We start from the raw sequence: 130,400 nt of genomic DNA on the forward strand, positions 1-130,400 counted from the left end.
AGGTTCACGTTGAACCGCGATCGCGATTAACGCACCGCCAGTAGTTTCTGATAATGCAATTGTTGTGCAATCGCCAGTAAGTGTTAATCGGGGAACGGGTGGTCGGCTCCGGATCCCACGCTACGGAAGACCAAGACCCAGACCGAGACCGAGAATGAGACAAAGGCTGCCCATTGGCGATGGACAATGGCTGGATACTCATGCGGTCGGCGGCTGCCATTAGAATCGCATTAGGGTGCCCACTCACAGGAGCATTTACAGCGGCAGCATATGCCCGAGATGCAGATACACACGTACTGCGAGATACTTGAGTCAACGACGACGGCTGCCGCTGCCGCTGCTGCTTAGGATCCAAACAAAGGCGCCTTTTGTTGGCCGGATGGATGGATGGGTTCACATGCTCCTCTTCCCTCTCCTCTCCTCTCTTGGCCAACCGCAAATGAGGCAAAATTGTCGTCGGCCGAGAGTTTACACACGCAGCAGGGACTTGACAAGATAACAAGATGCAACTGTGAGATACGAAGTACCGTTTACCGAGGCGCTCGCACACAGCTTGACTATTTCCCAGATCTTATCCCCCGAGAGTCACTCAAAGGACATTAGCCGGCTGGCCGTAGTCATTGAAATCCCCTCCGCTGTCGCTGCCTTTTCTGGAGTTTCTGGCCCATAACTCTTGGCACTTTATGCAGCCGGCTTTGTTTGGCCACAAAAGTGTCGCTGACCAGAGCGATGTAATCGATTGAAACTACTGCTTCCTTCCGCAATTCATGTCAGACCCTAAAATTTCCAATTTTAGGGCCAGAAGGATTTATTCCGAGCCTTTGATTGGCCCCTCTAACTCGTGGGGCCCCAAAGCAGGGTACGATTTGATGTCGCCAGCATTCTTTTAGCATACATACATTCCTCTCGCTGAAAGCCCTGAAAGGATAATGCAAACGAGCACTCGAGACCCAGCTGAAGCAGAGCCTCTCTGCACATGAATATGTAATTTCGCCCGGACATGAATAGAAGGATGTGACAAAGAGCCTCGAGTGGCCATTGAGCTGTCCATTTCTGGGGGTGTGGGTGAGCTCTGAAAGGAATCAAAATTAAGTGGAAACTTTGAGCAGTTCGCCAAGAAAAGCCTAATTCAAAGGCGCCATAAACCTTTTTCGCCATGACAACATATTAAATGAGACTTAGGGCGCAAACAATGCGGCTTTCAGGCATTCTGCATTCGGTCGCACCCACCTTCGCTGAAAAGTTTAAGCGATTAGCGCAATTTAGCGAAAATAACATGCGAAATTGCTCGGCTGAACGCCTTTTCAATGGCACTCTCAGATACGCCTCTAGATACACGGGCATAGTGCGAAAAGGGGAATCCCGCTGAGCCGCTTTTCGAGCGCCCTTAATGTGGGAAAATCGTCGTCACTTGTCAGCACACGCCCACCTCAAACAACCCCCGATTCCCACACTCGCCCACAGCCAAAGTGTTAAAGCACAATGGGAATGAGTCCAAACAATTGTTGCGGATCGAGCAGATCCTCTCAGCAACTCATCTGCAGAGCTCCTGGAGCGGATTGCCCATGCTAATCGGCGGATGCGTAAAACTCAATGAGCATTCAAGTGCCAGACAAAGGCATCTCAAATAAAGAAGCTACTGCCGAGCAAACAAACGGATATAGATACAGACTCGGAGTCTGGGATCGCGAACTCATAATCCTTTCAATGCGCCACTTAAGCCGATCACGGGCAAACCGGGGCAGGACCAAGGCAGGATCCTACGCGTGCAGTCTCCGTCGGCCTTCCATTGTGGACCATTTAGAGAGTGCGGTTCGTCGGGTGTTTAACCCATTTGTCCCGGGGTCTCAACTTGCAACTCGCAACTGAAACTCGACAAATTAGGGCACTCCGATTCCAGGGCCTTTGTTCGGATGCTTTGTTTGGCCTTCTTCTCCGTAATGCCCAAGATCACAATGTTTGCATCAAGGGGTTGATCTTGTTGATCTCGTTTTTTATGCCTCCGATCCCTTTACCTCCGATGTGATTTATATATTTGTTTAGCCTTTCACAGGACTATCTAGATCTGGGACAGCCGAATGCTGTTTGCGGACTGCTCCTCATTCGGCTTGACTTTTGCACTCTCATCTTTGGTCCGCTGCACGTGCCAATACAATACTGAGTGATCTGAGGCAGTAAAAGGAGAATGGATGCAATTAAAGTCACTTAATTGTTTAATGACAGGCTGGAGATGGCAGCAGAACCAACAATTTCACAGAGGCATAGCCCAAATTGGAATTCTAAGCGGTGTTTTAATGCAATTATAATTAAATATAATTGCCTGCTTAAAATAATAATAGTTTTAAATGAAAAGTAAATATCAATTTAAGAATGTTGTGAATGTTATTATAATAGATTTATTCTTAATACTGCTACGTAATAATTTTAAGCCATAAAGTGATGGCTCATCAAACCATCTTTGGCACATTTTAAACCCACACTCGCCTCTCTGAAAGCCCGCCAATCTGAGCCGAAATTCAAATCAACTTTCGCTGCTACGCAAATTGTCCATTAGGCTAATTACGCAAACATTTGCGGATTTACTTATGCGAAAGATTGAAACGCAAACCTCTTGTTGAACACGAAAAATCCGTTGATTGATGGGCGCATTGTTCGGGCTTGGCAGTTGCGCCATGGCCATGCAAAGCGATTGTCTGGGCGCCCGGGATGGATTCGGATTACACCTGGACCTGGCCTGGTCCTGGTCCTGGTCCTGGACCTGGAGGACTGAGCGGAGCAAACAGATTACTTTCATAAATTAGACTTTATTAATCATTAAGGAGACAGCGACAGCAGCCGGGCAACTTCCAAGACGGGACGGTTGAAGGACAACGAGTAACGGGGTAGGGATTTCCTCAAAAGGATGCGGTCGAGGACTTACGAACAGTGGACAGTGGTCAGCGCATTGGTCAGTCACGCACGTAATTCCGACATTACCCCTTCGGGACACAGGATACAAGACGCAGGGCGCAGGACTCGGCGCAACGGGATAGGCAGAGTTCAGAGGTCACCACCGAACTTTTGCCCATTTCTTCTCACAGTCCGGCCAGTCCGGCAGGAAACTTAAGACGTTTTCACGACGAATTTTAATGATTTTTGTATTCAAATGAGTCCTGCCCCAACCAGTTTGGGCAGTTACTCCAGCACCCAGGGGAGTGTCCAGGCAGCGACAGGACACGTATCCCGCTGACGGCTGGATTGGCCCAGCGAATCTCGTCCAAAATGGCCAATGTCCCATGTCCAACTGTGCGACTGTCCAACTCCTTCTCGTGTGGCCTCCGCCAAAGGGGTCAGCCCGAAAGGGCAACAGTTGATGTCCAGGGCGCATGTGTTGAGTCCTGTCTTCGGTAGCCATTTTGTAGCCAGCACCAAACGAATAAAATGAGTCCAGCATAGAGCAAAAAATCCTTTCAATAAAGGATATTGCTGAATAGTTTGTGGCCTTTTAGCTGAACGCTTGAGCTTTTGCAAAAATTCAATTTGGCGCCGTAAATATCGCCAGCTGCCAAAAAAAAGAAAATGGCTTTCAAACCGGAACGGTTTATGCTCTAAAAAATGGGGAAAAAATAAATAAATTAAAAAGAAAAACAAACGAAAATAAGTTTTAATTTAAAAAAGCTAAATATACTTGGTATAACAAATGTCAAGGAAGATGTCTCAGTAGATGTTTTTATGATATCCGGACGATCTTTAAGTATCTTTCGAAATGTCCAAAAAGAAATTGGGATATCCGGCTTTCAAGTATTTTTCTCCCAAAAGAAATAAACACTTTAGCTGAACTTTGTCGTTGACTCGTGTGGACCATTAAACATTTTTTTATAATTTTGTGTAAACGGTATTTGGGCAGAATTATGCTTCGGGACCAATTCAGCTCTACACATGAGTTTTTTCCTGCTTTTTATGGCTCTTTAACTGCTGGCCCAACGCTCTTTTTATGACCGCCACTTGACCAGGCCACCTTAGTTGGTTTGTTGACACCTGCAGCTCAATCTCGGGTTGACTTGGATCCAGTTCTCGCAAGATCTCTATTTAGTGGTCACTTCTGGCTGCTCCGATTTAAACTTTGAACTCACCGACTGCGACGATCTTTCTAAACGCACTTACAGGTAGCGCACTTCCGGAAGAATCTGCATTTCGGGCTTGTTTTATTCCCAATTTAATGAAGATAAATCGCAGAGGATATTCATTAACTACAGGGCCAAGGAACCAACGACAGCCGAATGAGAAACTGTTTGGGTTTGAAATTTCACCTTTTGACATCGTTGGAAGGATGTACTGGCGCACTCTCTGGTACTGGTACTGAACTCCCAGGAACATTGACATTTAAATTAATAAACTGCCGGCGAGTTTGGGCCGTAACAGGCGCGTAACTGCAGTCAATTATTCGGCCGAAAATATCCTGTTTCCAGCATCCAGTTTCCACATCGGCAGCATCGCCATCATCATTATTATTAACACTTTCTACGGCTCCGGCGGACGGGCCACTTGAACTTGGTTCGGCGGCAGTGGCTGCTCCGGGTTGGTCCTCTCATTGTGTTTTTGTAATGCTATATAATTACACCATCAAGTTGACTGATGACACGGAATGAATCTTTGTCGCCCCTTACACAACACAACGCTCGCACACCCGAAATCTGCATAAATTCATAATTTTTCTTCGCCCCGAAACCCGCGGCCAACCCTTGCCCGGTTTAGGGATGTCCTTGGGATATCGGCATCAGGGTTTGACTACCCCTTAAATATATAGAAGTTCTTTGAGAATCGAAGATGCGAGCCAAAGAGAATATTAAGCTGATGTTGAAGAAGTCCTCTTATATAGTTAAATAATATTAAGATTTATTTAAAGAAATAAATGTGTTTATATCTGTGAAAGTAAATACCAAATCTAAACTTTAAAGATTAAACTTCTGTTTTTGAATTCCAGTCTCATTGATAGTTGTTGACTTTTGGCTAATGAGATTGAAAAGACTCTTTTATTTTCGACATTGATCTGCCATTGACTGGGCTCCAAGGGCGTCGGAATGGGCTAATCCCTGCCATATGCCTGCTAATGCGTTCCATCTCGGCCCCGATCTGTCATGGGGCACAATCGGAGGTGTCAAAAATTTTGACACTTCAATTTCTTCTCCTCGCAGAGCACGAGACAAATGAGCAGCGCGTGCGTTTCCTCGTTGCGTCACATGCGAATATCCTGCCAGGAGGAGGTGAGCGAGTGTGCCGGTGTGTAGTGTGCGAGTGTGTGTAGGTGCAGCCGTCGTCTGTCAAATGCGTCTTGTCATGCATCACAAAAAGGAGAAACGAAACGAAATGAAATGAAAGCAGGACTGTGAGCCAGAAAAGAGCGGAGTCAAAGCAAACAGAGGGAAATGGCAGCGGAGAAAATTAAATTGAAAATTTCAACACAACCAGTAGAGGGTGGGGAAGAGGACGTGCGGGGAAGGCTGCCACCAGGTTGCCACAGTTGACTCTTTTGATAAACAAACAGACAGCAGCCAGCAGACAGAATCATTGCGAAAATGTTGATTACAGCAAGCGAAGGAAACCCAGAAAAAGCCAGAGCAAAATCGGAGCAGTTAGAGAAAAAATATATTCAAATGATTTATAAAAAACAATTTAGAATAAATTTGATATAAATTTGTGATAAATACTTTAATATTCGAATATTTATCCAAATACTATTATGTATAGCCTTATTTTTCATGAAGTAATCTAGATGTTTGAAAACAGGATTAGTGGGCTATCCTATTTAAAAATGTTTTTCCCAGTGCATTAGCAACAACGGCACACGGCGACACATGAGACCGCTGCTTCCGCCTTTGAGTCTCCGCAGCCGCCAAAGGACATGCGCCAAAAAAAAAATGAAAAAGATAAAAAAGCAAGCAAAGGAGGACACGGAAATGAGGAGAGCGGGGGAGAAATGAAATAAAAATCCGTTCGCGACTCGCAACTTTCATGTGTATCCATGTCAGCCTGGCTTTTGTGCCACTCGGAACGAGTTGTCAAATAAAAAGGGAGCCGCGCTGCAGGATCGTTGACTTGGCTGGCTGCCATCAAAATGGCGTCTGGCCTGCACAAGGACTTTAAAAAGCTGCTCGGAAATCAATGTGGAAAAGTCAGCTGCGGCTGCCTGGCTGCTTGGCTGCCTCACCTGTCGCAGGACAAACAAGTTTTAATCAAAACGAAAAGGAGCAAGGCGGAGGGAAAACTACAAATCACATTTCCTGTGGCAACATCAACTTCCTGTTTGGCATGGAAATCTCCCAGTCAGCGTTTCACACGCCGCCCCGACTCCACCCCCCACTCATTCTCGTGACAACTGCAGCCGCTTTGATGTTGCATGCAGCGCATTTTCCGCTGTGTGTCACTTAATTGTCACTCCACTACAGTCAGTCAGTCAGCCTGGTCAGTCATGCACTCAATCAGTGGCAGGACACTCGGCAGTGTCCAGGACACCTAGAGCAAAAGCAGTTCACGTTCACCCCCTTTAGCCACTCCGCCCCCTCGATGAGGTGCAGTTTTCAGTTCCCCTGCAGGAAGTCGGACTTCCTAAGCGGAACTGGCCGCATTGTCCTTCCATGGGAATGCCAGGACTCGGGGGGTGGCAACTTCAGCAGGACGAAAGTTGGTTCTTTGCGGTCTCTACGCTGGCAGGTCCTAATTGATGCAGTTAGCTGCGCGCTGTGACTGGAACCCTTTAATTGATACTTCGCTTGGGAATAGATTGGTACAGCACTGATAACAACTTTGCGTGGAGTAATGTTTCAAGGATGCAGTGAAATTCGCTCAAAAATAAAGGTGAATAAGTCGGAGCAGAGTTTATTACTCAAGGTATTTCCTACAAAGAACAGAATGTATATTTACGAGGGGACGTAAAGTCTTTTACACAAATCGTGGAATTTTGGGATTTTAGGAAAGCAGTAAAAGGTCTTAACTTGCTTGTAAACATTTTAAGAGTTTTATATTTTTATATATTCTTTTAGTGAAGTGACCATTTCTTTATAGATAAATTATTTATAAATAAATTAAAAAAGTATTTCGATACCATTTTCATAATACAAATAGTGTGTGACTCCGAATAGATATAAAATGTGAGCACAAGTGAGATCAGTAAATTGGTAACACCCACTTTATTATTGGCCCAGTTATTGGGATGTAATCTATCTGTTTTATGTGCGTTTACAAGCTCCCCCTCTGCTCCGACCGCGCTCATCGCTTGTTGTTAATCGCACTTAAGGCCCACAAAAACCGACCAGCACCTGCTGCCCCACCACAGCGAGTGGCTGGGCGAAGCTTAGCCGGAATAAATCTACCATAAAGATGCCTGACATTATTCAAAATACCAGAACTACAAAATTCCCCAAATACCGAGCCAGAGAACCAGCAGGAGGAGGAGGAGGAGGAGCCGAACCGAGCTGGAGCAGTTGGACGGGCAAAAAAGGCAATAAAATGTAATGCCAGACGAGGGAGCCGCGAGATCGAGTGGAGCGTGGAGCGTGGAGGCACAAACGACTTCATTTTATCTTAATGTGCTAATAAATTTCCCAGAGACGAAATCTCTGCCAAAAACCAAATAAATTTACTAATACCAAAATTATCACACACAGGGAGGGAGATGAAATGAAAAGGAAAATGAAATGGAGCGCCAAGTAGTTGACTGAGTGGCATGCGTGGAATCGGAGAAATGCAATTAAGGCGGCCAAATCATCTGGAGAAGCAGTCGTCGTCGCCGGTCGGCGGTCGGCGGAGAAGGGAGCCCGCATGGCATGGTCTTAAGTGTTTAAGTAGCTAAACGGCTGACAAGCGGAGGAGTTATGGCCCGGCCTGCAGTTTGAAGTTGGCGCGTGCTCCGCGGCCGCACTGCACCCACATCGCGCAAAGTAGTCTGTCAACACAGGGGATAGGGAGGCGATCCCGCTTGGATCTCCACTTGAGTCCATCGCTGACAATTCCACCCCCAGGCAGAGAGGCTCGTCTTCACCTCGCCGAATGAATTGCCCTAAAAGGGTTCATGCCTCGGGCTCGTAAATCTGATATTGCTCAAGTGGGGACCTGGCACCTGAGCTCGCTATATAGCCCATAGCTTCTATGGCATTGGAACAATTGATTCCAAATGGTTTTTCAAATTACCAAACTTGATATCTCAAGTTTTACGATCGTTTGATGGAAAAACGTAATTAATATGACATTTACGACTGCAGCAGCTGAAGAAATGAAAGATCTTGAAACTTTCTTCAGAATGAAACTAGAATATAATCCTGGACTGTACTTGGATTCTTTGGTTCGCGCCCTTCAAGCCGTTGCCACCCCTAAAAGTGTCGCCCAAGTGTCCCTACTTTCCGTATGCAGTCTCATGTGCATTATTTTGCATGTCTGGCGATTTGAGCAGCTCAAGCGTAAAGGTCAAAAGATCAACGTCACCGGGGCTCGGACTGTAGGGACTCGGAAGGCAGAGGGGAGAACGGGGACTGGAGGGAGGTTTTTCAAAGGAATTTCTCTACTTTTTCCGGCGTTAATGCTCTGATTTCGTTTTGAAAAATGTACGCAGCATTTGCATTTGTCCATTGTCCAGTTCGCTGATTAGGCGTGAAGTCTGGGATTTGAATAAGAGTGTTACCTTTGGTAACCCAAATGCAGTTACATGCTGCTTTTTGGCGGGAAAGGAGAACTAGATCGAAAACATAATAAATGGGTGAGAGTCTTAAAAATAAATTAAAATGCCCACACAGTTTTCTCAGACGTTGAAAAGATTAAATAGTTCACGTTGAAGCAGGACTTTGATCCTAAACAAAGGTTACTTTTAAATTAATTTTAAATATGCAAAAGAAATTTACAAGCTTATTTACTGTTTAAAATTTAAAATACCAAATAAAACCACAGTTTTCTTCATTTTTTAAAGCACATTAAAGCCTAAGTTTCGTAGAATTCAACTGTAAACAAGAGTCAATCAAATATAAAGCTCACTTACTGCTCAATTGAAGTTACAGTACTCTGCATAGTAATTCACACACTAGAACCTTTCAACATTCCAGAAGTTTTCTTAGGAAACCTCCACAAAAAAGAGGTCAACATCTCTAATTAAGGTCACCTTCCTCCCAGCTCCCTAGACCATCAATTCTCTGCCGAACCAACAGCCTTACAACACGTTCCGCCTTATTATGACCATGCGAACAAAGAACAATAAAAAACAGAGCAAATTTTTACCACCCCAGCGGGTCGGCAGGGAAAAAAATAACACTTAAAAAATTTGCAAACATGTTTTGCATACAGCAAAACCGATCATCAAATATATTCACATGCAATCACATTAAACTCACCGAAGAAAAGAACGGAATCTTAGGTAGATTTTGACCCAGAAAAACGCACTCGAGACAAAGCCGAGAAGATGTCCGGAGAGTGCAACCCTGAGGAGACATCCAGCTGCTGGGAGACGAGACCCACGTCACGATCGCGATCGGGACAGATCTTTTGTGCGAACTGGAGCGACCGAATGCGAGTGCGAAAATCTACCCCGTAATCGCAGAGAAAAACCCGAAATAAAACGGAATAAAAGTCGGCTGGACAATGGAAAGGGGAGGGGGCGATTGAAAATGTTTATTTGCGTATCGAAATGTGAAAATTTTTCAAATTTCGGTTCCTTGAATATTCATACATAAATCTTTTGGGAAAAGTAAATGTAAATTTCCGCATTGTTCCCTTTCCGATGAGCCGCAGGCCAAAGTCCGGCGGAAGTAGAGATGAGAATACTTTTCGAACTAAATCCAGCAGTGACATCACCTGTCCAAATCGAGAGGCCCAACACGATAATTGGTGTCATAAAAGTTAGTTAAATCATATTGGACGTCAGTCAAATCGGTGACATTCCCAAATTAGAAAGAGCCGCAGACCAAAGTTGTGGGGCGGCGACTCTCCGTTGCGTGATGATTGCCACGGCCATTGTTTTGATGACACGCCAAATGGTTTCTGTTTCCAAGACCATTCCACCTGTCAGCCAAGTGGACAGCTACCTGCACACACAATTACCGCCCGCATGACGAGGGCGTGCCGGGTGGCGCTTGCCATTTGGCCAGCTACACGGTGGGAAATGCAAGGTAATCCAGTTAGTTCAAGATTTATGAATATTATTTATTTGTTGTATATCTAATAAGAAATATGCCAGAACCCTTTTATCCTTACCATGACTAAGAAATCAATTTAACAATTAGGAAGATACGAATAGGATTGTCTAGCTTATATCAACCGATTTAATTTGGTTTCAGTGTACACATATGGTCAATATATATGGTCTAGATTGTCCCCGCTGCACAGGCAATAATCACTAATTTACAGCTCGTCAGCGGGTCGTAAATGGCGACAGCGTTATGTCATTTGACGTTGATTTCTGATAGCGGTAATTATATGTAAATTAATTACAGGTCTCGGGGCAGGGCCAGTACTCCCTTATATGGCTTAATAGAGGCTTGCCCCCGGCCCCACTTTGATAGAGATATGGTACTTCTGCCCAACCCTGCTCAAAGCCTTTGGCCAAACTAGTTGTGGCATGCAAATTGACAAGTCTACGACTGCGCCCAGACAACTCCAGATACTCGACTCTGTGGCAGAGCTTGGGCGCAAGTGGCAGAGACAACTCAATGATGTCTGTAAATGTTACGCTCGATTGAGGATCCCCGGCCAGGGGACTGCATCCAGCAGACAGTGGATGCGAGTTAACATGAAATGGCAGATTCAGATACAGATGCAGCACAGTCAGATGCAGATTCGGATTCGAATGGAGATGGCGATGGCGATGGAGATGCAGTTGCAGATACAGTTGCGAGTGTGCAGCTGCCGAGCAGCAGATCGAAGTGGCGCGATCATGTGCAAAATGTTTTTTCGGCGTACTGCTCCATGGAGGCACTTGACATGAAGAAATAATTCCATTGAGTTGGCAACTATGCCGGGAATCTCGGGCGAGACAAAATTAGACAAGAAGCGTGATTTACGGAACCCTTAAATCACATGACAACAACCCAGATCGCTGCAGATCGGGAATCGAAAAGCAAATGCGATGACAATGTCTGGGCAGCACATGTGTAGAGATGGAAGTGGGTCTGGCACTGGCACTGCGAGTGGGGCTGATGGGAGGCGGACAATGATACCGATACCGCGCCGATCGATCGTCGCTTCCCTCTGGCAGGCCCCCTGATTTATGGCACTGCATCCTCCAACAGATCAGACAGAACAGCTCCGAACAGAAACAGATCAAAGCAAATCAGGGAGGCTGTAGATCTGGTAACTTCATATGCTTGTGCTAAGCACCGATCATCGATCACCGATCGTGTGACCACGGCCACACTGGGGTATTTCCAGTCGATAAACCATAAAAATTGGGTTTGTTGTTGTTTACCCACTTAAGCATCGAGATGATTCGACAACACACCTCCCAGCTTCCGCGTCGCTTTGGTTTTGCCCAAAAAAACCACAGCTTTTGTTTACAAAAAGTTAAATGACAATCTTTTCACACCTCCCCTAGTGCGCGCAAACTAGTCTGTGGGATGATACGTAAGAATAAAGCGCAGATTTTGGCATCTCATTGTGCTATTTAATACTAGATGCCTTTTGCCATTCGAATTATAAACCTCTTAGCAAAAGTATCTATAATTATTACTTTCAAAAATAAGAAAGAAATCCCCTCAAAGAACATGTAAAATATTTCAACAAATATTGCCGAAAATAAATTTGCATTCATTAGCGACCAACAGACCGGCACGAGATCTTAGTCAGAACCTGTTTATTGATTTGTTTATTTCGTCATCGAATTTGGGAGTATTTCCAAATGTTCCAAATGCAAAAAAGAAAGAAAACCACAAAAGCCGGTGGGGATTCTAGACAGATGTTTGTCTTTAGTCATCTTTGGGGGAACAGGTTTCCCATTTGGGCATCGCATTTTGTTTAGATTGTTCTTGAATCTCATTAATATCGAGACGATAAATGTTAGCCGCGATCTGTGTCCAAAGTTGCGTATAAAAGCCGACCTCAAGTGGCTCTCTGTATCAGTTAACACCGAAATTTCATTGCTCTTGGAAGTTCTATTGAAAGTGAAAATGCGTTCCGCGATTCTATTTGGCTTGATTGCCTGTCTGGCCTTCAGCCTGGTGCTGGCCTTTGAGGAGTCCCCCGTCCAGTCCAACGACCTGTCCGCCGTGGAGGAGGGCATCGGCCAGGCCGTGGAGTCCGAGGTGCGCGCCAAGCGTCAGTATTACGGCGGATTCGGTCGCCGAGGATATGGTGGATACGGTGGATATGGTGGATATGGTGGATACGGTGGATATGGTGGATATCCCTTCTACCCACGTCCCTACTATGGAGGCTATGGAGGGTTTGGACGTCCCCCTTTCTTCGGAGGTGGCTTTTACGGCTAAAACCACGGCTAATCTGTTGCCACCAACAACCGCAGACTGATGACCATGAAAGATTTTACTACCACCTTTATGATACATCGACGAGAATATTATTATTAATATCATATCGATATAATTGTGCTAAAATAAATAAACAATATTGAACACCAAAAAGTTTATTGAATTTACATCGTTAGCTAATCAGTTTTGGTTATAAACTTTAGAATTTAAGAAATTTAATCAAGAATTCTTATAGATTTTTAAATTCAATATCGATTTAGCTTTACCTACTTACGATTAAGAGTATGTGTGTGCATCTTCCCCAGTGTCGGGGATCTGCAGAGTCCCAAATTATCTCGCAACTTGACCTCGTCTGTGGGAATGTGTGTGACCCAGAGCGACGACGTGAGCGCGACCGGGAGGGGAATATTTTAAAAATAAATAACAGAAGATCTCCATTTATTTATTAGTGCGTTCGCCAGGTCTCGCTCCTGAGCCATGCTAATTATAAGTCCAAGGAGGCGGAGGAGGGTCTGCTTTGTTTATGTTCCCTGAGCTGTCACGATCTGTTTGCTTTCTTTTCGGGCACTTTGCTCCTCCGCCTCCGCTGGATGGTCGGGGCTTGTGTGGGAGTCGCGTTGGGGCTTGCAGCAATTATCACGTACGATTGTCATAATTATCATTTGGATTTTATTAGCTGGACCCGCGGGCCAATCTCCGCCTGTCGCGATGCCTCTTTGTTCTGCTGCAGCTACTGGAAAGGTAAATAGCTAAATATTTGAATGATGTCACTGAAGTTGGCATGAAATTGCTGCCATCTTTTGGAACATCTTGGAATATAAGTAGATATAAATCACTTTAACAATTTGGCATTTAGCGGGCAACTAATCTAATTTGCAGCATATGCGTTAAGGACCCCGCAGAGTTTTATTGGCCCGCCGCAATGATGTCCTAATCCCCTTCTAATCAACATGAAAGCCGGCCCCAGACCCCGCTGCATATTAATTTGCGCACAAATCCACCGATAGATGGTTATCACGGACTCGAGGGTTCCGGAGTTCCGGGGGTCGAGGGCTTCGCGCAAACAAAACGCCCAGCTCGGTGACTTACCCCAAAACAAGAACGCCCCTCGGCCGAGTCATTGTTTAATTGTCAATAGACATCGGCTTCTATCAATATCATAAAAGCTAATAACTCTCGGTTGGCTGGACGCGGCAGACGGTGGGCAGCCCCGCTCTAATCCCACCGGATATGCTCAATCAAAGCGCAAAGTGTGCGTGCCGGAGGAAGGACACTGGAGTGGGCGGTAGGAGGTGGCTGGGTGGGTGGGTGTGAGGTGTGCAAAGGCAACCTCAACCTGCCCGCCGGGGGTTGCTCGGTCGCTGGAAATCATCGCATTTCATTCATCACTTTTCGCCTTTTCAGCGCGAGCAACCCTCCTTGGATCCGAGCAGGACCTGGACATGCCTCCCCCTCTCCTCCTCGGCGACTTGCTGGCATGTTTTGATATTAAAATTGCGTAATTATAATTAACCACATGTGTGTGTATGTGACTACATGGTTTATGTGTGTGTCGGGGGAAGCGGTTTAGCATGTCCTTTGACTGCTTCCGCTCGTCGACAAAAGGCGAGTCGGTTAAAGTTACTTCCTCCCTCTTCCCTGGTGTGTGTGTGTCACGTGTGTAACTCTGTAAGCGATCCTGGGGAAGTCTGCTTCTGCCCCGGGGGCATAATCCATAACTTAGCCGGCTGTCAGGCAATTGATACAACTTCCGAGCCGAGTCACCTGGTAATTAAAAAGGGAAAATCCTTTTTTTAATTAGCAGAGGAGGCCTTAATAGGGTTATCAAATCAAAGAAGTAAGGACTGAGATAGGGAAAAGACAGAAATAAGCAACAAATTTAATATAAATTATATTTTCTTCTTTATTTACAGTACAAAGTCTTTAGACTTCATTAAAAAACTGGAATTTCCTTTGTTGTTTACATTTAGTAATTTTTCCAGTTAACTCATTTGGTCATAGAAATTTACAAAAATTGCTTTTGAATATAATTATTCCCATTAGTCCGGTGTTAAATCAATACGATACACTGCAGTTCGAAATTTCTTTTCCTACAGAGTATAAAAGCCAATCTAGAAAACCAGCTCAGCATCAGTTAAAACCGAAAGTTCATCGAAATTTAAAGATCCCGCACTGCAATGCGAATCACTATCTTGTTAGTCCTGCTGGCCTGTCTAGCCATAAGTCTGGTCTCGGCCTCCAAGGGGTCTATGCAACAGCCAGGGCTTAAGCAGCCTCCGCGGAAAACTGTCGGCCAGGCGGTGGAGACACCTAAGCGGGTAAAGCGTCAGGTTATAACTTATCGATTGCCACGACGCTTCACATACTACAACCCATATGTTTATCCAACCTATTACTATCTCTAAACTTTTGCTAAATAAAACAACTTTGATGTTTTAAGGGGATCGAAGGAGGTCTTTCATATTCCGAAGAAACACGTGGTCCTTAACTCCTCCCAAACTACACATCCATCAACTAATGCGTATGCCCCAAAAATTCTCTAATTGTAATTAAGCATGGGAATCCACAAAAGATGCGCAACAGTAGAAGATGGGAAACCGAAACCGAAACCGAATAATGTGGCCAATAAAATTACAGTGTCTTCCACGGAGCCCAGCCAGCTCGGGGAGAGCGGGAGATGGATCTAGGAGGAGTAGGAGTCAGAGTAAGAGTCCCAGTCCAGAGTACCGACATTCCAGATACCAGAAACAGAGACAGACAGGGCCGCAGATGAGAACGGACTTGCGCTGGGGGATTACAAACGTGTTGCCATTAGTTAACTTCAGCTTTGATTGATTTCAATTAATCTTGGACGCGTGTAATTAATCATTGAACACTTTAATATGGTTAACAACTCTTGACCAAGCAACGGTTAAAAAGGTTCAACGAGCCAACGGCGGGCGAACGAAACTCTGGCCACTGACGACTGTCGACTGACGACTGACGACTGACAAAGTGACTGACCACAAGGCAGGTCCAGGGCTTGGAAGTGGAGGTTCGGAGACTCGAGAGTGGGGACTGGGGCTGCGGTTGCCGGGGCAGCCGCCTTCAAGAAAAATGGCCAAGTTAGGAAAATGCGTTGGAGTAATAGTCGGTAACGAAGCCGGCCAGGGATTTCCATAGCCCAGTCCCAGAGGCAAGATTCGGATTCCGTCTCAGCCCCCGACTAATTGTGCTCACTATGGATTTCGCGCCACTTGGTGGAGAGCTTTGTGGTCGTGGCAACGTGGAAAGCGGTCCGCGATTGATGGCTATCAATGCCGATGACTTATGGACTCGTAGTCAGACCCAGACTCCGAGTCGAAGTCGGAGTCGCAGTCGGCACACACATGAGCCAAGCCAGCAAATCCATCCATCTATGTGGCACATTTGACTGCAGCTCGCCTCGATTATCTGGGCAATTGCTATGCTCGTTGGGCTATTGATTTTCCCAGGCCAAGCAAATAGCTCTGGGCATCGCGGAAAAACCGAATCAGCGGTTACGCGATCTGGAGAAGGTGTCATTAGGGGGGCTCGATTCGCCCTCTCTAAATGGAGTTATCATGGCGGAGTGCCCGTGCCCCCCATTCAGGGCACAAAGAAGCCAGCCGTCGAAGACCAATTGATCGAATTTCACACATGGGCGCTAATGAATTTAATGAAGTCATTTTTCTTTAACCGATTTACAAAACTACTTACAACCGGCGGGGCCAGAACAAGCGAGTTCATAATTTCGCATCATTAATCACGGGCCCAACAAAGCGATCTCGGGCATCCCGAGATTGACAGCTCCAGAGGGGGAAAGTAATTTAGGCAGCCAGCTTAGATCGCAGAGCGATGGCCGATGGCCTGACGGGCTGATTTGCCGCTGGGAAATTAAAAAACAATTGTTAATTATTAAATTTTAAATTTTACACTTGGCCGCAAATGATGTTCATTTCATCGGGGGCCATTCTGGAAGCTGCTGGCTCCACAGCCCCAGCATTGTGGCTCCGGTCGACACCTCGCTGATGAGATCATTCATCAAAGCCATAACCTGGGTGAAATGAGTTGCCATTGTTGCAGCCCGGAGTCGGAGGAGAGTCTCCTTTTCCCCAGCTCTTTTTTGGCATGGGTTCATCTGAGCTTGACTGCTCAATTATCACTTTGATGGGGTCTCTGGCAGTCGACAGCTCGTGAGGACCCGCATGGAGCTGCGAGAAAGTGTTGGCTTACTTTGTTCATAAAACTCCATTTGAATGGAGGATGGTTGAATGAAATTCAATACCACTTCCGTAATAATTTTGGGAGGGTTATAAATTGTGTGTTTATTATTAATTGCAAATATTAAACGTCATAGATAGAGGATTTTTATACTATATATAAGTTAAACAATAGTATTACAAAAATGTAACATATTTATTGACAACTTTTGTACAGAAAATACGGGGATTATATAGGGAAAATATTTCTTTTAAACCTTTTTTTAAATGCAAATGCAACAATAAATAATGGAAATTACTATTTCCTACTTCAGCTTTTTACTCACAATAATCTCCGCTTGGCCAAGGTCCATGTTCTCGCCTTTGTTCCCGACTGACCTAAGCCAAAATTGCGTTTTTCTTTCTGCCTAGGAAACGCGATCACGACCGCAAAGCGTTGCGCTTCATTAAAATCGGATTAATGTTCTGCTGGATGAAGTCCTGGAGAAGGACGCACAGCTGAACTGACCAATGTCCCCGAGATGGCTGACCAGTGTCCGATTCCCACGCTGCAGCCGTGTCTGCAGATCCCCGGACGCCTTGGGCCGTATGCAAAAACGCAAGACGCCGAAGACGGAATTAAAATGGAAATGCGTACGAAATCGACCCAAAATCAACCCCAAAAACTCTGCGGATTCTTGGACAAACCCAGGTAATCGGGGTGGACAAGCGGAACCCTTTTTGGCGCAGCCATAAAATTGTCCAAGAATTTACGAAAATCGAGCAGAAAATTTCAAGGGACTCTGGACAATGTCCAGTGGGATCTGCTGGGGGTTGTTGCAGCGACTTGTCACCGCTGCAAAGGTTAAGACCGCGCCTGGACGGACACTCGAACCATGCTGCTACCTGGGAGGCTGCAAGGATCCCGGCATCTGGTCCAGTGATCTCTCATTGTTAGCGCCGTCGCCTCTGACCTTTGGCTGTCTCACGCAATTAGGCAAACTTTCTGGGGTCAAAAATATGTACACATTCCATTTGAATATCTTGCATTAATCTTTTTGCATACAGTTGGCCGCCTTTGTGCCGCCTGCTGCCTTTTCTTTGCCCGATTTCGATTTGAATAAGTGCTAATGATTTGTGACATGGTTCTTCGGGCTCGCCCAGCCCCCAACTAAAGGCTTTTATGGCGAATGTTTAATTCATGACTCGGCCTCCGACGGACACATAAACAGGGACTGAACTCTTAGTGGTTGTAGTAGTATTAGCTCATACTAAAAATTAAAAGGGGAGGCTCGCATGTAATTACATACACACATGTGAGCAGTGGCTGCTGACCTTTGACATGCGCTCTCGAAATACATTTCGAGTGGAGCACAAACACATGGCTCTTATGTACAGTGGGCCCTGGCTCGGCCCCTTTTCCTGCTCGTTCTCCCTCCCCCCTGTGGCCAAAGCGACAAACGAACCCTTAGCTTTGTGGCTCGCATGACACCGGAATTCCAGGGAAAGGATTCTTTGGCTCAAAAGGCAATTCCGAATGGACAAGCGCAAGACACAATAATAGCACAGATTTTTAATTGGTTCACAGAAAGTCATGTGGCTTGAAAAGTAATTGAAATCGATATCAGTTTAACTTTACTGACAGCGCAAAATGGAGACGCTCGTAATAATGTTTTAAAATGTGCAGCTACAAGTTAAAGCTTTGACTTTTTAATTTAAATGAAACAAGAAACTTTCTCGTAAATTCTGAACAAAGACATTTATAGTGACCTTTGTTTCCTCACAAATTTAAGCCAAATTTGCATTTTAAATATAACATGTTAAATTGACAATTCTTAACAAATCAAAATAATCTTTAAATTATATACAAAAACATGATTTAAAGCTTGTTTAAAATCTTTTCCATGAATGCTTTAGTAGATTTCTAAGAAAAAAATGTACTTTAAACACCACGTCAGTTAATTTTTGAGGCAAACATCACCCATTAAGCGATGACGAATCTCCATCAAGCATATTGGGTGAACAAAGTTGTTAACAGCGAAAACTTCTTTTTGTTTTTCTTTACTTTTTTTTTTGTAGTCTGCAACATTTGATATTTGTGTGCGCGACTCCGGGCAACGGAATACATTTTAAGCATTTTCCAGCCACGACCACGGAGCTCCACTTTCACAATGAATCATCGGGCTAAAAACAACAGCCAACAGAGGGAACTTTTTCCGCAAAAAAAACCAAACTAAAAAAAGGATGCTGCAGATGGCCAAGGGGTGGACCTGGAGGGGGCTTGGCGTAGAAAAGAGCGAGGGAAAGGAGCAAAGGGGCGGTCGCGTGCTCGTCAGTTTAACCAGCATGACATGGCCCGGTCCATTGCGGTCCTGGTCTCTGGCATTTTAGCACTTATTCATAAAGTCCTTGCCAGCGACGGAAGACAAAAGGCAAAAAAGCCCAGAGAGAAGAGGAATTACTAAAAATTTATCAATGTAAAAGTTGGCCGAGAGCGGAGGTGGGAGGTGTCGGTGGGGGCAGGAAACAAGCAACAATGTAAATTATATGCCAGTTGGTTTTCTATTTGCTATTTCGGAAGGAGAGGGGAGCCGGCTGCAAGCTGCAAGCTTTCCCTTTGTTCCGGGAACGGGAGCAGATACATGCCGGAACGAAAATATATGTATACCCCTGTGTAATATGCACATGCTGGAGAGAAAGCAAGAGTCCTTGGAACTGGCTGCAGGATGCATTTGAGTGCGTCTGTGCATCCGCATGTGCTGGCCAGGCTACAACTAAAAAGTAACTTGGTGACGGCAGTTTTTGTTTTGAGAGCCAACTGTGAAATATACACAAATTTATACACATTTAGTTTTTTCTAAATAAAATATGGCAAAGAATTACTTTTGTATTAGTCCTGCTGAAGGATTAAACTAAACTTTGGATACGATTTAATCTTAATTTATGTGTTGTTTTAATTTTGAAAGAACTTTCAAATGGCTTAAGGCTGTATTAATACATAAATTATTTTAATATTTTCTAAAATATTTCCAGGACATTTCAAATACATAACGGTTGGAAAATGTTTATATACCTATAGATATGTATGTGTTTTTGTTTCTAAACAGTGTGGAATATAATACTTAATTTATGGATTTTAATAATATCTTTTAACTTCAAATTCAATTTAAAATTTCTTGAATTTTAACCAAATCCTTGAGGAGAAAGAAAAATAGTGATGGTGAGTTTATGGATGATATCAGATGCCACTAAGCCGTAGTTCAGCATAAAGCTTTTAGAGATGTTCCTCCATCCTTCTGCCCCCACTTTTCAGCCCCTTTCCGCCCTCTCTCCTCTGTCCCATTTTCAATGAACTGTCCAAAGCAGAGGCAGAAGTGCTGGGGAAAAAAAATGGCCAACAAGGGCGAATGAGTGGGGCGACCGGCCCCCCCCTTTTTGGCCTCTTTGTGGCAGCGAGTGCAAAAAGGCGCTCAAATGGGGTTGTCAGTATTTAACCCACAGGGGTTGGAGGTGCCGGCTGACTGCGCGAACTCCGCCAGAGTCGACAGCCAGGAGGAGGTGGCCCCAAGGGGGGCTGGGCGAGTTACGAGTTCCCCGCCACATACGAGGACTAACAAGAGCAGACCCCGAAAACCCCCGAGATTAGGTTCACAGGAGCCAGGATGTGCTGCGGGAGGATCAGGAAGAGCGAAAGAGAAACGAAAGAGGCGCCGCCGCGCAATTGAATTAGGCTCCGCCGTTGGAGGCTGCCAGAGAGAGACATATAGCGGTGTTAATAAAAGGCAAACACACACGCTTTTTGTACCCAACTTTTATGGGGCCAAAAAAAAAAAAACACTCGAAAAAAAGGCAAGCAAAATTCCGATACAGTTAATGATAAGGCGGACATGCTCGCAAAAGAGATGGAGCTACGCAGTGCAAGCAAGAAAGCAACAGCGACCAACAGAGGCGTTGCCCAACTCGAGTGAGAGCAAACTTAACGAAACTCGGCGCGAGAGTGAGTCCAATTGGGCTGTGAGTGAAACTGCCCCAGTCAGCATATCGTCGTATCGTCCATCATCCAATTGTACGTTTGCACTTCGCTCTGGCCTTCCCAGAGGGCGCCACCCCGCCCCGCCCCGCCGCAGGAGGCGAGTGCAAAGAGCGGTGCCCACAATTTGGCCCTTTGGACCTGCAACTTTGCAACTCTACAGCCAGCGACACTTTTCCGATATTCCCACCCACTCCGCCTCCGCCCGCTCTGGTCGGGTGAAAAATGAAGTGCCGGCCGAGCGTTGCGTGGCATCCCGTGATTTCTGCGATTGCGTGCAAATAGTACCTCTTGAAAATGCTAATTCCGATTAAGACAAAGAAACAACACGGCCGGCAAATGGACAAAACGCGTAGCAGCCCGAGAGGTGTCCTCGTTAGGAGGGAATTCAATTATGGTTATGACTTCATGTTTTGGCACTTTCGCCCCTCGGAGCCGGAGCCTCGCCCGAGACACGTGAAGTAAAAGTCCGGGACTGATCCAATTAGCTGGGAAATATTGTAATTATATTACGGCAGTCAGTGGGCTTCAGTCGTAAACTCGGGCTCTATTGAGCGTAAATAATAAGTTACATGATATTGGGGTCAGCGTTGGGTAAGCTAGGAATTCCGCGGAAAAGGTGACACATTTTACTATTGGCCATAATTTGTGGGCCAACTTAATCTATTAAATATTTATGACTCGCTTTTAATGGCCAAGAAAAGGCATCAAAATCAATAGTAGAGCTCAATCAAAGCTGGTCATAAAATCGGTTTAATTACTGCCCAGACTGCATCCTTGACTTGCTTCACCTGGCTTGATATTTAGATATCCATCATAGCTCTGTATCTTATGTGTTTTTAACTTATCAGGGCTAGCCAGCCACCAATGGAAACGGGGCTTTAAAGCAAACATTTGGCCAAGAACGGCCATTATGGCGGCCAAACTCTTGGCCAGCTGATAAGAAGCAGTCTTTAAGCAGTGAAATACCCGCGAGATACAAATTAGAACGCACTTTAAGGCCGCCAACCAACCAGCGAAGAACTCCTGCCAAGGCAAACACAGCCAGAGACTGATATTTCGGGGAGGAGACTCAGTTTAAAGTCGCAGAAACTTGGCAAAGAAAAATAACAAGAAAAGCGAAAAGTTGCGATAAAGAACCTTAACGGTAAACAGTATCTGGCAGATGCGCCCGGCAGCGATCTAATAAGGAAAACGGGTTCTAGTTGGACGAGTGAGTCGAGTGAGTCGAACCGAGTCGCCGCTCTGAGTGAACTACACTCAACGAAGCAGAGAGCGGGAGAGCCCGAGCCCCCTTGGTGGTGTGGTGGTTTCGGTGCTGGTGGTGGTGTGCCGTCGCAGCAGCAGCAGGAGTAGTGGTGGTGGTGGTGGTGGCAAATCAGCCAAACGCCTCGAAGGTCTTGCCCCGGTGCGAGCAGGAGCGGCGACTTCCACTCAACGCCAGCCACCGTTCATTCGCAGTGAGTTCGAGCGGCGCGGCACGAGTACTCGCGGTGGTGGTGTGCCTGTGTTCGTGGAATGAGAGAGATTTGTGTGATGTGTCGTTAGGTCGAAACGGTCGAGTCGAGTCGGGTCGGGTCGTGTACCTTTTGCCACGAATGTTTTGCCAGTCAGGCTCTAAAACCGTACGAGACCAGCTGAGATTTCGCTGCTCCGCATGACGCGCGCATTTATCAGATACTTCTTGTACTTGTGCAGTGCCTGAAAATTTTCCAAGTCTTTTCCATCACACATCGCGAGTGCCGAGCGGGAAATCGAATCTGAATCTTAATCTGAATCTGAATCTGATCGAAAAAAAAAAAAACGCCAAGTGTTTGCTTACAGCGGCGTGCTAAGAGATGTGCTCAACTTAAAAAATTAAATTATTTATTTAGTAAATAATTGCAAAGCACAAAACGCACTAAAAATACAAAATAAATATACAAATATTAACGAGACGAGCTAGGACTCCGAGTGCAGCGCGAAAGTGTATTCCAGCGATTATAACACGTGTTCCGAGCCGGCCGCCAAAATTATTACGCACAATTCGCTGAGCGTGTACGGTGGCGGCGTCATGTGCGCCTCCCCGTCCACGGCTCCCGGCTTCTTCAATCCGCGCCCCCAGTCCGGCGCCGAGCTGTCCGCCTTCGACCTTGGACTCTCGCGGTCCATGGGTCTGGGCGTCCCGCCGCACGGCGCCTGGCACGAGCCGCACTCCTCCTCGCTGGGCGGTCACCTGCACGCTGCATCGGCGGGTCCTGGTGGCTCTCTGGCCACCGGAGGCACCACCACCGGAGGCAGTGTGTCCGCCGGTGGCGGCCAGACCACGCCCAGCAGCGTGGCCAGCCAACAGTCGGCGGTGATCAAGCAGGACCTCTCGGCAAATCTCAACCAGAACAACCACCATGGTGGCGGTATAAAGGAGGATCTCTCCAGCCTGCCCAGCTCCAACGGAGGCTCCGCCGGCGGACACCACTCCAGTGGGGGCATCCCCACCGGTCACAACTCGGACATGCTGCCCCTGATCAAGGGACACGGCGGCGGCGGCGGCCAGGAGATGCTCACCAGCATCAAGGGCCAGCCCACCGGCTGCGGCAGCTCCACGCCCAGCTCCCAGGCCAACAGCTCGCACTCGCAGAGCAGCAACAGCGGATCACAGATCGACAGCAAGCAGAACATCGAGTGCGTCGTCTGCGGCGACAAGAGCTCCGGCAAGCACTACGGCCAGTTTACCTGCGAAGGTGAGTACCGGGGGTCTCTGGGGGTCAATTGATATCTCGCACTAGTGCTCCGGGATGGGCTTCGGGATGGGAATGACCAGCCAGAAAATGGTTAGCGCGCGGATTCCGTAATAGAAAGCGGACACAAAAGCGTGCCTGCCTGCCAGCCGCTGATTTTTGACAGTTTCGTTCGGTGAATTATGGCAGAATGATGAGTTGGCACTTACCTGTGGAGATGGCCAGGTGTGGGTGTCTTCATCTCGCTTCCCAGGGCCATGCAAATCTTGGCGGGAGCCAGGCGATGCAGCTGGGAATGGGCAGTGATTGGGCTCCAAATCATGTAGAGATTCTTTTACGAGCAAAAAGTACAATATTTATGATCCAAAAGATAGCTCTTGCACTTTGACCCTAAGAGGTTTTATAGCGTACTGAAGTTTTTGGTTAATATTTGGTTTTATGATTGAAGCTAAATAAAAAATAGTATTTCAAAAGTTAAGTGCTTATTTTTGAGCATTTTTAAAATCAGTATATCTATTTCAAAGGAATTTTTACAAGTTTAGACTGTAATCTGTAGTAAACTTAGATTTTGTCCTGCTAAACTTTTCCCAATTCTTTTCCTAATTTAAAATCGATGAAATATTTAAAAGAAAATATTTATCCACTAACTCCCAAAATAATAAGCCCAGTTAGGGTTCCCTGTCTAGATTTTTCGATGATCTCCTAGTCCCTTGAGCAAGTCACTTTCCCAGATGCTTCCCTGCATCATTTCTCCCGGTCAGCATACCGTTACACTCCAAGTGTCAGCACGAGAGCTCTTGAAATGTATACGGCGAGCTGTGCCCCCCGAGCGACCCGGGCACGCACTGGCACTGCCTTAGTCGCAGCCGCTTCTGGCTGCTCATCGCTTATCGTCAGATAAAAATTATTATCTAAATAAAATACGGGCCGTGCTTTGTCCTAAGCCAAACAATTGTTGTGCAAACATGCAAATTGTGCGGCGTCTGGGCTGCTAAATGAAGCGCCCACCTTCGTATTGTCTCTCTTGGGGGGAGGAGGAGAGTTCCGGAGTCTGGGGTATCTGGAGATGGGCAACTGCATTCGGGGAAGATAGCGCGCTCTGGCATTTAGTGCAGCCTGAAGTTGAACTTGTCATGCTCGTATCTCTTCAAATGTTCTGGCACTGGAGCAGCGAAGAGCGCGCGAAGAAGTGAGTGGCACAGTGGGCCCAGATACAGATACAGATACTCGGCCAGATTGCCAGATACTCCGCTCGCGGATGGCTCCCACTGTGGCGGGTGTTGCTGGGGCTTAGTAGGCGCTGCTATTATTATTAATCACCGAGCATTTTGTACGCATGCGCAACCCACAACAGCAACAATCAGGAGATATGCGGCTCTGTGACCGCCTCGTTGCATTCTGAAGGTGTTTCCCCACCGCCCCTCTGGAATGGCATACTCTCGTGCATAGTATGTGAGTGTGGCATGAGTACGAGTACGAGTACGAGTATCTCGCGCTCTGCCTGTTGGCCTGATGATGTTGCCACGATAGCAATCTATTTTGTTCTATGCAATCTCTTGGCAGCGCTTGAGCTTCGGCTTCAGTCTCGGCTTAGGCTTCGGTCGGGGCTTCACTCAAATGCAGGCGAAATAAAACGTAGGAAAAATCATAATAAAGCGCATACAGCCCATATCATTGCCAGCGTTTTCAGGCTTTCGGTTGTTCCTCTTTTTTTTGTACCATCTTTTAGGAAAAAAAAAAAAAGAATATTTCGCTGAACCCGAGAGTCCATAATGTGCCTGGTCGCGTCCTTTCAGCTGATTCACTTCAAGGTGCAGATACTTTCGTGGCTCTTAGAAGAGAACGAGTTCTGTCCGCTGTTGGCTGTGCCTGTGTTGTGCTCACTTGTCCGTCTGTCTGGACGTCCCTTCGGTCCGCCTGTCCAGTTTCCAGGTTTCAGGGCGAATATGTGAAATTTATGCCAAGACACCCCGCCAGCCCTCGTCGTAGACTCGTAGCTGCAAGATTAATTGTAGCTTATGCGTGTTGTCTGTTCCTGTTCCTGTTCCCGATCCCGATCCCTAGTATCCTCCCATTGTGGTGGCAACTTGTTTGATTTCGCGCACAGCTGTTGCGGCGGAGATCGGTGAAATTGGGAGGAATCGGTGGGCCTTAAGAAAGACAACCATAACCTTTAGCCGACTCGAAAAAGTCACGGTTCGTCGGCTGAAAAATGTGCGCTGATAAAAGCGCCTTGATAATATTAATGATGAGTAGTGCATGGCTCTAATGTGGCAAGACCCCTTGCCTCCTGCAGCTTCCCCCACTTGGATCTCCAATTAATTTGGCTATTTGTCATGGCTATTAGTGGCCCCAAAAGCCGAGATTCCTCGTATCTCGTCGTCCGCCTTGGCTGCACCATCAATCAGCGCCGTCATGTTTGTGTGCAGAAAATATTAAAAATACATAACCTGGTGTTCTTCGAACCTATTGAATTTCAAATTCTGACAAGAAAACTATCTCAGCGCCCATGTTAAGGCGGGAATTAGCATAATTTATCTGCTGCGCGCACATGACAATGACAAATAAATTTTACGAAAAATTACCGCCAGTACTAAGTACCTGGCATGCAATTAATTAAGGCAAACATCAGCCGAATCGGGCCGAGCTCCACGCAGTGGCGGGGAGCCATAAAGAGTGGTAAAAAATTGCCATCTCAACTAATTGTTAAGCGCCAGCCGAGCCCATTAGCTGCCACAAATAATGTGTGTGAAGTGCAGCCGCCAGCTCTGGATTGTCAACGTTGAGCACCACAAATAATCCCCAACTCGCCTCGTTCCATTTGCTACATTTTCCGCGAACGAGCTTACATCGGACTCATTTAAATAGATTCCCACGTTCGGCAATTAGGTCTCAGAACCCTAAATCCCGGAGCCCAGGCTCCCAATCCCTCGGCAAGGGGAAGTTCAGAGTAGGAACTTTGGGTCTGGAAATGTCCGAATTTTTTGATGTCGCAGATGAACGTGGTCTTGTATCTCTGTATCTTTGTATCTCGGCGGAGGGAGAGGCTCGCTTCCTCCGTCTTCTTCCTTTGTGCAGAATTGTATTCCACATGTGTGGCTTTTTAATTAACTTCATTATCATGTGGGCAAATAAATAAGTTGAAGGAGAAGAATAAGAATTTTAAGGGGAAACTGCAGCAGATACAAGTGAATATAAACTTTCCCTAGAAAATATTTATAATATATATACATTTATTATTACTTTGAAACAAATTCAAAATTCTAGAAACAGATATACAATTTAGGGGTAATAACCATTGAAATTTTGCTTAATTTCTTATTGCCTTTCTGTGCGGAGGCAGCATTTTAAATGGTTTATTTTGTATTAAATACGAGATACATTTCTGCGTTTCACTTTGCACCTCTTGACAATCTGTTAAATGGCGCTCGGCCGAATTTCGTGTTTCGCTGTGGAAATTCATTCCACTCTGGGCATTTAACAAAAGCCAAACATAAATCAATTTGCTGTCTGTGATACGAGCCCCTGGGACTACCCCGACTCCCCCATTCCGGCGAGAGAGAGCCACAAAGTAAATACGAATGCAGAAAATTAACAACGCCCACCGAGCATTGCAATTTATGACGCTGCAGCCTGCAGCTTGCAGTTTGGGGCTTTTTCTGGGGGTAATGGGCGTGGCCGACGCTCGCAGCCAGCAGATTTCTTATTTATTAATTAGCAAAATGCGAAATAAATTCGGGGCTTGTATTAAAATTTGCATTTGTCGGCAGAGGCAGCCAAGTCAATTGCTGCCCCATAACATTTATCAAATAAATCGCCTTTTGATAAACATTTATAACTTCCGTGCAGTTGGCTCTTGATTTACAACTCGGTAGCTCTCCCCAAAAGGGGTCCCATGTGCGGCAGCGGCATAACTTATGGCCTCAATATTTATTTTGACAAATTTCCATGTCGGCACAGCCTGAAAAATATCCATTCGCTGTCACAATATCATACCTCTGTGGGATAGGATGATGGCATTGCTAAACTCGGCCTGGCGCTGTGTCAACATTAATGAGCCCTCGGCTGAACCCTTCATTAAAGGCGGCCAAAGGAGAATCAGCGAAACAAAACTTAATTGTACTGATATTGCGCGAGACAGAGGAAACAAAACAAACAGCAGAAACAACTGCAAATCCCGGCCAGAGACAGACATTGTAATCATTAAAAGCTGGCTTGTACTACAAATCGTTGTACTTAGAAGAAATGTTCGGGCCAATAAAGCAGCTAGCCCGGACTGAGCTTGAAGCTTGAAGCTTGCAGCTCCCAGATCTCAGCTCTGGATCCCCAGTTCCAAGTTCCAAGTCACCAGACTCCTACTGGGTCTGGGGCCCTCTTAAAATGAGGCGCAAAAAATTCATCCTGACACGATGCGATTTCGAAAAAGGCCCCCGAAATAAAAGAGAGTCTCTGGAGTAAGGAAATCGTGAACTACCGACTTGATCCGCTTTATAATGTAACGGTTTAATTAATTATGTTAAGCTCTGCTCGACTGGGATCTCTGCCACGGCGAGCTCTGGGCCGAAGCTGCCGCTGCTGTTGCCACTTCATGCGCAATTTTCGTTTTCAACCAAGTTCGGCTAATCGATCAGGCCCAGCAAAGAGCTGGCTGCAACTTCTTCTACTTCTACTTCTACTTTGGGGCACGTTTCGGCGACCGCACTTGCGCGTTGCAACATGGCCGAGAGACGATGGTCTCTGGCCATAACCCCGCTTATCGCGCGGAGTGCATGACCGGAGTCGGGCCGGGACTCGTAGCTCGACTGGCTGCCGCGGCATAACTCCGCATAGCATCAGTTAAATCGGAGCTAAATCGCTTATCTGAGGCGGCGTTCTCTTTGCATTCTCGGCTTCTCTCCGGTACTTGCCTGCAACGTGACATATGGAAGATGCAAATGAGGAGTCAAGCTAGCTGGCGAGGCAGCTAAGGCTGACTGCTCCGATTCCGGATTCTGGATTCCCAGATGGGCATTTGATTTACAGTTGACCTATATTGGGTAATAAACTCCGCGGGGGAGAGGCAGGCACCTGTTCCCGTTCATAATCAGTGCATTTTGCTGAATGAGCCCGGTTACTTGCGGCTTCGTGTCTGTCGGGGGCTGTAATTATGTTTCGGTTGTACTCCAGATATTTTGTCTAGCCTCTGGACGGGAGTTGTGGCAGTGGCAGTGGCAGTGGCAGTGGCAGTGGCAGTGGCAGTTGCAGTCGCGGTCTTGGCGCGCTAATTACACTGACTCCGTGTAAGCTTAACATTTAATTATTGCACCTTAATGACGGCCCTCCCTCTGCCCGCTGACTGCTGCTCGCTGTGTGCATTAATAATTAGAAAATGAGCCAGAGTCAAGGCGAGGTCTGTGGCTATTGACTTTGACTTGGAGCTGGCAGACTGCAGCTTGGAGCTTCCTCTGGGCCAGGCGATCATTGACCGCGGCTTGGAGATGGAAAACGGCAAATGGAAAATGGAAAATGGGAAATCCGAATAGTTGGGCCGCCGCAATTGATTGGGCCATCTGCCGGCGGAGAGTGTGTGTGCCAAAGATTCAGATACTCTGGCGCAGCGGCTAATTTAACGCTTTAAATTGCGCAGCCAAGCGGCAAGGGGATCTCGTGCGGCGCAGATAGATACGAGCAATTTCAGCTCACTTTCAGGAAGTTCAATTAATAAAGCGCTTAGCTTAGCCCGGCTAAGTTGGGCTTAGTTCTCGGAACCCCTTCTAACTGTATTGAACGCTTTATGGCGCGTAGCACACGCGAGCCGACTTCCTCGCCCACCCGCCGCCAATTAGGTGAGGCGGTAATTGAAACTACCGCAAAGTTGGCCACAGAACCGCTCTCAACCATTTAAGCCGAAGCCGTACAAGAGGCGGCTCTCCACAGAGAGAGAGAGAGGGCTAGGATTCTAGGGCTTCGCAGCCCGCACTTCCCACACTCGCAGGAGTTGGAGCCAAAGCTGAAGCTTCAGCGATCCACCCTTTTTCGGTTATTGATATAACACGATATCCTCTCCACCCCGTCGCGGATTTGGTGTACGGTATCTGCGCCTTGTACTCGTATCTTCATCAATAACGACGCGCATCTTTCGCATCGCAAAGTCCGCTGGGGATCGCCTCCGCCCCGCGAGATACTCAGATACTTGGATGCCCAGATACTCGGTGCTGCAGCTCTAGATAGAGTTGCGATAGGCGCATATGGGCAGTTTGCCTCTGTTGCCAGTTCTTTTATTTACCTCTCTGGGTTCGGGCCAAGTTCCGTCCGTCCGCAGTCCGCTCCCACAACAGGCGAAGCGCAGCCAGGGGAGCGGGGAGCGAACGGTAAGGCAACGGTACGTTTTGGCAGAAATCGTGACTGGGTACAATATCGTTATTCGTAGATCATATGGTGTAAAGGCTGGCAGTGTGTGAGTGCGCTGCCTAGATGTGTTCGTAGCTGGCTCTTTGGGTTTGGTCCATGCAGCCGTTTTGGCCAAAAGTAAGGAATAGTGAATGCCCTTTGCTTGGGCAAATCGAATGGAAATCGATCTTATGGATTGACAGATATGCCAGGACAGTGTTGGATCCGCTATAAATATATTTACTTGCCAGCATTAATTAAAATCCCTTTAAGCCGGAGTTCCCCTTGATATATATACCTACCAAAACCGATTAAGTTCTCAGTTATTATTCCCCCCTCACATTTCTCCAATGCAGCGCATTGGGTGATCGACTTCGACTCTCGATCAGTTTCAATTTGCGGGCCACGTTTTGTTTCCATTTCGGTGGGAGGCTGAAGCCACACGATCGCAATGGCAAAAAGGCATTGAAGATCTTTTATAGCCTGTGATCGCATGCTATATGGACGGGGCCGGGATGGGATCGAGTCTGCATAAACGCTCAGTGCTTACATATTTTGTTTGATGATGATTTTACAGCTTAAAACGAATTTTATGAGCATATGCCATTGTTTTGAGTTATTGTGAGAAATCTTTTTCGGTCCGCCGAGGAAAGCCCTGACAATGCCTCCCATATATCTATAGTACGTACTGTAGTATATCGTATATCGTATATTCCCCCGCCTGCTGTAGCTGCGAGTCTGTCTTTATGCAGAAAATGGGCCCAGGTGATACACATGTTTAGATACGCGTCGGCGACATTAACTTGCCGTGTCGCTGGCTTGTCCTACAACAACACCCAACTGTGGCCCAAAGCACTTAGCTGAGGCTGAAGCTCTAGCTTAACCTGAAGCTGTGGCTGATGCTGAGTCTGTGGCCAAAAGCGATGCCCAACGAGCCGTGGCTGATCTGGCCGTCTGCCTTAACAGTAAATTCGTGGCATTCGGGCCGAACTTGAACTTGCTGCCAGTTTTCTTTTATTTTCCTTTTATTTTCGGAAGGGGGATGGATGGCAGCCCGGCAGTATCGCGCCGTGGCCAAGATACACTTTGTTAATTGAAAGCCATTAAAGGTAATTTTATGGGAGGCGTTAAGCCATGAAACGTGTAACATGACCATTGACATGGGCATCAGGAACTTGGACGCGGTCTCGCTCTGGTGCTGCGCAGCTTGTCAAGGAGTGCAGCTGGAACTCACTTTGGGGGACAAGTGGTAACGACTCCCCCAGGGTTCTTGTAGTGGAGTCACGGGTGCCAAGGAATTTGTTGAAAACAGAAACATGGCCAAGGGAAAAAAGGGTTAGGCAAGGCCTGAAGGTTCTGTTTTGTTTTGATTTTTCAGTTAACTTAAACATTTTAATAAATATATTTGTATCTCTTTTTTTTCAGGTTGCAAATCTTTCTTCAAGCGCTCGGTGCGACGAAATCTCACATACTCGTGCCGCGGCAGCAGAAACTGCCCCATCGATCAGCATCATCGCAACCAATGCCAATACTGCCGCTTGAAGAAGTGCCTCAAGATGGGCATGCGGCGCGAAGGTAAGACTCACTCGCCTACTCAGAAAAACAAATATTTAGTATTTAGAACGACACTCGGCCATCGCAGTGTGCCGGGCTGTGGGTCAATTAAAAGTCAAACCCCGAGGCAATGGCAAACAAAATAAATTAAATCAACGGCAGAAGAACGGAAGTAGAGCAGCAGCGATGACTAAATGTCACATGCTAGGAATGTGTTCGACGGCGAAACAATTGCGAATCGGGTTCGCGCGGTTCGGTGCGGATCAGTTGAGTTATTTGGGTGCCAGGAACTATGCCAGGGAATGTGGCCGCCGGCCAGGGCGGATCAGAGCGGATCAGCGGGGATCAGGCCAAGTGCTCCTCCACCCAGCTTCCACGCACGAGAGTCGCTCTGCTCTGGCAAAGACAATTAGGCGGATTGACCCCGGGGATCAGATGCAAACTTGTTCGATCGCTGGTCCATAATTAAAGCGAGCCTGCACTGAGAGAAACGCCGGACCCCAGGCTGCTGTAGTTGATCAGTTAATCGAATGCAGCCCAATGTGTAACTAATTTGTAAGCGAAGCCAAGCCAAATATTTGGCATACTTGGGTGAGACTCGTTTTCCTGCAGCCACTGCAGTGACTGACTGACTGATTGACTCCGCTGGCCGACTGATTGACTGACTGACTGACTGACTGACTGCCTGGCTAGACAGACAGTCACAATGGCCAGTTACACTTGTCAGCATTAACAATTAGCGTCCGTCAGGGAGGCGCGGACACAAAGATAGAGACAGACCGCAGTTAGCCGTCAGCTAAGCTGTTATTATTTGCACTAATATTGACAGGTTTTTCGCAAAATGCTAATAGCCAGCAGCAGTAGAAACAGCTACGGACTACAGATGTCTGTCTGAGCGGTGTACACATCGATTTGGGTTAAGAACGAAAACGTTAATTTATGGCGACTACGGGCAATTAAAATGCAGCTACAGCAGCCTCCTCTCAATGCACTTGTAATTAAATGAATATAAACATTTATTTAGTCGCCGGCGACGGATTGTGAAAAGAGCATTTCAAATTTACCTAGGCGAGTTTTTGGCTAATGACACAGTCTGTGCCCAGGTCCGATCTACCTGTTGGGCCCATTAAGTCCACTATTTCCACTATTTCTCCACACGGCGGCACTCGAACTTGCCCCAGAACTCGTAAACGCAAAAGAGTTCAACACCTTTAGCAACATTCTGGAGCTGCTCGCCGTTGAGTCACATTTCTTTAATGACAAGTTCTGCGTAAAACTAGTCCCTCGCTATCATAGCTGAGAAATCGTGAGAAAATCTCGGTTCTGCATAGGAGGTTTCCTTGGGTTTTACCCTCTTTTTTACTGGGCACAGGCAGAGGGCACGGTACTTAGCTGCGAAGCGGGACAAAGGTGGTGCCTGGAGCGACCCTGGGTCAGGGAATTGTACGGGTTTGGCGCACAAAAAGCCTCGAAAAACCTGAAAAAACAACATCAAATCAGTGTTCCGGGTCGCTCTAATTAAATTGCAGTGTCAATTGGTCAAGGGAAGTGGGATGGAACTGGTCAGCTTCGGCGGAAAAACAAGTTTTTAGGGGTAGTGAAATTGCGTTAAATTATTTTGAATTTATTGTAATTTTTTGAAGGGATTTTTACCGGGAGTTACTTGGAAACCGGCCATTCGAAGGGGTTGACCTCTTGCTCGTGAACCCTGACCCCCGGAATTCCGAGTTCCACTGGTTGCAACCAACACCTGCATTCGCTCAGTTCGGGGCTTGGTTCGAACGCATTTCGCAGTTCGGGGCAGAGGCAAACAATGGCCAGGCTTAGTTGGAGAGACTTGGCTTTGCCGGCCCGAAAAGTGGGTCAGCAAAGGTTTTTACACCTCCACACCTTGGCGGGCAGCACACATCCTAGGCACACCTAGAGCTCTGGCGCAATCTGGCCAACGCAATCGGAGCCCTGGGCCAGGCCAATAACTCGAATCCGCGAGTGAAACAAAGCAAAGGCAATAGCTAAACTGCACAGACGTTATTATTGATCACAGCTCATGGTGGTGCAGCTGGAGTGGACGGGAACTGGAACTGGTACTGGGACTCGGACTCTACCTGGCAGATCTCTCTCTACCTGGAACAAACTGGCAGCCCGGAACGTAACGTCTTTTGGAAAGAAAGCCAAGGCGATGGTGCTTTTGGTCAGTCCGCACAATGGACATATCCGGAAATCCCTTTCTGTCCTGGCTCCGAAGGTGTTTGTTTATTGCCCTGGCGGAGCAATTAAGCCGGGGGTTGCAACCAGTTGACCAGTGTCCAGCCGGGGGAGCAAGCGGGACGGCGACACTTATTTACACAATACATTTGCGTAATAGTGCAGGGGGATGAGGAGTAGCCCGACAATCTCCTGCACTTGGTGATCTATGATGCAAACCGGTCCGCCGACCAGTGTCCAGCTCCTTTTATTTATGCGCCTGGGAAAAAACTGTCTGACCGCAAGAACGGCGAAGAAGCCACCGAAAAACAAAAAGGAGAGTCTGCCTAAGCTTGTGGTTTTACCTCGAGATCTGGCGAAGATTACAGCAGCCAAGGGACTGGGAATGGAAATGGAAATGGGAACGGGAACGTGGAGTGGGAGTGAGCAGGCCCTTGGCCCGAGTTGCCCTCTTGGCTGATTGCTTAATGAATGAATCTCCGCCAGCACGTGCTCAAGTTCCCGCTCACATGTCACTAGCTGCCAACACTTGAGAGCGTGTTCAAGCTGCGCTTAACTTCCAGCAGATATTGGATATCCATATCCACATCCACTTCCACAGCCATAGCCATGTCCCTGTCCGATCCACGTCCATGTCAATGTCTCGATGTCTGGGGAAATGCCGTTTCCGGGCCCGAGAGTTCAAAAGGCCTTTCACTTTCCATTTAGCTGCTTTAGCTATAGCTCGGTTGTTAAGCATTTACATTGTTAATTATAATGTTTATATGTTCGGCCGCACTCTCGGCAAAGACCTGTCCAATATTTCCTTCTGCTCTGCCCTGCCAGCTTGAGATCTGCCAAGAGTCCGCAGCTGAGGTATCCGAGAGATGCACGTCATGTGTGTGTGTGTGTGTATCCGCGAGATGCGCTGAAAGTATTTAGTTCAATTTGCATATCTAAGCAGTTGCGACAACACGTACAAAGGGGTTGAAATGCTTTTTCCGTACCCTCTGGGGTGGCGGAAAGTATCTTATGACGATGTCTCGGACTTACGACAAAGGACGCTCGGCAACGGCCACAACGCAGTTCCCTCCCTCCCGGGAGATGCGTCAGAGATCGCAGATATCCAGACATCCAGATATCCAGATTGGACAGGGCATTGTGTACCGTGGCAGCTTTGCCAACAGACTTGAATGCCTCGCATTGTGCCGCGTGTGATGTGGCGGTCAAAATAAGAGCAACAAAAGCGGGACTCCTCTATTCCTTTCCAAGGATCTGATTTTAAAGAGCCTCAGAAGTGGTTTATTCAGAAGATATATAGATTAAGTATTTAGGAATTACACAATTTAAATGAAAATTATTTCCAAAACCAAACTAACTTCGTTCATCCTTCTTCTACTTCCAGCTGTCCAGCGTGGCCGCGTTCCGCCAACACAGCCCGGACTGGCCGGCATGCACGGCCAGTACCAGATCGCCAACGGAGACCCCATGGGCATCGCTGGCTTCAATGGGCACTCGTACCTTAGTTCCTACATCTCGCTGCTGCTCCGGGCGGAGCCGTACCCCACGTCCCGCTACGGCCAGTGCATGCAGCCCAACAACATTATGGGCATCGACAACATCTGCGAGCTGGCCGCGCGGCTGCTCTTCTCGGCGGTCGAGTGGGCCAAGAACATCCCCTTCTTCCCGGAGCTCCAGGTGACCGATCAGGTGGCCCTCCTGCGCCTTGTCTGGTCGGAGCTGTTCGTGCTGAACGCCAGCCAGTGCAGCATGCCGCTCCATGTGGCGCCGCTGCTGGCGGCCGCCGGCCTGCACGCTTCCCCGATGGCCGCCGACCGTGTGGTGGCCTTCATGGATCACATCCGCATCTTCCAGGAGCAGGTGGAGAAGCTGAAGGCGCTGCATGTCGACTCCGCGGAGTACTCCTGCCTCAAGGCGATTGTGCTCTTCACCACTGGTAAGTTGCTGGACATCCTTTACAAGGATGTGCCGGCGCTGCTCACCAAGGTTTCAGCACTGCTCGGCAAGGGCAGCTCCCCGGCGACCAACGACGACATTCTGGGCGTGGTGCGTGAGCACCTGGACGAACTCAATCGCCTCGAGCTGGAGTCACAGGCGCCACAGCAGGCACCGCTCCATCTGGCGGCGTTTATGAAGAGCGTGGCCGGCGTCGAGGCTGCAGTGCAGCAGGCGGAGCAACTGCAGCAGGTTCAGGCTTCTGCCTCTGCCTCTGCGGCTACTGCTCCTGCTCCATTGGTGCCCTCCGCTGGTAGTGCCTTCAAGCCCGCCGGTAATGGCAATGCAACCGGCTCCGGCTCTGAGGTGGACCTTCTGGCCAGTCTGTATGCCCAGGCACAAGCCACGCCTCCGAGCAGCGGCGGCGGCGGCGAGGCCTCTACGGGGCATAACAACAGCAGCGGGCTGGGCGCCTCGCTTCCTACTCAATCGCAAAGCGGTTCGTCCTCCCGCAACCTAACCGCCTCGCCGCTGAGTACTTCGCTGACATCCGCTCATGCTCCCGCTCCTGCTGCTCCCCCCTCTTCTGTCCCAGTGACATCCGTGTCCACCGCCTCCTCCTCCTCCTCGCTGGCCGGTGGAGCCTATCAGACGCCCTCGGCTGCGGCGGCGGCGGCAGCTATGTTCCATTACCAAACGCCACCGCGCGCCGCCTTCGGCTCGGCCTTCGATATGTTCCACCACAGCACGCCCTTCGGAGTGGGAGTGGGTCACGCCCACGCCCTGGCCCACTCGGCGGGCGGTGGGAGCGCGTCCTTCGGCAGCCCCAGCTACAGGTACTCGCCGTATAGCCTGGCCGGCAGTAGATGGCAGTTGTAGGATCTCGCAGAGTCACGCCCCTGTACTTACCTGTAAATGTATCCGTATCTGTATGTGTATCTGTATAGCGCGAGGTCAGCCCTTGTACATTAATTTAGTGCCTACTGCTAGTATCTACCTATTTATTGCCTTACGCTAAGTCTAGTTTAGTCTAGTGGTAACTGCTTAGATTCGCCTAGAGAACTTTGCCAAAAACCGAATGCCAAGAATCGATAGTGGAGGAGAGAAGAGAACTTTAAGAATATATATAAAGCTGTTGCTGTTAAACAAAAATCTAATCCTGGCCTGTGTTTTTACTCGTTATCTGTTACTAATGCTTAATCGCTTGTTGACTAGTTCTAGTATTTTATTTCGTTGCTTTATTTTGGTGAACTAACACTATATAATTATTTATTTTATATTTTATTTTATTTAATATTTTGTTATTTTTGATTAACCAACAAACTAACATTTCCCCGTTTGAGCCGCAAGGTCAAGTCCACCCCTAAGTATACTTTGTATTTATTACCTTAATTTGCCTTTGAGATCCTACTAAATTGTGGTTTAAATTTGAATTATTTTTGAAAATTTTTAGAACTATAGAACATTATTTTACAGGTTTTTCAGATTTCTTATACATATTCAATCATGAGTTGATTTTATGCATTTTGAAATGTTAAATAATTGAAATACAAGTTTTTTATGAAAAATGTACATCTAATTCAATGGATTGGTTTTAGTTTCCGTAAATTTGAAAGAAACTAAAACTATTTTTTCATTGTAAATTCTATTTAAATATTAAATTGGTTACAATATAGATTTCAAACCATTTCAATCTCAACAAAAAAGTAAATCTTTGATTAGCTATTTTTAATTTCTTAATTTAATTGAAATTAAAATTATTTAATCGATTTTTAATGCGAAATTATAGTTAATTCTATTTTATTCCGTGCTAAAACTATTCTATATATCTTTTTTTAAGAATAACTATCAGTTATACATATAGTATGTAAATTTAATTTATTGCAAAAGTTCAAATTTTTAAATTATTTATAAAAGAACTTTTTAAAAATCTACCGTTGAAATTATTTCAAAAGAAATTTGTATTTAAACCATCAGTTAAATCAAGTTTGCCTGATATTCTTAAAATGATGAACTTGTTCTGATTAAGATTAAAAGGCAAAACCATAACCCAAGGTAAAGGAATTTTCATATGTGTTTTTTTTTCAGCTCATTGGAAAACCCTAATTTTGGTTGATGTTTTTTCAAGTTTAACACTCATAATTTCAGCAAAAATTACTGTTTTCCGTTTTCCAAACACCCATTTATTTATAACTAATCTTTTCACATTTTTATTTCATTTTTAACAAAGCTATTCACACAAAAACAAACAAAATTTAATCTCATCCGCACGTGGCAACAAAACTCTGGACTTTGGGATTACAAACACACTCACACTGAAACACATGCACGCCTAACACAAGCACACGCAATGCACACACAAATATAAATAAATCACACCAGCTCATAAGCGAATAATTTAAATATTTTAAGCCACCTTATATATATACTTACTTTTCGACAATTAGCCTCCACGCGAAATAAATCATGGAAGTTTTGTATGCAAATAGAGTGAACCGCGCTTTTCTTTGTCTCTCTAGCCCAGGCTAAGTTAGCAATTAAGTCCAGGCTTAAGTTCGGTGAGGGAAAAGTGAAATTTTGACTTAGTATCTCCCCCTCCTCCGGTCGTGTCAGCCAGCTGTCCAACTCCACGTCGCAATTGTTTTTCCGCCGATCTGAGCCGACTTAGCTCGGCCATATCCCAGCCATTTCCCCTGCTCGCCGTGGCGACGTTTATTGACGTCGAGATACCACATTATGAACATTAATACAACACTCGTTTATGTCGCTTACTTACAAGCCCGACTCCAGTCGGCCAATGGACCATGTCCAGGCCTTGGCCGAACTTGCAATGAAAATAATTTTACAATTTCCGAAACGCTGTGTGTGTCGCTAGCCAAGCTACACGGGGAAAAAGCATAAGTTTTAGGGGTATATTCATGTTTTAAAAAAATTAAATTTCTGTTAACAAAGAACCATGAAGATTAAGCCTTAGGAGAATTTTCTATTAAGGGAGTATTCCCTTATATCTTAGCAGCTTTTGTTTTTCCTTAGTTTCTCCCAGTGCAAGCCGAGATCAGCTAAGCGCAGCTCTTGAGGGGGCGTGTGTGGCGTGGAGTTCGTGGTCTCGCTGGCTAAGACCAGAGACCCGAGAGCCGAGGCCCGAGATGGCGAGATCCGAGACCGGAGACCAGAGACCCTGGACCGACTCGCAAGCTGCAATTGCATTTGAATTGGCTGCATGAGTCCATAAACTGCAGCCGATCAATCGCTGTGCAGTCGCCGTGGTCTCAGCCGCGAGATTGTGGGAGACGAGACACGATCGCGGTAGTAAAGTACCGGGTATAGACTTACTAGATCTTCAGCGGCGCATTGACGACATGTCTGCTCCTCCGGCTGCCTCGCCTAGCCCTGGCCTAGCTAGGCTTAACCTGGCTGGGTGCATCTTCGCCCCGCTGATTGCTGTCGTTTGCTGCAGTTGTTAAGAGTTGTAGCTTTCATGTCTTGGCCACACTTTTTGACCAACATTTTGTGTGTGTTTTTCTTTGGCTCATAGCCTCATTGCCCCGAAGCCTGCGCTACTTTTCCCCTGAAAATTGCATTGCCTAGAGACGTGCCTTTTGGGCCTGGGACTGGGATTGGGATTGGGACAGTGACTGGGACTGGGACTGGGGCTGGAAGTCTGGCAATTAACAGTAACTCTGCTGGGCCTTGGTTGATTGGAATCATTAAGGGCGCGTTCGATATTAGGTTGGTCCCTCTCCCACTCTGTTTACCCAAGATTTAGTCGATGGAGCGGAACTGCCTTAGCGGTCGCCTGTCTCCACAGTTGACCCCGCGCGACCCGATCCTTATTAAAACTAAATAAAGCTATAACTGTTTGTGGCGGTCGCGGCACGAACTGCGCGGCCAGAATTTGGAGCCATAAAGAACACAAATCTAATAAAATATAATGCAGCAATTCATAATTTTGTTAAACAACCCTCCTGGCCCCCTCTGGTGCTCCTTTTCCGATACGAGCGTATGTCTGCCGCTTGGCCAACTACTTTACGGTCATTATGCATTTAAAACACGCGGTCACGATCTCTCCCTCGCTGAGTTAGTAACTGCGACGACCCAAAACCGAAAACCAAAAACCGAAAATCCAAAACCCCCAGCAAATACAAATACGAATCGAAGCCAGGCTCGTAGGGTATACATAACTACAGGCCGAAAACAGTTAACAAAGCTGGAGCCAAGACGAAGAGCCAAAAATCAAAGCCCAGACGTAGACGGAGCCTCGGATCCCCTCGAGAAAGCTTCGATCTGGGTAGTGCATTTCTCCGCTGCCCGACCTGGAAGTGGAATGTCTTTCACTTTGCGCATGCAACTCCTCGACTGAGAAATCCCATCCCATAGCCGTTCCTCGTCATCTCCGCTGCATTTCAATGAAACCAAAATGTTTCGCCTGGCCTGGCCTCCTTCTGCGCTTATGATTTTCTTTCTCGATTTTGGGATCTCGCGGATCTCGATTCCAGGGGATCGACCGGGCTAATGGAAAGTCAATTGACAATTATGGCCATGGCCAATGAAGTGATTCGCTGAGCTCGCCAGACTGACCATGTCTAATTTGTATCGCCGGAGCTTCACGATTGTTACCACGGCTCGCTCGCTGGCCCGCTCGTTGCCGATCGTTGTTTATGAGGCCGAATGGTTAATAATGGCTAATTGAATTCCTGCTGCCTCCGGCGACAAATCATTTAACTTGATTTAAGCGCTTTGTGTGGGGGCCTCTAGGAAATTTATACGATAACTGCAGCCGAATGTTTTCCATTTGCCAGTTTGTTTATCTCTGAGCCCAGGCCGAACAGCGAACAAGCCATGGTTTTGGCTTTCAATTGACACTTGTCTTTTATGGCCAGCTCGGATTCGGACTCGAAGTTGCGTGCCCGGAGAGCCATTAACGACATGCAGTCTGGGCAATCGGATATTTGAGCCCGAATCACGATGATATCGCCAATCATTAACCCAGCCTGCTCAACTGCAAAATGATATATGTATCTGCCGGCGGTTCCGAGCTCCCCTCTGTTGTGCGCCATGGAGTCCTCCGTCCTCATGTTGAGCGGTGACGGTGACTAATTAAGCAACCGAAATTTCATATGCAATTTCGAAACGCCATTCTCGGCGTCAGCAACCATTTAAAATGCTTTAGAGCTATGCAAATTTACAAGTGCTGATGTCTAATTTGAATTTCAAACAGTTGGACACCAAAATATATATGAGTAAAGGAAAAAAATAGACAAAAATAGAAGAACCGCTCGTCGCGATCGTTGGGATTTTTTGTTGATGTGTTTACGGCGGCAATTGATAAGCAAACTTTTGGTGCCTGGCAATTAACACTCGGCGGCACACGCTGCGTATGCGCAATCCAGCATTGCTGCAATTAAATGCCACGGCTAACTGGCCAGCAACCAAGAGATGGACTCTGGCGGGGACAGGGACAGGGCGTTGTCTTGCGGCTCAATTTTCCCGAATTTAATTAACCCAAGTGCTGTTCGACTGCTCGGCCGTTCTCAGTAGAGCACGCGCAGCGCCTTCAATTGAACATAAATCAAGTGAACATGACGTAATCTCCCAGTTTCGTCATCGATCCACGGCTCTTGTGTTGTGTTGTATTCAGTGGGCGTGGCAGCGACTCATGTTCAGTTATTTGTCTGACAGGCACTCGGCAGTCTGAAGTCTTTCCGCCCGGCGCCAGGTGAACTGCCTTAAAGAAAGAAAGAGTATCAGCCTTGTATGGCATTTGCATCGATACATTGTTGATCCGCAGAGTACTTATTGTCGCTTTTTACCTCCATTGCAGATGCCTGCGGCCTGTCCGACGTGACGCACATCGAATCCCTGCAAGAGAAGTCGCAGTGCGCCCTGGAGGAGTACTGCCGGACACAGTACCCCAACCAGCCCACGAGATTTGGCAAGCTGCTCCTCAGATTGCCATCGCTGCGAACGGTCTCCTCACAAGTGAGTGTTATTTGATTAGAAATTATAACAATGGGGCACACATATTGATTGATTATCCTAACTTTAAATTATTCTAAGGGGTTTGTTTAGTTAAAATTACATTTCCCCCTATTTATTTTAAATATTTCCCTTCTGTTTTCTCACCCTTTTCCCTGCTCAGGTCATCGAGCAATTGTTTTTTGTGCGTCTAGTCGGAAAAACGCCAATCGAAACGCTGATCCGGGACATGCTGCTGAGCGGCAACAGTTTCTCGTGGCCCTATCTGCCTTCGATGTGACACACGATGTGGCGCCAATTGACAACAACTTGATCATCGGCCGCAGCTGTGGCGGCTGCAACGCTCAACATCAATCCCGGCGGAGGCGGCGGTGTTCCTGGCGGTCTCGGGGTCGGTGGCGGTATCGGAGTCGGAGTCGCTGGCTGTGGCAGTCACAACGTTGTCGCCAGCAGTCATGACCAGCTCGCCAATGTTGCTGTCATGCAGCCGACATACGGCAGCAGCAGCAGCAGCGGCAGCATCGGCTGCAACAACACTAACAACGGCGGCGGCAACATTTGCAATCAGCAGATCAACAACAACTACAGCCATAACAACAGCGACAATCATATGAGCTCAGGCAGTTTTTTCGGCGGCGGCGGCACCAGCAGCAGCAACAGCAATAGCAACAACACAAACAGCAGCAGCAGCAGCAGCAACAACGGTAACAGCCACAGCAACTCCGATTATATGGCCACACCAACTAGCGCATATGTGACACCGGCGACAGCGGGAACATCCGCGGTGAACACCACAACGATGCTGTCTAATTACTGCGATGCCGCCACCATGATGATGGCCGCCGCTGCAGTCAATGCAAATCAGTGCCTGCAACAGCACCACCAGCGCATGTTGCTGGCGAGCAACAGCGGCGTCAGCAGCGGCGATCATCACCTGGGCACGGCGGCCATCCCCTCCTCGTCTTCGGCCGGATCGCTGTCATCTGCCTCATCGACGCCAACGGCCACGGCAACTGCAACAGCAGCCGTGGCGCCGCAGCAACATCAGCAGCAGCAGCAGCAACAGCAGCAATCGCCGCCAAATTTAATCGATATCAGCGAAGTTCCTCTCATTGTGGATGTCAAGTAGTGTAATTATTTATGCATCTAGAAATGGGGCTAAAGCGCAACCTTGTAGATACCCCGCCACCTCCAAAAACCGCCCCTCAACCCACTAATCCCAAAAAAAAAAAAAATTCAATCAAAAAATGTAAAAAAAAAAGAAAAAGGAAGAGCAGCCGCGTAGCTTAATTGTGTAATTTTCCCATACTTGTTTCTCTTGTAATTTTGTACATAGTTCCCTTGAAAACAAAAACCTGAATTTTTTCTCTAGGCCGCCACAGCTGCCAAATCTCAGCTGACATATACCAGAGAACTTTAAAAGTTAAACCCAAAAAATGGCGGCACACAATGTCTTTATATATAAATGTGTATAATATTTAAATGGCACTGAGTTCTACTTAATTTTCGAAAAGCTGAACAAGTTAAGGATGGAAGTCGAAAGAAGAATGAGACATCTCCGTAATCCTCTCAAAAGACAAAACATAAAGTTAGTTGAAATATTTATATATGTAAAGTAGCATATATACGAATATACATATATGAATATATAGATGAAACTCTACTCCCAGTGGTTTGCAGAAATATACCAAAAATTTTAAGCTATGTTTACTTGATGTGTGGCAATTTTTTATGTGTGCTTTAGCAATTTTATTTTTACTTTAAGTAAAATTTAAAATTCAATTCAATTCTCGACTAGTTTTCCCCTCTCGCGTGCATCTCAAAGACGCCGCCAAGGGGGCATCCTGTATCGTTTGAATATGAATACAAAATTTAGCGAATTTTTTATTTAGCAATCAAAACGAGTAAAACACAAAAGTTCAGTGCAAGTTTCAGTTCTTAAACGATTTTTTCTTAAGCCTAAGCATTATCTTATTTATGTGTATAGAGTATGAACGTTTTCTATATTTTGTAATAATAAAAATTTGCGTTTATAATGAAATTCCCCGTATTGCGTTTGATTTTCATTTTTGGTATCCTCCTTCGATGGGTAGGAATCTCGTTCCCAACTGTATATAAGATTAGTAATCGAAAAAACATTTCCGATTTGCTCGAAAACAATTTGCGTATTAATAAATCATTGACAGAAAATTAACAATGATGCGAACAGAACTTGTGTAAATAACATGAAATACAAATTAAGTCTAAATAAATATTATAAAAAATCCAATTGCTTTCTGAATGCATCACGTAAACGCGTGTAAATACATATTAAGTGTGATTCCGAGGTATTCAATAATGTAAATCTACTGATAATAAATAATGGATGCAGCTGTAATTAAAAGGCAACTGTCGGCGGGTGTGCGGAGTGTTTGTATTGTATGTATCCTTATCACCGATTTTTGTAGACTCATCACGGTAGACAGGCATCAAAATCGGCATCAACACCAGAGGGACTCGACATGTTTATGGCGTTCATTGAAATGTACTTAAGTATTTAATTAGTGTAACAGTGTTTGTTTTCCTTTTTGTTTTATTTCAATATTTAAATGTGTATTGGTTAAATAAAAATCTGATTTATTACAAACAAATAGCAAAGAAAGGTTCTTATTCTACAGGAAAAAGTATTAATTGTGGATGTGTGATTATATATTCTTTAGAATTCATAATATCTCCGAGGGACTTCAGATAAAGTAGCCCAAACCAGAACTCCTATAACTAATCCAGGTCATTCACAACATTCCAACAAAATTCCGTTACAAAATTACATTACACACTCCCCAAAACTGCTCTTTAACCCCAAAAGACACTCATCTGATGACCGCTGAACTAGCAAAACTTTCATAACTTCCTCAAAGCGGGCATATGTATATGATCATGTGTACTATATGCACATATATCCCAACATTAAGCGGGACGTGATGCAACCAAATATCATGTGTTGCCGGCACAAATGCCCAAGTCATGCCCGGGCACCCACCGCAGGACCGCGGAGGGGGCAATTACCCGAACTGATCCGAAATTGCCAATAATGAGACATGCAACTTGTGCGCTTAGCCCCTGTAATGGATTGCCGTGGATTGGTATCAATTGCAGGTCAATTCCTCCGCAGCTCCGGGGGAATTTCACGCGCCGACAAGATAATCGCCGGGATTCCCCAGTTGGCCCCGGGCCCGTCTCGAGGATCGTGCGGCCAGACAGCTTGTAGCCAGCCATCTCAACCCAAGTCAAGTCGAGTCAAGTCGAACCCGGAGGAGGGACCCAGTGCCAGATCCAGACCCAGACCCAGGGCAACAGGCAAATTGCCGCTGCCAAATGACAAATTAGATATCGAAAATAACAATTTGATCGACAGCCGATCGCCACTGCACAGAGCTCCAGAGGAATGAAGCAACGAGCTCCGACTCCGATTCCGACTCCAAGCCGGAGTCTGAGTCCGAGAGAGAAAAATTACCAAACCCAAATTGGTCAGGCTCCGAAATAAGGAAGGCATTTTGCGGTTGGAGCGTAGCCAAAGGAGTTGATGGAGGTGTTGATTTGATTACTTTTATGTAAGCCCTCGGACTAGTACCAAAGCTGCACTCAACAAAAAATCTAGAATTTTGTAAAGAAAATAATAAGATTAAATCAGAAGATATTTTCTATTCATGTTCTTAAGATTTTTACAGGAAAGATTAACAATAAATGAAATACCAAATATTCAACGGATCACTTTTCGTCACTAATTAAATTGATTTCAAATCCCTGGCTATTTCACTGACACTCTAACCATTTCTTTCTTTCTGTGCAGGCCCAGTCGCAGACCATCGCAATTGCCATCGAATATATTTCGTTCGCCCCGCGAATCGTGATCGGGGCAATTTCAGATGGATGGACTCGGATTTGGGCATCAATTGAAGCCGCCGTGCCTCACCGGGTTCCACTGCATCCACTGAGTATCTCCTCGTTGGCCAGCATCTAAATGTGAAAAATGATTTGACTTTAATGGTCGCCACTGAGTGATCAGCTTGCTGCGATCATCATCGGCCGATCATCCCCCAACCTTGGCCGAGGTGTTAAGATTTTGTGACCAATTGGCCGAGAGTGAGAAGAGGAAGGTAACGGTTGCTTCCACTATTTCTCCTCCTGCTGCTCTGGAGAAGATCGAGTCGAGCAAGTGGCTCTAGGCGAGTGATTGATCCCCTGAATTTGCATTCGCATTCACACTCGGCTCGCTCGCTGGCTCACTCTTGTGGCGGTGGAACGTGGGAATCCGGCTTGAAGAATTGCAATTTGCCGCGCAAGGAGGTGTGTCCGTGAACTATATTTCGTACCACAAATTGTTGTCTTTATGATGCCGTAAACGAGCTATGGAAAATTGTGCGGAAAATTGCTCAGAATAACTATTAAATTATTTGGACAAGCCATTACAAAACTGAGACTAATTTAATACAACCAAAAGGCCAAAGAGCTGCCTGGCGCAATCTTTCAATTTAGCTGGCATGTTACAGAATCAATATGGATAGATCGAATGTGCTTGAAAAGTAAATGGTTTTCAGTATTAAATATCTGTTGAAAATAATTCGATAATGAACGTAAAGATAATGGCAATCAAAAGTGTAGAGTAAGTGCTGGCTGAAACATAAAATTGCTAAATAAAGGTTTATTTTGCTTTTTATTTATTTAACAAATCGCTTTTTTTAAGGCTAAACATATTCACACTTAAAACATGTTTATATTAAATTTAAATATTTAAATAGTGGACTCCTCACAAAAGCTTCTTTTGAAATCTGTTCCGTTTACCTGTACAATCCATTTTTCTGCGCCTTTCATATGCAAAACACGTTGCCTGAAAAGAAAGAATAATTATATAAGCTTACCGAGAGCGAAGAGGACCACATATAGGCATTTCGCATGGTCCATGGTCTCGGTCCTCTGTCCTCGGTCCCCGATCCTCGCTGGACACACAAAGCCGTCACAAAGACCCTAAGATATTAGGGGGCATTTTTCAATCCTTTGACGATGGTCAAAATAAAATATTATTTCGCGCGTTAATACGCAAAAATAAGCGGCCAGTTGGGTGGCACGAAATGCCAAGGCAAATGCTGTCCAAGCGGGTGGCAACCGCTCCTCTCCACTCCACCTCAAGTGGCTGCTAAAAAAAAAAAAGAGAAAAACCGGACTGCGGAAGGTGTTGTTGGCCGGGAAATTATGATGGGAGACTGAGACTGCGCCGAGAGTCTGGTCAATTGCAATGCGAATTTGTGACTCGTTACGAACGCGTGGCAGTCTCCGGGGTCAGGAGAGCGGGCGATGGTGGTGTGCCTCCACCATGGGTGGTCGGCTTGGTCGCCTCTCGAGATGCAAAACACTTTTGACAATTTGTACTTGTTGGCCCGGCTGCCGTGCGTTATAAATTATCAAATAGAAATAGCCTTCGATTCTCCCACTGCCATTTTTCCGCGAGCGTCTGACAGTGAAGCTAAGTTATTTGGCGTGCGGTGTGAAATATGTGTAATTGGAAAACAAATTCCGATTGCCTAATTTATGACTTGTGCGAAATGGCTGCAAATTTATCATGTCCCTCAAGGAGCCGGGGGTCAAACAATGTCCTGAACGATGTTGGGGGGTCACCATTCATTTGTTACCTTTGCTAATTAAATTATGACAAAGGGATAGCGAGAGGGTTGACAGGGTTGTCGTCCGTCTTGTCCGGGCTGGGGCTGTCCCGGGCCACATGTCCAAAAATCCGCAACGTATTCAATTTCATTTTATGTAAATGCTCGTAATGTGACAAAAAGGCCTGGGACTCGGCCTCAGACTCTCGCCACGCACACATTTCGGTGACAGATATGCTGAAAGTTCCATTTGAAAACACTGTCGTTTGGGGATTGGACCACATTGCTAATGAAATTGGACACCGGCGGAGATACACCACCCGGAATTATGCAAATCACAGACAAAGACACAGAGCCTGCATATGCAGAGTGTTTAACCCTTAATTGGCTGGCTGTCGTCTCTCACTCACCTATCGCCAACATCGATAGCCATCGCTGTGTACGGCATATCCCATATCCCGTGCACCAGATCCCACTTCCCAGATACACCGCAGTCGAGGTAACTTTTTCAATTACCCAAAAAACCGAGACAAGCTCACTCTGTGGTCCCTCCGATCTGGATCTGAATCTCGTGGCTGTATCTGTATCTGAATCCGAACCCCCAGCCCGAACTCGAAGTCGGTCTGGTTTTGGTTTTGGTTTGGCGTTGGCGTGAATTATCTGCGCAAACAGCCAGTGACAGGCGTTGAATTGCCACAGTTCCCTCCTATCTGTCCGAATCTGTGTCTGAGCGGTGTGTGCGGTGTGTCCAGTGGCACTTTGTCGCATAATATGTTAATCAGCCACATGTCAGCCTTGCTCCTGCTGCGGGTGGGTTTTTGGCCAGCGATGTGGGTGGTTATTTGGACCGATGGCACCCTTGCCACTGCTTTAATTAGAAGAGAAGCTAAGAAGGGGTCAGTCTGGCAATGAGAAGGCTCTCTGGACTTGTTCAATGATTTCCCAGTGTATTACTTATGGATCTTAGTATAGTAAATATTCAACGTTAACGAAAGACATACTATTAGTTTATTCAACTTTCAAAAAAATACGACTACTTTTATATGTATGTATGTTTGTAGACCCTGGCTTCGGCCAACAAAACCCATTTCCAGTACAAATTTATCAAGGGAACAGTTTCGCAATATAAAGCTTAATTTATGATCAATCTGTCGCTCGCAGTTACAGTTATTCTGGACCCGTTCTGGGCTGCATTGCTCCATTTAACACACACACGAATGTTTTGGCCATAAATTGGCATTTAAATTAATTCACCTTGAATTATGCGCTTTGTGCGATAAAAGGGAATCACTCGGCCTCGGGTTTGGGTTCGCGTTCGGTCTCGGCCAGGGCACACTGCCCCCCACAGCGTAATTTTCAATCAAAAACGCACATCCGCGAAATTATCATGAACTCAGCATAGCAGCCCGGCGGACCCGTATGCCGGGATCGGGTGAGGAGATTATCAAATTGATTCCAATTAACACTTGCCACTGCTGCAAGGACTGCCAGACGATGGCGGTGGACACTGGACACTGGACATTGCCCATTGGCCGCCGGCGGTTGCATTCCTTTCTTCTCGGCGGACTGTATGCAAACGTTATAAATATTTCACTCCTTGTGCGCTGTTTACGGTTAGCAGCCACAATATCCCGGCAGTTGGCCAAAAGGGAGATCGACTTTATGGCCAACTGCAGACTGCAGTCCCTTTCTCCGCCGCGAACGAAACACGCACATAACTTAAGCGCACTTTGTCGTAATTCGTAATTCGAATTGACAAACGCTCCTTGGCCCCAGTTGCCACGGAGTTCCCTGCTTTATCGTCACACTGGAACAAAAAATATATTTAAAACTAACATAGAAATCACAAATTTATTTTTAAAAACCACTTTATTCTACGTATTGTGATCCAAAACCCAGCAAATGAAGCCCAAATTCAATTGAGTTCTACTCATAATAATAAAAAGGTAGAAGCACTTTTTCCCTGAGTGCATAAACTTACCTGGAGGTGGCTAAGTTTGGCTCACTTCGGTTGGACTTGTGTGAAATGATAAATATTCCATAATTTCGCCTGGCATTCAATTTCGATTCGTGTGACACATAAATTACGAATTAACGCTTTAAGCCCAAACAGACGGGGCGAAGTTGAGCTGAAAGGACAGAGGTTTCCCTCTCAGAGCTGGCACACTTCCTGGAGTTTAGAAAAATCAAAGAAGCTTACCCTAGGGGTAAAGGCAAATGAAATAATGGCTGGGAAAAAACAATTTACTTACCACTTTATAACACAAAAATGGGAAATCGCAAAGTCTAAGATAATAGATAGTCCAATGAATAGTGCTCGTATATTTTATCATGTATCTTAGCGCTCGTATCGCCTGAGCGGGTGATAACTGACATTTTTACCAGCATCTTAACAATCTTAATTAGCTGTACGAGCTGTAAATCAATCCACCTGAGCACTCTCATATCATGAGCACCGCAAAACCCCCGCTTTTTCTAAGAAACCCAAGCAGAAGTCTCTCTCACGTTCTAAGCTGCCAGCTGACAAGCGGGTGCAACTTAATTAAGTTGAAAATTTATGAAGTTCTTTATCAACAGAAATTCATTAGCCAGAATCTAAAACAAGTCTCGCCATACAAAGTATAACTGAAACTGAAAAAGAAAAAGAACACAAAATAATTTCCTTAGAAAAGGATTTCCTCTGCAAAAGCAGAGCCAGTCAAAAAGTTCAAAGAGGACTTGGCTTGGCTGTGCCTGCAATGAGGCATACGAAAAGCCAAAAGACGCGCACAAAAGATGATTAATAATCTCCAAGACAGACCCTGCCCCGACTCCCAAGTGCCATCCCCCATCCAGGGAAAATCGCACTGCCCGGGAGTGAGACAAGACAAATGTCCTGGCTGCGTGGTCTCTTTCACAGTTAATTTAAGTTTCCACGCCAAACGGATGCAGGACCTGGCTGAAAAAAAATTTTGCTGATTTTGTCAACTGTTTGTCGCTGATAAAATTATTAGCCCTCCTTTTGTTTTTAGCCCCCCTCTGCACCCCTGCGATGGAACCGGAACCAAGGAGGAGGATACAACTTTTTATTTTTTAGCTTGAGCTTGAATTTTCGTATTAAAATGCAAATTTTTTGTTAATTTTGTTGTTTTTGTCTTAATCAGCGGGCGGCCACAGGCCCAGGCTGCGGTTGCACTTGGCTGATGATGAATGGTGAACCCCGGCGTATGTCAGGAACCAGGACCAGGAGTCAGGATACAGGGGTCTTGGTCCCGGCCATGTGACTTGGCACCCCCCGGCTGTAATTGTTTTTCCCCAATTTTTGTGTTTTTCTAATTTTCCCTTAGCTGGTTTTTAATTTCCAGAGCTAATAGCAGGACTGATGAACTTGTAATGAGAATATCTTTCTATGGAAAGAAAAAGAAGCTGGTATGTTTCATTAACGAAATACCAAAATGCCCTGCATCCATAAATAAATTAAATAAATAAATAAAAAGGGCTTATGCGCTGCACAGTTTGTTTTTAGTTGAGGCCATTAGTTAAACTCTTAGTTAAGTGCTTGTGAGCCAAATTTTTATGTTATGTTTTCCTATCTGGCGGGCATCTGAAGACACCGCGCTCGGTTCACAGACGCGAGCGAGAGACATAAACAATTAAACTCATTTGACGATTAATTACGCGCCGCTTCCAAATCGCGTGTGCTGCCGGCAAAATTGTTCTATCAAAACACAGCAGCAGCAGTCGCAGCAGCAGCAGAAGAGGCAGAAAAAACTGGCAACGAGAACATCACCCACAGCTAAAGTACAAATTCATTTGCTGCTAAAGACACAAGAGGAACTCGCATGTCGTGTCATAATCTTGATGAATGCATAATTGCATGCCATGCGGTTGCAGTGCCCCCGGAACACAATGCCCCCATCCGTGGCAACCCCCGTTGGAATCTTCGTATCGAAATGGGTTTAAATGTCAACCAGCATAAGAGCGGCACCGAAAGAAAGACAATTTTCATAATATTTTCATGTTTTTCAATAGACTAATAGAATATTTATTGAAATTACTTCCCCTACACTGGGGAAAACTACGAAAACAATGCTTAAATAAGAGTAAAACAATGTCATTCGTCTGATTTGGAAACTTTAAAAGTTATAAAGATTGAGGAAAATTTTTTAATATTTTATTTTATGTTGAGCTTTAAAATTTCTCACCTTAACTATTTGTACAAAAAAAGTATAAATATTTATTTTTTAGTTTTAATATTTTTAAAATAAAATATACAAATTACATTTCCTAGATTTCTTGTTATAGTCTATTATCGTTCAGAGTCTTCCAGCATGCAATTCATGAATTATGCGGCAATTAATTAGAGAAGAATAGCCCAAGAAAACCGAAACTAACCCAATCCCATTGAACCACTAACGGCGGCAACCATCATCATCTTGACTCGACTCATTCATGGGTTTTGTGCATTTCAGGGAGCGAGCGAGACATGGGTGACCTAAATTATTCAATTCATTTTTATTTATTTTTAATTTTTTGATTTGTTGCAATATTTCCCGCACTCCACCCCGTTCCCCCGAGGGCGGGAGCAAAGGGGTCCGCTTGTTTGTGTAACTATTTATTCTAATTTGACCCGCTTATTGAGAGGCCCACCCTTCGGGCCCCAAACTCACCCCGTTTGGCCGTTAATTGATGCAGCCGCTTAAATGATGAATCACTTTTTCATTAAAATTTGACTTTGAGTGTGACCCCCATGTGGCTGGCGTTGACTTTTATGTGGTTAATAGTTAGCTTTTCAACTGATGGGATGGGGAAATCGAGCCATGTGTTCATTTTTGTGTCCGTCTCTTTGTTTGCCACTGCCCCCCATTCCAATGAACCAGAATCGGCTTCAAACATTAAACTCGCGCTGGTAAAAGTGACCCACAAAGCATAACATAGAACCGATAATCCAGAGCACGAAACAACTTCGGAGAATAAGAAGAAGCTCTCCGATAACACACCTGCACTTGACATTGTGAACGTGAAGAGGTGGGCGAAATGTAAATCAGCATATTTAAGCAGGGGTGAAGGCCGTCAGAATTCAGTTTATTATTATACCAGCGACCGCAGAGACCCGAAAATGAATCTTCCCACTACAATCATATTATTGGTGTTTGCTGTGGTTGCCTGGGCAGTAGATCCGCCTTCAAATCAGACTGTACACATTGAGGACTCCCCGGATTTTGTGGATGACGATGGTGCCCAACCAGCGGCCTTATTTGTAGGATTTGGAGTAACTGAAGCCACAATTATAACGGCGACCCCCACAAACGAAAATACAACAAGTGCTTCAACAAGAGATACCTCTTCAACAACCGTAACTTCAACAACAGAAAGTTCAACAGCAACTTCTACAGTTATTACAACAACTGCTTCAACTACAACCACTCCCAAGCCGCCAGAAGAAGAAATATTCTTAGCCCTCCTGGCTGAGAATACAGTTGCTTTGACCAAGTCTGACTTTTTGGCTAATATTTTAAACTCCGAAACGTCGAACATCATTTCGGATCTAGACAAGCAAGTCAAGTCCTTATCCCGGATCAATGACATTGAAAAGCTCCTGTTGAATGTGACGGGATCTCTCGCTGTTTCGGAAGCCGATCTTTTGCAAAGCTTGGTCAACTCCATATACAAGGTGGACTATTTTGGAAATCGGACCATTAATACTGTGTCATATTTGCTTAGATTCCGAGAATTAAATCGTGATCGTGTAAACAACTTTTCGAGCAAACTTATCGGAATGCAAGAACAAATCCTGCGCAATTCGAAGGGATTGGATGATAAGCTGAGCCTAGTTAAACAGATTCTTAAGCAATACATTACTCCAAGAGTAAACAACTTGAAGGAATCATTTGGTCACATAAATGTATCTCAGGTTACTTCTGAAGATGAACTGAGCACTCTGCCATTGCTTAGAAATCTCACCGAGACCTCCATTATCAAGGCGACATCCCTGCTTAACCAGCTGGCCATGCTCAACCAAACTCAGGACAAGAGTCTATACAATCTTGAAGAAGCTGTCAATAAACCGGAGTTTGCCAACCTCAACAACATCAACGAGCTTCTTCATATCATAAGCATTTCCCAAAAACGCATTGACTTGGCCATTTCGGTCTGTGAGAATAGACCTACGGAATATAATGCTAACAAATATGAGCCTTATTCGGAGAACCATTTACCTCACTCCAAAAACTGCTCCTGTAAGGCAAAGACTAATGATTTGTTATCCGAACAGTCATGGAATATTAAGGCAGCAGTATAAGAAATTAAATTCTAAGCAGATTATTGCTATATTTGGCCAAACACTCTCTTTGCTATGTTATAAAGCAACATCACTATTTAGTTATAAAGCACATTTGTAATTTTAAATAAATAATTTTTGGAGTATTTAAAACTTCCCATCCCACTCCAGATTCCGAATTAAAAACACTTTAAAGACCAATACTTGAGAAATACATTTGCTGTTTCGAGTTTTCCGTTGTCAAGCACAAATTGTGCATGGCAAATATGCCGACTATTTTGGCTGGCTATCAATTTACGGACAAGGGAACACCGTGAAGCAGCCAGGCGAAATTGATACCGTGATACCACGATGTCGGGGTCCCCAGAACGAATCCCAGACCAAACCGAGAACTACAAATGTCTTCCAGAGGACGGAGAGGATGGCGCGAAACAAAAGTCAAAACAAGCGCAACATGAATGAACCTTTTAACATACTTGTAGTTACTAATTCCAGGTGACAGGCGACACAATGAGTCGGAGTGGATTTTTCATTTGTGGCCATTGTTGGACCCACAAGGGGTCCGGGAATCGACAATCGGGGTTTTTGGGAAGAGGAGCAGCCCATAAACAGAGGACACAACACAGTTGTAACAGCAACACGGCTACAAAAGTGACCAAAATCAGGGGCTACTACCGCTGCCAAAGTAGTAACAGATGCGAAGGTGTTGCCGTTGCCCTCTGAGAGACCCGCCATCGGGAGTCCCGCATATCTCCGGTACTGTGGCCGAGAGCATCTCTCCGGGCACACGACAGATCCTTTTCCCTTTTGGTTGAATTCCAGCTTCTTTCTTTCCTTTTTTTTTTTTTTGGCACAAGCCGGGCAATAAATTATCAGATACAAAATCGAGTCGAGGCCGAAGTCAAAACAAAGGCATAAACACTCGATGGACGACTGAGATGGCAACAAAGCACGCACTCGACCAATTGACGACACAAAGGACCAAAACAAAAACCAGAATCGAAATCGGAATCAGAAGCAAAACAAAACCAAACAAATCGAGAGGCAGCACAGAATGCAGAATGAACAGAAGTATGCCCGAAAAGCCTGGCATGGACAGAGCAGCGCATAAACACTGACAACATGCTGCGACGTGGAATGGCTTGGAGAGTCGGAAGAGTCCCACATCCATGGTCATGGGGACCTACACCCGAAACAATCTGACAGATTGTATAAAATGAAAATGGGAAAATATATAGCAGAAAACTACAACTAATATCAGGATACTATTGTCTAGATACCAGTAATGTTTATAGTTTAAAAATGCTTATTTATTGGGGGCAAGGCCTAAGGAATAGGATGTAATATGGATATTAAAAATCGAAAACCTATAAATTTATATTCTATAATATTTCGACAGGTCTTACCCAATACCTCCACAAGTATTATTGAATAGTTTCCCATAAGCCCATTCTAGCTGATATCAGTAGTACCAAAAATATTGTAAAAATTATTTATTCAATATAATATTTTCTTCCTGTGTAATGTCTGGGACTCTTCGTCTGCTCTGGGTTATCGGAAGCAACGGCCAACGCACCAAATGACAACTTCGAGGGCAAAGTCAATGAGCGCCTTCCTGCTCCCTGTTATCGCCTGCTGCCGCTCCCTCCGCCACTCCGTCACTCTGGCACTCGGACTCCCTTGGCTGGCTACTCCTGCTGACCGGAGGACAAAGGGATCCCGGCGTGTTGCAAATCAAAACATGAAAACAACGACAGCAAACAAAACTCTGAACATGCGTCGCAATGCTAAGAAATATTTTCACTCGGCCAGCTGAAACATGCAAACAGCTAAAGTTGTTCAACTTAGTTTATGGACAGGCTTGTTGATGGTGGGATGATTTTTTTGAGGCGATCAGGGGTACATCCTTGAAAGGATATTTAATAGGTACTTTAAAGATTTTAAGCTATTCAAAACAAACTTAAAGCCCGTTTCCCCCAAGCGAAAACCTAATGCACAAATCCATAATTTCACATCGTTACCACTTAATTAAACCCAATTAATCTACAAAATAAATTATTAAATTTCAAAAGGCAACAAAAGTTAAATAACTTACACACAGCCCGTCGAGAGATTTCGACACTCAAAACCCAAGCCAAAGGCAAGACCCAAGCCAATACCAAAAGCAAAGTAACCAGAAACAGCACAACATCTCGGCGGCAGAAGACCAAGACGATGAAGATGATGATTATGAAGCCTCCGAGAGAGCTGGGGATTCGGGGGGGATACAGGATTGGTATCAGAATCGGGCCTCGCCAGCTCCATGCTGTGCGCGATTCATGTTCGGTGATTAAAGTAAAGTTCGTAAATTTACAGTTTTCATCAAAGGGGCGACTGTTAGTGGACTGGACTCACCTTTTCACAGTGCGCTGCTCTGCTCTGCTCCGCGAGCAGCCAGCGAGTTCGCCCAGAGTTCAGCCCAGGTGACTGTGACGGTGACTCTGCTCTGTCTATGACTTCGAACTCCTTCCCCATCCCCAGCTGCAGCATCAGCTCCAGCCCCGACTCCTAATCCGACTCCTGCCTCCGACAGCGATTCCAGAACACTTGAAAATGTATTCATTATTTTTTTAAATAACCTTCAAAAAGTACCAATTTGAAATTAAAATTAAAAAGAGAAGACTTAAAAATGGAAAGTGATTTGAAAAGCCTTTGAAAAGATTTCAAGTCATTAATAAATTCTCTTTCCCCAGTTTTTCGTAGCTCACCAGAGCTCGACACATTTCTTTCAAGTGCACACACATATTCGGCGAGGCAGACTCCTTTGGCTTTTCCTAAACTGATTTCCCGCAATAAGCATTAGTTGAAAATTGCAATTGTTTTTGTAAGGGGCAGGGAGAGGGCAGCCGGGTGGAGGGCACACCGCGGGGGAGTGCCAGTCTAAGTCGCAGTCCCAGTGCAAGTCCCAGTGCCAAAGCCTGTGCCTGTGCCTGTGCCCAGCGATTGCACGATTCCCGGCACACAGGGAGATCCACGAGGAGGTGGCGGCAGAGGCACATCATCAACGTCCCCGGCCACGTCGTCAGTGCAGCAGAAAAGCTGAAGCTGAAAAATCCAATTGTATTTAACGAATTTTTCGTTGCCCTCGCTGGCTGGCTGGCTCCGATGAGTGCACTGTGCACTGAGCTCGCAACGGAGTCGGAGTCGGGAGTTTCGGTCCGAGTCCGGAGCAGAGGGCCGTGAATCATATGGACACCATTAAATGGAAAGGTACCAGCAATGGCAATCACCAACACGCGTCAATTGTGCGCGCTGTGTGAGACCGAAGGAAAATGTAGGAAAGCTGCAACGCCAAGAACCAAGGAAATCTGCGCAGCGATATGCACCAAAAGCCGCGATCGGATATGGCCAAGTGTCGTGACACGAATAAAAAGGGTTAACTGACTAACTCTGATTAGGACAGATATGATTTCTACGAAAAATAAAACTTTTAACTTTTAAATTTATAAAGTAAAAGCTACTAAAATGTATGCTAATAATTATTAAGTAACCTAAATAATTTTAAATAATATTGTTTGTCTTTTCTTTTATATATAAAGTTATACTAAGATCAAAAATATTTTTAGTTTAAATATCAATATACTTTTCAGAGAAATTTGTAGACCAAATGCATCTCCTAATAGCACGAGATCACCACCATCTCTGATTGCAGCCACTATGGTTGGGGGTCTGTTAGCTGGAAATGGAATTCTGCGATTCTGGGACTCTGGGATTGCGCGACGTGAAAATGACCCTGGCTGGATTCTGGATGTGCGGTGTCAGGGCTTATCAAAAGCTGGGACTGGCCGGCCGCAACCGCAACCATTAATAAAACCTAATAACAACATAAATGCCAATATCTTTTTAACAAATTTACCCGACTGCTCCGCGCCAGATTTCGATAAGTGAACTAAATAACCAGATTAAAGCAGATCGTAATAAATGTAATTTGAATTTCCCGCACTGGTGCTGTGATTCTTCGATGCTGGATAGCTGGTTGCCGGCCTGGCAGCCACATTACTTAATTGCCTCTCCGTGGATATCACTGGGCAATCGATCGTCACGGATTATCAACGTGTAATAGAGCCGGGCTTAAATTATGCGTTCGAAACTCGCCTCGTGGAAGGGTTACCTGCACTGCGGACAGGTGTTGATTGCTCGGCCCCTCGACCAGCCTCCTTTGCATGTTGCCGCTGGAAAATGCCATCGGTTGATGGCCGAGAAGATGATGATGATGGCCGGCCGGGAACGTGTTGCAAATTATGGCACTTGCTACGTGAGCGGCACAAGCAGAACGCAAAACGCAGTTAGAGGCACTTCGGAGCAGCGAACCGAATATCTTCTCACAAAAAATGCAGCATTTATTACTTCATTTAGTTGTGGGCCACAGATTCCGGGTTCAATTAATGTCTACTTTGTTTGGCTAACAAATTGAACAAAACTCGCTATTGCGGCCGCAACATGACTTTATTTTATTTGCTCTCGTTGCAGTCGGAGTTGCAGTGGCCCGGCAGCCTGTCGTTGATTATTGCCTTTGGCTGAAGACAATCAGCCTGCAGACTGCAGTGCAATTTGCCAGGGGAAAAAAAAAATAAATTTGAGTTCAGTCGCCGGGTCAAGCAACTGCTACTGAATTTAACCGAAAAAATCTCCAGCCCCATTCGAGGGCAAACAAAATCTTTTATTTTATTTTCGGATCGGTATCTGCATCTGCAGTTAAGAGTTTAGAGTTTAGAGCTAGAGCGGCGAACAGAAATTGTTTTGATAACAATCTCTTGGCGAAAATGCTTCGGAGTCGAACAATAACGTGCCAAAAGTTGCTACTGAATTTTAAATATTAATATCTCAGCCAGATACTTGGAAGCCTGGCGACACAGCCAGCCCTGGCCCCGCCCCTGCCATACTTTGGGCCCTGCTTTCGGGGGCGCGCACGTTTTGGTTGTAGCGGAAAAGTTTTACTTTGAGCATGAAAAATATCTTGTTTAGATTTTATTTTCCAGATAGACGACAAGTAGACTTAATTATCATTTTTCGCGAATACATAAATACATTAGCTTGGCTCCGAGCTCCCTCCCAGCTTATTGAGGGCGGCTCTCTGCTCATTTTGGCCAACTTTCGCCGGTGGGAAATGGCCAACTAAGCCAAAGCCGAAGCCTAAGCCGAAGCCGAAACACCGCACACACAATCACAATCATTTCCCAGCAAATCTATGCGCATCTCTATGCAAATGTGTGTTGTATCCGAGCCGAATTAAGAATAGCAGAATACTTAGTACCTCGTACCCAGTATCCACTGGTCCAAGTTCGAACCCATGGCCAGCCCCAGACCCAGACCCAGACCCAGAGTCAGAGTCAGACGCTGGCAACATATTTTCCATGTCGATGCCATCGATTGCGTTATGCAAAATATATGCAAATGCCATAAATACAGCAGCGGCAGGGCGGCAGCGGCAGCATCTTCGAGCAGTTTTCTTTTCTGTCTTCGGTTTTTCGGCTTTCAGTTTTGGGCTTTCAGCTTTCTGTGTGCTTTTCCAGCGAAACATCTTTGAAGAGTCGCGACCAGGAGATTTGAGAGATTTGTGAAATTTATCGGGCCAGTTGGGAGTGGGTGCGATGAATCCCCGGATCCGCAATCCGCAACCCCCGCATGCCAAGGTGTCGAGAGGTGGCCTAGGTGGGTGTTTGTTTGCGCGACTGCATTCTCGGAACGGTAGTTAGGCGCTGCCTGGAATAATCGACGACTTTGACAACATTTGAATATCGCTGTCTGGCTGCCTAAATGGAGTTTCGAAAATCTGCAAAATCACGAAGTTGAACTCATCTGTCAGGCAGTCGGTAATTGAGCCCGGACGAATGGTGAAAATCTTCGCATAATGAGCCGCCGCAGCAGACTCTCCTCAGCGCCTCTGTGTGGCGGCGAGTTATGAAAGTTCGATCCGGGAAATGTGTGCAGCAGAGCACCCAAATCAAACCATAAATCTTACGCAAATAGCACTCAAAAAGCAATAAGACTATTCCAACGCCATTGTGTGCTAAGTAGATTTCAAGAAGGCGATACAAATTCGAGCCACACAGCGCAGGACAATGCGTTTTCAGATGACCAGGCCCAGGCCCCCGGAAATGCCTTCGATATTGCAGCAGTTGCAGTTTTTGCAGCACTGTGAGAAATTTGTACATACAGATATATTTGGCTTAGAAGATATTTTCCCTATGCACTCCTTAAAATATTCATTATTTTAAGTAGTTTAGTCTGAGAGTTTTGCCAAGAGTTACATAAATTTATGCTAGATATATATAATTTCTTTCTCTGTACTGAAATGGTATAGCTATGACAATGCTGGACCTGGGCTGGACCCTGGCTAATCTATGAGCCAAGATCACAGGCTGTAAGATGCGGCAAGATGTTCTTCCTGTGTCCGTTTGTTTTTCTTTTTGGCCGTTCCTGCTGAATCAATTTGTTAGAGAAACAATGACCCCGCACAGGACAAAGGACAAAGGTTCCTGAGAGGCGTGTGACATTAGCAGACAGTTTGGCGGGCTCCCTTAAAAAGGACAGCCGACTGAGCGGATAATCGGATTGTCCAGGCTGGCGTTGGATCTGGTCAAAACGCAATTTGTGGGTTTTTAGGCCAGTTCAGCTGCCAGTCAGAGTGTGGCGAGTATGCAAAACCTTCGGCGACAACTTTTTCGCGTGCCTAAAAAACACAGCCAGCGGGTGGCTTATCGCCCATCGTTAATCGCTTATCGCCATAATTCCCCCTCAGCACCCAGCACTCAGCACTCAACGCTCGCGAGACTTCAAGGAATTCCAAGGATGAGGAAGCACTTTTGGGACCTGGCAAAAGTGTCACATCCCCGCAACATGCAACGTCATCGTGGTCGCGAGCCATTCGAGATGCATTTCGGCATCGGAGGCATCGAAGGCAGCTGACCCAACATGCAAAGGAGATAATCACGATCGCAGCAGCCGCCTGCGATGGCCACTGAGCCGCATTTATCTCATCTTGGCCATCAATAAGTCGTATACGACCCAGGGATATGCCTGACCAGAGTGACTGCTTGTCCAGAAATCTCTTCTTGGCCTCCCGCCCGCTGCTTTCTCCCCTTTCTCCGGGTCGAAAGAGTGCCCTGCCTCGTCGTATCTATCCCACAGCAATTCAACTTTGTGCATTTGCAAGTGCCACCATCAATTAAAACTAATAGAACAATTAATGAACACAACAAACACAAACCGCAAAGTGCAACCGCAAAGCGAGAACTTAGAAGGAGACAATAAAAACATGTCGAAGATGAATGTGAAGAGCTCTGAGACTGACGACTACTGAATGCACTTTATTTTTAAAATAAATAATAGAATAAGAACAAAATATAGAAAAGATTTCTTCTGCCTTTAATAATAAATTATTTCTGGCACAACTCTCATTGCTATTTAAATGAATTGTAAGCTGCTTGTTTTTGTTAAGAATTTTTCTTTGACTCCTCAATATCCCTCAACCAAAGAGTAACCAAGTCGCACGCGGAACTGTCTTTTAACGAAACTAAATAAGAAAGTTTTGTTCTACCCTTGGTCTTCATCATCAACATCATAACGTATATGTAATAATCTGCCTGATCATTATTGTCTTTGGCAATTAAGCCAGATGAATAAATAGGCGAGTGAATGAATGGGTAAATGCACGGGCTGCCAGCTCATAATTTCTGAACTCTAATTCCCAAGAAATTAGAAAAGGGTGCGGGCGGGCGTAGATCGCGGGGGCGAGATTGAACTGGGGGCGTGGCCCAGCCGGCGGTTGGCAGGCAAAGTGCACAAACAGTTAAATGCGATCTTCTGCTCCGCGTAATTGCAGTCAAAGGAACATGCAATCCATCTGAGCAGAAACGGAAAACAATTGAATCCATGAATTATGAAATACTTTATGCCAAGCAAAATGCCACAGACATCTCCGCAGACGCGCGCGCCCCCTAATTAACTAAGTGCCACGCACCTTGAAGCCCCAGCTGAGGACTCCAAAGTGAAAACCCATTTTTAGCTTCATGCATTTTTAATTCCCTTAATAGCTTTTGTCTCAGGCTAGACCCAACCAGACATTGATGGACCAGCACCAGCACCCGAAGCAGCAGCAAAAATTAAAACACCAAAAATCCAGTCCTTGCCTCAGCTGCTGGCCAGATGCAGATTAATTCCCGGCCCCAAGTCGTCCGAAAAAGTTGTCCTTACCTGGTCGCATCTGCGGGCTAACTGAGCCAACTAAGCGCAATGTGTTCTCCATCAAAATTAATTACCAACGGCAAGAGGCAGCCGAGCAGCAAGGCCAATTGTCAGTTGTGGCGAGCTCAAAAGTTAAAAGGGGGCGACTTGGCCACCCCTGTTGGCCCACCACACCCACCGCACCCACTCCGCCCCGGGGGCTCATCAGTCAACACTTGCTTAACAGTCTAAAATGATAAATTGCCATCCCCTCGGCTTAACTTCTCTTTCAGCGAATATATAGCTGAGTCAGCTGAAGCTGCTGCATACTTTGCGGCGTTGCTTAATAACGAATCGATCGGAATAACGGTGAAAGTAGGTCTGAATATGAGACTTTTAAAATTAAATCTTATATTCCAGCAGAATAATATTAATATAAACTGAAAGTTTATACAGGTTTTAAGAAGCAAAAACACCTTTAGGACATTAACTCAATAATACCTTGTATAATTCTATTGATTACACAATTTTATTTCAGAAAATGTTTGACTATGTAAGTCATTCCACTTGTGCAACATGAATTAATACTTTTCCCCGCTTCTGGATTCAAATGTGCATACATCACATCGCATAAATTCACGTCGCCAAACAATAAAGTCAAAAGGATAATGCGAATGCAATCGCCACCAATGATGGAGGTTCAAGTCTACTTGCATATGTATACGTTTGTATGCTAAAAATGCAGTGGGTGGCGACTGGGTGAGATTTATTGGCTAATACTGGCACTGCCTGCCCTGCGCATAAGAGTCGAGGCCAAATTAATTAACAACAAGGCAGGCTCATTGTCTGCTGTCGCTCGGGTCGCGTTGTTGGTTTTTAATTAAGGAGTTGAATGGGAATCAAAATTAAAGTGATTTATGCCAACGATAAATGCGTAAGGAGAAATGCCAGGGCTTTAATTATAAACAAATAGGAAGGCAGTAAGACCGCAGCTAACATAAACAAATAATTAAAAGCACGCCGCCAAGTTGCGAAGTCGCTGGGGGTCGATTTTTATTCAAAAACATTTGTGTCAATATTTACCCCCGACACAAGGATGTCAACTAATAGTCTAAGCTAGCGTATCCTTGGCAAGTCCTTGGGCATATCGCTTGGCACTCTCGTTACCCAGTGTTTACCCAAACCGCAGGACCTTAGTGGTGGTGGTGGTGTTGGCAAAGGAACTTTGTTGATGTCCTGTCGTAGATAATGTCACACATGATTGCTCCTGGGCGGTTTCTGTGTGAGTTTCTAATTAAAAATGTAAAACATTTGCTTTTGTCAACGGGACCGCAAAATATCTAAATTGAATACACATTTGTGGGTGACATTTCCCTTTCGGCTTTAGAGCTTTAAGGAGGGTTAAGCAGGACCTGACGAGGTGGATTGATATGCTTGTAGAAGAGCAGGGGTAAACAGAAAATTAAACCAGAAAACCGAGCATTGGCAGAGCACTCTTTTATGTCAAAGAAATATTAAAAAAAAAAGAAAGCTCACTCGATGCCTCCTGTGAGGATTGAACTCACGACCCCTGGTTTACAAGACCAGTGCTCTGCCACTGAGCTAAAGAGGCTCACATGAGTCTTGCAGAAAAATTCCCTAATTAAAGGTAACTTCTCGAATTGACAGAAGTATATATCTAAAATTGAAGTAGAGCACCCATAGCATCTTATCATTCTTATAAGCAGATAAAAATCGATATGTTCGCTATCAACTCTCACAAATGTAGTCTTGTCATACATGAATTTTACCTTCTATTAATGAAAATGTTACATTAACAGAGTTGTACTTCAACTCATATCGATATAGTTTGTACTCTAGTACAAATCGAACTTTTATTTATGAGTAGCAAAAGCTTGACTTTGCAAAATTCTGGCTTCAATTAAACCCGAAATACCCATTTAAAGCCGCAACAAAAAACGGTTAGTCAAACCAAAACTGGTTCTGCTGGCTTAATCCTTCCAGACGAATGCGCTGAAATTATTTATTATGACGCAAAACTTTTTTCCGGCCTCGGCGTTATCTCCTGTCCAATAGAGCCGAGGGGTCTCGGTCTCGTTCTGGGTCTCGCATCCGCCAAAAGCGATACGCCACCAGACCCATCATCCGCCCACTTGCCAAAAAATCAAAAACAAAAGTGAAAAGCTGCCCAGTTAAGCCCTCGATAAAGAGCTTTAAAAGGTGTGTGCCAGGACAATTTGGTTAAGCCGAATTGTTCAGTTAGCGCAACTTCAAAGGCTGCAAAATCTGCTCAGGCGGCACAATCGAATGAAATGGGTAATTTTTCGAGGATAATTCCCTTTAAGAGCGGACTCAGATGGGCGATTAACTTTTAATCGAAAAAAGGTCAGCGGTAACGGTTTACTCAAAATAATTTGCAATGCAAAGTGGAATCAGGAAAATACAGCAATGAAATCTCATTCAGCAAGCACAGAGCTAGTACTGTGGTGCATGGTAACCCTGGTGGCAATACTTAACAATAATTTTTCCAGCATTATCTAACCTAACAATTGCAGCAAGCGACGCTTTTTTTTTGCACTCTTGTCACAAGAAAATTTTCAACCGGATAATTTGTAATTAAATCCTTGCTTGATTGGTGAATTTTCGCAATTTATCTGAATAAATAAATAACTTTATGTAGAAAACCCCATAGAAAAAAAAGAAACTATGCCTGTGGACCAGGTCATCATATCCTACTTGCGCAGGCGAAACTGCATCAATGTCCTTCTGCTCAGATCGTTGGACCTGCTTCAGCCCGACACTCTCACCAAAACCCCCTACGAGATGATCGAGGTGTCTCCCAACGGGATCTGCTTCTCCGAGCAAAACCTGGAGTATCGCATAGACCTGGATGACATCTTCGAGCTGGCCGTCAAGTCCGAGGACGGCGACCCGCTCTATGGTATGGGCGAGCTGAGGGCCAACAATGTGTCCTTCGGACTCTATCTCCAGCAAATTGATTTGCGGAAGTTGGATCAGTTCACCGTTGACGTGTACGTGGGTGAATTGCCGCTGCGCATCAATTCCACGGCGCCCTGCTCGCTCCACTGCAGCAACTGCGCCAACGAGGTGATTCGACGGCAGCAGTTCCTCAGGATCCAGCCAGTCCCTGTGATAACGATGCGTCCGAATAACTTCTTCTGCGGTCGCTTCAAGATCCCGGTGTATCCGCAGGAGGACCAGCTCTTTTACGGATTGAACTACATGGTTATTTCCTTCCAATTGCTGGGCGACGGGGTGCTCCGCTCCTGGGAACGTCGTCAGCTGGAGTGCTCCCGCTGTCGCCAGGTCGTGGGCGAGGTCTTGGGCCATGATGTGGCCATCCAATTGTTTGCGGATGCACTGCGCGTGATGACTGACGGTTCTGGCACCAAATTTCCGGTCAAGTTCAGGGAGATCTTTGGGCACGTGACCGCCACCCAGTTGATGGTTCGCTTGCTCCACGACACCGAGCCTTTTAATCCCGAGAAGACGCGCCTACTTGTGAAGGCCGTGCGTCCCGATGGCCAGTTGCATTACCTGCAGATGCTGGTGGACACTAGCCAGGTGCACCTCCTTCGTTCCCAGCTGCCCATCCCTAGGGAGCTAGAACTTACCAATGATGCGACTTCTGCGCCGGAACAGAGTGACTCCAGTAGCGAGGGTGACCTTGAGCTCAAGAACAGCGACACCAGTGGCAGTAGCATCAACTCCGCTCCTCAAGAAGAGGAGGAGGACACGGAGCGCCCAGAAACAACTCCATATACAGTTGACTGTCACTCCCAGCCACCCGAGGAAGTTCCGAACATTATCATCAGCTATGTGGAACTTCACGGCTGCCGCGGATGCCGCATAAAGTACCTGTTCTCGGGAACCGATCAGGAGTTACAAGCTAACCAGGATATCTTGGATCAGTGGCTGGATGAGGGTACCCACGAGATGCGCGTCTCCTACCCTATGATGATGGAGCTGCTCGCCGAACTGAACGCCAACGAGAACATGGTGGCCGCCCTGGAGAAACTTCCGGCTCCAAAGAAGTGCACCCGTCCGCGTCTCAGCTATATTATCTATGAGAAAGACAGCGACTTCTATGCCAGACAGCAGCTACCACTTTCGGAGCTCGACATCTAAGTACTAGTATTCCAAAGCCATCTGAATCTGGCTCCCATCTGTATTAGGTATTATATTAAATAATTAGGCTCAGAAATATCACAAGATTTTGATTTTATAAGAAGTGTGGGAAAGGGTGAAACATACTTCTTTTGAATTAAAGTCGTCTTGGACTCTTCTTCCTAATTTAACAATTCTAATTGCTTAATTCTGCCGAACTCCATAAAATTTTTACCCGAAACCCCCATTAACCCTTTCCGTCCTTTTAATAAGAATTTCCTTTTAATATTTTTACAAGTTTTTTTTTCTTCCTGCCTTAGATTCACGGCATATTTTCCTAATTGTCTTATTGTTGGCAATTAAAACAGATTTAATTGCGGAAGGCCTTGTACATTTTCAGGACAACCGATGCGGTTTATGGTTATCCAACCCCCCAACTTGGAAGGACTGACCACATCATTAATCGTTGGCTGGTTAGCGAAAAACAATTTGTCCAAATAACAATTAGGGCCAAGCCAACAGCAAACAGCAAGTAAAGCACCCTCAGGATAGGACAAACTCAACTCAAACGCCCACGCAGCAGGAGGAGGACTCTGGGATCAGGAATCAGGATTCGGAATTGGATTAGGAATCGGGGGAATCGTTAACAGCCTTTGACGCTTGACAGTTGGCTAATGAAAATCCAAGGGAGTGAAAGTGTCCAAGGCTGTGATGCAATTTGATTAATGATGGTTCAGATTTAAAGTTCTGTTTTCACCAGTTTAAATTTCTCGGGACTCCCAGGTCCGGCTGTGTTTGCTCACAAAATCCATCCATTCTATATGCATTCCCCGTCCATTATCCCACATGCAATTTGTGGCATTGTCCATCGCGGTTTCAGCTGTTTCTCTTTTTTATTTTATTTTTGGCTGGGACAACAATGAGTTTCAATTTTGGATATGAAAGAGGATTCGTTGGCAGGTGGACTGCAGTGGCTAATGGCCTGGACCGCATTGTTGGACAGGCTTTTGTGGAATGCTTTCTGTATGACAGGGAGCCCTCCCTAGGAACTATCCTAAATTAAGAAAGTGCATAGAGGTTATCGGGAGACTGCGCCCGGCAATTGCCAATAATTAACATAATGGAACCATAAATTGCGCTAGTTGAAGAAAGTCCAATGACACAGCGCAACAATTGCGTTGGGGTGGCAATTTCTAGAGAAAGCATGCGAAATTAATACAACCGCAACGCCCCATAAATTAATTTAGAAGTGCGCCCAGGGCCTCCTCCAGCAGATCGCCCGTCAGAGAAAGTGCCACCAGTGTCCATATGGCCTTTCACTCGCTCCTCCGGCCAATTACCAAGATGTATGCGTGTCGCGCACCACAGACCAATTAACCCCCATTACGGTCAGCCCGGGGAACTGCCCCTGACACGCCACACTCGTCCTGGACGGGGTCAAGTTCTGGTCCAAATAGTGGGGGCCAGTAATTAAGATTTCCAAGAGCAGCCACCAGCACCAGCTCGAGCACACATCCGTGCCGGAGACGCAAAACAAACTCACTCCGGGGCGGCCAAATTGCTTTATGATGTTGCAGATTATGATAATGAATGATGCCATCTGGACTTGCACTTGGTAAAATGACCAGGGCTATGTTGACACTTTAAGTGATTTAATGTTATGGTCTCAGCTGCCTCCCCTCAGTGCAGGCCCCAGGCACCCCTCATACCCTTAACTTGCTGGCATATTAATAGATTTAATTTATTAATATATTATGTAAGCACCAGCTATATTTGACATTTCTTTATTTTCCTTATATATATCAAATTTTTAAAGAAGCCAAGCTAAAGCTAAGGGAAATCATATAGAAATCTTCGAATTTCAAGCCCATGAAAAAGTATTAAAGCCTGTAGTTTAATTTTATCTATTACCTTACACTTCCCTCAAGTCATAGCATTTTATTTCGACATCTTTTTCCACTCACATGAATTCATAAAAATTTATATTTGGCACAAACTTTTTTTTACATATGGGAAAAGAGATACATTTTTGCCAGTTTATTGACACAATTGCGAACAAATAAATCCCAACTCCAGGCCACCGAGAACGCCGATTGTAAATGTATATCTGTGTCCCCAGCCCAGCTCCCCTCGAATTGAGTGTGAACTGCCATTGAAATGTTTTTGATTGGAAAAAATTTAATTTCCTATACGCTTCACACTGCTTATCGCGGTTGCATTGTGCTCCAGATTCAGCAAAAAAAAATTGACATTTTTTTCGTTACCTTCTGCTGCCACTGGTATTTTAAATTTAAATCAAGTGTTGCCCCGGCGGATATCTAAACTTTTCCCCCACCGCATATGTAACCGAAACCTCAAACCACAATTAATTAAGGCAAACGCTCTTGTCAGCGGCCACAGCAATAACGAGAGAATTGACAGTGTTTGTGGTCTTTTTGCGAAAAGTTTCTCATTGCCAGAGCAGGGCTTCAATTACAATTTTTCGATTTGCTGTGCGAGAGAATGGGGATTCCCATCGAGGGAGGCGTTCATTAAACGCTCGCCAAGCCAAGCTGTCTTTTTTCGTCGGTTTGGTCCTTTGTCCCGGGAACAATGGCGGAACCGCAGAGCGAGCCGGCGCAGAAGAGTGAAATCCATTTTTTCCATTAAATCGAGCCGTCGATTTTGCATGAAGCGAGGAGGCGCAAATGTCAGGCTCCCCGGTTAGATGGGGGCGCTGCGATACCTCGATAGGTTGCCACTGCCAAGGGACAGCGTGACAGAGGGGCGGCGGAGGGCACCAGGGACACCAACGAAGCGCCACCTTCAGCCCCCGTAAAACGCATTGACATCAGACATTCAGTGGAAAACGGATTTGGACACAAAAAGAAGGAATGCTCTTCTTTTGGTTTAACAGATTTTGAAAACAAAGTAAGAGAAATATATGCAGTTTGAATTTAAAAATGTATTAAATGGGTAATAAACATGAATTGAACTTAAATGCCTTCCCCTTTTAATAATTATTTCTATTAAAAATATTTCGAATTAGCAATTACTATCACAGAGTATTTCCAGTTCGTATATGTAGCTCTCCATGCTTTCAGCCATTTCGAGATAACTTTTTCCTCCCGATTCCCGAAATTCGATACACTTGCAAATGGCTTTTTGACAAACAATGACATGGACCCACTCACCTACGATTGCGGAGACATTTCTTTTGCTTACCTTTTTTCCTTTTGGCCAACCCTCGCTCGTGGCAATAGCATTTGCAAATGAATTGCTTATTGACAGTTTGATGGAATGATTCCCTCGCTGCCAGCCGTCGATTTGCCAGGCTTTTGTTATTCTTTAATTAAACGCTTTTGCTTTGCAAAAATGGATAAAAAAAAAAGCGAAATGCACAACTGCAAAGGATTAATTTTGTGGTGAATGAGCATTGAAGGTTTTTATGCTAAGTTTTCAATAAGGAAAAGTAGTATTTCTGGAGCACACTTTTAGGATAGCACAAGAAATATTTATAAATATAATGAAAAATATAATGCCAAATTTTCTTAATTCAGAATAATATATTTATTATTATATTAATATGTAGTTGTAAAGCTTGAAATAGTTCAGATCTCACATACTCGCCAGTTACAGTTGTCAAGTGTCAAGGCTCGGCCAGAAAGTCAGTTCCGCCTGATTGCATTTAGCAGGACCCTCGACAAGGCTGGCAGGCGACATATCCTCTATCACTGCTGGGCCATTAATTGAAGTCGCCTCCGGCAATTAACAACTCGTGTATGCAAAATCCATTAAATCACTTAAAAAAGCGGAGAAGAGCACATTTGAAACCACTTCAAGAGCGAATGACACATAATACGACTACAAAACAGTTGCCGCAGCAGGCGGAGATGTGCAGGAGTGCAGGGAGATTCGCAGGACACGCACTCGGCAGCTGGGCGCGCCCCTTGCGATGTCGATGATAATGTAACAACACTCAACCTCTTGGCAAAAAATGGGACATACTCGTGGGCAGGAGGGGTTTTTTTTTTTTCAAAACAGCAAAAGGGTTGGTCCTCCTGACTTCAAGGAGCGTGGTGTGTGGAGAATCAAATGAAATTGTCACAGTCGCAAATTTAATTACATCAGCTGGGGCCGCATCCCCCCAGATGCCAGTTCCTGGGCTTAAAGCTGGCCATAAATCCAGGTGCCATTCCCCCAGACATATCCCATTCCCCGCCCCCTTTGGGTGTATCCGCTCATCAACTGTCAGAATTGAAATTCCGAAAAATGTCACAAAATTTGACATGTACAGAAAAGAACTCCCGATAATTCATATAGGTACGTATGCATGTTGGAATATGTCAAGCATGAAAAACTGATAAGGCCAGGGAAAGTCGGTCGGTCGGGGATAGAAATGAGTGGATTCCGAATCACAAATTCATGTGGCATACTTTCGGGCCGAGCAGCCAGAAGCACTCAACTAACTAACCCTTTGAGGGGCCCGAAAAAACAGCCTCATTTACAAATGGCACACCTGAGCCAAGGCTTTCTCTCCACTCCCCCCCTTTTTCAATTAGCCTAAAACCCGGTGACTAAAAGCGAAAAAATGAATGAACTGCCTAATGCCTTTTATCCCACTCATAATTCGCATAATGACAGAACATCTCGTCCCGTAATTTGGCCAGCGGACAAACAACAGCCCCGGCTGACCACTCCCGGATGCACTTCAACTTTCCACCCTGTTGCGTACAATCAGCGGCAGGACACCGAAAGCCCGGACGGATCTCCCCCGTAGCAGGACATTGTTGCAAAAGTGCGAAACCGCAAATGTTAAACGCAACACACAAGTCAATTCCGCATCCCACCCGAAAAAGCCAAGCCAAAACCACGGTGACAACCGCAACCAGGCCACAAAGCTCTTCAATTTGCTTGCCGTCTATTATGGTAGCTCATTGTGGGATTACCCGAACCCGAACCCGAGACCGAACCCACACCCAAGTCTAAGCCCTGAAACCAAACCCACCCCCAACTGGAGGCCGCACCACCGACGCGTATGCGCCTGGTTTTCGGTGAGGAATTGCTAATAAAAAGGGTGGAAAATCCACTTTGCTATGGCATTTGATTTTGATTTTTTTGCGACTCCTGGGACAGCCGGTTGTTGATGGAACGAGGGGAGAGCTGCCGCCGAGCATTGGTAGATAAAGTTGATTGGTATAGGACTCGATGACTTCTGATGTCAGCGGATAAGTAGCGGATGCACGAAGGGAAAAAGCATTGTAGAAATTAAGGAATTAGGAATTTATATTTACAAAAAACTAAGTAATTTTGAATTTATAATTTGTTAAAATTTACAATTACCAATATTGTTCATTAATCAATATTAATTTTGAACTATATTTCCTATTGTATCTAATTTTAAGACAATACTTAGTTATACTTTATATCTCCCTCCTAAAAAGAGATCAAGAAAATTTAATAAAAAAGTTTAATAAATCCGATAGACATATAATCAACCATTAAATTGTTCAAAGAAAAAATACCCCAAAAAACGGCGAATAATTACTTAAATTATATCAAAGTCAATGTCAATAGAGGAATCTCCTTCAATTGACCAATAAAACCGTCAAAAGCTAATACCATCTGCACAATGTGAACACTCAAGCCGAGACGATGATGATTACCAGACTATTTTCGGGGGAAAAGAGAACAAAGAAGCGACCTCCAGCTGGGCGACTTTTGTGCAGGTCCTGTAGGATTACACTCGATTACAGGATACATTACAAGTTCGACGGGTGGCAGTGCCACCGGTACCGGCTCACCCGCTGGGAATGATCAATCATCAAGTCCAAGGGAAATCGCCGAACTTTCATGCCATTCCGGCCGACCGAGCACGGTCAGTCAGGTCTCAGCTTTCGAGTTTCCAGCTCGCATTATAATCATAGAGCAGCAACCCGATGTTAATTATGAAATTGCGCTTCGGTTATCCTGGTTGCTGAACAAACAAATCGTTCTGCAGCGATATCAAAGAATGTTTTTGCATTTGGTCCGGCCCGGGCGGAGCTTAATGAAAACCGGAAATCCACTTGCTGCCGCCCAACTCCTCCGTCGGTTCCAAACTTATTGCGTGCTATTACATCTGTCCGGGGCGAGTCTGTCTGGGTTTTGAGATCTGTTTGCTTTAGTACTTGCCTTCCTCTTTTTGAGTTCCTTTTTAGGCGATTAATTAATGCAATTAATCTGCTGGCTGACTCCCCGGTTCGCTACGAAGCTGATGGACTTGTTTGGGGGCGCACTTGTATTCCCCGTTCGGGGAATGAGTGTAAATAAATGGTTAAGATTAAGTTGAGATTATTACTAATCAAGGAATTCATTAAGCCTATAAACAAAGATGTGTAGGAGCAGAGGAAGCATGACAATTAATATATGGTGCATATGTGGTTAAAAGTTACTTATATTATTAATATTGACAAAAATCCAAACTATCTGTAATATCTTAAAGAGTAATGTCTGGATTATTCATACTCTTTAGAGTACTTAAAAAATCGTTTGAAAATCTCAATTATTGGAGACCAAATGCCATTAGTTTTTGATCTGTCTAGGTTACGCCATAAACCCACATCAGTAAAAAAGGGTAGGTCCTGTGAAATCGCATTCAGAATTGCTAGTGTCGCAATCGTGGCACTCAGCGATTGGAACTGAACAAATTACCATATTAATTGCTACTAATTAAAAATTCATTAAAACACTGCATTGCGGCCAGGGGCCAGGACCAGGCCAGGCCAGACCGGAGCAAAATCGGGCAATTTATTATGCTTTGTCATCTCGGTCGACAGGAGTCCGTGTGCGCCAACGATAATAATAAACATTTTCATTTTCATAATTCCTACTCTTTTATCGCTGCGGAATCAATGAGTTCGAGTTCATAATGGTTGCCCATCGGTGTGTACTTTCAATTAGTAGCCAACTCCGGGCCATAACTTACCAACTAAAATATGCAAAAACACTGTTCCCTGCTGAAAGTTTCAATAGCATCGATTTGTGGCCCTCTGCTGGCTGTAATTATGAGCTCAACGAGCCCACATCCCCTCCTAATGCCACATCCCCATCCATTCCGGCATCACCTGTAACATCTGTGTGCCCCCGCCCCTTGTTGGGTCGATGTCTGTTCAAGCCATAAATTCCGGCTGTGTGGCACATTAATTAATTTGGCTTTGTGCGCCATTTCAAAAAGGATTATTTACCGCTGTCCTGCGCACATATGCAAGCCTGTAATGTATCTGCGTGTGCAGCCCCAACGGGGTTGACACATGTGATTAGTTTCTGCCTTGAATAATTAGACTGAATAGAAATGATAAGGGATCTATATGAAAACTATAGAAATAGTGAGGTATCTTACTTTATTTCTTAAACTCAGTTCACCTCAAAGAGGTGCGAGTCCTAACCCCTTCTTTCTGCCTAAAAAAAGCACTTCTTCTCAGCTGTGCTACCGAAAACTTTGTGACATTATAAAATCTAATGAACAGAAATTAATTTACAATAATAATAACTCAGCTAACACGGAACATCCGGAAGGAGTTACCGCGTATACAGCGACTGAACCCCAGGGAGCAGCTTTGGTTTACGATTGCAGCACTCGTTCCTCCGCCACTGGACTGGCTTTGAAAGAGTTTCCGCTTACAATTTGCATAAAACTCTTCGGAAACCTTCGCGCAGCTGATGGCGTTAATAAGCGGGAGTCCAATTTTAGTGGGTGGAAGGAGCTTACCTGTTGCCTGGGCCTCCGACTTCGATTCCCAGCCGCCGCTGCTGTGTAAATGGATCGCCCTGTGAAATGCGGTAATTGTGTGTAATTAAATCCAACTCTGTAAAACAAATGACAACACTTTGCCGACAGCCAGCTGGAGATGGAGTAATGTTGTGGTGGGTGGGGCTTGAATTTGGCTGTCCTTTGAGGTTGCTAGGACACAACCCTTTACTCTCGTCCCGTTCCTGGCAGCGTCTTGTCTTAATTATGTAGCGTGAATAATTTTTGCTCTTTGTGCGGTTTCTGTTCACGAGTCATTGATATTATTTAAAATTTGTGTGCTCAAAGGGAGAGTCTTCTTCTCGCATTAATTAGTGAGCACTTTGTTTTGTGTATTCTGGAAGGGAAATTCAATTAATGCAGCTTAAAGAAGTAACTCTTATTTCCTTTCTTCTACAGACGATGCCTCACTAATTTTCACAGTTTTCGGTAGTATTTACTTTTTTGTTTATTATTTTTTTATCTTTAAAATTTATGTATTTAATATTTTTTAAATTCCTTATAAAACCGGCCAGAAATTTAAATTCATTTCGATTACTTTGGCGCCGCTTGGCAGTAGCAACAACAGTAGCAGCAACCACAACTTTTTACCTTTATCGTGTGACAATTTTAAATGTTTACCCATTTTTTGTCTAGTCTCTTCAAACTCTTTTATTTTCGCTTGTGGTAACGCTTGTCTGCCTTCAAGTTTTTTGTTTATTTGTGGCTTTCATTCAGCGAGTCGGATATCGCCGGCGACAATTTGCGGTGCCAGCAAAAAACTATTTGAAAGTGCTAAATTTCAGATGGGACAGGAGCACACAGAGCAGGGATCTCGGCTTAGCCGGCACACAATTTCGTTATTGGCCGGGTGAAAAACTGGTGTCGCTGATTGCTGGATTGTTGGCTGATTGAAACCACCAGAAAGTGTCGCTGCAACTTGCCACCGATGTTGCCGTTGCAGCTGGCTCCGTTTTGTTTTCGCGTGGGTGTTGCAATTGATTGCGGACAACGGGAAAGCTGCAAAATTTGCATTTAATTTGATTGAGCTTGCTCCGCAATGTTTACAAGTCAAAGAAGGTGCTAATGAGTGAACAGCGTGTGGGCTGGACTCATGTGCAGTGTTGACTTTGGCCCGGTTAATGGTCTTATTGATGTCTTTATCTGGCTAAAAGGATCCAGTTCTGTGCATAACATTAAAGACTTTAAAAAAGAAGTACAAAATAATCTTAAAATACACTGGCTAGTAAATAATTGCTTTCTTAAACATATAAACATCTTGTAATAAAGACTGCGTTTTATATTTTTATATGCCGTTGAAATTCTAAAGAGTTAGCTTTCTTTTATATATTATTCTAATTAATAATCTCAAATTAGTTCTTATTCCACCATAAATCCCCTAGTCTTTGCAGCCCCACTGAACTCTCATTCACTTCCAAAATATTGTTGCAAAACCGATTACGTTATCTCTTGGCCACGAGCATCCACTGCGACCTGGCCAAGTGTCGTAATTAACCTTGGAAACGGGCTGCGACTAATCCTGAATTATTATTTTTGGTAGTAGTAAAGATGCTTAATGGTTTATTTTCAATTTACGGCCAGAAGCCAGCCGCTCGCCATATGAACAATTAAAAGGGTTTTTGGAGGCTGTGCGTTTGCTTCCATCCATTTCTCCCCAGCCGGGAAGTGTTTCCGAATCATTTGCATATGAATTTTCAACCTTTCCGCCTCTAGTTGAGCATTCAAATTACTGTTATTATTATTTTCACTCATATGCAGAGGGACGGTGGCTGGCGCCAGAGGTTGAGGGTTGTGCTGTAACCATTAAAAGGCCAGCACGACCTTTGGCTGGGAGCAGTTCCGTTCTCGGATTTTAATTCTATTAGACGGGTGGGGAGGACGTGAGCCAAGGCCGCTTATCTGAAGACACACACATGTGTCCCTGCTCGGGCGCCAAAAAGGTTAAAATTATAATTTGCGGCTTCTGCTTGCCACTTTATTACCCTCGGAACAAAGTTTGGCATTTTTGGCAGCCAACAAGCCGCGACCACGATGTTGACACGCTTAATTTCTTGGCCGCATTCATGGCATTTGTTTACATCGTTTAGCCGGCACCCCAAAGACAAAAGGGATTTTTAATGGCTTTTTTGGCGCTTGGCTTATCGGCGGCGGATATCCTTGGCAGCTGGCTTGCCACAAAACAAATAAAGGTTACTCGTACTTTGCCACTAAACAACTCGCATGCTGCTCATTCGCTCGCTGTTTATTTTGTTTGTGTTTGGGCCCCGAAAGTGTAAAGTTTTCCCACTTGTTCGAGGATAAAGCGTGAGATAAGCGTGGCTGGGTTTGAATTATTTCGTTGGGTTTCCTGTCCGCCAGCGGAGACTAGACTTCAGCATCAGGGCTTGGGGTCAGATGGAGGTGAGGCTGTGTTGTTACCTGGCTTGACTTCCTTAAGCCGAAACAGAGAAGCGGAGACTTTGCCCAATCCATTGCCTTCTTAATGTCTGCAAGTTAAAGCTAATGGGTTCGGAAGTCTTTATATCTGCAGATAAATAAACTATGCCAAAAAGTATTATATTTAAATAAAATGGTAATACTGAGATTAACCTTAAAGAAATGTATGGCAAATCTCTATTTAATCCCCAAGACTGCACTCAAATCAACCAATGCTCCATCCCCGCCCACACACCTTAGAATAACAAATTGTCAACACATAAGATGGCATTTAATCTTCAACAAATTGCCGAGGCACTTGTAAGGACAGCTTAAATAAATAGTACGCGCCTTCGTCACTCGACTGCCGCTCCACTTCTGCGCTCCAGAGGGCAATCTGTCAAGGCAAGAAACTGAAATACGCATCGTGTTATGCAGGAAATTTTTGTAAAATCGTTTTTTATTCTCCCCTCGCTCCGATGATGGCTGCGAAATTTGCATTTTAACTCAATAAATTCACTTTGCATGCGGCAGCAGTGTGGTGCTCTATAAATCTGTTAGAGTCTAACGACTACAAGCTTCTGGCTGGAAGGGAGTTCTCTGACTGGCTGGCTGGCTGTCTGGCTGCTTGGCTATATCTGGTTGGTAATACAGCCCGCGGCGGCTCAGTCATTTCCCAGCTACTGATTTGCTGGCTGCGAGTGAATCCATCGCCGGCTTATGGGATTACACCAAGTGTGAGTGGATAAATAACTCACACCGTACCTGGAGAGGTGGAAGCCACGAAGCCTGCTCCTTTTGTCGCCGCCTTGAAGGCGATATTTGCGTTATTTACGATTATTTACCATTTCACAATTTACATGTGCCAACAACATCCCTCGCCTTGTATCTTGATATGCTGATTCTTCCCGATTCTTTGGCACTCTTATTTATACCACAATTACTTGGTCTTAACTCGGGGATTTGCTGGGTTCTTTAGTGGCAAGTAAACAGTTTACAGAGAGAGAGTTGGGTGAAATGATTATAAAAAGTAATCTATTGAAGATGCTTGTGGTGCGGATTATGGAATACATTGACTCTGCAATTAGGGGACAATTATTGGCTAGGAATCGTTATCATCAATAAGTTACTAGCTGAGTAGAAGATTTCCTTGACTCTGCAATTAGGGGACAATTATTGGCTAGGAATCGTTATCATCAATAAGTTACTAGCTGAGTAGAAGATTTCCTTTAGATTTTATCCAACTTCAACCAAATTCTTTTTATTTAAAAATACATTAGCTTCGATTTCATTTAAAAAGTCTTTACCAACTGTTTATGGATTCATTTAATTCGCACATTTGGCCGGCACTCACTGGCCCATTTCAATTGTATTTATGGCACAATAAGCCCAGAGCAATTACATAAAGCGCGCACAGCACATTGTCCCATATCGGTGGACCGACCCCATGCCAGGCCAACCAGCGAAGCCACCGCAGAGGAGCGCGTTCGAATAAGCAAACGAATGCTGAGACCAGAGACCAGTTCAGCCCGGCAATTTATGCACTGGTGCGATATTTGGCCGACGGCATTTTGATTATTGAACCGAACCCAAATCGCTGAGCTGCCTCCACGGCAGGCTGCGGAGAAACTTCTGTGCGGATTGTGGCCGCAACCACCAGAGTTTGCAACTAATTGAATTATTAGCACAGGCTGCGAGGCTGGGATACTCGGTGTCTGCATCTCCGGCTCGTACTGTGAAATTATTGTTGTTCGGTGGTTGACAAGGATCAGTGCCGACGCCTTATTTGTGTTCTTGCTCATTGCAACGGACCCAGGTTCCCTGAATCCCTGCTTTCCTGTTGCCTGCCCTCCCATTGACCTGTCTCTACCCGAAAAACCGACACCCGGGGGCAGTGGGTGGCCCTGCTCTAACAAGCGGGTGTTGGCCACGTCCAGATTGGGTCTGGCTCTGGCTCTGGGACCAGGAGTGGCCACTGGAGTGGGAGTAACTCGGAACCGCCCTGCCCGGCGGTGCTCTGCCTGCTCTGCGACATGTGCACACGTATTGTTCTTGTAAATCATTGATTAATTCTTACTTTTGCATATGATTAGAGAAAGTTGTCGAGGGCATAACTGCAAGTGATTTTCGAATTTGCATTTTTGACTTGTTGAGGCTGCGGTGGTTGGTTGGTGGTTGAACAATGAGCGATAGTTACGGTCACGACTGGCAATTAGTTTTATGGCGGGTGAACTGGGACGACCTCAACGAAATTGTGTGATTGAGGGTAAGAAGCTGAGGTTAACAATTGAACCGGAAAGGGTTTCTTAGTCAGCAATCATAATTTCAGTTTTACATTTGACACCACATGTGAATAATTATGGCTCTTATTATGTAGAATTATCCTTTAAATTCCAACAAATTTTAGCACATATTTCCATTAAGAAAAATGTGATTGTCCGTCCCAGTAAGCCATCATCCAACTGGCTCCCCATTCCCCAAGTAACCTACAAGCGACCATGACATCGACCAACGACAACCCTTCGGTTATCAACCATCAACAAGGAAGTTCTTGTTTGGATCGGAGTCACACTTTCCTGACATCAGATTTCCCATCAGCCAAATGTCAGGGATGTCAGCGTGCCAACAATGACCAGATATGAGCACACACACCCAGCATGTAATGTGTAATATCCATCCGACACACACCGCTCACTCACCACAGACTTGGCACTCGCTCGCTCTTTCCTACAAAACTTGGTATCTGAGTTGGCAAAGTTTGCTTACTTTGTGCAAACTTTCGACCAGGACAACAATGCAGGACGCCCAGAATTTTCATAAACTTTGACACTCTGCCTTCCGCCAGCCTCAAAGTTTAAGCCTTCAAACATATAAGGAAATGGGAAGCCTTAAACTGGAGCAGACTGCTTCTGTCAGGCAGGAGGAAAGTGTTCTGCGCTTCCGCACAATTAGTTTGTTCCAAGGCGAGTGCACCTCCTCGTCCTCGTCTCCTTGGTGTTGGCAATTTGCAAGGTGCTAAGCGCAGCCCGGGAACAACAACAAATCACTTAGCCCTAATGGCTCATGGCGTCACTGCATTTAACCGAAAAACCTCAAGCAGTTAAGCGTCACAGAAGGAGCTGTCAAATGGTTGTCTTTTCTTCTCAGCCCCACACTCGATGGGCACAAAAACAAGAGTTTTCAAAGACCGAAGCAGAGAATACTCTAACAAAATGTTTAAAATATTAAGATTTTCAACTAATAACAGACATGTTTTCTTCAGTAAGAGCATAACAAGTAAAGCAAAAAGGGGATGTCCTGAAACTGGAACATTGCACGATGCTGCTAAGGACCGAACTCGACTGACAGCCCCACCACCAGTCATCCTTTAAGCGCTCTGTGTAATGAGCGACCCAATTAGGCAAAGTGAGTGGCGGTGGGAGAGATGCATATGAACCGTAAGACAATTGAACAATGTGCTGCAAGCAATTAACCAAGAAACCGGCAAGACAGCAGAGAGGCAACGTAAAAGGCCATAAAAAGATGATACCAAGGCGAGGGAAACTGACTTCCTTATGAGGTACAACCTGCAAAGCTGCCACTTAATACCTTTCTTGTAAAAAATCTTATTCTTATTTCGAGTCATGTTTTTTTTAATGATAAACAATTGAAGTTGTATTATTTAAGTTGCTTTCTGAAGACAGATTTTCACAGAATATATTAATTTAAATAACTAAGTTTTTTTTTTTTTTTTTTTTTTTAATGTGTATATATTTATTCAATAATAACAAGTATACTGCTACCTATGTGGCAGCTTAAACAGGTTGTAAATTATAGGGGAAGAACGAAATTTAGTTATAAATGATTATACATTAATTTTATACTATTTACATTTTAATTATTTACATTTAATTATTAAGCTACAAACAGTTATATAAATCTTAACGGGAGGTCATGTGGGTGGTATTTTTTGAGTCTCCTTTTTCTTGGTCTCAATATGAGCCTATTCGCTAGGGAGTTAGGATGAGTACCAAGGCGTTCATGGTACTTTTCTGCTTGTATCCGTATTACGTCGCCTATCTTTGGGATTTTGAGATCTCTTTCTATATCCCTAGTTCTCATAAACCAGGGGGCGTTACAAATTGATCTAAGAATCTTGCTTTGCGCTACTCTAATTTTGTTCAGGTTAGACTTAGATGCTATGCCGTAGACTTGCAATGCATATTTCCAGATTGGGCTGAGAACAGATTTATAAATTTTAACTTTATTGGACAGTGAGAGCTTATTTCGTGGTGATAATAGCCAGGACATACTTGCTGCCTTTGAAAGCACAGTCTGCTTGATCATCGTTGTGTGTCTCTGGAAAGTAAGCCCTCTATCCAAGATCACACCAAGGTATTTGTAGTAGGCCTCGTGCCGAAGTACCGAGCCAAGCATGGAGATGCCTGGGCAGTTTTTTGGCCTTGTGGAGAATGTGACACAAGCACATTTGCTGCAGTTGATGCCTATGTTCCATTCTGTAGCCCACTTTTCGAAACGTGTCACGTACTCCTGCAGGCCCAAGGTTGCGATATCTATGCTTGGACTTCTGACCATAACTGCAGTGTCGTCGGCGTAAGTTGCGATGAGCATATTATCATCGTCGACTTCGGTACAGCCCCAGGAATCTGGCATATCTGATGTATACAGCGAGTATAGTGTCGGACCTAGTACACTGCCTTGGGGAACACCGGCTGAGATTGGGCGCTTTGACGACTTTTCTCCATCGACAACCACACTGAATTTTCTTTCAGATAAAAAGCTCTGAATGAGGAGAAAGAGCTGAGGAGTTATTAGATTCTTCAACTTGCTTAGGAGACCGTCGTGCCATACCCTATCAAAAGCTTGTTGAATGTCCATGAAAACAGCGACTGAATACATTCTGTTTTCCATGGCTTCTAAAGCGAAATTGACTACTCGATGTAGCTGTTCAGGTGTGCCATGACTTTTCCGAAATCCGAACTGCCATTTCGGAATAGCTCTGCTTACTGTCTCTTGTCCAAGGATCCGGTCCAGTATAACCCTTTCCATCATTTTGCCCAATGCAGGTAGGAGACTAATTGGCCTGTATGCATCAACTTCTGTGGGTTGCTTTCCAGGCTTGGGTATCATAGTGATGATAGCATTCTTCCATGCACTTGGGTAATGACTCAGCCTTAGGACACTGTTAAACAACAGGACTATAAATAGCAGTGCCTTGATAGGCAGAAGTTTCAGCGTTTTGTTGTCTAGAAGGTCCTCTCCTGGCGCTTTTTTATTTTTGAGCTTTCCGATCTGTGACTTGACTTCTTCCAGGGTTACTGGCTTACAGGGAAGAGCCATTTGAAAAGGTCTGTCCAGTTGCCTTTCCACAAACATTCGATTTTCCATCGGAGTTAGGTCTAGCGGCTTAAATCTGTTCTCTAGATTATCAGCAAAAATATCCGCCTTCTGCTGACTTGACCCACACCAACCACCAGCGGGATTTCTGAGAGGAGCCTTTGGGATAACTTGTCTCTTGAATTGGCTTGTGAGTTTCCACAAGGAGTAGTTTGTCGATGCATCTGGGCTCGCATTCTCTAACATCTGGTCTATATGGTCTTGCTTGTTCTTTTTCAAGACTTTGCTTAGCCGATTTGACAGTCTTTTATAAATCTTGTAGACGCGAATATCTCCTGTCCTTGTGTATTCTCGACGGACTCTTCTTTTAAGCTGTATGAGAACTAGAGCATTTTGTGGGAGTATATTGCTTCTATTTTGGTTCGGAAGGTGTCTTTGATTCGGGCTAGCAGCTGTCGCAGCAGTGTATATATTTTCCATGAAGGCTGCTACCTCAGCTTCAAGATCATCTGGATGGTTGATGACAGCGTTGAGGTTAATGCTTCTGTCCAGGGATTCCTTAAACTTTTCAACAGAGGAGCCGGGCGGTAGTATTGATTTCCTTTTGGCCTTGCATTGCGGTATTTGACTTAGTGTTGCGACAATTGCCAAATGGTCCGAGGATAGCTCGTATTTGGTTTCGATCGAAAGTTTGTTGAGTGGAACCCCATTTACGATGAAGAAGTCCAGAGCTGTCGGTGTGAGCCTGGTATTTGAGGAGTAAAAGGTAGGTTCCCCAGTAGCTAAAACTTGGCTTGAGCTTGAAACTATGGCCTCTTGAAGACGCTTTCCCCGGCAACAGGACCTTAAATTTCCCCACCATTGATGCTTGGCATTAAAGTCACCTCCAGCCAAAAATTTTGGGCCTAGAGAGACTAGTAGCTGGTCGAAATCGTTTCTTGTCCAAGGCTCGCTGGGAGGAAGATACAAGGAAGCTATTCTAAGTACACCACCATTTGTTAAAATATCAATGCAAGCTAGCTGTAAGTCTATTCGCGTTGTGGGCTCCCTCTGCGTGTGGATAATGCTGGTCTTGATGAAGATAGCAGAGCCACCTTTAGCGGTGTTGCTAGGGTGATTGGCAAAGTATTGGTCATAACCAGGAAGGTAAAAATTAAGGCCGGGACGCATGTGTGACTCGGTAATAAGCATTATGTCTATAGAGTTATCAATAAGGAAAAGACGAAGTTCTTCACTATTTTGAACTATACCTCTTGCATTCCATAATCCGATTTTTATTGTTGAGACTGTCATTTTCTAGAAATTAGAACCTGAACTATATCGCGAAAAGCCTTGTTCGACTCAATCGTTTCCATAACTAGTTTGAAGAGTTGATCCAGCCTAGTGTTAATATCGAAGATTGCCTTCTCCAAAGTAGACAAATTCCTATTGGGGTTGCCTCCAGGTATATGTGCGGCAGACTGCGTAGCTGCAGCGCTGGTACTGTTTGGAAGGTTACTCCTTGCCATGTCTGCATAAGAGACGCCATCTCTGGTAGCTGACATGGAGAATTGTTGACCGTGTCGGCTTTCGTTGGTCCTGCTGTTCGTTGAGTTGCTTAGCCTTATTCCAGATTTTAGTTTCCTGCTTAGTTCCAACCTGACTTTGCAGCCTTTAAAACCTGCAGGGTGATTTTCTCCGCAGTTTGCACACATACATTGGTTGTTAAGAATTGACTCGCACGATTTCGAGTTAGTAGGATGATCTCCGGCACAATTCCCACACACAGGCTTTATGAAGCAACAATTTTGAGTATGTCCAAAATTTTGGCATTTATAACATTGGACGAGGTCCCTATTTCGAGTAGCCTTTTCCACAGTAACTCTGTGCCTACCAATTTGCTTAATTTTAAGCGACTCGGCGACATTCGTAGTCATCTTGAGATTGACATAGAACAGATTTTGTCTATCATCAACATTAACGTCAGCCGTAGTGCCGCGCGTGCCAGGCTTTCTTGGACAGTAAATATTGACTACGTTGAAACCTTTGTCCGTGAAGCAACGTTCTATTTCCTCTTTTGGAACTGTGGAATGTATGTTCCTTAGCACCAGCTTAAATGGTTTGTCCTCTCGGAGTTGATGATGCCAAAACTCGCAATTTAAGGCAGTCAGGCTACGAACCACCTTGCGGAATGACTCTGCATTGTCGGTGTATATTCGAGAAACTCCGAATTTGGATGTACGAATCTCATAACTATTTGCATCGATAATTTCGTCAAGGGTTCGTTCCAGAGTGAGGATGTCAGTGACCTTTGGAACACAAATGGGTGGAGGTTTTTGGCTTGAAATTTGTGCTTGGCTTGGCGGTGGATCAGTCATCTCCTCATTTGTCTCCATCTCCTCAATTGGGTTCGTTTCCTCAACAAAAGGTGCGAAGCGGTTGTTGCGAAGTCCATTGGAGGTCGAAGCTTGATTTAAATTGCCAATTTTGGCATTGTTTACATTTGCCTTAGTCTTCTTTATGTCGTCTCTTTCTTTACCGCTGCTTGGAGGGTTACGTTTCCTGCTACGAGTAATACTTGGTGCTTGGAACGAGCACCCCGTAGCGGGCGGGATCGGGAGATTGTTAGTTCCCAAAGATAGAGACGTTCCTGCTGTAGAAACTGGGCTGGTATATGAGGAAGCTGCAACAGTGTAAGTGGTGGTGCCAGAACTGGCACTCGTAGCTGTAACGGTGTTTGTTACAGGTGTAGCTGAGCTAGTCTTAACAGCATCTGCATTTCGTTGACGAAGGGTGTCCAATTGCCGTTGAGCCAAGTCTTTTGCAAGCTTGGCTCGAAGTTCCGCTGAAGATTGGCCAGCGATTTCCTTCATCTTCTCAAATCCGGGCAGCTCTTTCGGGAGCGGCGGATAAGAAGGTGAGTTCCCATCCATTTATTAATTAACTATAGTTTTCGATTACGAAAATTATAGAAATCAAATTCAAAATGTTCAAAAGTCTTTACTTCTTATCTCCCGCTGGGCAGTGAAGGCGCAAGCGAGAGACAAGACCGAGCCCAATGGGCGAAGTCGTAAACAACGCTTACACTATGCTCGGGTGGTAAACAAGTCGGACTCGGTAAAGACCCCGGCGGTACGGAGTCTAAAAATAGATTACGCGCAGATAAGCACAACAGAAGAAGTTGAGGATCACTCTCTGGTTGCTAATTAGGAGCTTACACGACCGTACGAGACAAGTGCACAAACTCGACTGATATAAATTTCGTGTTTAAAACTTGTACGTATTTATAAAATATAGATGAAGACTCAAATCTTGGTTTGCTCTGTGTGTAAAATAAGTGATTTTGAAGCTTAGCCCGGGATTCAATTTTTAACTTAAGTGCTTTAGGCTGAGTCGATCTAGGCTTTTTGTTCTGATCAAGAATATATATGGTTTAAAGGGTCGTAAATTACCGCTTTGCAAGCTTTTGACTAAAATTATAAAACCCTGCAAGGGTATAAAAATATCGATTTTATCGAAAAATATAAAAACAAAATTAATTTTTATATTAAGTAAAACATAGCATTATGGCTATTACTGAAAAATATAAAAAATAAATAAAATTACATTTTTAAATTTCTGAACATAAAAATTTTTCAAAATTGATTTTTGTTTCTTTTCCGATTATATTAAATCGGACAGTACCTTTTTTTTGTTGCCTTCCATACTATTTGCTACCCTCTGAAGACTGAAACTTACAAATTTTAAGTTAAAATCTCAATGTATAGTTAAAAATATATTTCTATATGTTGATATTTACGTGCATATGATTTTTTTTCTTAGTTTTTAACTATTCTTTTGACTTAGGCGTGAACAGCATCAGTATAGGATTCGTTTTACTTTAAACCAAGTAAGAAATATTAACTAAAACTAATTATAACAGATTTGTTTTTTCGAATGTGTGGAAAAGGATCTTGAAAAACTTAGATTTCTGGATGGATCTCATCAATTTCCTTACTCTCCACTTTAAAGTTAAACTTATAGAAACAAATTTTGATTCGATTAATGGGTAAATGGCATCAGAGAACACAGCCACTTAAAGTAGAATTTTGGCCAAAAATTTAGCTTTGTGACAATTCGAAGCTTAACCTAGGGACGAGCACTACTAAGTAGTTCGGCCATCTTTAGTTTTGCTGTGGGTTAGATGATGACGCGATAGTAGGAATCGGAAATGCTGTACAAGGCCACAATTGGTGTCTTGGCATCGGTTAGATAGTCCATGACCTCGTCATTTATATCCGATATATAGCGTTTGTATTTGGGAAATCTGTAAGATATAAATTCTTATCAATTTCAGATTTCTTTGTAATTTCTTTACTCACCTTTCAATCACAAAGTTGATTTCCGGTTCAGTCTCTTTTTTGCGTATTTCCCGCGGGTTGATGGCCCCCACAATGGCATTTACCACAGCCGGCGGCAGCTCCACCACCAGCACCACAAAGGTCTCCTTCTTGATGAACTGAGCCAGGGTGGAGCTCATTTGCTGCGCCACCTGATTCTCCAGTCGCCGCTTATAGTTGGCTGTGGGCTTTTCGTGGGTGAGAAAGGAGACCTGCAGATTCGGCAACTGGCTGTAGCTGTAGCTGTTCTTGATGGTGGCATTCGAGGCGGATGTGCTGAGTCCATTCTCGCCGCGCTCCTTGCCGCCGCTGCTGCCACCGCCACAACCACCACCAGCACTCGTGTTGAACACCTGGCTGGAGTTGTCCACAGTGGCTCCGCTTATGGCCTCCGTCCTTAGAAGTTTCTCAATAAACTCCACCAGTTCGGTTCTCGTTAGATGCCGCTCCTGAAAGCGGTCTCTCTCAAACGAACGCACTCGAAGGGAACCATTCTCGGCCACCAGGATAACATGCAGAGCTCCCAGTCGAGCTAGATCCTGGGCTTCATCGCCGACTTCGCTGGCGGCCTCCACAATGCCGCAGCGGATACCCACCGACCAGAGCAGCCGCATTATATAGGTTACATCCTTGAGAGGCGGTCGCGTGCCACACACACAGATGCCCACATCGATGGCTCGACAATCTTTGGCATACTCCACGGCGGCCACCAGTTTGTCCAGATAGAAAGTCATGCCTGCGCCACTGAGCACTCCCCTCGATGGCAAGGCGCAGTTGAAGCTTTGAGCCTGCCGCTGAAACTCGTGCAGCATGGCATCGTAACGCTCTCCAATTGCCAGAACCGAAGGATGACCAGAACGATTGGGCTTGAGGTCAGCAGTCATCTGCCAAACGATGCCACCACTGCTGGCACGCTCGAAGCTGAGCGGCAGACCTGCCCAAATGTGAATGGGACACTGGGAGAGCAAAAGAAGCTGCAAGATCAGGGAATTTTGTATAAATTCCTTTAAATCATTTTATTGATGTTATTAGTTATGTGCCTAAAAGTATGTTATAACTATTTATGTATTTTTTAGATAGGTTACTAAAAACCAGGCCGAGTCAAGAAATGTAATAGGATCATAATTCGTATTCTTAAAAATGGAATTATTATTATATTTTTGATATAAGTATTTAATACCAACACATTAATCATATTTGAACAGACAGACTACCTCATTTCCTCCCTTAATGCAGTATTAACCCTCGGAATTTTCTAATAAAAATAATAATAATTCCATGGTTTTTATCCACTTAACTTTATCTGTTTATTAGAATTATTCCGTACCATTTAATTCTCGAGGTACCATATCCAGAAGCTGCTCATTACCTTCCGTTTAGATACTTTCTTGGCTTCACCGCAACATGTGCTTGCAATTTAGTCTCCGCCTATCAATTGCACATTGGCTGCCCTGTTGTCCGGTTGTCCTTCTGTCTGCCTGTCATTTGTTTATTAGATTTGTCAATGCAACAGTTTTTTTCGCTTCTCCTCTTTTTTGTGGTCAACTAAGGGAGGCAACGAGGACACATTCACAAGGCCATAAAAGTCATTGGAATTGCAAATGGATGGACAGGAGGAGCGAAAAAGTGGCGAAAACTTTTCGGGAACGACAAATGCGCCTGTCACATGCAGGCGATGCGTATAAATTAGTGGCCATTGTGCGGCATCTTAAATGTCAAAAGTGACACCCTCGCCCCCAGCTTTTTGGCCTTTGTCCGGCGCACCTGAGGCACTCGGAACATTTGACTCAAACTGCCGGGGAGGACAATAAATTTCCCTTTTTTGCAGGCAAAGGGCCAGGGAAAAGGAGGAGGACTCGTACATGAAACTACTCGGACTCGTTGTGGGTGGGCCGGGGAGAAACGATGACCACTGGACGCACGGGTGAACACGAGACCCGATCCCATTCTATTGCATAAAAAACAGCGTTACGGCCAAGGAACAACTTGCTGGCTAATAAAAATGGAGAGGGATCAGGAAAAGCAGGGACAAACCGCTGCAGGGAGGTCACCATTATGTCCAGGCTGGGGGTGTTTAAGCGGAAAAGGTAAGTGCCATTGAGGTGGCCGGGCTGGCAGGGATCTTAGTCAATATCTCAGGCACTCTGCCATTTTTCTTCATTTTTTTAGCACACGGCCACCGGCATACCGGCATATGTGCAAGTTACCCGGAAGTTAAGCTGTTGTTTATGTGTCACAATAAATCATGTTCAATGCACACGAAACAATTTCGTCTAAGTGGATAATGGAAAAGTCTCCCGTCGTAGTTGCTTCCTTTTGCCTCTTCCTGAAATGGCAGACACTGGTGTAGTTTTTATGTAGCTTCTGATTAAATGCCATAAAGGAGCGAGAGTCCATTGAATTGACAGTGCAAACTGGCAAGGAAGAGACTTTGGAAAAACGGGATAGATGCAAGGATTGAAAAAGTTGAGCTTCTTGAATGATTATTAAATGTAAACAATATATATAATTAATATATATTTAACGAATACAAAACGTATTATAGTGCTTTAATTCCTCAAACTTAGTTTTTTATAAATAAATACCTACCATTCAATGTACTACCGTCTTAGCAAGCCTCCCTAGCATTTCCCACCACCATTATTCTCTCTGAAAATCGCTTAATATATTCAGATAAACACACCCGCAAGTCCCAGTTGACTTTTTTTTTTAAACGCTTCTAAATGCAAATAAAAGAAGTCACTTAAAAAATTATTCAACCCACACTTGACGGGCGGGCGACTGGGGACTAGCATCAGAGGTAGGAATAAATGTGTTAATGTTCGCCCCGAAACGCTTTTCGAATTCGTGTCAGTTTCGCTTTTACGAGGTAACCAAATTCACAAATTCGCGGTGGATTGTGTGTTGGGGGGGGCACGCGTGTCACTTACAGTGATTTACGGGGAATGGGAGCCGGTTTCCCGGGGGAAAAGGTTCGGGAAAGGGCAGCCTCAGTGCCACAAATGGCATCTACGTGGTCTGGAACTGGCGGATACGCAACCAGACGTACCCAGAAGACAAATATTTCGTCATATACATATATACCGGTGTAAATATTTAGTATTAAAATTATTATTTATTATTATTTAAGCGTGGACAGCTGTTGCTTTCGAGTTTGCTTAGCCTTTCTGAAGTTCAAGGTTTAATAATCGCTTATAAATACTTCGATTGCTATAAAGAATTCCAGCAGTTAAATTTCAACGCTGAAAATGTCAGCTCATCATTATTTCGGAGTCCTCGTGCTAATATGTAGCGGGAGCTTGAGTTATTCCTACAGACTCCTAGAGAGCCAAACCTGTCCAGCTCCCATGAAGATGCCGCAGTTTGAGGAACACCATCTCGATGATCAGCACAGAAACTTTTACAATGTCCACGAAGTTCCCAGGAAGCCTCCCACCCAAATGAACGAGATTAAGTCGGAAAACTGGCTAATGCGAATTATCAATATAAAAACCATAAGGCAGAACTCCATTGAGGAAGACCCCCGAACGGAGCAAAAACAACATATGGAAGGATGGCTGAAGCGGTTCTTAAACATCCTCAACTCAAAAAGGGAAGACCCACCGCCTAAAAGGAATGACGAACCTAAGATATGGTTCATATTAAAGAAGAATCCTTATCCTAGGGAAGAGCATCGCATTGTAAAGAGGGACCCTCTACCAAACAGTATCATGTGACTAAAATAAACTTTACCAGTGCCATGTAATTTTTAACACATATGTTCTCCACACCCTCGTCATCGAATCTTAAATAGTTTCTAAGATCTATTACCCCTAATTAGGAAAAGTTTTCAAGAACACATGTTACCAGAAAGATGGCAATAAATTAAATCATTTTTCCGCTTTGGCAGCAAAGGATTTACATTTTCGAGACACATTCAAGACATTTTCAGCCATAAATAATTCCCTCACATAGAAAAGCTTCTTTATGCCACTTGATTGCGGCTTGAGGGAAGCCCCCTTTTCCGCCCACTCCACCACCATAAAAAATTATATTATATGCATGACCCTAAATTAATCTAGCGAAACCTTTTTCATTTTACATCGAGCAACGAGCTTCAACCCCTGGTTCCAAAGGACATCAAAGCCAGTGAAGTATGACAAACGAAGTTATTTGAATATGACCGTAAATATCATATGAGAACAAATTAAATTTGGCTTATGAACCTGGCCAGCCAGTAGCTCGAGAATACTAATAAAAATTATATAGATATTTTATTGTACTGAGCTTTTGGGCCAGCATCAGCAAGGTTTTTATACCCTTGCAGGGTATTATAATTTCAGTCAGAAGTTTGCAACGCAGTGAAGGAGACCTTTCCGACCCTATAAAGTATATATATTCTTGATCAGCATCAACAGCCGAGTCGATCTAGCCATGTCCGTCTGTCCGTCTGTCCATCTGTCCGTCTGTCCGTCTGTCTGTTTCTACGCAAACTAGTCCCTCAGTTTTAAAGCTATCTGAATGAAACTTTGTATAGGGTCTTCTATATACTCTCACTGCTATATATGTCGGAACGGGCCGGATCGGACGACTATATCATATAGCTCCCATACAAAATTTGTATTACAAATGTACGATAAATTTTTAGAAAAAAAATTATAACTTAGCTGTTTTTCAACATTTTTGCACCATTTTTTAGATATGGCCATTTTATATTATCCGAAAAGTGCTTGTCAAACTGTAAAAGTTGAATCTCACTTGGACCAGTGCTTATCAAACTGTAATCTGAACTTCCGCCTAAAAGATGCCACGTTTTTAATAGAAAACCCCAAAAGTATGCTTTAATTTTTTAATAATGCTAATGAGCATCACAGATGCAAGTGAGCAAAATTTTTCATTCAATTTTGCCGCTTTCCAGACTGGGGTAACAGGCGAACAGAAACCAGCAGCAAGCAACTGAAAACTGGTATAAACTGTTATAAAAACTTTTGGGCAAATATAATAATTGGTATAAACTGTTATATTTCATTTTATGCATTTATACCTATTTGTTGCCGACAACAACAGCTTGATGGCAACAACAACCCCTTTACAACAACATCCCTGCAGCAGTCCATACAAATTTCTGAAATTTTCCATGCAAATTGCCCGTTTCCCAAATTGGGATAACAGGCGAACAGAAACCAGCAGCAAGCAACTGAAAACTGGTATAAACTGTTATAAAAAGTCCAAGTTTCGAACCATTGATCTTGGAGTAAGCGAAGACTCAAACCAGATGTGACCATATTGTACATTTTGTCCCAATAAAGAAATATAGCTAGATGGGCATCACTGCTATTACGCCTGATATATTGCCTCCCAATATTGCAAAATAGCTACATGAGCATCACTGATGCAAAGTCTGATTTTATAGCCTCCCAATATTGCAATATAGCCAGATGAGCATCACTGCCATTAAGCCCGATTTTATAGCCTCCCAATATTGCAATATAGCTAGATGAGCATCACTGATGCAGATGAGCATCACTGATGCAGATGAGCATCACTGATGGAAGTGAGCATCACTGATGCAGATGAGCATCACTGACGGAAGTGAGCATCACTGATGGAAGTGAGCATCACTGATGGAAGTGAGCATCACTGATGGAAGTGAGCATCACTGATGGAAGTGAGCATCACTGATGGAAGTGATGCTCACTGATGGAAGTGAGCATCACTGATGGAAGTGAGCATCACTGATGGAAGTGAGCATCACTGATGGAAGTGAGCATCACTGATGGAAGTGAGCATCACTGAAGGAATTGAGCATCACTGATGGAAGTGAGCATCACTGATGGAGATGAGCATCACTGATGCAAGTGAGCAAATTTTTTCATTCGATTTGGCCGCTTTCCAAACTGGGGTAACAGGCGAACAGAAACCAGCAGCAAGCAACTGAAAACTGGTATAAACTGTTATAAAAACATTTGGGCAAAAATAATAATTTGTATAAACTGTTATATTTCATTTTATGCATTTATACCTATTTGTTGCCGACAACAACAGCTTATGGCAACAACAACCTTTTTACAACAACATCCCTACAGCAGCCAATCTAAATTTCCGAACATTTCCATGCAAATTGCCCGTTTCCCAAATTGGGGTAACAGGCGAACAGAAATCAGCAGCAAGCAACTGAAAACTGGTATAAACTGTTATAAAAAGTCCAAGTTTCAAACCATTTCGGAGCCGGCGGAAGTAAGCGGAGACTCAAACCTTTTGAATCCAAATTTAGGTGTTATTTTACAACTGCACCTGGGCACACTGAAACTGATCGTCGTTAAATTCAAATTTGACAGTTAAATTCAAATTCAAATTTGGCAGTTAAAATATTTAAAAATTTTTTTTAAATTCTAAAAAAATTTTAAAAATCAAAAAAAATAAGTTAAAATATTAGAAAAAAATTTTAAATCTAATTTGAGACATGAGCTTCTGGTATTTTATCAGAATTTTGGTATAAATTTTATGAAAATCGGACGACTATATCTTATAGCTGCCATAGGAACGATAGGGAAAGTAATAGACAAAATTATAACTTCGTTGTTTTTCAACGTATTTTCATTTACTTTAAGACATGAGCTTATTTCAGAATTTTGGTAACAATATTATGAAAATCGGACAACTATATCATATATGTAGCTGCCATAGAAGCGATCCGTAGATGTAGAGAAAATGTAAAGCTGGGAATGTATAACTGTAACTTTCAAACTGTAAACATAATAAGTATAGGTAAAATGTTATGAAACTCTGCTTAGTGTCTGTTTTCGGCATTATAATTTATGATATAAATATGAAAAACAATCTGCAAGGGTATACAAACTTCGGCGTGCCGAAGTTAGCTTCCTTTCTTGTTTTTTATTATTTTTTTAAATAACTTGATATTAAAATCTAGACCGGTACTCAGTACTCTCCTCTCATTCAAATTCAGCTGCTAGATTTTGGCATTCCACAAACTTAAACGCGACGAATTCAGCAACTTGCCAACTTCTTTGCAATATGTTGTCGCCAGCAGCGAATCGGAATTATGCAAAAATAACAAAGAAGAAAAAATGGGAAACAAAAGTAAGAAATAGAAGCAGAATTTCATTTGCAATGCGAAATGTTTGCTCAGGCGGTGTCCAATTCAGATGCAGACTCCTTGCCGCTGCCACAAAATAAACTCATTCGCATGCAGTTGGCGTCTCGCAAAGTGGATATTGATATTTTGTCCTTAAATTTTGTTATTTATGTGGCCACGGGGTTGTGAGTCCCGGGAAGGCGTAACCCCCTCGGCCAACTTAAATAAACGAAACAGAAGTTTACAATTTGGAGCAGACAAAGTAACAGAATTCCCGTCAAGTTGTGCAAATTTAACGCGACATTGTCTGAGACGAAGGACTATGCCTAGGACCTCCCCTTATTTTTTTTTTTTTATTTTTTATTGGGGGTGTGTGTCCTGTGCCCATTGACATTCAAGTCATGTGTCAGAGCAGAGGCCGATGCTTAACTCTGACAGACCAAAACCCCGAAAAGTTTGCCCATAAATTGTTGCAAAAAACTGAAATGTTTCAACACATTGAAAGGAAAGTCTTGTTCGACACAGGCACTTGAAAATTTCAATTGCCAGCAAATTTATTTTAAGAGAGCGTGAAATTTATGATTGACAAATTGAATTTGAAAATTGAGGAAACATTTTCTTAGGGAAAGTCACGAAACGGGGAAGGAATTTGCAAATGTTGAATAATATTTGGCTTGCCACTCTTTAAGAACTATTTTTTACCCTCGCCGATGGCCATAAAAATGATAAATGATCCCTCAATCGTTCTGCCCCATCACATCATAGAGAGTTCAAGCAATTCGTTATGGTCTTGAAATGTTTGACCAGCACACTTGCCTGCAGGATATTTGGTTATTTCGTATATTAAAGGCATACCAAGTGCGCGTGTCCTATATTGTTTCAGATTGAAAGACCACTAAACACTCCATAAGCAAAAACCATTAAACGTGGCCCCATTAATGGAATGGGATTTTCCCAAGTTCAGTATATTTTTTATCATTTTTATGACTGCCTTGAGTATGTGGGCGTGCATCTGACAGAGTAATCGTATAAATCTTAATGTTTATAAATCAGAGCTCGATTCGGTGCCCCAGGGACAGTCACGGAAGTTTGGGGGCGCAATATCAACCATTAATGATAGATCCGAAAAAATTAATAAAACTATTGAAGGGAAAGTAGCGTATGTAGAATTTTTACATTTAAGAAGTCTTATAATCCAATTTTTTACATTATTTTATCATAAATCAGGGAAAGTATATTAATTTAAAACCTTAAACTGTTGAAAACAAATTTTACATAGCCATATTTTATATCTAAAATGCCACATTCACAACAATATGCCTTTAAAAATATGTTTCATGCCAAGCACTGACCTTGAACTGCAAACAATTTTTTCCCATTTCCCACAAAAAAAGAATATCTCACAAAGAAAATCAAATGCTCATTGTTACGAGAGTTTTTTGTAATATGCAAATAATTTGCTGGCCAAATAGCAACCAACTGTGACCCACCAGATGACAATGCCAACGCCCTCGAACCGAGCCGAAAAGGAATACAAGTCTCCGGGATCCGCAAGGAGTCAAGTCGAGAACAATGCGACTCGAGGCCTACTTGCACTTGCAAGGAAGTTCCGTCTCATCCCATGTCACAGACCAACCCCTCCTGGCCCTCCCAGTGTGTGACACACAGTTGACAGCTGTGGTCGTGGTCCTCGTCTTGGCCCCGGTCCTGCTCCGGATGCCACGGGGTGGTGGCTTCTGCTCCTGCACCGGCCACGGCCACGGCCCCGGCTCAAACTTTGACTCCGGTGATGCGTGGCCATTGTGCGCATTTGACGTTTGGTTTATTAATCAGTTTGGCCTGCGGCCATGGACCGACCAACGTCACAATTTTCCACAAATGAATAATTTTTGTACCACAAAAATATGAAGCAGAAGCCAAAAAGGCAAAGAGCCCAGGACCCACAACAAATGTGTCACAAGGGGGCTCTTTGCATATAAAAATACCCTGTCTTTGGGGGGTATTATTATTTAAGGAAGGCTTGCAACAAAAAGTGATCTCTATATTTTAATAAAAATATATACATTTTACTTCTTTAAGCAGTAAACAAATTAAATTCCCTAAAATTAACTTACTTTAAGGTTTACATTCAATAACTTTTACATGATTAAGCGGCTATCTATCATTATATTAGCAAATGCGTTTTGTTTAATATTTTTTTAACAACTTTTTTCGCTATCCAGGAACAAAAGAGTAACCAAAAGTTTTTTAAATCCCTTATTTGCTTGCGTTTTTTTGTGTGAAGCGAGTTTCGCATTTTAATTTCAGCGCACAGAGGAAAAAGTCAAACAAATGTCAGCCGCGTGTTAATCAAGTGTAAATAAATGGCGCAAAGATTAGAGAGCACCGCCAAGGCAGCCACAACTGGAACCACAACAACAATGAAACACTGTGAAAAGCCCTGCAAAGCAAATAAAAAGGAGGAATGCCCAAAAATTGAGGGGTGTGATGCAGACTGCGAAGAAAAAAAGTTGAAAAAAAAAAACACATTAATGGTTTTTTAAATGTTTTTTAAATGTGCGTGAAAAATCTGTCACTGAATGCGAAATCAACTTGAAAACGCTTTAAGTTTTCTTGTCCTTTCCTCGTCCCTCCTCAGTCCCCCTCTGCCGGGGTCCATGCAAATTAGCCTTCAAAGTTGTTATCATCGAAGCCCGAAACCAAATCCCGAAGCCATTGGGCAGGACCCCAAGCAACGCCTACGCCACAGCAAATCCTTAGACCCCGGACCCAGACAAGGCCCGTCCTGCGGTTGGGGGGGTGTCCTGAAGTGGTGTTGATGATACTATTATCTTAAATCGCGTCGCGGGAGGGGGCTGAGACCCATGCGAAGCTGTCAGCGGACGCGGCCACTTCAATTGTCCTTTTTCGGCAAGGCATTTACAATTCATAGATAGAGACGAAAAAATCGTTTTATTGGCTTTAAGGTCCTTTTTGTCGCCTCAGCGACATGAATAAAGGAGCAGCAACAAGGACATAAACCGCAAATAACTTGAACACTCGGCGGCCAGAGGGTTCCCTTTGTTATTGCATTTCCCCGTGATTTGTGTTTTCTCGGCCCGGCGGAGGAGTTTGAATTTTACAATTTTTTTCGCCATCTCTGCCGCACAGTGGAGCAAAACACTATGGGAATTTAAGTTTTTACAATAAGAAATTCTTTAACAGAATTTGTAAAATATTTCTATTATTATGTGAATAACTTTATTAGCATCTATGTATTTATTTGTACAAGGTCTGCCTAATTAAAATAGGCTCCAGTATAAGGATTAGCCATAGCTACCATAGATTACTATTTTTAAAAGGCATCTTTTATTTATAAAATTTTAAATGCTAAAGAAATAAACAACTTTTGAAGTTTTCAATATATAAATAGCACTGCTACCACGGTTTTTGTAAGCTTCACTCGCTGTAAAGGGGTGCAAATGCTGCAATTTGTAACATTATTTGTTTTTCTTTTCGGGCCTCCCCCACCAGAATCCCACCCGCCGAAAGGACATTGCTCGAAGACACAATGCTATCTAATCTTATTTGGTATTATTTCTGCGTTAAACCTGCACTTCAGCACTTTCCCCCTTTCATACAATGGCCAGACAATTGTGGTCTTTAAGGAGAAGAAGGAACTTTAAACTTCCGCCGAGTAAACTTCGCCTTGAAGGGCTCTTTTAATGATATTTACAGGAAGTGGCAGGCAGAATCGCATCAATCATTTGTCAGCCATAAAAATTCGTCACACACGAGTATTAAAATATACAACGAAAAAGCCGGAATATCTCTGCTGGAAAAAAAGGAAAAATTCTTAATGGCTGCGTGCAGTGAAATGACCTTGTAAGTTATGAGACCTATGGGGTTCCCGGACCCAACAGTTGGGTGCCCTTTAGCCGCTGGAAAAAGTCCTGGGAGAGAAGTCAGGCCGCCAGGCAAGGTTCAACGACAAGCGGTCATTTCGGCAAGCCATCGAATGGGATTGCTACGTAGCGCGGTCCTGGCATGCGTGGCCTCGTCCTGAATCCTTCTGCCCTCCCACAGACCACTCACTTCCCCGGTGTGCCCACTCACATGTGAACATTTATTGGAAAACATTATTATTTATGACTTTTTGAATGACATCGCTTGAACTTTTCAAGCAATAAAGTAGCGCACAATAATATTTCCTCCTACAGGAAATTGCAAGCGCACAATTTTTCTCTAAAAAATCACAAAAAAAAATAACATTTTGAGTTTTGATTTATGAAGATATTCATTAGTTCGCTTGATCGAAGTTGAGTAAAATATTAAACTTGATTTATAACTAGGGAAATTATATTGCAGCGGGTGAGAAAATATTCCTAGGGGACGAAGGCTCAATTTAACAAAAAAATAAGCTTTTATCATTAACAAGCAAAAATTAAAGAATTTATTTGGGACTTAGAGGAATTGTGATTCGAACTTTAATAGTTTAAAATATATTTTGTAAAAAAGTAGTTAGAGAACTTCAATCTAAACTCTTGGTGGCCTTTTTGAGATTTTAATACAAACTGCTACCATAAAGTTTCAAAAAGTATCATATATCTAGGTCTTAAAACCAAACGAAAATAAATTTCTATGCAATCTAAAATGAAAATCTTAAGCAACATTATCCCAAGCAATCAATGGCTCAAACGCAAGAAACCCAAAGGAAGAGTTAAAGGGTTCAGGATTAAGGAGTGCAGGTCTTTGGCGCCCATCGACTGTCGTGTGTGAGGGATGCGTTGCGTTTAAGATTTGATCAAATAACCACAAGAAAAGGATTATTTTAAGTAATTGCTAGACATTGTTTAGTGGGATGTTAAGGACACGAGGGCCCATTGTGGCGTGGCATGGGACTGTGTAAATTGGGTTCGACTTTAAAGCCGTCGCATTTGTTTTTATTTACTTAACCGAGGCGATTACATAGGCATCTTCGGCTTATTTACTGCCCTAGCTCCCAGTATGTATTATCTGCGTGTACATATCCCAGATATATATATTAGATGCGGGCTCCAGGCGCATGACCCATTCCTGAACTCGTGCAAAGCTTTTTGCTGGCAACGACGACACGAGCTCCAGCCTTCTCGCTCTGAGCCACGATGATGCCGTCCTTGTCGGCGGTGTGTGTGCGACTGTGGCTGTGTGTAGGGTGCAGTGGAGTCAAAGTGTAGATAGCAAGCTGCCATAGGACGACGCCGACAACGACGTTGAATACATATAAAAATGTCTAAGGTGGAGCAGAAGCCATGACTGCGGCCATGACAGCGATAATGTATACGTGGGCGTGGGGAGGGACTCTGATCCAGATTCGGAGTGGAGTGGGGTTTGGCGGGTCCTGGGGAAGTTGTAGGGTTGCCAGGACCACTCCCATCCCTCTCACTCTCAACGGTCCTGGGCTTTCTCGCTATTTGAGTTTGGGTCCCCAGCTCACTTTGTGGGTATTAAGTTCCTTTTAAGGCCAAAGACAAACGTCTCCGTCTCTTCCACTTACTTATAGCCAGGTTGCACTTTTTGTGCGCCAACCAAAGGAAATCTGTCCTGGCAAAGGTGAGGGAAAGTCTTTAAAGTTGCACAAAGGGAATTAAGGTTATTCGCACATAATTAATCTGTTGGCAGGGTGCCAATTACTTGATTACCTTTGAAATAACTAAAAAAAAAATTAACAAAAATTGTATTGATAAAAAATATGTATCTGGTTGTGATCTGATATAAATATATCCCCATTTTAGTGATTTGGCATCGGAATAAAACTCTTTATAGAGCCCGAAACCTGTGCCCCCCTCGCCTTTAGATTCAGACAAAAATGTTTATAAGAAATCATTTAAAACAAGAAAGAAATCTAACTTCCGAATATGATATAAAACCTTGAAAAAATTTACAAATTTGTTATTTATATTATTGATAAAGAATAGGATTGCCGGAAATGATTCCTTTATTGCAATGCAATCTTCTGACTAAAATTAAAATACCTTGGCAAGGTTAAATATGTGATATAGAAGCTATACTTTTTCCTTACTGTTACTGTCTTTTTATGTCTTTCAGATGAGAAAGGTATCTCTATGTATTTCCTATATAATATAACTTTAAATATAATTTTCATTACATTACTTAACAACATGTTAATTTCGTTAAGTAACCAAACAATTCCTGTTTCAAATGAATTTCTTTAGAGTTTAGAAGTTTCATAAAAGATCTCTGAAAGATTTTGTTAAAAAACAATTCAGAGTCCCACACTACACCAATTTTCTCTTGCATTTCACACGGTTTTCCCATCTTAAAGCTGCCAAAAGAAGGCGTCATATTTTTTTATGACACATTTAGTTAAACGATATGGACCAGAGCCCAGTGACAGACAGGGGTCACTTGGTCAACCCCAAAGAATTTGATGCAGCTGCCAAGTTGACAGCCCTTCCTTATCCGCCCGCCGTTGGGGGAATTTGTTTTGGTCTTAGTTGTGGTTTCTTTTTTTTTTTAGCGCGCTGATGGGCCATGTGGGAGACTTTTGTTTTATCGAGGGCAATACATCAGCCATCAATATGATTAACTCTCGGGGAATGTGCCAAAGTGCCGAAAATCAAATTAAATTGCCCTGATGTAAGTGTTTGTGACACATCCGGACAGTGTCCAGTCGCTTGATTTATGCATTGCAAATCGATAGTTTGCGTTTGCCCCTAGGGAAAAGGGATCAGTGTCAGATGTGCGCAGGCGGTAAAAACGTAATTTATATTCACATCTCCAAGATATATACACATATATATGGAAAGTACACAAATTCTTAAGCCACTTGACAAGTTGTCACTTCTTGTTCATCCTCAGCTCATACTTTTCCTCCATGAACTTGAATATGGAATCGATGGCCGAGTACGAGGTCCACTCGTGCTTGGTGTGTCCAGCGGAAACCTTCCGGATGTCGTCTTTGGACGCTGAAACCAGTGTGTCCAAAGGTGCCTTGCTGGTGACCCAATCACAGGCCACGGATTGCAAGTAATCCTTGTTGCTGGCCTGTGGACTTGCGGTAACCGCATCGGTAAAGGCAATAGCAAATACCTTTTCCTTGAAGAATTCAAAAAATTCATCAACCTAATGGAGGGAAAGAACTTTAAATTATTCGAAATCTTATTTGAAATACAAACACTTACCAGATCATAAGTGAGAAAGCCTCCATAGCTGTGAGCCACAATGGCCACACTCTCCGGCTTGGAAGGCAAAACTATGTTCTTCCACACATACTTGGTGTGTTTCTGGGGCTTTTCTACGCCTTTGATAAGTATATCCTTGCCATTAAGGAATCGCGTGGTATCGTTGGCATTGGTGATGAGCAGATCGTAGCCAAGCTTCTGGGCCTGTCGCACGTAAGGCAGCTGGGAGCCATGGTCCAACGAGTTGTTGATGATTAAGCTGTGCAAATTTTATATTTATTTACTCTTAATGCTTGGAAAGTTATTGCTGTCAGATTTTAATGTGAAATATATATACAAAACATATATAAATCGTAATCATAATTTGCATTTCCCAGAGGTAAAGTTATATTTTTTCCTAGTCCACAAGGGACAAACTGTGTTTTGGTGCCTTTTCCCAACATTTTATCAGCTCCCAAGTAATCTCATTTTATGATTTGAGAGCAAATTAAGTAATTATACATTTTCTATATCTCAGAGTTCTTAAAAGCTACAGCTAAGTACTTACCTTCTAGCCCACTGACCAGCCTTTACTTGCCCACTGCCATGGATCAGGATTAACAGCTTCTTGGACTGCGACAGTTTTGCTGGCTGGGAGTAGACGAAGGACGACTGCTCTGGCGGCTTACCAAAAGGAATGTAGGTGCGACTGAGGCCGTTCTTCTCCAGCAAAGCATAGACGATTTCAGGGATTTGCTAAGGATATAATTTTTTATGAATTTAAAATGTTGATTAATAGGAAATCCCGAAATTCCAGTGGTGGTGCCCAAAGGGACATAACACCTTCTGGTATGGTAGTCATTGTACATACATCAGCCAGCTTCTGGTAGTGCTTCTCGTTTTCATTGGCATCGCTGCTGATGTTGTAGGAGAAGAGTTCCTCTCCGGGTTCACCCGTTGCAGGATCGATTTTGCGCAGGACTCCGGCTGCAGGAGAAGATCGGTATAACAGGAATCAAGAGCATGACCGTCTCTTGGAACATACTCACCTTTGTCGAAGGCGTAGCCAAAGTTCTTTAGCCGGGCCAGAGCCGGCTCACAATTGGTGGTCTGGAGCGGTGCCTCTGCCATGTCGCAGTACCTGTGATAGCGAATCAGTCTGAATATCTTTGACCACATTTCGATCGGGTTCGTTCCACGAGAACGGTCACTTACGGACTAGCAATTGGTGATTTTCAGGGGTTAATTTATAAGCAATTGTTGCTCGGATTTTGTTTATTTTGATTTTCTTGATAAAAGCGGTCAGTGGTGGGACGATGTGCTTTCGATAGGCCAAAAGCTCGTATCGATTAAATTATCGGCGTCGCGACGAAATGGCCGGTTCACACTGCGCAGCTTGTCTAAAAGAAATGCAACTTAACGAAATTGAAATAATGTTAAATTGTATTTTCAGTTATTTGAAAATAAAAATTGAAAATATGCATGTTTTTAGCAGCTTAACATTTATTTCATTTTAACTCAGTGTACAGTTAGCATCAAAGTTTAAGGTAAAACCTTTTGCTTCCCAAGAAATACGCTTTCACATACTGAGCATATTTTCCTTAATCCAATCCGAAAACATACCGACCCGGGTAAATGCATAGGGCATAAGTGGCTGACATGCCTTTCTCCCGTAGGACATTAAGCCGTAGAGCCGTTCGTTTTCCACGTCCATTAAAGGGGCTCCAGAGTCGCCCTAAAAAAAATGTATGTATATTTTTAAAATTTGAAAGAGCTACGAGGACGTATTAAATTTTTTTTTTTTTTTTTTTTGAGGGCATTATATGCTCCAGAAACCAAAATTCATATATTTCGATAAATATTCAAAAATAACAAGAAAGGAAACTAAATTCTGGAAGCCGAAATTTGTATACCCTTGCAGTTGCCAAAGGACCTTGGCTTTGAATAAAAAAACGATCAAATCTCAGCCAAAAATGCATTAAATTCAGTTTGAAAATCTTTTCTATCCTAGTTTTTTCTGGCTTAACAAATCTGCATACTGTATTTAACATTTTAAGAAATTAAAATTTTTGGTCATTTTTGAGAATTTTAATGATGTAACCCCTTATCAAATTTTGAAAAATGTTGAACAAATTTTATTTTCTTTGATTGATGGTTAGAAAGAAGCGCCTGTTAATGCTGATCAAGAATATATATGATTTATAGGGTCGGAAATGACTCCTTCACTCCTGTGCTAGCTTTTGACTGAAATTATAAAACCCTGCAAGGGTATAAAAATAAAAATTACAAGAAAGGAAGATGACTTCGGCACGCCGAAATCTGTATACCCTTGCAATTTGTAACGGACAGAAGGACATGGCTGGATTGACTCGGCTGTTGATGCTGATAAAGAAACGACTCTTTCACTGCGTTGCAAACTTCTGACTAAAACTATAATACTGTGCAAGGGTATAACAATGTTTTCGAAATTTTTCAAAAGCTCCTTTGAGCTTACTTCCTCTTCTTGTTCTTATTCCTTTTACTCACATCACAGGCTCCTTGAGATCCTTTCAAGTGCACGGCACAGAAATCCGTATTACGAAGAAAAACGAATCGATGACTCTGTATGCATTTCGCGTTCCCGATTGTCCGAAAAGGTAGCGGCTTCAACATCTTCACCTCTCCGACCTTGACACGGCCCCATCCAATCATCGAGCCCTCAAAGCCGTCAGGAGGTGACTTAAGATTAAAGCTTAAGCTCTTAAATCGACCATCATTTAGCGGGAACTTTGGGGAAACCTTCACTACCGCAATATCGTATCCCTCGAGCACCTTAAACTTGGGATGAACTTTTACTTTGACGACAGTAAACCTGGTTCCCACCTTGCCATCGAGCCTTTCGGAGCCACCAATTACATACAGTCCCCCTGGGTGAACTGGCTTGGGGGGCTTGACGCAGTGCGCCGCGCTGAGCAGGTGCTCATTCGAAATGATCACACCCACGCAGAGGTGCTTGTAGTAACCAGTGACCATTGTGCCGATGGAGACGATGTAGGGAAATGAGTTGGGGCGACTGGACTCGGTTGAGTTCCCCATGGTGGAAGGACCAGAATCCGTGGAATTGGCCTTTGCCACCACACACAGTGTCGTTAGCCACAGCAAAAAGAACCACATGCTTGCAGCAGAGCTGGTGCTGATCGAGCTCCATAGCTCGGTGTGGGATTCCTGTTTCTCAAGCTCAAGTTATAAGCCATGAAATTACAATTTTCGGCGCGTATTAATATTAAATATCCGCTTTATTGGTAACAGTATTTTACGAGCTAATAGAATTTTAAAGAACTTAGTACATAACTGTTAAATTTCTCCTTTTATTAAATGTGTTTTTGAAAGCCTGAATAATGGATCCTCCTTTGTCTTCCATTCATTTTTAAACGGAGTTGGAAAAGCTTTTTTCTCTCTTAAAGTTGATATTTTGTAACAAATGGAGATGGTATTAGAAACAAGAAGCTACTTCTCTACTTTAAATTAACCCATGAAGCTCTACGATTAATCCAAATTAATATACCAAATATATTACTTTAAGATTTGTTCTTCTCCTTTGGGCACTAAGGACCTACTGATTTGGGGTATCCTTTAAGCTCTGCTTAATATTAGCCACCTGATTGAGCCGGGCAAGGCGCTTCATAGTCTCCAGCTCCTTGATGAATGTGGCCATGGCCTCTTTGGTGGTGGAGATATCGCTGTCTTTCAAGTCTTCCAGGCTGTCTTCCTTTTCAAGCTCTAAAAAACAAAATAATATTAATTTAACAACTAACTCAATAGTAATAGAAAGTTTAGAGTACTCACCGTCCATCTCGGCCTCAATGTCGTTCAGCCGATTCATGACCAGGGACTGCTGCACCTTAACGTGCTCGATCAGGCGGTACTGGCACTCCTCCGGATCGATGGCCGCCTCCGGCTGCGGAACGTGCGGTAGGTCGGGAATTTCTGTCTTCGGTCGCTTCACCGGCGTCAAGGTAGCGGCGTCCACCTGGTCCTCATCCCACTTCTTTGCCCACAGATACAGCTTTGGGTGGGAACGGTTTTTAGCGATGTTGATCTTCACCAGCAGCGAGTGCATCGAGCGTCTGGCGTCCAGCAGGTTGCCGGTAAGCGTGTGCGAGCGCTTCAATAGCTCCGATTGTTTGATAGCCTGGGGATTCGATGTGTGGTACCCGGCCACCGGCAACTTACCCTCGAACAGCCAGTCCTGGTCGTGCTTAAACCTCATTGAGTCCCGTCCCCTCTGTGGATTGCGGCAGATGTAGCAGACGTACTTTTCCGGCACGTCCGACTCCTTCACAATGCCATTGCATGCGCCATGCTGCCAGCACAGACACAGCTCGCACTGTATCATCAGGCCGTCCTCCTCGCCATACTCGCAGAGGCAGTTGATAATCTCCTCTTGACGCATTCGCACGATGCGAATCAGTTCGCCGTTCTCCTTGATGTATTGCGGCGCCTTCCCAATCGTGTCTGCCGGCGGCGGAAGAGCGGCATTTATGTCGGCCTGGTCATTGGACGACGGTGTGGACACCGAATCCACCATAACCGGAGAGTCAATGGAGCTGATGGCTGGAGCAGCGGGAGCAGAGCGGCGTTTCTTCGAATCGATGCGTGCATCCGGCGTGGGAGTGTTGAAGGACTGACGCGTCTCGTCGGCATCGTGTTCACTCAAGTTATGAACGGTCGTAGTGTCGGTCGCATTGCTGCGCCGCTGTGACCGCTGGCGGTTGCTCTTCCTTGAGCCGGATGAACGCTTTGTCGGCGAGAAACGAGCCCTCTTAGCGGAACGATTCAGTCCAGGAGTCACTGAGGCGGTAGCTCCAGCCTCCAACGAAACCTGCTCTTGATTGATGACACCTTCATCGGACGCCATCGTGTCCAGTGGCTCCGTTTTGGGCGATACAATTGTCTTGGTTGGAGAAGCAACTGGCAGAGCACCAGCCGCCTTGGGCGACGTGACCGTTGGGGGAACTGACTGACGCTTAAAAGACCGCGACTGCTGCATATCCTGTTGGTGCAGCTTGGCAAAGAATTGCTGGTTTGGTATTTGGTTCTTGGGAGCTGCATCACCCTGCTCGATGGAAGAGGCGTGTGTGCGCTTCACCGCCAACTCCTGCATCTTCGGGCAGTTGCTCACGTACCTGGGAAAATCAAGTTCATTTCAAGTGTCCATTTCTACGTAATTTAAAGAACTTACTCGGCAAACTCCTTGTGGTAGTGACGTATATGAATAAGCAAGAAGTCCTCCTTGCGATAGGTCTTGCCGCAACCCTCGCGCGGGCATACGTACAGATTCTCCTGGAGCTGGACTTTTAGGCCGCCAATATAAGCTACGTGAGAAGTAGAAAACGATGAGAAAATGTGTCAATTTGATTTTGGTTATGCCTACCAAAGCCATTCTCCGCTGGAGGAGCGCCACCCTCCAGAGGCAGGGCTGCACCACCCTCAATAGCTTCCAGCTGCTCTGGGTTAGTCTTCGGCTTGCCTTCATCAGTTAGCAGGGCCTGCGGCGACATGAGCTCTGCTGGTGGCATCAGAGAAGCCACCGGTGCCTCCATGTACTGGCTCTCCTTGACGGGCATTGGAGTCGATGGCAAAGATGATAAAGTTGTGTTGCTACGCTCCATCGTAGAGTCCAGCGACACATCCATGGGCTTGGGCTTGGGCGGTGGCTGCGGATTATAGTCATGTGTGTAGACATAGGCATTGATGTCCTTGGCCCGACGCCGGTGGATGCTGAAGTCATATACATCCGGATTGTATACCAAGCCTTGCGATTCGAGAAACACCTTCAGGTCGGACTTGGAGCGGAACCGCTTGCCACTGGGCGAGACCAGGATGACGTCCCACTTGCCGAGCACATTGGAGCGCTGGTACATGTGTTTAATCCAGCCGGGTGGAAGTCTCCAGTCCTGCACGATCACTGTGGGCTTCTGGTGCTCGCCCACAATCAGGAAGCCCTCGGCTCCAATTGGCTGGTCATTTACCCAGTGACAGGTCCACTCCCCGTCATGAGGTATCTCCGGCAAGCCCAAAGCAGCTGTTGAGGAACAAACAGTAACTAAATGTTCTGAAATTGCAGACAGGTGAAAATATTACCTATGTCCAAGCTGGCCATGTCTAGAAGCGGCCAATCCCTGCGCTGGGGCGCGCTCTTGCTCTTCTTGCTGCTCGAGGCACCACTGGCACTGCTGCCAGTACTGGCCCTCTTTGGAGCCACAGGTGTGGCGGCGGGCACTGGAGTCGCAGCTGCAGATGGAGTTCCAGGCGGTGCCGGAGCCTTAACTGCTGCGGCATCCACTCCCACGACGGGAAGAAGCTGCTTGGGCAGCTTGTTCATGTGCACGGCACGCACGTTCTTGGTGTAGCCATCGTCGAAGAGCACTTCGTAGGTGTCGTTGCCCAGCAGCCTGCGAACGGTGCCCGGAAACTTGCGCGGCCCCGACCAGCGGGCCATGCACTTCTCCTCCAGCTCAAAGATGGGCAGCACGCGGTTGCTGAGGCGCTGCCTCAGCCGCTCCGACTTGATGGACATCCATTCCTGGAAGCTGCCGCTCGTCGACGGCGACACCTTCAGCTTGTGGTTGCGCTCGAAGCGCACGAGCAGCGTCTGCTCCGTTTCATTCACCTCCACGATGCGGGCGGGCAGCCAGTTGCCCTCCACACTCAAGGCCTCCAAGCGGGCGCCGATAGTCAGATTGGTGGGGTTGCTGTACTTGACCGGCGTGCCAGGCAGCGGCGAGTTCGAGGCGGAAGTCGCCGCTGCAGAGGGGGCAGCTACTTCGCTGGCCGGGACAACAGCGGGAGCGGCTACAGAATCCTGTGCTGGCTTGGGCACCTCCTCCCCAGTCTCCGGGGCAGCACTGGTTTTTGCCGCTTCCTTCTCCTTATCCGCCTTGGACGTCTTTGGCTCCTCGGAAGCCGCCGAGGAGTTGCGCTCGGCAGTCTCTGCCAGAATCTGCGCCACGATATTGTCCACGGTGGCCTTGATCACGTCCTCGTTGGCCGACGAGGGATCCGCTCCGGCGACCGCCGTTCCCTCGACGCTGGCCTGCTGCAGGGCGCGGTGGTCAGCCTCTATCTCGGCGGAGTCCATCTTGCCCCACGGGAAGACGGTGGGGAAGACACGTGGCTTCAGCAGATACTTGCCATTGCGAATCGTGTTGAAATCCAGGCGCCGGAAGTGGCGCGAGCAGACAAGCACGCTCTTGGTGATCTGGCGATCCAGGCTGATGCGCGAGTTCTTTATCCAGATGGCCCGGATGACGGGATCGAGGGGGAAGGAGTGGTAAGTGACGCCGTGGTGCTCCAGCAGGCGGGACGTCGAGGGGCAGTTGGCCACGCAGCATCGGCGGCCCATTTTGGGGTAATTATTGGGCTTATTTCAATGTTTTTCCTGCTAAAAAATTACTTTTGTTAAAAAAGATGCTTAGTTTTAGTTGCAGTGTGGCCAAATAACGAGTTAATTTTAAACCAAAAAAAACACGCGTATATTTCAGCTTCCGCGACTTCTGGGCACACTAAAGCCCTGAAATCACTAATAAACGCGCGGTCTGGCAACTCTATTCGATGTAGAAACGATGTAAAACCGCGTAAAATAAACATAGGTATTTACGTGTGCTTCGCGATTCCGTAGACAGGTGTCGCCACAGTTCAACACTGAAAAAAAAGTTCATATTGACCGTAAAATTTTTTTTTTTAATTTAGAAATAGGTAGTTTTAAATATACTTATTAATTTATTTTTATTTAAAAAAAAGGTGTATTCATTTATACCCATATATTAATCTCTGATCAATTTCTGTTTTTTGTTTGCAGCTAATCTGTGCCTTAATGCATCCGAGCAAAGCGGTCGTGCCATAAATAATTATGTCCAGGTGAGTGAAAAGGTATCACGTGCCCGATGGCCGATTGTCCCCCAAGGCCATCCGATCGGAGACCTATTTGAAATGCCATTAATGTACTCCTATGGGCTGCTTACACGTCTCCACGTCCGCCACAAGACGGACACCTTGCAAAAAGCTGACCAAAAGGGAGATACGAAATTGGCTATGCCAAAATGCTTCTGGAACTAGGCATTACAAAACGTATGTAGTATTTCCAAAGTTTCGGGGAGGAGCAGTTTTGGCGGATTGCCGAAATTTGTGCTTGTGGTTTGCAATTAAACAATATTGTCTCCTGGCCATTAGCATTCAAGAAACAGCAGACAAGTTGAGTGTGTGGCGCCTGCTGCTTTGAGTATTTGCCAAAAGAGTCAATCAACGTCTAGAGCCTTGGCCTTCAAAGTCACGAATGTGAGGGAAATAAACTTACATAATAACAGATTATATCACTGGATCGAAAATAAACTTACTTTATATTTATTTCCCGTGAAAAAGATCTATAATATTAGATATTCCCCACAAAGCTCTCTGGGTCAACATGTTCACCTAGATCTTGAGAGTACTTCCTTTGGTCACAGCAAACACGAAGCCAATTTCAAATAGTGCTGGCTTTGATCGTACGTAATGCAAATATTTAAAAGCAAATCACGGTTAGAGCATAAAGCAAAGTTTAATTATAAATGTTTTTATTGTCATATGCAGCTGACATAAATATTAAATGCCGTGAAAAATTGTTGTTGCCAGGCCGGATAATTTCGATTTGAATTTTGGACAGCCCAAAAGTGACATTGAGAGCGGCCACTTGGGGGGAAATCCAAATGAGTAAACAGGGCTAAAGCTAAATGGCCGTTTGCATAACTGCCGACTAGAGAGCATGCCTACATATTTGCATAAATTATCGACACTTGTGGAAATTGGAACGACTGCACCTGAAACTCACTCTCTTTTTGTGCAAATAATTAAACAATATGTAACTTGTGCAAAAATATTTCCGAAAAGAAAAACGGCGCAGGTACAAAAACTTTTAGCCCAACTGACGGCCGCACTTTCTCCGTTAATATTTACCCAACTCATCGACAAATTGGCCAGGCCCAGTCCCCAGTCCCAGTCCCAGTCTCATCTCGGGCCCAGTACCTGTACCCCCCGATCCCGTCTGGGAACTCATTGCGTAAATATGTGGGTATGCGATGCGGTAATTTTTGAATAGGCCCCGCGACTCTTGATATATTGACAGTTGGGCCCAGTTCCCGGTTCCTTATCACATAAATATTACCCAAAAAAAAAAAAAAAAAAAAAAGTATCGTTAAATTTTGATGGTTTGCCCACGGGAAATCATGTAACTAAGAGTTCACAGTGATTAAATAAATTATGTTTGCTCAAATAAATACGTGCTTACAATGTCAATGGATTGCCCAATTTCTTTCAACTTTTGCTATTAACAATTGCACGTATAGCAATTTGAATTTAAAATTTAATATGTGGAATATCTCAAGTATGTTACCTCCAGACTGTGTGTAATTGTAGGTGAAGAAATGCAGCTTAAATATGTTTGAAATAAATAAAAATCAAGTACAAATTTGAAATATGTATTTGCTCTCATTGCTGTCACTGGGTTAACATAATTTCAGCCTCCTGGCCGCAGGCAAAATCCATTTCTACGAAGATGTGGCAAAAAATAAACACCACAAATAAAAATAAAAATAAACAAATTGAAATTCCTTAATGGGCGGGACTGGGGCTTAGCTCTTGGCATAATCCACCTCAAGTGTCCCACGAGATACATCTACATCTGTCAGGTAATCAGCGGCACCTGCCGTCGTGTAACTTTTGCCGTTTTACCGATCGCCATAAAGTGCGGTATACCGAGTGTAAAACCTTTATCTTTTCCGCATGATTTCGGTGTAGGGTCGACATGCTCGGCTGCACGTGAGGTGGAGCCCGGAGCTGTGAACGAGGAGACCCCTAATCGAGGCGATCATGTTGAAATGCGTGAATTGGGCCCGGGCATTCGGGTTTACTTCACTTTCAACTGGTGAAATTTTCGTACTCATCGCGCCTGACCTTGATCTGGGTCCGGAGTTGCGGAGAAAATAATTCAGATGGGGGCTCTCTCGCATCATTTCTTATGCTTATGCAATGACAAGTGTGTTTGCATATATCTTCTGGCCGTTTATGTTGCCTTACGTAATGCCTGGAAACCGCAGACAGGGGGAAATCCCCCAAGACCACTAAAAGTATTAACATTTCCATTTTACAGAACTTTTTCCCCTTGTACACCGAATGGGTAAAGTACAGACTAGTCCCTATAATAATCCCTCAAATTCACATTTCAAAATATATGTCACTTGCCGAACTCAATCGAAATGAATTTTGGATTAGATTAGGCAACTAGCGAAACGACAAAAGCACTGGCAAAATACATACATATTTCTGAAACAAAACAAACACAAATACACCAAACAATAGCTGAAAATGCATTTATTTATGCAAAGAGAGACGGCGGACGCCCAACAAAAATGAAATCTCTGTGCCAAAAAAAGATTTGGCTCAACTTGTGGCGTGTTTGTGTAGCTAATTAGATGGGAGTTGGGCCAAGCCATTCGGCGACCATTCAAAGTAAAGTGGTGCAAAATGATGCGCAAGCCCCAAAGACGAGACCACTCCCACCCCCTGACCACCATTGGGCCCCACTTTGGTCCGTTCGGTCACTTAACATTCACGATTGCATGTCAAGCAGGCGCAGGCGCAGCGGCCAACAAATTTTCCACATGCACTGCAAAAATATGCTGGTGAAGTTCTTCAAAGTATTCTTCTATATCTTAAAATAAATAAAGAAGCTAAGAGTATTATTATAATTAATATAAATTATGACTATTTTTGTAATAAACTTATTTTCTATAACTATAAAGTTTCTAATCAAAACTAAAGTAAAAAATCATTCATTTCAAATTGAAATTATTTCTTAAAATGAAATGTACCTCTATTTACTAACAAATATTTTGTAAAATATCCATATTTTTAAAAAAATAATTCATTTTATCATAAACATTCTATATACACTATATATTTTGTTTCAGTGCCGCCCCTTACATTTTAACCAAGAAAAATGCCCACCACTCAGTCTCTCTTTCGGGCTTGTGTCTCTCTCTCTCTCTTTTCGAATCGATTCGAGCTGAGTGGCTTGAGGCCGCTCATATATAAGCCGGGGTTCCCAAATATTTTTGTCATTCCAGTTGATCAGTGCCAGCCGATCGGTCGGTGGAAAGAAACGCGACGCGAGTTTAACAAACGAACCCACAGAAAGTGCAAGTGTGTGTGCATAGACTGCCAACAAAAGAAAAGAGAAAAGAAAAATGAAAGCTTTCATTATCGCCGGTGTGTGCGTCTTGAGCGTGCTGAGTCTGGGAGCGGCTCAGTTCCAGAACGGACGTCTGGAACCCCCAAATCCGCAGCTCTGCGCCCAGCGCATCATCCACGAGAAGACCCCCGACGGCAAGGGGTGAGTGCTCGGGATGTTTTAACCAGATTGGTATCAATAACCCCCATATTTGCTAATCTCTCTCCAGCTACTTCTTCTCGTGGCGCGACCCCCAGCTGAAGGGCGTGGAGGAGGACTGGCTGACGGCCAGGAACTATTGCCGCCGTCGTTGCATGGACTCCGTGTCGCTGGAGACGAGCCTGGAGAATGAATGGATCAAGCAGCGTGTGGTTGGCGAGAATGTAAGTACAAATTTGAATTTTATGATCACATAGAGACTCTAAATTTACAAGAAAAACTATTAAATTAAATTTATAGTCTAATAAAATATAGTTAGAGATCTTAGCTGTAATCAAAAGACTTAAGCAAAAAGTACTTCAGCATCCGGTACCCTCTTTTAAACGTTTTTATAGGCCCTCCATTAAGGCCCTCCTTAGCAATTGACTCTATGTGTAGATTATCAATAAACACAACTTTTAATATCACCTTTTATCTTCCCCCCACTCAATCAAATGAATATTAGCTAATTTATTACGAATAAGAGTCAATAAATCGATTATCCCCACCCTGAAATGGGCCTTATGTAAGCCACACTCAGTTCGGCAAATAAACGCAGACCAAAGGCAATCAATTGGCCTCACCTTTGCTGCAGCACCTGTTTGATCAACTTTTGAGCTGCGATTCGATCAAACAAATGATCGCAATAATGCACAGAAATATGCAACTCATTGGCTATTTATAAATGTTTCCAGCGAAAGGTGGCATAAATGCATAATCAACTACCTTTATTTATGAACACAAATGGACCTCATCGAAGGGGATTTCTTACACCTTCGAGGTGAAATGGCAGACATGCCAATAACTTATGATGTTTGCATTTAACAGTATTTTATCTGTGCCATCTTTTCACCTACTTTGCATGCCATTATGTCACCTTTCGATTTGTTTGACAAGTTAAATAACGCCCGTTTAGCCGCGTGTGAACTGTTTAACGCGATTTACTTAGCGTCCAGCATCTTGAAATTGACCTTAATTTTGAGGATGCAAAGATTCACAAAACTCATTGCGAAATCCGACATTAACGTCGCTCTACAAAGTTCAATGTGAGATTACACATAAAAACTGAGGAAAAAAAACACGACAAAATACGCATCATAAAAATACAAAAACTTTCCCAGTTGTTGCCTCTGCAATTTCGCACACGAATGGAGACTTCAGCTCTTACGCAACCCCTCGAGATGGACAAGTGTCAAGTTTAGAGTTGTGGTCAGGCAGGCCCGTCTCATCTCGGATCTTCCGACTCATTGCTCACCTTACATGAGAAAGCCGCGGTAGCCAAAATTGAAATCGAAAGTTCACGTGTGCGGTGGAAAAGCAGCACCGGAAAAGCTGCTGCGCAAAATTACTTAACAAATTAGCAAATTGTAAGCACGCAAACGGATATACTGCGAGTCGAATTTTCCCATAATCAAACGAGAAACAAAGCGTAAACCCAGGCAAAAAATATACTTGGGAATAAGTTGCATTAATTATTGAATTCATTTCGATTAGAGGTGCTTGGCTAAGACTACTTTCAATTGCTTTTAATATAATAAAAGAAATTTTAGCTGACATACATCTTAAAGATGAATAAACAGGAAAGAGATGGGGCACAAAGAATGACTTTTGAGGTACTACAACATTCTTGAAATCTAAATTCAAACTTAAATATTGAGTCGGTACCTAGCACCACCTCAAGTTTGTAGCTTAAGTCTTTCGTTTATCTACTAGACTTTTATAGATAGCAATATGGCCAAGCATTACTAATAATTTTATTTAAATTCCTCTTACTTTTCACATTTATTTTCCTGTATCTACCATTGGCTGTAGCTTTCTATACCCTTAACCCAATTGATAAGAACTTGTCCAATGACTCCTAACTGGTATCTGCACCCGCATGATACATATTCGGCGCTACCAAATGGAGGCACACAACTTTCCAATGCTGTTTTCCGGCAGAGAAGCCGCTTTCCTAATGAGTTGTGTGTTGCACCTTCCCTCCCCTTGGCTGGGTTCACTTTTACTTGGCCCTGTAACAGACAGGTGCACAAAGCACAATTCATTTTGGCTTCCGCCTGGGCAAATGCATTCATTGTCCAAGCTTTTTTTTATTGTTAACAATTACAATGCACTCTTCCCGCAGCCGACAAAACCGAAATCAATGTCCATAAATTTGTTTCGGCACTGCTCATTGGTGTTTTCCAAAAGGGCAAGCCGTCTGGTTTTTTGTCTGCATACCCCGTTCAGCTTGTTGTGGGGCCCCGTTTTAACAAAACAATTTTTATGGCCCATCGGGTGAAAGTGACTGATGAGCGCTAAGCTGCGGCTGCGCCGCGTCTGCTCACTTGAAATGTTGACAGTATCGGGTGCGCCAGCTCCGAAAGGGCGCGGACTTGGAGCGGGAATGGATCTGGGGGAATGGGTATGGGTTCGCTTTCAGCGACAATAATAGTTGTTTGGGCGTGACAGGCCCAAATCAGTTAGCAGCTGAAATTTCTACCACTATTTCGTGGTCTGGCACGAGGCCAACGCTGAATTTTCTTGCGTAGGAGCGACCAATTTGGATTTGGGCATCTGCAGGGGCCATTGAACCTGAGGGAAACTTGAGAGATTGAACCTCAGAAAAGCTTGAGAGATTTAAGTCTAATTTCGAAAATTTCCCTTCTTTTTTCAGGTGAAATACATCTGGACCAGCGGCCGCTTGTGCGACTTCAAGGGCTGCGACCGCCCCGATCTTCAGCCCACGAACATCAACGGCTGGTTCTGGACCGCCACCCTGCAGAAGCTGGCCCCAACCACGGAGAGGTCTCAGGGTGACTGGTCGCCCACCGGCGGAATCGGTCTGCCCCAGCCGGATAACCGCGAATTCAAGCAGAACGGCGCCCCGGAGAACTGCCTGGCCCTGCTGAATCAGTTCTACAATGACGGCGTCAACTGGCACGATGTGGCCTGCCATCACAAGAAGTCCTTTGTCTGCGAGGAGAACGACGCCCTGCTGAAGTACGTGCGCTACACGAACCCCAATCTGCGCATCTAAGCGGAGGGAGGTCCTCCTCGAGGGCGGGCGGATGGAGCAGCGACTCTCCGAGCAAAACCAAAAATGATATTCTCTAAATCTGCGGCATGGTGCTGCTCCTGATATTTTTCTAGCTACTCTGCGGAGTGTCTGAGTGTCTGTCAAAAGTGTAGAATTTTTTGGATAAATTGCTGCATGTCATAAGATCCTTTTCCTGGTAACAACCCCCTCCCATTCTCTGTGCTCTATTCTGTCTCAACTAGTTTAATTTTTAATTTTGTATTAATTTATGATTTTCTTTAATTATAATAAAAACATTCGAACATTCGACATACAAAAGTATGTATGGTGACTTTAATTGTACTTATTTAGAAAATGCTCTCATGAACCTTTCAGTTGCTGAGGAAAATTATAGATAGTTTCGATGGCAAACTTTCTTCCCCTATACACAGCCAATTAGATTTGGAGAACATCGATGGAATAATGAAATAATATAATAATAATATATTATAGCATATATGCGAACTTGGCTCTCGGTATTTGAGCTGTTTGAAAGTTTTAAATTTTATCAAAGTAGCATGACCTATCATAGAAGAGAACATTTTAGAAGAGCCTAGGAAAGCAGCAAATAGTGTTACGTCTATTTTAAGGTTTTCTATTATTTTACTGAAATATATCGATTTTTAATGATTCAAATATAAATTGTAGAGAATACATACATGGGCGTCCCTAATTTAGCTTTTATTTAATGCTTTAAATTTAAATTTTAATGCAGTATTTTGATAAGATGAACATTTTTCTGATTAATTTTCGCGAAAAGTTAATAATTAATGCTCTGGAGTAAACGTCTGAAACACCAATACATTATGGAATTCCTTGTGGATTCATCGATAAGAGCTATGATGCCTTAAGGAGTCCCTAAGAAATACATTTTAATATTTCATAATGATAAGGAAAGTTGGACAAATATTTGCAAAGAAAAATTTGAGTGAACTTCTCTAGGGACTGTTGATTGAAAACAAATTATATTTTTATTTATATTTTTACGGAATTTGCCTTATATAAACTCCAGCACCCAGCACAACGGGAGTTAGTCGAGAATTATTATTCGGGAATAGTGTTCCTTGGCACGATGCCGCCACAACTTACATTTTTTGGGGCATTTATTGAGATTCTTATTTTGCAAGCAGCAAAAGCGGCTATTTCCGGATGCCACTTCTTTGAAACTGTGAATATATCGTCCAGCCAGCGACTACCCAATGGTTCATACGTATACGAAGGGCTCGAAGTTCCTGTGGCAATGACTGGAGAATATAGTTACACAAGCACGGATCTGGAAAACTATAAAACAGTAAATAACCACTTACGAGGATGTGTCTGCAAGCTAAAGCCGTGTATCTGGATCTGTTGTCGCCATAAGGATATACAACCAAATGGGGAATGCACCGATGGCCTGATGAAGGAACTGAATCAGATACAACCTTTCCTAAATGTAACACTCGGCAACGGATCCGTGGTGAGAAAAAACTTACTAAGCGATTTTATCGTAATGAGAGATCGAATGTGGACGTATGAAAGATGGAAAAATGATAAGTACACACTGTACGAGGTTCGTCCTTTTGTTTCCGTTTCTTCTGTTTAATGTTTCCGAGACTAACGTGATCCCCTTAGAACGGAAGTGTACTGCTCGGGAGTGCAATAAACAACACGATCAAATTAAGGGGATATGACTGCCTTCATCCAAATCAGTTCAGTTCAGCCAACACTGAGTTCTTTGTGGCTGCCTTTCATGGCGATGTTGCTGAATTTAACCTACCAGGAGCCAATCAGAGTAAGAATAGTTTCTATATCGGCAGTTGAGATACTCCTGGCATTTTAATTTTTCTTCAAATTAAAACAGTCCTTTGGCTTTCGGAAGTATTCCTGATTCTCACGATCGCAGTGTATCTCTACGTAAAGAAATTGCAGAATCTGCACGGAAAGTGCCTTATTTGTTATCTGTCCTCTACGTTTATGTTTTTGCTTCATGAATATCTGGTGTACCTTGATATTCCTTTGCAATTATGTGCTGTACACGGTACGTATTTAATATTATTACCAAATTGAGAGGCAATATCAAATATTTCTTATATATTGTGTTTATTTTCTCTTGATTCGAAGCGAAAAACTATATTTGTGATGTCGAACTTTATTTAAATTTCAGCTTACAGTTACAACTTTTTCTGGATGGCCAAGTTCACTTGGCTCTTGTCCATGAGCCATCAGATTTGGGTTGGATTTACATCGGTTAATAGATCAGAATCCCAACACAGTTTCCGCACATACAGTATCTTCTCCTGGGGCCTGTCGGCTATCCTGACGGGAGTCATATTCATGATTGATTATAAGTGGGGTAACGAGCCTAACATGGTGGAATGGATTCCAGGTGTTGGTTGGGACGATTGTGATTTAAAGGGTAAGCTTTCATTTGAGGCATAATTCGGTTCACAAGTGATTTAAGAAAGTATTTTTCTTTGTTCACAGGAGGCTGGAGTTATGATGCGTACGTTTATGGTCCTTATTTTTTATTGGTAGCATTAAATACAAGCCTATTTATATTGACTACCATCTTTATTATAAGGACGAAACTCTCATTAAATAACTTCATCGACTACGATGTAAGGGCAAGGAATTACAGTTCCACAATGATGATGTAAGATATATCTACTAATTTTTGTTTCTTGACCTAATTTTTCATGATCTGATTACAGGTATATGGTATTTTTACGGCTCTCTATTATCATGGACTTACAGTGGAGCATACATATATTTGCTATTATTTTCTCCGGTGATGTTTGGGACTCTCTTTATATAATATGTTTATACAGTGATTATTGCATTGGCGTCATTATTTTTGTGTTGTTTATCCTGAAGCGCAGCACTATTCGGCTTCTGAAAGAAAGGTGAGTGATCCGTGGTTATGTTAGAATTTTATACCGTAGAACACAATACAAGTTCCCCTAATAATATTATAAAATTAAATTAATAATAAATAATATATATTAAATTTATAAAAATTGTACATTTACATTTTACATCTTGCAGGTTTATGCACTAGCTAACCCATTCCACACTTTGTGGACTCTGTTTAAACCTACCGATAGAGGGCGATACTACTAGTAAAACCAGTTGTAGGACTCCGAAAAACCCCCTGCAACTTCACGACAATAATTTAAGTTAACGTTAAATTAAATTAAAATTTATAAAAAAATAAATTAAGGAATCTCCCTTTCATTAAACCCTATTGCTCTGGCTGTAACTAAAATTAAGCAGCAAATAATGTGGATTTTCTATAATCCCAAAGACTTTAATTGGTTTTCTTTTATTATTTTTATTCGTGATGAATCGTGTCGACTGAGAGTCTTACAAAGAAATGAAAGTTCAGTTAAACATTTCCTTACTAATTTTTTACACTTTGAGCCTGAAGTTGTCCATTTCTAAGTTTCCGCGTAGCCATTCTCCCTTGAAAATGGAGTTGGCATCGGAAACATTCGGTTGGGTAGTGCGAACATCTTGAAAACCTGTCAGTCAAATTTGATGAAGGTTTCTACGCACTTTGCCTTTTAAATGTTTTGGTTCTCACTCCGCTGGCCCTTATTCGCTTGGCTGTTACCATTGCTGCCCACGCTGTCCGCTGCTTCGGGCCATCCCCCTGCACTTTACGGACTCAAAAAGAGGAATTTCAAAATTAAATGTAAGTAGAGAAGAAATGGGAATGCCGAGTCGAATCATTTTTCCAGGTTTAAGACGCTGAACTCGACACTTTAAACACGAGGATTCGCCCCCTGAAACAAGGGAAGTAGCTGGATAACCATGCACTCAGAAAATGTAAAAAAAAGTCAGTTTTCGCTAAAACAAAATTCCTTTAAAAAAATGTATAATAATAGAGAAAGTTTTACATAAAAAGATATTTATACTTAACTTTTTGAGTTCTTTTTCTAAATTAAATTAATGCCAACTATTTTTCTTGGTGTAGGCATGGCAGCCCTCTGCAGGATTCCGAGCAATGGCCGCTGACCACAGTCTCTGCTGACGTTTTTGCTTGTGGAATTTCAAACTGATTTACTTGTGTGAGATTCCCCGGCCAGCAAGGACATGTGTCACGTCCGAGAACCCTCCCCAACTGAGTAGCCTCCCCTTCTGCAATCCCCCTTAGAAAGCTCTCAACAGCTGCCTAAGCTGCTAATAACGAATGGACAGTGGCCAGGACTCAAGCGGAGCCAGAAATTAGTCAGAGCGGGAGTCCTTCTGGCCCAAGTCCCTTTTAATTACTCGGAATATCAACACTTTGTCAAAGTGTCTTATTCATTAAGGTGTGTGTGGCTTTTCACACGGGGTGACCATCAGTCCACTCCCTCCCAGAAGACCAATTCCGTCTTCCCCTTTTAATTGTCACTCTCCTGTGCTGCGTGCCAGGAGTCGATGTAGCTGGGGTGGCGTTGGCGGTGGCCCTCTCGTATGAAATGGCCGATGATAATTACTTTCTTTCTGTTGGTTTATTCATGAGCAGCACTCAGCCCGCAAGCATTTGTTTTCGCTTAATGGTTTCCCTTTGAGAAGTCGCAAAGCCAGAACGGGGAGCAGGTTCTGAAATGACACACATTTGCTTTGCTAATGTGAAAGGGAGTCAAGGATTTGTTTTAGGGAAAGTGGTTACTTATAATCAAAAGTTAATATCTCCGACGGTCCCTAGATTATGCTAAGTTTTCACACAGAAATTATAAAAAAGGCTATCTTCAATTAACAATAAAAGTTAGTACATGTTTCATAGCTAAAAATAGTTAATACGTTTTTAAATTATATTTTTTAACTTTTGCTGACACTTTTCTCAGACTTGGTCAGTTCTCGTTTCTGTCCCCTCTCTAAATCGCACATTTAAAACTTGGTGATGCATTGTTTCCTCTTGAAAACTCACTTTACGCAAAATTGGACTAGCAGCCATTTTTCGAACCCCATCCCCCGAAAACTCCTGCTGGCTGCCGCAAAAATAGAATGGAAGCGATGAAGACGAGGCGGATTATGTGCCCAAGTGTAACTAAAGAGAATAAGGGCGAAAATCAACGAATCATTAATCAATCCTTTCATGATGTGACGCGGTGCGTGTCCTTTTATGTGTCAAAAAAAAAGGAAAAAACAACGAGTGAGAGAAAGAAAGAAATTACAAAAAAAAAAGAAGCGGGGGAAAGCAGGCAGAGAAAGCGAAATGAGAGCGAACCAGAAGGAGATGGAAAATAAAAGTATCTTTTTGCTGGAGTTTGAGTGACAGCTACGCAGGCAGCGACGTCCAAGTGGATGAACAGGATATACAGGATCAGGGTTGCGAGCGAGAGAATCCCGAAAAGAAATAAAAGAAAGTGGCAAGAAAATGGCGACACTGTTTGCCCAGGACCGAGCCCTCACCGATGGTTTTGGGCTTATTTACATTTTGAGGTCGCGTTGATTAGCTGAGTGCGGGTGGCAAGGTCCCCACCACCCACTGCGGCTCTCGGGCCCAGACACAACTTGGAGATAAGAAATTAAATTTAAGAAATAAATGGACAATTAACTATATGGATTTCTACGAATTACAGATACTTTCATATATGTAACACAGTTTTTGGCAGAACAACAATGCAGTTACCAAATTAGTGATTCATATAGCAGCTAATAATTTAAGAACCTAATCTCACCTAACATAACCCGAAATAGTAAACAGGAAACTTGAAGAGTACAGAAAGCGAAATGGATACCTTTAAGGCGAGCTTCACCTGTCTGTCAACTTGGCGTCTTACATTTCGGTCGGAGGCCAGGGGTCTTTGGGTTGTGATGGGGCGTATGAGTGATGGTCTGGGGAGCGGACTTCGGCTTCTCCAGTTACGAGACAGATAAGAGATACGCCAGCCGGGCCCGGCATCTGCTTCGGTGCAGTCGACGGCAGATGCATCTGGGAAATGGAAATGGAAGCGAAATCGCAACCTCCATCTGTCGGCTGGGTGCGGGAAAGTCTTTCTCTCACGTGTCTCGACGTACGCACGTCACGTTTGCCGGGAGAGAAAAGATACGGATACAAAAAAGTGACAGTTCGCCAGGACCAAAAACAAAAAAAAAATGAAAGAAGGATGGTGAAATATCAAACAGACGATGGACATGCAGGCGGTCCAAGATTCGGAAGGGAGGGAGGTAGGAACCATCGGAATCAGACCTACACCAATGCGTGAATATGGAGCACATCATTAATTATGCCCCTGGGCCTGTGTTTGCCGCTGAGCCGATTTATCTGACATTTTCGGCATTGAAAAGTTCCTCGTTCTTCCTGTGGATTTCTTCCCAACAAAAATAAAAGAATTTCTCCCGCACGGGTTCCTCCTGCGAGCCAAGATCATTAGTTTCCCGGGCGACACATGCCCGGGCCCTTGGACAAGCACTTACAAAAGTTACTCCTCCTCTGAAAACGGATAAACCTAGAGTGCATTTAGCCGAGGGAGATCAATTGGATTTGCTGTTTTGAGGGACTTTATTAGGGCACAGAAGACACTTTTCCTTAAATTGAGCTGTTCCTAATGGCAGTTCTTCTGGTTTTCTATTAAAAAACAAAAGTCCTTACGAAACGTATGTATTTTAGAGATTTGTAATAAGTCTCGGTAACTTTAGCTCAATAATAAATATAAATACAATAAAAAATTCTCTGTAGAATCCGCCTTGTGAAAGGGAAAAGGGGTATCCAATCGTGGAAAACATTCAAGCTGCGTGACTCGAAAAAAAGCGCCTCGAAAAGTGCAACCTGAGCATCAGACAATTAGGCTTTGTTCATTAATTAAGGCTGCCTTTGCAGCTATTGCAATTGCGATCTAATCTGCACATTACAGACAAGTACTTATCGTTATGACGCGCAAAATGAATTGCTCAATTGCGAGGCGCAACGATAATTACGAGTGTTCGAGCGGAGCCTGAACTTGATCGGATTTTCGGAGAGGAGCCCGAGCTCAGCCGAGTCGTGAACATATGCAGTCAATTAAATAAACATTTATTAACCAAGCCACTGCACAAAAGCTGTTAACAAAGCCATTTGGCCATTTCAGAAAATGAAAACGTTCTCGAAAGGTGTTCATGGGGGCAGCATAGCCCGACGAAGCGAGGGTTTCGCGGGTTTCTCTGGGAGCAGAAAAAGTAAAAAAGCGGTAATTGATGGTCTTGGCCAGGAGTTGTTGTCCAGTTGTTGCTTTCGACCAGCATGGAGCCCACATGCATGTGCAGTCGCAGTCTCTCTCTCTCTGGGCGTATCTCCGTCCCACTCCCGGCTGGATTTCACGCATGGAACTCGGTCGGCATCCCGTCTGCTGTGCTCTGCACTCGGAAAAAAATCTAGTACCTAGGAAAACTAGAGTGAAACTGCATAACTTTCATATTTATTTAGAAGATTTAGAAATTGAAGAACTATCCCAATACACAGCTTACATATAGAGTTCATAAAAAACGCTTTTCAATCAAGCCAGGATAAATATTTCTTCAAGTGTAGCATCGGTTTTTCGGCGAGTCCCAGGTTCCAATCCCTCCCGGGCCATATACATAGTAAATTCGAATTGAATTTTGGCGGCGCGTTCATTAATCATTATTTCAATCATGAAACAAATGTGCTCGCTGGGTGCTGATGCTTGTTGTTGTTCCTGTTGTTTTGCGTCTTGTGAAATTTCGTTGCTGTTCTGCCTGCCCCGCATCACCGAACCCATCCCCATACCCATTCCCAACCGCGTCCCCATACCTCCGTCAGCCATTCCCACATCCCATTCCTGGCCATCTTCGATGCGCTTCAAAGATTGATAATCTCTGGGATATCTTTAAATTTAATTAGTCACATTCATAACAGACCGCCAGCCAGCGAGCCGTACCAAATTACATGTTACAACAAACGGAGCCTCGCTTTTAGCCATGTTTATGCTCCTCCCCCTTTTTTTTTCCCCGGATTTTGTATTTTTACTAGATGCTCCCGATCCACGCGGCGATATGTGTGAGAAACTGCTGCTATCCAGCCGCCTCGAGATACCAGTTTTTCCTCTGCCTCGTAGCTGCTGTTCGATATATTTTGTCTGGCCCTTTAATGAAAAATCGCCGTTGTTACTAATTATGATTGACACAGACGTAATTGGAAATTTGAGCAAAGCTCTCGGCCCTACTGCCTGCGTCTCGGGCACTTTTCGGCATTTCGGCTGCGAGTTCGGCAGTCTTCAAAAAGTTTCACTAAATTAAAGGTTTTTGGCTCAAGCTGGCCGAAAAGAAAAACTTTCTTTGATGGATAAGCGCCAGTTTCTTTGGGGGGGATAATCCCAGACTTGGTGTGAAAATGTTTAAAGAAAGTTTAGTAACTTCCTGGGGTATTGAATTGGGGTCAGTCAATGGAAAACTTTTGGTTGTAACTAAAAATATATAAATATTTCCTATCATATTCCTTTTAATTAGAGTTTTATATGGGATAAGAGTAATTTATTGTCGATTCACAGATATTATTGTCAAACTCTTCGAAATTTGTAATATTTAAAATAGTTTATATTGAAGTTATCTTTACCACAAACATACTTGATATAAGAAAAATAAAAATAATTAGATTTTAAAATTACCTAAAAAAAGTAATAAACTAAAAATAATTCGTTATTTGGCAAAGGAAATTTATAAGAATGACTTGATACAGGAATTTAAATGATAGAAGCATTTAAGGCATTGAATCATGAAAATCGATTCAATTTCCGCGATCAATTCCATCATTAGATGATTTTCATTTTTGCTCTTTTGTAAATTTACTACAGTCATTTACAAAATTATGGATTATTGCTGTGAGCTTGTGGAAGACGACTGATTCTAGAAAATAATTATCCTTTTATAGCTGCTAATTTGATGGCTTAATTACGACATTGGGAATGACAAATTCCCAGTGATATGTGAATATTTTAATAGCCCTTCAGATGATGTATTCGATAAGGCATCTTCCCAGAGATATTCTCACTTTCTAGACAGAACTCACAAGCATGTCTTAGCCAAAGAAAAAACAAAGTTAAACAGCTGGCATCATTAAGCATAATTTGGAAGAGATTTCTCAAGTTTTGGAGCTAATTCGAGGCAATTACGGTTTCGTCTCTTCCAAACCGTTTGGCGGCAAAAGGCGATCGATGGTTGGCTTTTGGCCCGAAGCCTTAGCCTGGTCCACATGCAGCACACATCTCCAAGATATTCCAAGTCCCATCGGAGGCTTCATTATGGCGAGTTGTGCAGCAAAATGAAATCAATCAGAGATAATCTGTCATGGATAATGGCCGCCTGTCCAGCTCCAGCTCCAATCTCCGTTTTTCGTTTTGTGTAACCCCCAAAGCGATCGGCTCCGACTCATTTAAGTGATTCGTGTAATTATTTTAAACAGCCGCAGTGTAAATTTCGTTAAACATCCATCTCCGCTCGGGACTCGGAGTTCATCTAGGCCCGTTTTGGGCATAATATGACAGGTAAACAGTTGAGGCCGTTGATAAATGGCCACGAATGCTGTTGTGGACCACATTTAATTGTTTCAGGTCTCGGTGAGGAGTGAGGAGGTGAATGCAAAACTTTCGATTGGTATTGTAAATATGACTTTAATGACTGTAGCAGTCTGAACGGGCTTTAATTCTGAGTGCCGTACTCTCGAGAGGAGTTCGTCGGCTTCAGTCAGAGCTAGTCAGTCAATCATTAATCACTCAATCAATCATTTGGCAAGCGATTCCTGCCAGCCATCGTGGTCCTGTTGTTTTCGGTGGAAGAACCTCCAGCTTTTCGCTGGGGGTCTCGACCTAATCAACATCCCAGATTCCCCATTCCCACCCATCCGAGTCCCCTGAGTTCCTCTGCTTAGGCTGAATCTACGCCGACTTGTCAACATGTCGTTAACACAATTTCCATACCAGATTGATTGGAATGCCAGCCTCTAAGTGAAGGCCTGCTAAGTGGTGGAGGTGGGTGGTTTCAGGGGGAAGTTTCATTGCCAATAAACATGAATTTAAAGTGAATTCTTGGTTTTACATGTACAGCAATAACTTTTTATTTAATAAGCTTCGAAGTATAAAGTAGAACTGAAATAGAAATAGAGAATATTTTAATAATATTTTCATTAATACAGTTTTATACTACTTAAAAAAGTATAAAGAAAGCTCTTAACCCCTACAAACATTCTCTTTTAAGTCTGTCGGTTATACGTTTAATTTAATATTTTCTCAAACTTTATAAAAACATGTTCTTCTCTGTGCCCAATTCTGCGATTAGCATATTCCTAATAGCTGGCATTAGCCAGCTAATCAGTGGCCGGGGTTCCCACCCACTTTGCATAATACCATTCGATCACACACTCTCGGGCTTCTTAATTTTATATCACAAACTTTTGATGGCTGGTTTAAAGAAGCAACTGGAAACGAAGAACATCCCATATAGCATCGTGGTATGTGTATTCGCATTGGTGGTCGTAATGTGCCTCGGTGGATGTGGACTTGGATGCGACATCATTAATCACATTTCACATTTCAGTGTGTTGCCTCGTGCAGCAAGTGAACTTCCTTCTGCCGTCGCCTGACAGTCGCAACTGATTGCTGGATCTGAATTGGGATTTCGGACTCAAATGCCCCGCACAAAGAGCAAACACACTCCTCCCCCAATTCCAGCCCCATCCTTTTTGTGGCACATCCCACCCCCAGGACGCCTGCTGACGCAAGGCTCTCAGCGCGCCCTCGTCCCCTCCGATCGGGGATTTTCCCCCGGAACAACCTCGGCTTTCCATCCCGTCCAAGGAGCTGTGTCAGAGCTGAGAAAATTCAATGTAGCAGCCACTAATGCGACGACTGAGCTCAGGAGTTCTTTGCATTGACGCCGAGGAAGAATATAATATGCTAAGTGTGCTTTAAGAAGCATTTTAAACTTGAATAAAAATGTTGAAAAATCTTTAACCTTGGATATTTTATAATACAACAAATATATAAGTTTGGCTTTAAGCTGGAGAATAAGCTTTAATGAAAGGTGTGAACACATTTGATTCATACAAATATTGAAATCTTTACATGTTAAATTTGATCTAGATTATAAATTTAAGTACTAATAAGGAGTATAATTAACCACACAATGCTATTAGCTAACATGCAAGATCCATTTGTAAACATTCGCTAGTTGATTAATCGAAACTCTTTAACTTGGAATGAAGACCTAAAACCAACAATCACACCTTCATATGAGCCGCAGACTAAATTTAAGTTTTATACACTTAACTGGCCTAATGACGTTTTGATGGTGACCATCAAAATCGAATCAGTTGGAAGTCGATTAATTAGTGGCCATGCCTCCTATATTCCCTGGCCCGAAAACACATGGACTTGATGGCGGAGGTGGCACAGCACGTGGACCCAATTGTGAGGGGGTTAAGATATTTCGGGTGGGTTCAATTATTCGGCAATTAGGCAAAGTCATATACAGAAACACACGCCAGAAGTGTGACTCGAATTTATTGTAGATTTAAACTTATTGTTGTTTGGTCTTAGAAAGAAAAATCGCAGGAAAATGTCCCATGTCAATTATAAAAAAACTAATCTCTGCTAAAATCTAAGCCTTTTGAGAACAGTAAATAACAAAAATATATTATTATTATATATGCATCTTAAAATATTAAAAAAGGAGTACAAATAAAGTTCCATTCCGTTCGAAATTTAAAAACAGCAAAAAATATAATTAAAGCTTTCTAAGAAGCCTGCACAAAAAGCCATTTATTTTGGATTGTATCAGTGATTCATTTCATGTGAGTCAGTCTAAATATTTACTAAAAACAATATTAAAGCGTTAAATATCCAACCTTCTCGACGTGCATTATACAACAATCATTCTATCGATTTTCCATGTATTGTTTGCTTCATTTGAATATCTGCTCGTCATCGCAGTAGCACCAACAACAACAGCATCCCAGGAAAAATCACGGTAGTAATGATAACAACAATAACAACCTTAACCCCAGCGAGACCACAACAATAGTCACATAAGAGAACATTATGCCAAAGTGATATTCGTTCGCTGTTCAATTGAAATTATTGCAAGTCAGCGAAGGCTCTCCAACTCGGTAGCTGATTTCCAGACGGAGAAATCGGCATCCAATAGTTCCTTTCCCCTCTTCAAGATCAACGCTGGTGCTGGCTGCATCAGAACGGGTCCATTCTATATGTTCCTATCGGAACCGCACTCCGAAAGTGGAAAATAAATGGTCTGGTCCATATCCACACTTGCGGCTTGTCCGGGATCGATGAAAGCCCTCTGAAAGTGGGCGGTGCTTCTTCGAGCTAGACGTCTTTTTTGCCGGACTCCACTTTCAGAGCGTGCGCCATGGCTGCCGTTTCCACCAACACAAGCACATCGAAAATACAACCAAAATACTGTATCTGCAAGGGGAACTTACAGTCGAGGCTGACTAATTGGGTTCAGGTGAGAGAAAAAACAGTGGTGGTTTTTTGATTAAAAGAAATCTGTGCTAAAACTGTATTATTTAAAAATTCAGTTCAAGTTTCAAGACAAAAAGAAAATACTATAATTACAAAACAAGAAAAAAAGGCAAGGTTGAAAAACCGATATTAGTAACCCTGGCATTGGCAGTTTAAGAGAATTAAATGTTATTAAATTTTTAACTATTTTAATTATGTAAACCCTTATAATGTTTTGAAAAAAATCTGAGAAAAAATCAAAGAAAACAATTTGCTTGTTCATGTTGATTTGTAACATATATAATAAATGAATCCTTTGCTGCTTTATGGCTAAAATCATAATACCATTCAAAGGTATAAAAACGTCGATTTAGATTTAATAATATTGGATCTTGACCCTTAAGACATGTCAATGCTACTGTATCACAATCGTAAAACCTAAAAACATTTATAGATTAAAACGTATTCTATTTAAATTCTAAAGTAAATCGTATATAAAATTTCTTGAGTAATAGACATCGTTCCAATATTCCACAACTCGACTGTATACCCTGCACACCGATTGTAAATGGGTGTGACAAACAGTCGTGCCATCTCATTCTGTTGCATAGGCATATTGCCCTCCCTGTTCCTCGCCCGCATCAACAGTTCAGTGGTGGAAAATGGCGTGCGAAGAGTGTGAGAGGCAGAGCCACACAGACATGGCTGCTGCTCTCGGCTCTCCTTCCATTTTCATTCCCATTCCCCTGCTTCCCGCTGCTACCATTGCGCAGTGTGTGTGTGGGCCGTCCTTCGAGTGAGGCGGCTCTCTGCTGTTGTTGTTGTTGCTGTTGGAGCGGCAGTGAAAACCCGTTTCGCTGGCAATGGCGGTGGGAGAGAGCAAGCGAGACAGCAGAGGAAACGGAACAGGTCCGCTCGCTCGGAGAGCTGTCGTGAACGAGCATAACAAAAGAACGGCTTGAATGGAACGGTTCGTGTTCGCTGCGCACTCGTAAAGCCGAAGCGTCCGACTTTTCTCCCAGTGTGTGTTTTTAAAAATCTTAAATATTCGTTTTTTTAAGCGCGTTAATAAGTGTATTTAATCAAGCTAATCCCGGGAACCACAAAGTTCCCAAGCGTGGGCTTTACAAAAGTGCCAAAACAAAACAAAAGCAGTGCAAATTAATCTAAAAAGTTCAGATATTCCAAAACAGCTTAAGTGAAAAACCCAAAATAAAATATAATTTCATATATAATCGATCGAAGAAGCTCTTAATAAGTTAACTAAAAATCGTACAACGAATCCAAAATCTTAAAAAACATAGTAATTATTATTCTTAAAGCAATATTTGCATTTAGCAAGTGCTGCTTGCCACCCATAATTTACTGTACTAAAAGCAAAAGCTATGGAATATGAGCAGAACGAGTGAAAGTGACCAATCCATTATCTAAAGCTAACACAAAACCCTTAGAAAACCTAAAGTCCCCTTTGCAAATCGAAGATTTCGGAGGCACTCCGCCATGAGCTCATTCCTCATGGGTTATCCGCATGCACCGCACCATGTCCAGAGTCCCATGTCCATGGGCAATGGCCTGGAGCCCAAGTTCCCGCCGGTCGCCGATGACTACCATCACTACAACGGCCACTACTCGATGACCGCTTCCACGGGCCACATGAGCGGTGCCGTCGGCAGTGGAGCGGTCTCAGGTGGCGGATCGGTGGGCTCCTGTGGGGCTAGCGGGATGTCAGGACATCCCCATACCATGCATCCGGCAGACATGGTCAGCGACTACATGGCTCATCACCACAATCCGCATACCCACTCGCATTCGCACAGCCACTCACTGCCGCATCACCACAGCAATAGTGCATTGTCCGGACACCACCAGCCATCTGCCGGTGGATACAGCTCCAACTACGCCGCCGCCACTCCGCCCTCGCATCCGCATCCGCACGCCCATCCGCACCAGAGCCTGGGCTACTACGTGCACCACGCCCCCGAGTTTATATCCGCCGGGGCGGTGCACTCCGACCCATCAAACGGATACGGCCCGGCAGTAAATGTTCCAAATAATAGCAGCGGGAGCGGAGGTGCAGGAAGCGGAGGAGTTATCGGAGGCGGAGCTGTGGCAGCATCAGCTAATGGTTACTACGGTGGCTACGGTGGCGGCTATGGAGCGGCGAACGGAAGCGTTGGCAGCACCCGCTCCCAAGGACACTCACCGCACTCCCAGATGATGGACCTGCCGCTTCAGTGCTCCTCCACGGAACCACCGACGAACACTGCCCTAGGACTGCAAGAGTTAGGTGAGTCCCTCGAAATAGAAGAACCAAGTGGATATATCTAAATAGCTATGCGTTATCAAGAATTATAGGACTAAAAGGTACCCCAAAGTTGTAGTTTTACGATAATTTTGTGCCTAAATAAGGTTTTTATTGTTCGGTACGTTTTTAGTACTTGTTTTTTATTGTTTGTTACAAAATGTTTTGCTAATGTAGTAAAAGACCGGTTTTTAGTTCAGCTAAGCAGCTTTATCGAAATATATTTATTGACTTTAAAAATATATAATATTTAAGTAAGTCAAGCTTAGGAAAATATAATTTAATTCTCTTTTTCTGCATAAACTGGTAAATTGCAACCCCGCAAATGTCTAATATTAACAAAAGGAATCAAAATAAAACCAAATATCATACAATATTATATAGATCATAGCTATATTTAATACTTATGATAATTCAATTTAATAATATCGTTTTCCTTCAGGCTTAAAGCTTGAGAAACGCATTGAAGAAGCTGTACCTGCCGGTCAACAACTGCAAGAGCTGGGCATGCGATTGCGCTGTGATGATATGGGATCCGAAAACGTAAATACACCAAAGATACTCCCCTGAAGGGAGCGCCTATTCAATGTTTCGATTGACTCTCTTAGGATGATATGTCGGAAGAGGATCGGCTTATGCTGGATCGATCCCCGGACGAGCTGGGCTCCAATGACAACGATGACGATCTCGTGGACTCAGACAGCGACGACGATCTGATGGCGGAGACGACCGACGGCGAGCGGATTATATATCCCTGGATGAAGAAGATCCATGTGGCTGGTGTGGGTGAGTTGAAAGTTTTCTCTCCCTTTGTGTGCGGCCCCAGTGTGGCCCCGTTTTTCGGGGTATGCTAATTAAATTACTTAGCTGCCAACACCCACTTGATCCACTGACAGGCCCCTGTAATGCCCGCTCTTTGGCGAAAACAACAAATGAAAATAAGCAAAATAAACAAAATAAAAGCCAAAGACACCAGCCAACCGAGTAACAGAAAAAAAGAAAACTGCGAGTCCAAGCTCATTAATCAAAATCAAGAGTGCCACGCCTTGTGTCGGGGGGCGAACCGTGTTCACCAAATGACAAGTTCCTGTACATACTGCTCCTATATAGTATAATGCACATATCCCCCAGTGTGTTTCGTTCGTCTGCAATCAGCACTCCGAGCGGCTCCTTGAAATAAGGCCTCTTCAGAAGTTCTTTCAACACTTGAACCGACTTAAAGTCAACTTGGACTGCTGAATGGTACGGTGCCAATTGATATATCATAAACAGGGGACTGGGGAATGTGGCATCGGAATGCAAGGTTTTATTAAAGTCAATAAAAAGTCATATAGTCATAAAAATTTTAGGGAGACTGTATGATTAAAGTCTTGTTTGTGATCTAGTCTGCCCCATTTCTTTAATTTTAAAAAGTAAAATTTTATTAGTAAATACTA

General features: G+C 44.0%; 14 protein-coding genes, 1 long non-coding RNA gene and 1 other non-coding gene across 19 annotated transcripts in view; 10 read left to right on the forward strand and 6 right to left on the reverse strand.

Annotated features, from left to right (window-relative positions):
- The first annotated feature begins 3,128 nt into the window (after positions 1-3,128).
- On the forward strand, positions 3,129-3,353 carry LOC108080427 (uncharacterized). The gene is given in 1 exon segment (XM_017175159.1): positions 3,129-3,353. A coding segment is annotated over 1 exon segment (225 nt).
- Positions 3,354-12,052: 8,699 nt separating this feature from the next.
- LOC108080461 (uncharacterized) lies at positions 12,053-12,576 on the forward strand. The gene has a single exon (XM_017175198.2). It carries the CDS (start codon positions 12,120-12,122, stop codon positions 12,435-12,437), a length of 318 nt encoding a protein of 105 aa, XP_017030687.1. The 5' UTR covers positions 12,053-12,119; the 3' UTR covers positions 12,438-12,576.
- A 9,603-nt stretch (positions 12,577-22,179) lies between these two features.
- Positions 22,180-43,463, forward strand: svp (COUP transcription factor 2). 2 transcript variants are annotated; one of them, XM_017175206.3, is made up of 5 exons: positions 22,227-23,386; positions 31,178-31,327; positions 34,896-35,447; positions 41,268-41,425; positions 41,586-43,463. In XM_017175206.3, the coding sequence occupies exons 1-5, from the start codon at positions 22,720-22,722 to the stop codon at positions 41,700-41,702; spliced, it is 1,644 nt and encodes a 547-aa protein (XP_017030695.1). In that variant the 5' UTR covers positions 22,227-22,719; the 3' UTR covers positions 41,703-43,463. The 2 variants fall into 2 exon arrangements, with proteins under 2 accessions (XP_017030694.1, XP_017030695.1); XM_017175205.3 differs by lacking the exons at positions 41,268-41,425; positions 41,586-43,463 and having other exon boundaries at positions 22,180-23,386; positions 34,896-36,403.
- On the forward strand, positions 41,904-42,551 carry LOC108080470 (uncharacterized). Its single transcript, XM_017175207.3, has one exon. The coding sequence runs from the start codon at positions 41,904-41,906 to the stop codon at positions 42,549-42,551; it is 648 nt and encodes a 215-aa protein (XP_017030696.1).
- An 8,368-nt stretch (positions 43,464-51,831) lies between the features above and the next one.
- On the forward strand, positions 51,832-53,554 carry LOC108080426 (uncharacterized). The gene has a single exon (XM_017175158.3). It carries the CDS (start codon positions 52,157-52,159, stop codon positions 53,336-53,338), a length of 1,182 nt encoding a protein of 393 aa, XP_017030647.1. The 5' UTR covers positions 51,832-52,156; the 3' UTR covers positions 53,339-53,554.
- A 9,508-nt stretch (positions 53,555-63,062) lies between these two features.
- Positions 63,063-63,134, reverse strand: TRNAT-UGU (transfer RNA threonine (anticodon UGU)). The gene has a single exon. It is a non-coding gene; the product is annotated as a tRNA-Thr (tRNA).
- A 1,094-nt stretch (positions 63,135-64,228) lies between these two features.
- Positions 64,229-65,671, forward strand: LOC108080425 (uncharacterized). The gene has a single exon (XM_017175157.3). It carries the CDS (start codon positions 64,229-64,231, stop codon positions 65,669-65,671), a length of 1,443 nt encoding a protein of 480 aa, XP_017030646.1.
- Positions 65,672-71,175: 5,504 nt separating this feature from the next.
- Positions 71,176-72,972, reverse strand: LOC108080465 (uncharacterized). 2 transcript variants are annotated; one of them, XR_011445226.1, is made up of 4 exons: positions 72,856-72,972; positions 72,597-72,798; positions 71,434-71,906; positions 71,176-71,361 (listed from the first exon to the last, which is right to left on the reverse strand). It is a non-coding gene; the product is annotated as an uncharacterized lncRNA (long non-coding RNA). The 2 variants fall into 2 exon arrangements; XR_001770910.3 differs by lacking the exons at positions 71,176-71,361; positions 71,434-71,906 and adding an exon at positions 72,048-72,511.
- Positions 72,973-85,102: 12,130 nt separating this feature from the next.
- Positions 85,103-87,310, reverse strand: LOC138928727 (eIF-2-alpha kinase GCN2-like). The gene is made up of 3 exons (XM_070286247.1): positions 87,257-87,310; positions 85,511-86,502; positions 85,103-85,455 (listed from the first exon to the last, which is right to left on the reverse strand). Exons 1-3 carry the CDS (start codon positions 87,308-87,310, stop codon positions 85,329-85,331), a joined length of 1,173 nt encoding a protein of 390 aa, XP_070142348.1. The 3' UTR covers positions 85,103-85,328.
- A 1,458-nt stretch (positions 87,311-88,768) lies between these two features.
- On the forward strand, positions 88,769-89,568 carry Sgsf (Salivary gland-derived secreted factor). Its single transcript, XM_017175155.2, has one exon. It carries the CDS (start codon positions 88,777-88,779, stop codon positions 89,242-89,244), a length of 468 nt encoding a protein of 155 aa, XP_017030644.1. The 5' UTR covers positions 88,769-88,776; the 3' UTR covers positions 89,245-89,568.
- Positions 89,569-99,318: 9,750 nt separating this feature from the next.
- Positions 99,319-101,010, reverse strand: LOC108080447 (FAM172 family protein homolog CG10038). 2 transcript variants are annotated; one of them, XM_017175184.3, is made up of 6 exons: positions 100,961-101,010; positions 100,795-100,886; positions 100,617-100,732; positions 100,314-100,501; positions 99,767-100,025; positions 99,319-99,707 (listed from the first exon to the last, which is right to left on the reverse strand). In XM_017175184.3, the coding sequence occupies exons 2-6, from the start codon at positions 100,874-100,876 to the stop codon at positions 99,423-99,425; spliced, it is 930 nt and encodes a 309-aa protein (XP_017030673.1). In that variant the 5' UTR covers positions 100,877-100,886; positions 100,961-101,010; the 3' UTR covers positions 99,319-99,422. The 2 variants fall into 2 exon arrangements, with proteins under 2 accessions (XP_017030673.1, XP_017030672.1); XM_017175183.3 differs by lacking the exon at positions 100,961-101,010 and having other exon boundaries at positions 100,795-100,924.
- Positions 101,011-101,309: 299 nt separating this feature from the next.
- Positions 101,310-102,931, reverse strand: LOC108080460 (trypsin-2). Its single transcript, XM_017175196.2, has 2 exons — positions 102,272-102,931; positions 101,310-101,480 (listed from the first exon to the last, which is right to left on the reverse strand). The coding sequence occupies exons 1-2, from the start codon at positions 102,896-102,898 to the stop codon at positions 101,325-101,327; spliced, it is 783 nt and encodes a 260-aa protein (XP_017030685.1). The 5' UTR covers positions 102,899-102,931; the 3' UTR covers positions 101,310-101,324.
- A 68-nt stretch (positions 102,932-102,999) lies between these two features.
- MBD-R2 lies at positions 103,000-107,223 on the reverse strand. The gene is made up of 5 exons (XM_017175233.2): positions 105,869-107,223; positions 105,159-105,809; positions 104,967-105,099; positions 103,571-104,910; positions 103,000-103,504 (listed from the first exon to the last, which is right to left on the reverse strand). The coding sequence occupies exons 1-5, from the start codon at positions 107,127-107,129 to the stop codon at positions 103,338-103,340; spliced, it is 3,552 nt and encodes a 1,183-aa protein (XP_017030722.1). The 5' UTR covers positions 107,130-107,223; the 3' UTR covers positions 103,000-103,337.
- Positions 107,224-110,888: 3,665 nt separating this feature from the next.
- Positions 110,889-114,525, forward strand: LOC108080436 (uncharacterized). Its single transcript, XM_017175171.2, has 3 exons — positions 110,889-111,149; positions 111,217-111,370; positions 113,842-114,525. Exons 1-3 carry the CDS (start codon positions 111,004-111,006, stop codon positions 114,202-114,204), a joined length of 663 nt encoding a protein of 220 aa, XP_017030660.1. The 5' UTR covers positions 110,889-111,003; the 3' UTR covers positions 114,205-114,525.
- A 790-nt stretch (positions 114,526-115,315) lies between these two features.
- LOC108080421 (probable G-protein coupled receptor Mth-like 6) lies at positions 115,316-117,129 on the forward strand. Its single transcript, XM_017175154.1, has 7 exons — positions 115,316-115,699; positions 115,855-116,014; positions 116,084-116,260; positions 116,387-116,638; positions 116,707-116,725; positions 116,804-116,875; positions 117,051-117,129. Exons 1-7 carry the CDS (start codon positions 115,316-115,318, stop codon positions 117,127-117,129), a joined length of 1,143 nt encoding a protein of 380 aa, XP_017030643.1.
- Positions 117,130-128,833: 11,704 nt separating this feature from the next.
- The window catches only part of Dfd (homeotic protein deformed), a 9,612-nt gene continuing 8,045 nt past the window's right edge, over positions 128,834-130,400 (forward strand). Inside the window, exons 1-3 of the mRNA XM_017175255.3 lie at positions 128,834-128,949; positions 129,407-129,507; positions 129,573-129,750. Coding sequence (XP_017030744.2) covers positions 128,877-128,949; positions 129,407-129,507; positions 129,573-129,750 — 352 coding nt within the window. The 5' untranslated portion in view covers positions 128,834-128,876. The remainder of the gene's footprint in view (positions 128,950-129,406; positions 129,508-129,572; positions 129,751-130,400) is intronic.

This window comes from Drosophila kikkawai, chromosome 3R (assembly GCF_030179895.1).
Source record: "Drosophila kikkawai strain 14028-0561.14 chromosome 3R, DkikHiC1v2, whole genome shotgun sequence".
Lineage (NCBI taxonomy): Eukaryota > Metazoa > Arthropoda > Insecta > Diptera > Drosophilidae > Drosophila > Drosophila kikkawai.

Excerpts from the sequence above, each read along its gene's own strand:
- LOC108080461 (XM_017175198.2), top strand. The coding sequence starts at position 12,120 with ATGCGTTCCGCGATTCTATTTGGCTTGATTGCCTGTCTGGCCTTCAGC.
- svp (XM_017175205.3), top strand. The coding sequence starts at position 22,720 with ATGTGCGCCTCCCCGTCCACGGCTCCCGGCTTCTTCAATCCGCGCCCC. Across the intron at positions 23,387-31,177 it reads CGGCCAGTTTACCTGCGAAG|GTTGCAAATCTTTCTTCAAG; the intron begins GTGAGTACCGGG and ends CTTTTTTTTCAG. Across the intron at positions 31,328-34,895 it reads GATGGGCATGCGGCGCGAAG|CTGTCCAGCGTGGCCGCGTT; the intron begins GTAAGACTCACT and ends TTCTACTTCCAG.
- LOC108080470 (XM_017175207.3), top strand. The coding sequence starts at position 41,904 with ATGCAGCCGACATACGGCAGCAGCAGCAGCAGCGGCAGCATCGGCTGC.
- LOC108080426 (XM_017175158.3), top strand. The coding sequence starts at position 52,157 with ATGAATCTTCCCACTACAATCATATTATTGGTGTTTGCTGTGGTTGCC.
- LOC108080425 (XM_017175157.3), top strand. The coding sequence starts at position 64,229 with ATGCCTGTGGACCAGGTCATCATATCCTACTTGCGCAGGCGAAACTGC.
- LOC138928727 (XM_070286247.1), bottom strand. The coding sequence starts at position 87,310 with ATGTTCCGAGTGCCTCAGGTGCGCCGGACAAAGGCCAAAAAGCTGGGG. Across the intron at positions 86,503-87,256 it reads CCAAAAAGCTGGGGGCGAGG|CTTCTTTTGCTCTCCCAGTG; the intron begins GTGTCACTTTTG and ends CTGATCTTGCAG. Across the intron at positions 85,456-85,510 it reads ATCAACTTTGTGATTGAAAG|ATTTCCCAAATACAAACGCT; the intron begins GTGAGTAAAGAA and ends TATATCTTACAG.
- Sgsf (XM_017175155.2), top strand. The coding sequence starts at position 88,777 with ATGTCAGCTCATCATTATTTCGGAGTCCTCGTGCTAATATGTAGCGGG.
- LOC108080447 (XM_017175183.3), bottom strand. The coding sequence starts at position 100,924 with ATGTGGTCAAAGATATTCAGACTGATTCGCTATCACAGGTACTGCGAC. Across the intron at positions 100,026-100,313 it reads GCTGGTCAGTGGGCTAGAAG|CTTAATCATCAACAACTCGT; the intron begins GTAAGTACTTAG and ends AAATTTGCACAG. Across the intron at positions 99,708-99,766 it reads GCTTTCTCACTTATGATCTG|GTTGATGAATTTTTTGAATT; the intron begins GTAAGTGTTTGT and ends TCCCTCCATTAG.
- LOC108080460 (XM_017175196.2), bottom strand. The coding sequence starts at position 102,898 with ATGTGGTTCTTTTTGCTGTGGCTAACGACACTGTGTGTGGTGGCAAAG. Across the intron at positions 101,481-102,271 it reads GATCTCAAGGAGCCTGTGAT|GGCGACTCTGGAGCCCCTTT; the intron begins GTGAGTAAAAGG and ends CATTTTTTTTAG.
- MBD-R2 (XM_017175233.2), bottom strand. The coding sequence starts at position 107,129 with ATGGGCCGCCGATGCTGCGTGGCCAACTGCCCCTCGACGTCCCGCCTG. Across the intron at positions 105,810-105,868 it reads CATGGCCAGCTTGGACATAG|CTGCTTTGGGCTTGCCGGAG; the intron begins GTAATATTTTCA and ends GTTCCTCAACAG. Across the intron at positions 105,100-105,158 it reads TCCAGCGGAGAATGGCTTTG|CTTATATTGGCGGCCTAAAA; the intron begins GTAGGCATAACC and ends CTTCTCACGTAG.
- LOC108080436 (XM_017175171.2), top strand. The coding sequence starts at position 111,004 with ATGAAAGCTTTCATTATCGCCGGTGTGTGCGTCTTGAGCGTGCTGAGT. Across the intron at positions 111,150-111,216 it reads AAGACCCCCGACGGCAAGGG|CTACTTCTTCTCGTGGCGCG; the intron begins GTGAGTGCTCGG and ends ATCTCTCTCCAG. Across the intron at positions 111,371-113,841 it reads AGCGTGTGGTTGGCGAGAAT|GTGAAATACATCTGGACCAG; the intron begins GTAAGTACAAAT and ends TTCTTTTTTCAG.
- LOC108080421 (XM_017175154.1), top strand. The coding sequence starts at position 115,316 with ATGCCGCCACAACTTACATTTTTTGGGGCATTTATTGAGATTCTTATT. Across the intron at positions 115,700-115,854 it reads CACTCGGCAACGGATCCGTG|AACGGAAGTGTACTGCTCGG; the intron begins GTGAGAAAAAAC and ends TGATCCCCTTAG. Across the intron at positions 116,015-116,083 it reads CCTACCAGGAGCCAATCAGA|TCCTTTGGCTTTCGGAAGTA; the intron begins GTAAGAATAGTT and ends AAATTAAAACAG.